The sequence below is a fragment of the Dama dama genome, chromosome 24 (genome assembly GCF_033118175.1).
Source record: "Dama dama isolate Ldn47 chromosome 24, ASM3311817v1, whole genome shotgun sequence".
Taxonomy (NCBI): domain Eukaryota; kingdom Metazoa; phylum Chordata; class Mammalia; order Artiodactyla; family Cervidae; genus Dama; species Dama dama.
In genome coordinates, this window is record NC_083704.1 from 6,957,565 (window position 1) to 7,098,412 (window position 140,848).

At 52.5% G+C, this 140,848-nt stretch overlaps 3 protein-coding genes and 1 long non-coding RNA gene across 6 annotated transcripts in view; 2 read left to right on the forward strand and 2 right to left on the reverse strand.

Moving 5' to 3' along the window:
- Positions 1-1,399: 1,399 nt before the first annotated feature.
- Positions 1,400-3,798, reverse strand: LOC133045530 (uncharacterized). Of its 2 annotated transcripts, XR_009690275.1 has the most exons (4): positions 3,523-3,798; positions 2,766-2,868; positions 2,417-2,508; positions 1,400-2,311 (listed from the first exon to the last, which is right to left on the reverse strand). It is a non-coding gene; the product is annotated as an uncharacterized LOC133045530 (long non-coding RNA). The 2 variants fall into 2 exon arrangements; XR_009690274.1 differs by lacking the exon at positions 3,523-3,798 and having other exon boundaries at positions 2,766-2,980.
- URGCP (upregulator of cell proliferation) lies at positions 3,095-38,558 on the forward strand. 2 transcript variants are annotated; one of them, XM_061127629.1, is made up of 5 exons: positions 3,095-3,241; positions 17,584-17,654; positions 29,632-29,682; positions 29,899-29,937; positions 33,021-38,558. In XM_061127629.1, the coding sequence occupies exons 1-5, from the start codon at positions 3,228-3,230 to the stop codon at positions 35,612-35,614; spliced, it is 2,769 nt and encodes a 922-aa protein (XP_060983612.1). In that variant the 5' UTR covers positions 3,095-3,227; the 3' UTR covers positions 35,615-38,558. The 2 variants fall into 2 exon arrangements, with proteins under 2 accessions (XP_060983612.1, XP_060983611.1); XM_061127628.1 differs by lacking the exon at positions 29,899-29,937 and having other exon boundaries at positions 3,118-3,241.
- Positions 38,559-43,570: 5,012 nt separating this feature from the next.
- Positions 43,571-62,164, forward strand: MRPS24 (mitochondrial ribosomal protein S24). The gene is made up of 4 exons (XM_061127630.1): positions 43,571-43,626; positions 43,706-43,774; positions 43,893-44,004; positions 61,729-62,164. Exons 1-4 carry the CDS (start codon positions 43,588-43,590, stop codon positions 62,010-62,012), a joined length of 504 nt encoding a protein of 167 aa, XP_060983613.1. The 5' UTR covers positions 43,571-43,587; the 3' UTR covers positions 62,013-62,164.
- A 72,815-nt stretch (positions 62,165-134,979) lies between these two features.
- The window catches only part of LOC133046215 (double homeobox protein 4-like protein 4), a 10,209-nt gene continuing 4,340 nt past the window's right edge, over positions 134,980-140,848 (reverse strand). Inside the window, exons 5-9 of the mRNA XM_061129135.1 lie at positions 137,431-137,572; positions 136,698-136,852; positions 136,102-136,332; positions 135,757-135,990; positions 134,980-135,159 (exon numbers count right to left, since the gene is read on the reverse strand). Coding sequence (XP_060985118.1) covers positions 134,980-135,159; positions 135,757-135,990; positions 136,102-136,332; positions 136,698-136,852; positions 137,431-137,572 — 942 coding nt within the window. The remainder of the gene's footprint in view (positions 135,160-135,756; positions 135,991-136,101; positions 136,333-136,697; positions 136,853-137,430; positions 137,573-140,848) is intronic.

Genomic DNA, 140,848 nt, shown 5'->3' on the forward strand with positions numbered 1-140,848 from the left:
CTAACACTAGTCAATATTTCAAAACATATTTTAAAACCAACAGCTTATTTTTAAAAAACACTGGACCTCCTCCACTCCAATGGCAACCACTGCTGCCTGGAATCAGGCCACTTTATCAGTTGCCCTTTCCCCAAACTCTTCCTTAACCCTCTAATATTCACACCTACTTTGGGTCTCACAAACCCCCTGTAGCTTTACTTTTCAGCTCACACTTACAGAGTATTATCTTCTGAACTCAAGGCATCAATTGTGACATTCCATTTTACTGAAGGAAAGAAGCATTCTCAAAACATTGGATGGGTTCTCTGGAGGTTAAGAGGCTGAGAAATGGAATATTTCCTCCCATGTCATTAAACCAGGATGTCACAGTCACCAGTCATTACAGTTACCATGGATGGTAAGCTGGTGAGCCACGAGGGAACTCAGGAAGGAAAGAATACCTGCCATCCCAATGTTCACTGCAGTACTATTTATAATTGTTAGGACATGGAAGCAGCCTAGATGTCCATCAACAGAAGAATGGATAAAGAACCTGTGGTACATATATACAATGGAATATTACTCAGCCATAGAAAGGAATGCATTTGAGTCTGTTCTAATGAGGTGGATGAACTTAGAGCCTATTATATAGAGTGATGTAAGTCAGAAAGAGAAAAATATTGTATATTAGTGCATGTATATGGAATCTAGAAAGATGGTAATGATGAACCTACTCTCAGGGCAGCAATGGAGACATGGAGAGAACAGACTAATGGACATGGTGCAGGGGGTGGGGGGAGGGAGGGAATGGGACAAATGGGGAGAGTAACATGGAAACATATACACTTGTTGTTATTCAGTCACCAAGTTGTGTCCAACTCTTTGTGATCCCATGGGCTGCAGCACACCAAGCTTCCCTGTCCCTCATCATCTCCCAGAGTTTGCCCAAGTTCATGTCCATTGAATTGGTGATGCCATCCAACCATCTCATCCTCTGTACACTACTATACATAAAATAGACAACCAATGGGAATTTGGTGTATGACTCGGGGAACTCAAATGGGGACTCTGTAACAACCTAGAGGGGTGGGATGGGGTGGGAGGAGGGAGGTTCATGAGGGAGGGGATGTAGGTATACCTATGGCTGATTGATGATGATGTGTGGCAGAAACCAACACAATATCATAAAGCAATTATCCCTTAATTAAAAATAAATAAGTAAAATTTAAAAAAAGAGAGAATATATGCCATCTAGCAGCTGTCAGACTGCAGCCACTACCTACAGTGAGCCCCCAGGAAGCTCAGGATGTAAAAACAGGATACTGGCCCCAGAAAGCTGGAGTACATATCAAAGGAATGGTTTCAGGAAGCCCAGGCTCTTACATCTCTCCACACATAGAAAAGTGCTAAATTCCTTAACTTGGGTTATCTAGTTTTCTTTAATGATAATCTGTTGATATTCAGACTACCTGTCCTTTGTTACAAAACTTCTATATAACTTGGCTCCTCCCCTCACCTTCTCCAAGCAGTTCTCTCAGGGTCACTTGAGATGCTGTCTCCAGGCTTAAAATCCTAAAAATTCCCACTGAATAAAACATAACTTTCAGCTTTTAGGTTGTTAATCTGTAAAACAACAACAAGGCCATCTACCAGGCAATGCATTAATCACTTTACAAATATTAACTCATTCAATCCTCATAGAGAGGAAGGGACCTATTACTATCCTCGTTGAAAAGCGAACTGAAGAAACTGTAGCCGTGGGAAGGTTCTACCCTCCTAACGTTCCTCAGCTGGTAATTAGTAGACGTGAGATTTCAACCCAGGTATTTTGGCTCCAGAGCCAAGGCTTTCAGTCACATCTTTACTGTCTCTTACTCTTATTATTAGTAAAAGTAAAGAAATAATGATTCAGTTCAGTCGCTCAGTCGTGTCCGACTCTTTGAGACCCCATGAATCGCAGCACGCCAGGCCTCCCTGTCCATCGCCAACTCCTGGAGCTTACTCAAACTCATGTCCATCGAGTCGGTGATGCCATCCAGCCATCCCAAACTCTGTCGTCCCCTTCTCTTCCTGCCCCCAATCCCTCCCAGCATCAGGGTCTTTTCCAATGAGTCAACTCTTCGCATAAGGTGGCCAAAGTACTGGAGTTTCAGCTTCAGCATCAGTCCTTCCAATGAACACCCAGGACTGATCTCCTTTAGGATGGACTGGTTGGATCTCCTTGCAGTCCAAGGGACTCTCAAGAGTCTTCTCCAACACCACGGTTCAAAAGCATCAGTTCTTCGGCTCTCAGCTTTTTTCACAGTCCAACTCTCACATCCATAAATGACCACTGGAAAAACCATAATATTTAATATAACACAGAAGTGCAATCAACGATGATTTTCATTGTCCAGAGCTTTTTACTAAGTGTTCTTACTTACAAGAGCTCATTTACCTCTGAAAACTCATTTTGCTGAGACAGGAACTGAGGTTCAAGTACCCATCACTGACGCTGTGAAACCCACTGCAGGAATTCCAGAGCCATTACTGTGGATAAATAGTATAATGTAAAGAAAAATAAAAAGTGCCCCCACAGTCCTCGAGACTTCACAGTGTGATTTTACACATCTTTTACAATGGATCACTGACTCCGAGGCCAACATTCGTGCAACACAGTACACCAAGTAAGAAACAGCAAACTTACTGTTGTGCATAATAACACTACCACATCCTCACACACCAGAGCTAAGGAAAAGGGTTTTCTCAAGGAGATCAAACTCAAATCTGGGAGGTTCTGACTTCACCTGGGTCCTGCAGCTGTTTATAGTGGCCCCAGGGCAGGTTCTCCCGCTGGTTTGGCACCGAAGGCGTCTTCCAGCGACTGCTGGCCTCTGGGAAGCTGTGCACCTGAGCAGGTGGGAGGATCAGGCCTGCGGGTCGCGCACCGCCCTCGTCCTCGGTGCCACCCAGCGCCGTCAGCGCGCCCGCTGCCCCCCGCCCCCCACTCCGGGCCGCTCGGAGCGGGCCCTGGACCCCCTCCCCGAGGCCCCACCGCCCTCGACGCTCAGAACCGATGCCCGGCTCCAGCCCCATCTGGCCGCCGGCGCGCTCACACCCTTCTCCGGCTGACCCCGGGCCCTCCCCGCCGTCCCCGCCGTCCCCGCCGCCTGCTGGTGGAGTCGGGCCGGCGAGAGGCCCCTCCCCGGCGGAGCGGCTCGGCGCGGAGGAAGCACAGGCGGCGACAGCGCCGAGGCCTCGTCGCGCTCATGGCGTCGTCCGGGTGAGTGCGGCGCTCGCGGCCGCGCCGGTGCGGGCTGCGCGGTGGGTCTCCGGCCCACCGCCGGCGGCCTTCCCCGGCTCGCGGCTCCGGACCCCCGCCCGCCCGGCCCTGCGGCCCTCTGCTGCCGACCTTGGTCGCGGGCGGCCGAGGCGGGGGCAGGGCCGGGCGGGGGGCGCGGGCTGAGGCTCTGAGCGTGGGGGGCGGGATCGGGGTCCGGGGCCCGGAGGCGGGCAGCGGCGCGGGGGACGAGGGCTGGGAGCGCGGGCGCGGCAGCTCCCCACCCCCACTGGCGCCCGGGGCCTGGAGCCGCCGCGCCCGGAGCCCGGCTGGGGTCTGCCGCCCTGCCTTCCGCATCTGTTTTCTCCGCTGGTTCTCGCTAGAGTTGATGCTGGGCTCTCATCGCAGTCAGGACGCAGCCTGAATGTCCCCGAACGTCAGGAGTAAGGGCAGGGTCAGCCCTCGGCTCGGCCAGGTCGGGGCCTCCTTCTTGGTCTGGGCCGTGGGCCTGGTTACAGTGGCTACCGCGATTCCGACATCACTTCCGTTCTACTGTCTTGGTGTTAAAATGTTCTTTTAGGAAGTGATGGTGACAGAGTTTGTAATTTAAAAAAATTTTTTATTGCAAAGTAAAACCTCAGCAATTCATTATGGTCATGAAGGCTAGGATTGACAGAATTAATCAAACAGCTACGCTTAACAGAGGAGGAAAATTAGTCTCAAGGTCATTGCTTTAGTTGTTACTAGTATTCATTTGACTATTGTCCACTGTTGAGAGTGTCATAGACCTAGTGGCTGTGATAGCAATTCACGTTGTACATCCTTCCACGTCTCAGAGGGCTTTTACCGGTTGGTGGTGTGGGGGTGGGGTTGCTGCGAGGTAGAAATGATGGATATTACTACCCTTCCAGGTGATGGGAGTTCGTTCACTCATGCCATGGCTTAGTGAACTGACTCAGTGCAGTGGGTCTTAATGGAGCAAGCTGGATTTGACTCCAGACAAGTCCTGGATATTTTCCATCTACCTGCTGTCTTTCTAGGTTTGGGGAGGAGCAGTCAGAAATACCCAGTACTTTGAGGTTGTAAATAAACAGTCATTCCTCAGAAGGCCACGTTGATTCACCCAGAGGTCCAAGGTCCCACTGTGTTGCTGGCCCTCCTGTCAGGAAAGGGTGAGGCAGGGCAGACTGGAAGCAGCAAGGGCTGGCTGAGCCTGTGTGGGGCTTCTGTGAGGCCTTTTAACAAGTGATGGTGCATTTGGTGTCCACTACTCTGTAGTCATGGGTCAGAGGTGGACTTAATGCTGGGCTGGTATGCCCTTTTGTGAGCCAATAGTCCCTAAACTGCGTCCCTGTGGTAGATTATATAAGTGCAGATTTGATATTTGCAGTCCGAAGTATTTTTGAGTGATCTCCTAAGTCTGCAGTTGGTACTTATTTCTTAGAGGTACCCATTTGAAAACTGAGGTCACATTTTTAGTATACTTTATTTTCATTTCATGGAAAGAACTAGGTACTTACTATGGTGTGTACAAATTTGGGAACAGTCCTCATCTCCAGATGTCTGCAGGCTTTGCTGATAGACCAGTGTCTAGCCAGGGAGACCTGGTTTCCTAAGATCCTTTGGTCTTTCGAAGTCAGTCTACTAGACAGGGTGTGGCAGGAGTAAGTCCAGAGACTCAGGGCAGGGATGGGAAGGGGACGCCGTGATTTCTGCTGGGCTGTTTATGGAAGAGCCTCCAAATCTAGTGTTCTTTTCTAAGTGACAATTTCCGTAAGAGGGTTGGTAAGGAAAGAAGAAATTCTGACAATTTTTGAGGACCTTATCAATGTGCTAGGCATTATACAAAAGAAAATGGCAAAATGAAGTCATGAAAGGGAAAAGATATTTTTGAGATGACTCACAGCTTAGTGTGTTTGGAGCTACAGAGATAAGGCCAGAGATGGAGGCAGGGTCAAACTGTAGGACCTAGCCTCCTTTTGCGGGTTTACTGCCCACTGTTCATGGAAGGATGTTTGTCATACAGCTCTGGGCAATCCATGTGACAGCAGTTTGGAGGTGGCAGAGGGGACAGGAGAGATGGAGCTAGCTCATCAGCCTGCTACCGTCTACCCTCTTCTGCAGGCCTCCACTCCTTACAGCCTGCATCTCTTCTTTGCTCTGCCTGCTCCTTCACTGTTGGGGGTTCTTGGGTTCTACAGTCTATCTCTGTTAATTCCTACCTAGTACATGTTCTTTGCATGATTGCATCCATTTCTGCAGCTTTAAATGTCCAAATCAAAGGTTCTTAACCTGGGGTTCATAACTTATGGGTGGGCTTCCAAGGTCCTGCATTCCTTGAAATTGTGTAAAGTATTTGGATATACTTGAATTTGTATAAAATACTAATAAAGAATTAGTATTCTTTATTATATAAAGAAATTGTACAAAGTGTGTATTTTCCTGGGACCAAAGTCTGTGGCCTTCATCATCTGCAGCCCATCTTGAAGGGGCTCCTAACCAGAGCAACTTTACAACCATCCATCCATACCCATCTAGAGGGATGGCAAACCCAGTTAACTGTATAATATATATATATATCACATTGTTAATGGTAGATAATTTGAAAAACAAAAGTATAAAATTTAAAAACAGAAAACAAAAGTCAAGTGTAGTCTTAAGTTTCTATAGACCACCAGTTAAAACATTTTGGTATTTTTTAAATCAGGCCATCATTTTATCAGAGAGACATGCTCCGCTCCCCACCCCCTCGGCCCCCCGCCAGCCCCTGTCGCCATCTTAGTTAGGCAGGTATCCTGACAGACATTTTCTGTTGCATTTACATGTTATATCCTCCCCCCCCATTTTTTAATTTATTATTTTACACATAACATAAAATTTGCCATCTTAAACATTTGCTCTGTCTTTTACATAAGTGGTCTCATACTGTTCTGCAGCTTGCTTTATTCACCCAGCAGTATGCTTTGAAATGCTTTCCATGTGAAAACAAAGAACAGATCTACCTAAAATTTGACATTTATATAACATTCTGTCATGCTTATGTTATCTAGTTAAGAATGCTTTCAGTTTTCTTTGTAAGATAATGCTGTACAATTGGTGTCTCCCTATGGACATGCACGAGTGTTTTTCTAAAATAGAGACAATGAATTGTGGTCAGAGGACCTGTCTGTTTTTCAGCTGATGCTACCAAATATCCTTATAAATGATTGTACCGCATTCCCCTTCCACCACCACATTGTAAGGGTCCTCTACACCTTCCAACATGCGATGATATCAAACTTTAAAAGTTTTGCCTGTCTGATGGAATTATTGAATCGAGAAATAGTAAGCTAACGGCATCTTCATTGACCCTTTCTTCAAAATAGAAACTTCATCCCTGGCTCCTTATATCCCCTTGGTGCTTAGTCGCTCAGTAGTGTCCAACTCTATGCTACCCCGTGGACTGTAGCCCACCAGACTCCTCTGTCCATGAGGACTCTCCAGGCAAGAATACTGGAGTGGGTTGCCATGCCCTCCTCCAGGGGATCTTCCCAACCTAGGGATCATACCCAGGTCTCCCACATTGCAGGTGGATTCTTTACCATCTGAGCCACCAGGAAAGCCCTTGGAAATAGTCCTAATTTCTTTGATCTGGTTGATAACATTGAACTCTAACCACCCATAATATCCCATAAGTAAACTCATACCCTCAGGTTTTTGTTTCAGAAAATGTTGTCATTGTAACACTTAAGTAGTCTCTACACAGGGCCTGGAGTGATGATGAGACCTGTCCTGGACTGAAAGTAGGGGGAGCAAGGAGAGCCATTGAACACCTCACCTGCCCTCCTGGCCACTCCCCCAGGATTCATCTCCCTTGGCAGCTGAAAGCAACTCCCGTTAACATCGATTGGACATTTAAAAGTACCCCAGGCTTAACTGCAACCTTTTGTCTTTCCTGTTCTGGAAGACTCTCTCCAACACCAACATTTTGTGGGAAAGGAAAGGATCCTGGGCTTCCCCTCCTGGGAAGGGTTCAGCTTTCCCACTGAAGCCTGTTCTGGTCCAAATGGACCACAAGAGCTTCAAGCTCTTCATACTGGGTGGAGGATGGGTCTTCTGGCCGGGCCAGGAGGAGGAAGGAAAGGGCCCACAGATCACACCATAGGAATGAGACACTTGAGTAACGCATGTGAGGTATGTATCTGCCCCTGGGTGAAGTCCAAAAGAGCCCTGAGCCTCTGCTCAGGAGCTGCTGTGGCTTCTAAAGAATGCATGCATGTGACTTTGGCAGCAGGATGCAGACTTCACTCTTCCTTCATAGATCTGGGGTTGCCCAGTGAGCCAGCAGCCACCCCAGTGGGTCCCCACTGGAGAAAACTAGAGAACTGGAAGGATTCTTATAGCTGGCTCTGCAAGAGCAGCTCACCAGACTCCACTTAACATGCTCATGGGTGTCAGATGTGCCAGCGCTTCGTCAGATGGAGTGCCATTTGGTGACTTCTCTCTCAACTTAAAGGAGAGGCTCTTCTTACCCATAACCATGAGTGGCAAGAGTTTTCCAGCCCAAGGGAATGTCCTTTTAAATTGAGATCCTGCCTGCTTCTAAGGAGTGTGTTGTTAGGCCCTCTTTAAGTGTTTTTGTATATATTATGTTATTTAATCTTCATAGCAACCGTATAGTAAGTACTATTATTTCCTGTATTGTAAGGATAAAGAAATTGAGGCCCAGCTAAGCAGTTTAAGTTAAAACTTGATGCCTAACAGCCCCATTATGGACAACTGGTTTACATTTATTTACTGGGGCACAACAAAAATGTTCCATTCAGTATTTTGTTCTGATCACAAAGCACATGCAGCATCTCTGGCATGCTCAGGATGAAAGTGAAGTGAGGATGCGTTCACTTGGTTTATTGGAGCAAGAAGCTGTTTTAGCAGAGTGGTTATACCCTCAGTTTTGCTTGTATGAAATATGGCTGAATGTAGAATAACTTAGACACAGCTCTTTCTTTGAAAGAATTCCCTCTAAGAGGTTTTGCATTCCTAGTGAGATGACCTGCATGTCAGGAAGGCCTTTTTTCTGATGTAGGTGAGATGTGGTTCTGTCTTAGATTCTCTGCATTGTAATAATTTTTTTTATAAAACTGTTAGTTGTCTTGATAACAATGCACATGGTAAAAATTTCAAAGTGACCGTAAATGAAAGCTCAGGCACCTTGCCTCCTGCTCCTCCTGCTCCTGTCTGAGAAGCTGGCACCCTCGTTAGAGAAGCATCTCCCTGGGAGGCAGGGTGCAGTGTGGGTTCCAGTCCTCCTCCTTCTGTTTTAAACCCAGAATGCCTTTTGGAGATATCTTTGTTACTTTGTTTCTATTTAGCTTGGCTCTTTCTCATAGATTTGTAGATCTTTGTACATTGAGAAAACTAACTTTCATCCTTTGTGTTACACATGCTTTTCCACTATCTGGCCTTTTGACTTTATGAAGCCTTCCCTACTCTGAGATTTTTTTTTTTTTTTAAGTCTTAAATATTTATTTCCAGTGCATTTTTGTTTCATTTTCTAATTTAACACTTTGACCCAGGTAGTTTTCATTTTGGTGAAAGGAGTAGTAAGAATTTACCCTTATTTTTTCCAAGTTGTTATAATTGAATAATCACCAGATACTTAGAGCTACCTGGGTCCGGGACAAAATTCCCAACAGTATTTAGGCCTACTCTGGGCTCCTGTTTTACTGAACTCTTCGTCTATTTGTGAACCAGTACTACAGCTTTAATTTATTGTGGCTTATGCTATGTTTCACTGTCTATTTGTCTATTCACTGTCTATTTGTCCTCCTTCATTACTGTTCTTTTTCAGAATTTTCCTGATTATTATTGAACAGGTATTCCTGAATAGAGTCAGCTTATCTGTTTTTGAACCTAAATTCACTTATAGGTCAATTTAGGGAGAAAGCGACTTCACTTTCACTTTTCACTTTCACGCATTGGAGAAGGAAATGGCAACCCACTCCAGTGGTCTTGTCTGGAGAATCCCAGGGATGGGGGAGCCTGGTGGGCTGATGTCTATGGGGTCACACACAGTCGGACACGACTGAACGACTGAAGTGACTTAGTAGCAGCAGCAGCAGCAGCAGACTTTAAAATTATGGTAAGCCTTTCTTTCTCCAAAAAGGATATGTCTTTTCATTTGTTCAAGTCTTTTATATTCTTTAGTATTTAGAAGTTCTTTTCATATAGAGGTTGCACATTTTTATGTATATTAAAAATTTTTTTCTTGTTGATACTCTACATGGGAGTCCTCCTTTCACGTTGTTAAATTTGTTTGTATATAGGAAGGCAATTAGGTTATTACAATTTTTTTATGTCCCCAGCTCACCGAGTTTTCTCATTGCTCACAGCAATTTTTCAGTTGATCTCTTCTATTTTCTTTCTGTTATCACGGGTAAATAACAAGTTGATTCTTCCTTTGCTATGGGCAGACTGTGTGTCTTTTGGGTCCATGGTGGAACGCTGCTTTCCCTAAGTGCCCCGAGCCCCTGTGCTGCTCAGCATCTCCCAGGAGGTTGTTTGTGGGTCCTGGGCCAGAACATAAGCATTGGCTTGCTCATGGTGCCGTCCAGCCAGGCTCATCTCCAGCCTTCCCATTTGAGACAGTAGCAGCTCTACTGAGTCTTAACATCTGAGGTTTACCAGGCTCTTTCTCACGTCCTTCACAGAGAGTTCAGAGCCCAACCCTGTGTTGTTGCCTCTGGTGCTGCCACCTAGATCTGATCTTCATCATCTCTAGTCTGTTCTCAACATAAAACAGGCATATTGACTTCCACTCAGACCGTCCCCCAGAATAAAAGCCGGGGTCTTTTCTATGGCCTGGAAAGTTTGGTCTTACCTGACCTCTTCTGTGCCTGCCTCCTACTCACTCCATACTGGTTGCACCATCTTCCCACTGAACGCTGAGCACCTTCTGGCCTGTGTGGTGTCTGGAACACTCTCCTCATGGAGCCAGCTGTATGCCCTCATTTGCCAAGCTTGCGCTTGATGTCCCCTTCTCCATGAGGCCCACCCTGACCCAGTTACCACAGTCTGTGCCGCCCATTCACCACATGTCTGGTACCCTGATCCTAGTCTACACTTGCTTTCTTCCAGAGCCTTCTAACACCTCCCAGTGTATCTTCTATTTAAACTTTCAAAGCTAGTTTATTGTCAGTTTTCCCTACCTCCTTGAATGTAAGCTAAGAGCAGAGGTATTTAGGTCCTTCACAGATAAATCCTGAACTCCTAGAACAGTTCCCAGCAGTAAATAAATATGTGGATAAATGCAAGAGAATACTGCCTTATATAAACTTGCTTCACATATGTAAATCTCTCTGAATCCTTATAGCAACCTCATTGGGTGTGCAGGGCAGAGATGGCCAGCTTTGTTTTAAAGACTGACGTACATGTATTCTGTAGGGTTTGTACAATGAGTGTTCATAGTATCTCTCTAACCCAGTCCTAGCAGAAGCTCCTGGAGGACTGGGGCAGCATGTTAGAGCTATTTTCTCGTGTATGGTGGTCCTCCGTGGCATGAACCTGGGATGAAGACCTGCTGCTCATTACACCAGTTCTGTCCTTGGGACCCTCTTAGGTTGGGCTGTTGCAGTGATTATTGCCCTAGGGCCCTGCTGCAGGGACATCGACAGTAGCCAGGACACATTTCCCTGACCCTTGAGAGGTCTGCTCTTTCTCAGGGTGCTGCTTCTGCTGCCCTCAGGAGATTCTAGGTGTAAAGAAGCAGGACAGCGGTGGGCTCCTCTTCCATGATCCCTGCACATTCTAGTGTATTTCAGGGACTAAACTGCCAGGCTGCAGAGTGCGTGCCCATTACCTGTTTTTTAATAACTTGTCCTCGTGTGCTGTTGGACGGAACTTTTTCACGTGTGTTTTCTCAGCCAGTCCTCACAGCTGCACAGTGAGTTTTAAACTTTTCAGTGTCTGGTCACCTTGCAAAGATGGGGTGGCCCCTAGTTTTGGCTGAATGTTGTGGATAAGTTGTGTCCCCTCTGAAACACATGTTGAAGTCCTAACCCCTCGTGCTTGTGAATGTGATCATTTTTGAAAACAGGCTCTTTGCAGACAAATGTAGTTAGTTAATTTGAGGTTGCACTGAGTTAGGGTGGGCCCTAATCTAGTGACTGGTGCCCTTATAAGTAGCAGAGAAGAGACTCAGACACCCATACAGAGGAGAACCCATGTCAAGACAAAGGCCGAAGCTAATACCGCTGTCAAGAGCCATGTGTATATTGTCTTAGTTTGGAAGCGATGCTGTAACAAAGTACCACAAACTTGGAGGTTTAAAGAAAACAGAATATTTTTTTTCACAGTTCTGGATGTCTAGAACTTAGGTGTCAGCAGGGTTGGTTCCTTCTGGAGGCTCTGTCTGTCCCAAGCCTCTCTCCTACCCTTTGGTGGCTGCTGGCAGTCCTAGGTGTTCCTTGGATTGTAGACACATCACTCCAATCTACACTTCTGTCACCAGATGTTTTTTTCCCTGTGTATTCAAATTTTCCTCTTATAAGGATACCAGTTCATTGCGTTAGGGGCTTACCTTACTCCAGTATTACATTGTGTTAATTTAACTAATTAGATCGGCTAAGACTATTTCCAAATAAGGTCCCATTCATAGTAGGGAGTTAGGATCTGAACATAGGTATGGGAGACACAGTTCAACCCACTAAGAGGGTTTCAGAAGTTATTACTCATTTAGTGACGCCTTCTGGGTAGAGCAAGTGGCCTCAGGTTAGGTTTTGTTTTGGGGACTGTACTGAAGTAAGGGTCCCCAGCCAGCAGGAGGGAGACCTCAGACTCTCTTGTCTGCTGGCCCAGATGTTGGGCAGGGAGGAAAGTGGAAGATCTCGAAAGCTATTAGCATCAAACAGAAAAAAAAAAAAAACACAAAACCAGGGTCAAACTCTTTATTATCCAAAGTTGTCAATTATACTGTTAACTGCATCATGTTAGCAACGTCCCTGTATTTTGTCTCCTTTTGTTTGATTTTCTATGCTATCTTATTTTACTGGAACCACTCAGTGAAGGAGCCAAGTTTGTTGCTAGGAATTAGCCCTGCCTACAAGGTTTGGACAGTTTATTCTTGGCCTTGAGGGACACTGTCCAAGGAATGTTTGACTCTGAGGTGGTAGCAGGCATCTCCATTTCAGAGGTGGGTCTGCTGAATCAGAATCTTTAGGTATATATAGAAAAGTTCCTCAAGTAATTCTGTTGTGCAGTGTAAAAAGAGAGACTAAAGGACAAGCAAGTGAGCCTTGTCCTGTTTCCCAGGACAGACAGCCAGTGAGGCAGACAGCTTGGGGTTGTCAGAGTCTTGATTCTGCCTGCCAGACTTGAAGGGGGCGCGGTATACAGACCAGGATGTCTGCTTCCTAAACTTAGAATTGTTGGACACACTTGGTCCTCAGGATGGCATTCAGAGTGCCTCCTGTCCCGGAGAGAAGCTTGGATGGGAGGTGCCCCTAGAAGGGAAGTTGAGTTGTGGTGCCATGGTCCCAAGGCCACCGGCAACACAGACCAGGGGCCAGGGTCTGAGCTGAATTCCACTTGTGGCGCTATGCTCTGGGGTCCTGAAAGGACCAGCATGGGTCTCAGGAGAAGATCAAAACCTAAATAACCCTTAAGGGAAGCAAAACAGGACACACAGAATGTAGTCCTATATGTTCATTAATGCAATAAACTACAGCAGTGTGAAGAAGTCAAAAATGAGAGGCAGGTGTAGGGGAGAATTGGTTAATTAATATATTAAGTAATTTCTCAAAAGAGCAAAGGCATTTCCTTGGTATTTTTCTGCAGTGTATATTTGTCTTATTTTTAAGTCAGAAAGAGATTTAGTAATTTTCAAAAATTGCTTTGTAGAAAGCCCCCTCACCCATATCTGGGACCAATGGAAACACTGTGTGTTTTTACTCTCTTGGTCTGATCTACCTATGCACAGGCAGCAGTCGGCTCGGCAAGGCTTGGAATTGGCAGATGGGCTGGTTTTTATAATTTTTATAATTACTAGCTGTAATTATTAGTTACCTAAAACCTATCTGAGCCTTAAAAATTAATGAGCCAAAAGGGAACCGGAAGATTCATGTTTGGGTTCTGGCTCTGCACTCCCTAGCTTCATGATGTTGGGCAGCTTGGGCTGCCACAACAATGTACCACAGGTTAGGTGACTTAACATTTGTTAGCATTTGTTCCTTGTAGTTCTGGAGGTTGAAAGTCCCAGAGCACAGAGAAGGCAGATTCAGTTTCTCCTAAGGTGTCTCTTCCTGGCCTGTCTTACTTCCCTACATGGCCTTTTTCTGTGCACCTTCAGAGAGAGAGAGAGCAAGCTTTTGGGGGTCTCCTTCTCTCATAGGACACCAATCAGTGCCTTACCCTGGTGACTTCATTCAACAGTAATTACTCCTCTAAAGGTCATATATCCAAATATAATCTCATTGGGGGTTAGGGTTTCACTATAGAAATTTGGGGGAATATCATTCAGGCCGTGCAAGTATTGAAAGCAGAGTTGTAAACTAAAATGCATGGCACAAAGGTGAGATTCTGTTGCTGCTCTCTCTTGCAAGACTTAGCTCTGCTTCCAGTTGACAACACAGAGAGTCAATTAGATGTGAAGTTCTTTGATGAGAAAAAAGAAGAGATTTATATGTATATTTTTAGAAATTAGCACAAATTCAGGGTTGTCCCTGTGATAATTACACTCTTGTTTTCTAACTCTTGCATGAAGAAGAAAGGGCTGAATTTAAGTTCCTGTCCTGGGACCTTCTGATGAGTGTGTCCTGAGAGCCTGTGTGCAGGGGGAAGAGGCCGGGGAACACCCTGGGTGGAACTCCCTGTCCTCCTGTGTCTCAGCATAGGGCTCCAGGTCACCGCCAGGACAGGCCTGCTCCTTTCCCTCTTGAAAACTATTTTTAACCAGTCATGGTTAATTTTTTATTCTTTTTACAAAAGCAATATATGTTCTTTTCAGAAAAATGAAGAGAAGACAATGAAAACTTCCATTTTTATCAGCAACAGGATCAGATTTAGTCAGAGAGTTGCCTAGTACTCTGCAATGATAACCTGGAGTAGGAAATGGCAACCCACTCCAGTATTCTTGCCTGAAAATCCCATGGACAGAGGAGCCTGGTGGACTGTATGGTCCTTGGGGTCGCAAAGAGTTGGACACAACTGAGCACACACCTGCGATGTTAAAATGGCTGAAGCAGCTGTGAAGACAGCAACCACTGAGGTTACCGGAGCTCTTTTCAGAGAGGGCTGAGGATGAGACTTCCAAGGAACATGCTGCAATAATAACCAATGGTCCTGAAATCCTTCTTTCCTCTAGGAGGGTGAATTTTATTAACACAAAACATTTGTTTTGCTGATGAATTAAATGGAGCTGGATTGCTTGTCTCTAAGGGGGCCTGCCAAAATGTCTTACACTCTTGGAAAAACATTGGTTTGAAGGGGCAGCAGATTACAAGTTTTCTTGGGGCAGACACACATCCAGTTCTCACCCTGACCCTGGCTAATAGCATTACTTTAACAGCTCGTTTAGCTTCATTAAATCAATACGTGCCTCTTCTATTTAAAAAATTCAAATAAGACAAAATAAACTGATATCATACTACCCAGAAATAACTAACACTATTAACTTTAAAGCATTTTGTTTGGAAATAACTTCTACTTAGAGAGAAGTTACAAAATTAAAAAGGCACCTCATACAGAGTCTCCTATTCTTAACCTTTTAGCTCATTTACCATTCCCATTTATCATTCTATGGGTATGCATGTGTATACACACACACATAAATACTAACATATATACTTTTTTTTCTTAACTAGAAGTTAAGAAAAAGTTAGCAACTAATTTGCATACATCATTACCCTTTATCCCTAAATTCTTCAGTACCTTATTTCCTAAGAGTAGAGATATTCTCTGACATAACCACAGTACCAGTTATCAACATCAGTAAATGTGACATGGATAGCACCTATATTTCAATTTAGTCAGTAGATCACAAAATGTCTCCTTCTGGTTTAAGATCCAGTTTCGGGGTAGTTACTACATTTTTTTTCTTGTTTCTTTAGCACCCTTAATCTGGAAAGTTCCTCAATATTTTTTTTTTCTTTTGAGACATTCATTGTTGTTGTTTAGTCACTAAGTCATGTCTAACTCTTTGTGACCCTATGGACTGTAGAGGAGCCCCATTCTCCAGGGTCCTCTGTCCATGGAATTCTCTGGGTAAGAATACTGGAGTGGGTTGCCATTCCCTTCTCCAGGGGCTTTTCCCAACCTAGGGATCAGACCCGGGTCTCCTGCGTCACAGGCGGGTTCTTTACTGCTGAGCCACCAGGGAAGCCCAAGACATTCATACTTTGTGATCATATTGTTTTCCCCTGTCGCAATACGTTTCATTTTGGGTTTGTCCTTATGAGTACATCAGGGTTCTACAGTCTCAGCCAGAGTGCTGCATGGGTACCACACTTCCTCCAGGTACCACAGCTGGGGGCACATACGGCTATCTATCCCCATGTTCACTGGCTTTGCTTACCAAGTCAAGTATAATTGCTAGTTTTTTCTTTTTTCCTCTGGCACCCAATAAGCAATCTGTGAGGAAACATTTTGGGCCTGGGCAAATATCTTGCTCCCTGTCAGCATTCTCTTGCCGGAACTGGCATTCATTGGTGTTTCTAGCTTGAACCATTCTTTATCAGGATAATTCTAAAAGTGATGCTGCGCTGCCTGCAGCACCCTCCACATTAGCATTCTGTTATAAGCAAGAGCCCTCATGTCCTCCCCTCTCCATTTGTTTCTCTGTTATCTATACGGATTCACTAATACCTGTTTTTCAATGGTTTTAAATTGATCACCGTATTTAATTATATTCATGCTCAAACTGACTAACACCTGGTGGTGGGAGCCCCTTCAAGGTGGCTTCTGTGTGGGCAGGGAGGGATGATCCTGAATTAATTTAAGTAGCCTTGATAAGTATAATCTATTTAAGAATAAACTATTTTAGGTATATTATAGGAATGATTAAATGTGTTCATTTTGTCACATTTATACCCTAGCATTTTCTTTTTACGAGTACTTCCTAGTTTTCAGAGGGATTCCCTGGTAGCTCAGCTGGTAAAGAGTTAGCCTGCAATGCAGGAGACCCCGGTTCAATTCCTGGGTTGGGAAGATCTGCTGGAGAAGGGAATGGCTACCCACTCCAGTATTTTGACCTAGAGAATTCCATGGACTGGATAGTACATGGGGTCACAAAGAGTCAGACACGACTCAGCAACTTTCACTTTCACTTTTAGTCTTCAGAAATAAAATGCTCAGGCTCATCGTGTTCTTTTGCTGCTCCAGCCCTGGACTCTATAATTTCTCCAAGGAGACCTGATACCTTTTAGTGCGGTGTGATATTGAAGGGTACTTGGTATGCTCTCTGGTACTGTAGTGTCTTTGCTTCAGGCCTTTTCAATGGACAGAGCTAGGAAACGTACGCACGTGTAACACAGATACACGAACATGCGTGTAGAAATCATGAGTGCATACCAGTACCTCCAATCCCAATGTACCTCTGTGAATTCTTTTTCTAACTTCCTCCATTCTTTGTGTGCCCTTTCTTCAACAATGGAATCCTAACTTCTGACAAAATGAACACATTTAATCATTCCTATAATATACCTAAAATAGTTTATTCTTAAATAGATTATACTTATCAAGGCTACTTAAATTAATTCAGGATCATCCCTCCCTGCCCACACTATTAACTTTGGATGAACATCCTTCTAGATCTCCCTGTATACACTTTTAGATAAAAAGACAGAGTTTTATTAAATAGTAATCACACTCTACATACTCTTCTGTAACCTGGCTTTTCCCCCACCAATGAAAATATCATTAACATCATTCCATATCATACATCTTTTTTTCCCACAAAATGAGATCCATAGAATATTTTTTAATGATTGCACAATAAGACTGTACCATAATTCCTATTATTGGACTTTGATTTAAAAGATGTCCAATTTTCACATAATAGTATAAAACAATGAAAACATATTTCTAACTAAATTTTAATTGTTTCAGTAGGATAGAAGTGGAATTACTGGTCAAATGAAATATATTTTTACGCTTTTCTGGATGGCTGTTTGCTCCGTTCCACAGTTTTTGAGTGCTGGTATTTCTAGACACGTGTGGGCCTGGCTTTGAGATTATAGTTTTGAGGATCTGGAGTGTGACCAGGATTTGTAGTTTTTAAAGGCTTCCTAAGAGGTTTTGATGTGTATCCAATTTGATAGGTGAAAGTGGCATTTCATTAATTTAATAATAATTTTCTTCTGAAATTGTTTCAGATACTCAGATTTGGGAGAAGTAACTTCAGAAATAAAAGCTTCTGAGAGACGAACAGCTGTGGCCATTGCAGGTAAAACTGGGCTTGGGCCCACCCTGGAGCAAATCCATTTCTTCTGCCCCATCAGGGTTCTGGATTCCAGCACCGCACTGGGCAGGATCATGGACCTCAAAAATCAATAAGCACAAGGTTTTTTATTTTTCCTTTTACAAGAAGATACATTTAAGGGTCTTTTAAGCTTCCCTCATATATTCAAAATAGGGTTCACTTTTAAAAAGGTATTTACCACAGTTTTACCAGGAACACATCACTCCAGTTTAAGCACATTGTTATTTCTGCATCCTGAGCTGTGTTGAGTGTGACTGTCTAGTTTCTAAACTGGGCACACATGAGGGTGAAAGGGATAAGAGGAATAGATTGGGACAGTCCTAGTAGACTGGGGCTTGTAATCTTTCTGAACATGGTCCATATTAGCTGGTTTTTATGTCTCTGGGAAGTTGGGGTATGGGGTGAGGCTGTAGCTGCCCCTCGTGATTTCAACCCAAGTCTAGACATCTTAACTTCTTTTAATAACTTCATTTTGGATCTGAAAGTAAAGTGAAAGTGTTAGTCGCTGAGTCATGTCCGATTTTTTGCGAGCCCATGGACTATAGCCTGCCAGGCTCCTCTGTCCATGGAATTCTCCAAGCAAGAATACTGGAGTGGGTAGCCATTCCCTTCTCCAGGAGATTTTCCCAACCCAGGGAAGTCCCCATTTTGGATTTACCTTTCATTAGTTTGGTATTCTTGAAAATGAATGTGTCCTATTGGATAGTAATAGTGTTATGCAAAAATAACCCTACAAAAATATGCAAATAAGCTTGGGTTAATCAAATTTTATTTTATCCATTCAAACAAATATTTGTTGACTGTTTACCATGTGTTAGCTTTGTTGTAGGGATTGTTAATATAAGAAACAATAGTGAATGCAATAACCAAAAATCCTAGTCTTTTTGGAACTTAAGTTCTGGAAGGTAGGCACTGTGGGAGTTCATGGTCAGTTGGTCAAGGCTAAGCAAAGTTGAGATCAAGCAATAATTGCTCGAAGCCCTTCAGTTTCTCAAGACCTTGAATTGTACTATTCAATACATTAGCCACTAGGCACACGTTTAAGATTAAATAAAATTAAAAATTCAGTTCCTCATTCACACTAGCCATATGTCAAGTGCTCAGTAGCCATACAGCTAGTGACTGCATGTTTAGCAGTGTAGATATAGAACAAGGCAATCTATTGGTGGGCAGTGCTATAGAAACTCAGGAAAGGAAATTTCAGGGTGGGCTGGGGAAAAGCAGTGACCTTACTGGCTTATTGTGAGCTAGGTTGCCCTATTTAGTTTTTGACAACAGCCTCATAAGATAGTCATTATCAGTCCTTTGTTTCATTTGAGGAAACTGAGGCTCAGAGACGTTCTGGCCCTTCTCCAAAATTCTGTCTTTCTAGTGAATAAGGCTTTTGTAATTATCAAAAAAAATTTCTTCCTGAGGCATGTGAATTCCTCTTAAGCATATTTTTAAGACCTAAAGCAAGCTTTTCAACCTATAAAATTAAAAAAGAAGTTGTATTGAAGTATAATATACATATGGAAAAGTGCCCATATTGTAAGCGCATAGCTTGATAAAGTTTCACAGAGACTGACCTATGTTAGCCAGCATCCAGGAGAAGAAGCTAAACAAAAACATTACCTAAGAAGTCCACTTTCTAATCACTTCCTACGCCTTTGCCAGACATAACCACTCTCCAGACTTCTAAAAGCATAGATTAGTTTTGCCTGGTTTGTACTTTAAATAATTATCCAATAGAATATATTTGCTTTTGCTTTATCTCGAGTCTGGGGACTCTGATTACTTAATAACTCTTTCTTTAAAAAAATTATTTAAAATCATTGAAGAGAATTCTGGAAGATGGCACAGCAGGATGCTCCAGGAATAACCTCTCCTCACCTGGATAGCAGTTGCGCCGGCAGAATCTGTCCGATGTAATTACTTTGGGACTCTGCAGTCTGGCGGAGGCTTCCAGCTTCCAGGGGAAGAATTACAGGGTAAACTGCAGTTAATTTTGGTCAATCTCAGCTCTTAATACAGTAGCCGCTGCCCATGTCCACCCACAGCCGAGAGGCAGGCAACCGTGCACACGGTCTTGGAGTAACTTGACGCAGCTTGTGGGATCCAGGGCGGGCAAAAAACCCGTCCTCTAAATATCCAGTACCTGTGCTCTAATTGCTGGTTGCTGTTTCTGACCACAGAGCTAAAGGCAAGGAGGGGGACAGCAACTGTCAGAGCGCCAGACATTGTTGCAAGCCCCTCCCCCTCCAGCTGAAGGGCCTTACGGGGTAATCAAAGGATCAACACCTTCCCATCTATCATTATTTGCTTATTTCTATTTTGTAAGCCACACATTAAAGAGTAGAACATTCAAAAACAACTGCATATATGGGAAAAATTAAAAAATAACTGTGCATTCCCAGGAAAATACTCAAAAAAAAATCAGAGAAGACTTTAAGTTTACATCTTAAGCTGAATCTCAGCAAAGCAACAGCCAACAGCAATCAAAGACAAACAATCAAAAAATAACAGTAGCAAACCCTGAGTAAGGGGAAATAATCTGAGTTCCATTGTTAGCACATTATTAGATTCAAAGGTGTTCAACAAAAACATCACAAAGCATAGAAAGAAACAGGAATATGTGATCCATTCACAGGGAAAAATATATCAACAAAATCTGTCCCTCAAAAGACTTTGTGCAGATATATTAGACAGACTTTAAAACAACAATCCTAAAGATGCTAGAAGCACTAAAGGAGGATATGGAGAAAGTCAAGAGAATGGTGAGTGAACGAAAGTTGAATATCAATAAAGAAATAGAAAACCTAAAAATGAGCCAAAACAAATTCTATTTTTTTAAATTTGATACTTTCTTTATTTTTTCATTTATTTTTATTAGTTGGAGGCTAATTACTTTACAATATTGTAGTGGTTTTTTGCCATACATTGACATGAATCAGCCATGGATTTACATGTGTTCCCCATCCTGATCCCCCCTCCCCCAAAACAAATTCTAGAGCTGAAGAGTACAACAACTGAAATGAAAAATTCACTAGCAGGATTCAAAGGCAGACTTGGCAGGCAGAAAAATGAATTAATGAACTTGAAGATAGTGGAGTGGACAGTGGAAATTATCAAAGCTGAGGAACAGCAAGAGAAAAGACTGAAGAAAATCAGACAGAGCCTGTTGGACACCATCAAAGGGACCAAGATACTCATTGTAGGAGACCCAGAAGAAGAAGAGAAAGAAGCAGAGAGAATATTTGAAGAAATAATGGCTGAAAACTTCCTGAATCTAAAGAAAGATGTGTATGTAATCATCCAAAAAGCTCAATGAACTCCAAGTAAACTGAATTCATAGAGACCTACACCAAGACACATAACACAAAGAAAAAGAAGAAATCTTGAAAGCAGCAAGTGATAAGCAAGTCACTACAAGTGATTTTCAAAGAGATAATCTGCAGATTTCTCATTAGAAACTTTGGAGGCCAGAAGATACAGTCAAAGCGCTTAAAAAAACTGTCAACCAGGATTCATATAGCCAGCAAAACTATGCTTCAGAAATGAGGGAGAAATCAAGACATTCCCTGATGAACAAAAGCTGAGGGAGTTTGTGACCACTAGTTATCCCTGGAAGAAATACTTAAGGGAGTGCTGCAAAGAGAAAGGACATTAGACAGTAACCTTATGCTGTATGAGAAATAAAGATCTCAGTAAGGTAGAAACATGGGCAATTATATAGCTAGTATTATTGTAACAGCTGTTTGTAACTGCACTTTTTTTTGTCTATGTGATGTACGAGACCAATATATTTAAATTAAAAATTAATGTAATAACTAGCATTACTGTAACATTGATTTGTAATTCCAAATCTTGTTCTGTATGTAATTTAGGAGACTAATACATTTGAAGAGTTGTTAGTTTATGTTTAGGGGCACACATTATATAAAGATGTAATTTTGTGATATCAAAAAGCAAAAGGGGTTTTTGGTTTTACAGCGTGTAAACAATTAGAGAATATGTTGTTGACATTAAATTAGTATAAATTCAAATTAGAATGTTATAACCTTAGGAGACTAAATGTAATCCCCATGGCAACCACAAAGGAAATTGTTATAGAATATACACAGAAGGGAATCAAGAAGGAATTTAAACATTTCACTACCAAAAAATAAATAGACACAAAAGAAGAAAGGAATGCAGGAAGTGAGGGACTAAAAGATATAGCACAGTGGCAGAAATAAGTGCCTCCTTATCAGTAATTTAAATGTAAGTAGATTAAACTCTCCCATCAAAAAACAGAAATTGGCAGAATTGATAAAAACACATGACCCAATTATATGCTGTTTATAAGAGACTCACTTTTGAGATTCAAAGACAACTTGTAAAAGTAAAAAGATGGAGAAAGATATTATGTGCAAATAATTATCAAAAGAGAACTGCAGTGGCTATACTAATTTCAGATGAAATAGGCTTTAGGTAAAAAACAACTCCAAGAGACAGGAAGGACATTACATGTTAACAAACATTTCAATACAGCAAGAAGATGTAACAATTATAAGCATTTATGTAATGTCAGGCCATCAAAATATAAAAAGCAAAAACTGAGAGAACTGAAGGAGAAAATAGATGGTTCTACAGTAATAGTTGTGGATTCCAATACCCCACTCAGAATAATGGATAGAACAACCAGACAGAAGATGAGTGAGGAAATAGAGGCCTTCAACGACACAATAAACCTACTAGATCTAAGAGACATATGCAGAACAACTGCCCGCCCCGGCCAGCAACCACAACAATATACACATTCTTCTCAACTGGACATATGATATTTTCCTGGGCAGACCATATATAGGGCCACAAAGTAAGTGTCAGTGGTTTCTAAAAGATGGATATCATACAAAGTATCTTCTTTGACCATGGTGAGATAAAGTTAGAAATCACTAACATAACCTGGAGAATTCACAAAATTTTGGAGACCTGACAATGTCCTTTCAAACAACCAATGGATAAAAGACAAAATCACAAAGAAATTAAAAAAATAGTTAAGACATGAATGAAAATATAAACACATCATATTAACACTTATAGACTACATCCAAAGTGGTACTAAGGGGAAACTTATAAATGCTCATGTTAAAAACAGGAAACATCACATATAAAGAGACTAACTTTACAACTTTAAGTTGTAACAGGAAAAGAAAAACAAGCTAAATGCAAAGGTCACACAAAGAAAGAAATAATAAATGATTAGAGCAGAGATCAATGAAATAGAGAATAGAAAACTAAATAGATTCCTGTTCAAGATGGTGGAGTAGAAGGATGTGCATGTTATCTCCTCCCATGAAAGCACCAAAATTGCAACTAGCTGTTGAACAACCATCAACAGGAGGATGCTGGAAACCACCAAAAAAAGATACTGCATGTCCAAAGACAAACAAGAAGCTGCAGTGAGACAGTAAGAGGGGCACAGAAAGAAAGAGAAAGGACCCGGGAAAACATCTGAAGAGATGATAGCTGAAAACGTCCCAAAGATGGGAAAGGAAATAGTCAACCAAGTCCAGGAAGCACAGAGTCCTAGGAAGTAAAAACCCAAGGAGGAACACGCCAAGACACAGACTAATCAAACTGACAAAAGTTAAAGACAAGACAAAATATTAAAAGCAACAAGGGAAAAACAACAAGTAACATATGGGGAACTCCCATCAGGCTATCAGCTGATTTCTAAACAGAAACTCTATGAGCCAGAAGGGAATGGCATGATTTATTCAAACTGATGAAAGGGAAGAACCTATAACCAAGAATACTTACTCTACCCAGCAAGACTGTCCTTCAGATTTAATGGAGAAATCAAAAGCTTTCCAGACAAGCAAAAGAGAATTCAGCACCACCAAACCAGCTTTACAACAAATGCTAAAGACACTTCTTTAGGCAGGAAGCACAAGAGTAGGAAAAGACCTACAGAAAATAAACCCAAAACACTTAAGAAAACAGTAATAGGATCATACATATCTATAATTACCTTAAATGTAAATGGATTAAATGCACCAACCAAAAGACATAGACTGGCTGGGGGGATGAAAACATATGCGTGTATGCACTTCCACTTACCACCCCACCCCAAATCATATGTAATTATTTTATATTGTTAAGTTGATCATGTTCCCATTATGGCTTGCAGTTGTAATTATCTTTTTTTTTGATCTAGCTATTGATTGTGAAAACTGATAAACATCTTTTACTATTGTGATTTTGTAACTTTTACTCAGTTAATACCATCGTATCATGATTGGTCAACAGAAAAATAAAAGAGCTCTATATCACCCAAACTAGAATCTAATAGAAAAACTGGTAATCACTTTTTAAAATCCAGATGCATATCAGAATTATCTTGAAATTTTTTGAAAAAAATTGCTCAGGTATTGCTTTTTTTCTCCAGAGCTCCAGATATGTTTCTAATGAGCAGTTATGTTTACGAACATTTGGACTATATGATGATCTTTTACTTTTGGCTTGTTTGTTTCACTTTTTCTATTCCACATTCAGTGCTCACATTTCATTTAGTTTATGTTCCCCAGTTTCTCCATCTTTTTTTTTTTTTTTGATGTTCTTTCTCAAGCCTTTATCAAATGTACCAGAAAAGCTTTTGTATACATACATATAAAAATGTATAATATATATTTTAGAAAACTTATGAATTTTTTTCTAACTAAAAATTATGACATTCTGATTCCACTTATTTGACTTAATATGAATAGAATGATGGATTTCTAATTAAAAAATAGATAAGCAACAAGCAACAAAGGTTTACTGTATAGGGTAAGGAACCATAGTCAATATCTTGTAATAACCTATGATGGAAAATAATTTCAAAAGTGATATATGTGTATTTGTATAACCTTGCTGTGCACCTGAGAAAATGCGAGTCAACTATATGTCAATTAAAAATATATATATATTTTTAAAAAGACAATATCCACCTGGGGGAGAACGGATACATGTATGTATATGGCGGAGGCCCTTCACTGCCCGCCTGAAAGCACCACCACGTTGTTAACTGGCCATACCCCAATACAAAATTAAAAGTGTAAAGTTTTGGGGGAAAAGACACTATCCACAGAGTATAAGGCTCCCCTGGTAACTCAGTCGGTAAAGAGTCCGTGTGTAATATAGGAAATGCAGGTTTGATCCCTGGGTCTGGAAAATCCCCTGGAGAAAAGCAAGGCAACCCACTTCCGTAATCTTGCCGGGAGAGTCGCCTGGACTGAGGAACCTGGCGGGCTAGTCCATAGAGTCACAAAGAGTCAGACAGGACTGAAGTGACTGCGCATGCGCGCCCCGAGGATTAAAGTCAACACACGGAGGGGAGAAAACGCTTGCAGTCAAACATCTGATAAGGGATTACTGTCAGAATATATAGAGAACTCCTTAAACTCAATGATAAAAAACAACCTGATTCAAACTTGGACAAAGTCCTTGAAAAGACATCTCTCCAAAGAAGATATACAAATGGACAATAAGGATTCTGAAGGATGCTCTACATCACTAATTATTAGGAAAATGCAAATCAAAACTACAATGAGATACAATCTCACATCCATTAGGATGGCTAGTATAACAAAAAAAGAGAAGAACATGTGTTGGCAAAGATGTGGAGAAATTGGAACCCTTGTGCAGTGTTGCTGGAAATGTAAAATGGTGAAACCACTGTGAAAAACTGTATGTGTCCATGCATGCTCAGTCACTTCAGTCTTGTCTGAGTCTTTGCAATCCTGTGGACTGTAGCCTCCAGGCTCCTTGTCCATAGGATTCTCCAGGCAAGAATACTGGAGTGGGTTGCCATGCCCTCCTCCAGGGGATCTTCCTGACCCAGGGATCGAACCCACGTCTCCTGCATCTTCTGCATCACAGGTGAATTCTTCACCACTGAGCCCAGAAAACAGTATGGGGGCTCCTCACAAAATTAAAAATAGAACTACCATATGATCTAGTAATTCCCCTTCTGGGTGTATACACAAAAGAATAAAAATCAAGTTCTCAAAGAGATATTTGTACATCCAGGTTCATAGCATCATTATTCACAATAATTAAAACATGGAAGCAACATAAGTGTCCATCAATGGATGAATGGATTACCAAAATATGGTATATACATACAATGGAATATTACTCAGATTTTAAAAGGAAGCGAATTCTACATTACGCAACAGCAAGGATGAACTTTGAGAACATTATGCTAAGTGAAATAGTCACAAAAAGACAAATAATGTATGAGTGTAGTTATGTGAGTTAGAGTAGTCAAAAGCATAAAGTCAGAAAGTATATAATGCCACTGATCTGTACACTTAAACATGTTTCAGGGAATTCCCTGGTGGTCCAGTGGTTAGGACTTTGCGCTTTCACTTCCCAGGGTCTGGGTTCACTCCCTGGTCTGGAAACTAAGATCCTGCAAGCCATGTGGCATGGCCCCCCCACCCCCAAAAAAATAGTAAATTTTATGTTACGTGTATTTTAACACAATTTTTAAAAACGGAAAAATACTGGGGGAAAAAAACGTTTTATGGTGAACAATTCTATGACATTTAGTACATTCATAAACTTATGAAATCACCACTTCTTATTTATGTGATTTCCAAAACATTTCCATCACTTGAAAGTAAAACTCTCTATTCCTTATGCAGTTTCTCCCATCTCTCCTCCCAATTTCCAGAGTGGACCACCAATCTGTGTTAAGTCTTTGTTTATATTTATGTTAAATATTTTCCTATAAATGAAGTCATACAATATGTGCCCTTTTGTGTTTATTTTTTTTCACCTAGCATAGTGTTTTGGAGTTCCTCCATGTTGTTCTTTTTTAGGGTTGAATTATATTCTATTGTATGGATAGACCACATTTTGTTTATCTATTCATCTGTCAGTGGACATTGGCTATTTGGTTTCCACCTTTTGGCTATTGTGAATAATCATGCTATGAACATGCATATACATGTAGTTGTTTGAGTCCCTGTTTTAAGTTCTTCTAGGCATATACCTCAGAGTGGAATTAGTGAGTCAACTGGTAATTCTGTGTTTAACTGTTTGAGGAACAGCCAAATTGTTTTCCCAACAGCTGCACCGCTTAAAGTCCTGCCGGAAATGTACAAGAGTTCCGGTTTCCCCCATCCTGTGCATGCTTGCTGTTCTCCATCCTTTTTTAAAATCGCCATCCTAACAGGTTGCAGTGCTATCTCACTGTGGTTTTGATTTGGTTTCCCTAGTGACTGATGATGTGGAGCATCATTTTATGTGCATCTGACCATTTGTATATTATTTTGGAGAAATGTCTATTCAAGTTCTTTGAATATTCCACTTTTCAATTGAGTTTTTTTTTTGTCTTTTCTATTGTGAAGTTGTACTTGTTTACATAGTCCAGATACTAGATCCAATCACATATGGTTTGCACATATTTTCCACATTCATAGGTTGTCTTTCACTTTCTTGAGAATGTTCTTTGATGCATGCAGAATTTTACTTTGATGAAGTCCAGTTTATGTATTTTTTGTGGCCTGTACTTTTGGTGTTATACCTAAGAATTCATTACCAAATTCAAGGCTATGAAGATTTACCCTTCCTCATGTCTTACTCTAAGAGTTTTATGGGTTTAGCTCATATTTAGGTCACTGATACCTTTTGAGTTAATTTTTATATATGGTGTGAGGTAGGAGTTCAACCTCTTTCTTGTGCATGTAGGTGTCCATAGCTCCTTCTTAACACAAACAACCCCCAGGTGTCAAATATAACAAATATTCCAAAATTTGATGAAAAACTCTAGTGTGAGTACTGGCTACTTTAATAACTGAAAAAAAGTCATTCAATTTGATGGTTGTGAATGATTTTAATTGCCCCACTTAGAGTTCATTTCAAGTGGATCCTGCCCACTCTGCTCCTTGTGTTCCATTTGAACCCAGCATCCCCATAGGTTTGGGACCAAAGCCTGTCCCATCCTGATCAGTTCTTGTCCAGCAGAAAATAGAGTGGAGACTTTGGCCCACAGGACCAAACCACTGCTGGCCTCCTGTATTTGCTGCTGACTTGTGTCCTTGTCTGAAACCCTCCTGCAGTCTGCTAGTGACCAATGTTTATCTTGACTTCCAGAGTTCTCTGCTCCTGAAACTTTAGGCTCTTACACCCCTCATCAGCGATTCCTTAGTTTGATAGCCTGACCTTTGGCCACTTTGTGCATCCTTGCCTTCATCCACCTATTAGCTCCCTGTTCTAAATCAAAGCTCTCTCCCATTAGTAGTAAAGCAGGCCCTGTCTTCTCTGGGTCTAAAGTTTATTCCTTGCTTCCAGCTCAAAACTACTGTCTCAGGCTTGACCCCATCTCAGGCTTCCCTAAGCGTCCTGTTCTCACCTTGAACCATTGTACTTTCTCAGAATGCATTTTGGGTTCCTTGCAAAAATTCTTCTGTTGTCTTTTGTCCACTGTGAATAATTTGACTCCTCAACAGTGCAGTTCAATCTATGTGAATCATTTGTGTCTTCTCTAATATGCTCATGTTCTTCAAATCTCCTGTCCTTTTTCTCTGTTTTTCTCTTTCCAGCTCTTCATGTCTTCTCTTAAGTTAAAGAAGACTGAATTGTCATGTTTATCTGATTATATAGAAGTCATGAGAGAATTAATAAGTCTAAAAATGTCAGTATCTTTTCCTGATTCATAATATTTTAAAGATACAATTATAATTTTGAAATAGGTGATACTATTACTTGGATCAAAAATCAAAACAATAAAAATATGTAGAGAAGTCTTGCTCCAACTATTCTACTTTTGCTAGCAAATCTAGAGTTTTAATGTCTTTTTTCCCAATGTAAATATCCAAATAGCACTAAATTAAATAATTCAGTAATTAAAATTATTTAGTATTGATGAATATATTATGCTGTTAGAGACTTGGAATAATTACCAATTTACTTGTAAGTTATAACTATTCCCCACTCTATGCCCTCCCCCCATATATGTGCATCATTTTAAGTGATAACAAAAACTCCTTATGCTAGAATAAAAAAAGTTTGTGGAAGGTAATCTTGAAACTGAACCAGAGAATTTATATCAACTTATATTTTAATAGTTTCTAAAATCAAAGATTAATCTATGTAAGTTTCATGAAGTTTTTTTTATATTTTATTTTCACAAAACTTAGTAAATTTTACAAGGAATATCAGCTCAGTTCAGTTCAGTCACTCAGTCATGTCCGACTCTTTGCAACCCCAGGGACCGCAGCACACCAGGCCTCCCGGTCCATCACCAACTCCTGGAGTCCACCCAAACGCATGTCCAACGAGTCAGTGATGCCATCCAACTATCTCATCCTCCGTCATCCCCTTTTCCTCCTGCCTTCAATCTTTCCAGGCATCAGGGTCTTTTCAAATGAGTCAGCTCTTCGCATCAGGTGGCCAAAGTATTGGAGTTTCAGCTTCAACATCAGTCCTTCCAGTGAACATTCAGGACTGATCTCCTTTAGGATGGACTGGTAATCCTAGAGCAAATCATTATCTTCTGTGTGTGGTTATTACTACTTTGTGTCATATTTGGGGTTGTAAGCAGATGAAATTTACATAGGAAAAATGGAAACCAATAATAGTACTAAAAATAAATGTTGTATCTTTTTTTTATAAATTATTATTTTTTCCATTTATTTTTATTAGTTGGAGGCTAATTACTTTACAATATTGCAGTGGTTTTTGTCATACATTGACATGAATCAGCCATGGATTTACATGTATTCCCCATCCCGATCCCCCCTCCCACCTCCCTCTCCACCCAATCTCCACCTCTGGGTCTTCCCAGTGCACCAGCCCCGAGCACTTGTCTCATGCATCCAACCTGGGCTAGTGATCTTAAACATTATATTTTCACTTGAATTTTCTGGTAGAAAGGTCCTAACTTGCTGATGAAACTAAATGTGTATATATGTTTTTTTTCTTCCAGATTTGGAATGGAGAGAAATGGAAGGAGATGACTGCGAATTTCATTATGGAGGTAGAAATTACAGGATTTGGCAACAGACTGGATTAGGGAAAGAGATAAGGAATGGGCAAAGTGAAAAAAATAACTGGGATTTTAGATTTTGAACGATTGGGAGAAGTTACTACCTTAGTAAGAAAGAATGGGGGTTCTGAGTTTAGCCTAAGTTAATTTGTGTCAATTCAAGCTCCCTGATTTGATTGATATTTCATTTTCCTTTGCTTTTTTTAGAGGGTCCAAATGAAGCTCAGGATAGTGACTTTCCAATAGGTATGTTTCTTCTCTCTGCTCTGTCTGTCTTATTGATGGAAAACATTTTCTGGGCTGGTAGTTTCAACCCCTGACTGCATCAGAATCACTGCTAGTCCATTAATCCTTTATGTGCCATTAATAATACTGCCAGAAAAACAAACCCTGGGGAGCTGTTACCGTATAGATTAACATGATCAATTTGCATATTTGGACGTAAAGCTCAAAAATCTTAATTTTAAGAAGTTCCCAAAGTGATCCTAAAGCATATCCAAGTTTGGGAGTCATTCATCTGATCCAGTGGTTTCATTTATAGATCTGCCAAGGGTCATGGACTGGGCATGGATGTACACATTAATAGGTTTGTTTGCTCTGGCTTTCCCTGTCACATTTAGCTACCATGCTACTTAAAAAAGTTATTCTATGTATGGATAAGAAAAACAATGTCCCTTGTTTCATTCAGGCAATAATCAGAAACCTAAGTTACTTATATGATGGATTTCTTTTGTTTCTGCAACAAGTTTGCCAGCTCTTGACTCTCTGGGATGATAGCATGGCCAGTTAGCCCCTGTGGAGGGTTGAGCTTCTGAAGAGAGACATTAGGCAGCAAGTGGATCCCTACAGGGGAATGAGTGCTTTGAGTCCTGCTCTTCACCCAGGCATGGTCCTGATCCCATCATATAACTTACTGGGAAACAAGAAGAAGGTTGGTCACCTGTACTTCCTCCTGTGGTTTCTGTCAGCACCTAAGGTAGCATCATAGGCGTAGCTTCCTCTTTTGAGAAAAGAATGGAGAGAATCCTAGAGCTCAGCAGGATTTGTGTTTATTTGTTTTGGTAATATATTTAACATTTAAAGTTTTCTAATTATGTGCAGTGCTATCAAAATGCTGCACTCAATATGTCAGCAAATTTGGAAAACCCAGCAATGGCCATAGGACTGGAAAAGGTCAATCCTCATCCCAATCCCCAAGAAGGCAATACTAAAGAATGTTGAAGTCACTGGACAATTGCACTCATGTCCCCTGCCCCCTGCTAGTAAGGTTATGTTCCAAATCTTGCATGCTAAACTTCAGCATTACATGAACAGAGAACTTCTAGATGTCCAAGCTGGGTTTAGAAAAGGCAGGAACCAGAGATCAAATTGCCAACATTCACTGGATCATAGAGGGAATTTCCAGAAAAACATCTACGTCTGTTTCATTGACTATGCTAAAGCCTTTGACTGTGTGGATCATAACAAACTATGGAAAGCTCTTAAAAGAGATGGGAATACCAGACCTGTCTCCTGAGAAACCTGTATGTCTCAAGAAGCAACAGTTAGAACCAGACATGGAACAACAATCCTGGTTCAGGATTGAGAAAGGAGTACGCAAGGCTGTTTATTGTCACCTTGTTTATTTAACTTATACACCGGGCACGTCATGTGAAATGCTGAGCTGGATGAATTACAAGCTGGAACCAAGATTGCTGGGAGAAACATGAACAACCTCGGATATGCAGATGATACCAATGGCAGAAAGCGAAGAGGCGCTAAAGAGCCTCTTGATGAGGGTGAAGGAGGAGAGTGAAAAATTTGACTTAAAACTCAATGTTAAAAAAACTAAGATCATGGCATCTGGCCCCATCACTTCATGGCAAATAGAAGGGGAAAAGGTGGAAGCAGTGACAGATTTCCTCTTCTTGGGCTCTAAAATCACTGCGGATGGTGACTGCAGCCATGACATTAGAAGACGACTGCTTCTTGGCAGGAAAGCTATGGCAAACCTAGACAGTGTGTTAAAAAGCAAAGACATCACTTTGCTGACAAAGATCCATATAGTCAAGGCTGTGGTCTTTCCAGTAGTCATGAACGGTTGTGAGAGCTGGACCATAAAGAAGGCAGAACACTGAAGAATTGATGCTTTTGAACTGTGGTGCTAGAGAAAACTCTTGAGAGTCCTCTGGGCTCTCAAGCAAAGAGATCAAACCAGTCAATCTTCTAGGAAATCAACCACAAATACTCATTAGAAGGATTGATGTTGAAGCTAAAGCTCCAGTACTTTGGCCACCTGATGCGAACAGCTGATTCATTGGAAAAGACCCTGATTCTGGGAAAGACTGAGGGCAGGAGGAGAAGTGGTAACAGAGGATGAGATGGTTCTATGACATCACTGATGCAATGGACATGAACTTGGGCAAACTCCAGGAGATGGTGAGGTACATGGAAGCCTGGTGTGCTGCAGTCCATGGGGTCACGAAGAGTTGGACACGACTTGGTGACTGAAAAAATTATATGCAGTAAATTATATGCAATGAAAATTGGTAAGATGCTATGGCCAAGAACAGGGATGGCAGAGGAAACCTTTGCAGGTGGCATTACTGTTCTGAGCACCTAGTGCTTGTAAGAATTCATACTCTATTGGATGTTATGGCTGAAAATCTGAACAAATAAGTACAGACTTAGAATCTCTACAAAATATTTTAATACAGTGAAAATTTAGAACCATACTATTGGCTTCAGGTTTGGAGAAATGTTATTTAAAAGTGATTTCTATTACTCTGTACCCAAGAGTAACTCCCTGTTTCCTTTACAAAATTTCCAATTTGTAGACAGAAAAGAACATCAACCAGAAAACCACAGTGAATCAGTGATTGTGTCCACTGTGGAAAATTCCTGGTGACAGTGTGAGGGAATCCACTGCTGGGCCAGAAGCACAGGAGTATGTTGAAGGGAGGGGGATGTGGCCAGAGAATGAGGCCCGTGTTCAACATCTAAAGTGCATAGCTGCTTACTCTAGCCAATTAAATTTGGGCTTGGCATTGCTAAATCTTGGAGGCTTCAAGAGAAACAAGACATTTTTTATATAAAATCTCCCAATTCTTAATTGTAGCCCCTGGATGTCCCTTTCTTTTTCATCTCTAATGTCATACACTCTCTGGGTGCACTTGGGACTGGGGTGGGTGATGTTACCTTTGTCTTGTTCTCAGGTGGCCTAGGGGTGCCTGCATTTTGCTCTGAAGGAGGCCATCTCCTACCTGCTGAGTTGGGATCTCCCTCCCCACCTCTAACCTGGGTGCCCTGACATGCAGAGTAAGCAATTATATCTTCATTTCTCTCCACAGAGGAGAGGAGCAGACTACAAGAAATGCTGTTTCTTTTGGGACTAGAGACATACCAAACACAGAAACTCAGCCTCCAGGACGCCTTACAGATCAGCAGTGACAGCATGAAGAACTGGGCTCCTCAGACTCCCAAGGACTTGCCCTGGAATTTTCTCAGGAAGCTGCAGGCCCTCAATGCTGAAGCCAGGAATACCACCATGGTCCTGGACCTTCCCCTGGACACCAGGCCTGTGGAGAAGGAGAGCCAAATGGAAGAGGAGATCATCTACTGGGACACGGCCGAGGACATCTCAGCAGACATCTATTCCTTCTCCGAGCTGCCAACACCTGACACACCTGTGAATCCCTTGGACCTTCTCTGTGCCCTTCTGCTTTCCTCTGATAGTTTCCTGCAACAAGAAATTGTGTCAAAAATGTCTCTCTGCCAGTTTGCACTCCCTCTTATTTTGCCTGACCCAGAAAACCACTACCACACATTTCTGCTGTGGGCCATGAGGGGGACTGTGCGGACATGGGGGTCACAGCCCCCAAGGGTGGTGGGCAGCTTCAGAGAAGACAGCATGGTCCTTGCCCGAGCACCTGCCTTCGCCTTTGTGCGCATGGAGGTCAGCAGCAACTCCAAATCCCAGCTTCTCAACGACGTGCTCAGCCCCAGTCACAGGCAGCAGGACTGTTTCTGGCATCGGGATCTGAACTTGGGCACCAACCCTCGGGAGATAGCAGATGGGCTGGTAGAAATTTCCTGGTTTCTGCCCAGTGGCAGGGAGGACTTGGACATTTTCCCAGAGCCCATGGCCTTCCTAAACTTGAGAGGTGACATTGGGTCTCACTGGCTGCAGTTCAAGCTCTTGACAGAAATCTCCTCGGCCATATTCATCTTGACTGACAACATCAGTAAGAAGGAATACAAATTGCTGTCTTCCATGAAGGGGTCGGCCACAAAATACTACTTCATCCTCAGTCCCTACCGTGGGAAGCGAAACACAAACCTGAGATTTCTGAACAGGTTAATTCCCGTGCTGAAGATGGATCACTCACACGTCCTCGTGAAGGTCAGCAGCACAGACAGTGTGGGCTTCGTGCGTAGGGTCCGCGCCATTGTTGCACATGTGACCCGGTCCCCCTGCAGGAGGGTGTCCGTGGAGGACATGGCGAACGCAGCCCGCAAGCTGGGGCTGAAGGTCGATGAGGACTGTGAGGAGTGTCAGCGGGCCAAGGACCGGATGGAGCGGATCACCAGGAAAATCAAGGACTTGGACGCCTACCGCAGGGACGAGCTGCGGCTACAGGGGGAACTTTGGAGAAAGGCGGCCCAGGTGGAGAAGGAGCTCTGCCAGATCCAGTGGGCCAGTGACCCTCCTGAGAAGTACAGGGCTGAGCTGAGGCATCGGTTACTGGAACTTCGAATGCAGCAGAATGACCATGACCCTTCCTGGGGGGTCCAGGAGTTCATCTCGGGCATCAGCAGCCCCTCCCTGGGGGAGAAGCAGTACTTCCTGAAATGGATGGAGTGGGGACTGGCCCGGGTGGCCCAGCCAAGGCCAAGACCATCTCCAGAGATGATTTTTACCCTGAGACCAAAGCACTGTGGGGCCGTGGACTTCAGTGAGCCGTTCTGGCCTGAGCCCCTGGGGGTGGAGCATTTCCTGCGGGAGATGGGACAGTTTTACGAGGCCGAAAGCTGCCTTGTGGAGGCAGGGAAGCTGCCAGCAGGGCAGAGGCGGTTTGCCCACTTCCCAGGCTTGGCCTTGGAGCTGCTGCTGAAGGGGCTTCCCCTGGAGCTGATCGATGGGAACACCCTGAGCCCCCCCTTGCGCTGGGTCACAGGGCTCCTGAAGGAGCTACACGTCCGCCTGGAGAGGAGGTCGCGCCTGGTCGTCCTGTCAGCACTTGGCATGCCAGGCACGGGCAAGTCCACCCTTCTCAATACCATGTTCGGGCTGCGGTTTGTCACAGGAAGGGGCCGTGGTCCTCGAGGGGCCTTCATGCAGCTCATTAAGGTGGCCGAGAGCTTTAGCCAGGACCTGGGCTGTGATCACATCCTGGTAATAGACTCTGGGGGCTTGATAGCTGGAGTCCGGACCGAGGCAGGGGAGAGGTTTGAGCGGGAGGCTTCCCTGGCCACTTTGATTATGGGGCTGAGCAATGTCACTGTGGTCAGTTTAGCCGAAACAAGGAACATTCCACCAGCTATTCTGCATGCATTTCTGAGGCTGGAAAAAACAGGGCACATGCCCAACTATCAGTTTGTATACCAGAACCTTCATGATGTGTCTGCCCTTGGCTCCAAGCCAAGAGAGCGGAGGCAGCTCCTGGACCAGCCCAGTGATGTGGGCAGAGCCACAGTGCAAATGGAGAAACAGGGTGACGGGATCCAGACGCTGGCTGACCTGGCCTTTTGGGACCCTGAGAAGCAGCACATTTGGCACATCCCTGGCCTATGGCATGGAGTGCCTCCCATGGCCGCTGTGAACTTGGCGTACAGTGAAGCCATTTTTGAACTGAAGCGATGCCTGCTAGAAAACATCAGGAATGGCCTGTCCAACCAAAATAAAAACATTCAGCAGCTCATTGAGCTGGTAAGACGGCTGTGAGTCATCAAAAGGAAAGTTCAGCTGCCGGAGGCCTGCTCTGGGCAACCTGTCCTGATGGGCATGTCCACGTGGGGCTGTGCCCAGCTTCTGAGAGGGGAGAACAGTGGAAACGGGGCTGGGGTCTGGAGTTGCCTACACAGTGTTAGGGAAGGAAGTTACCTCACAGACCAGCTCAGAGATGCTTTCAGGAGTATGACAGCCTGGGGCAGGAGCTATCGACACAAGCAGTAAAGTCTTTGTCTCTGAACTCGGCAGCCCCTGCTGGTTTGCCTTTTGTACCGCTACCCTCTGTCATTAGCCTCTGGAGCAGAGAGTGGCTCCTGACAACTGCAGCCCAGGCAGACAGTAATCAGGGTAGGGCCGGGAAGGTGCCCTGAGGACGCAGGTAGGCCTTCCCACTAGGCCGGCATGGGCGACCCGGTCCTGCCCACTGAGGGGGTGCCCGCTCTGTGCACGCATGTATGGACTGCCCCTGCCTCGGGAGGGCTCCTGCTGGTTCTGTTGCGTCCACAGCACTTTGTTCACACCTCCGCCACAACACTCAACACGTGCAGGGTCTCACCTGTGCAGACGTTTGCCTCTCGCCTAGACCTGTGAGCTCCTTGAGAGTACATGACCCACATGTGTACCCCCAGAGCCTGACACACTGCAGGCACTTAATAAATGTGTGTTGAATGAATGAAATTAGTGAGTGCACAAGTGGTAAGTAATGGGCAGGTTCCTCGCTGTGCCTTGATTTCTCTTTTTCTTCAAAGAGGATCACAGTGTCTGTCTGAGGGGGCCGCTTACTAGAACATCTGGAATGTGGACACCTGGGAGAGCGTCTTTAAAAACTCCATCATGTCCCATTTCTTTGAGCAGAGATCCAGCCTTCAGGCTGTTCATAGAAAACTGAACCAGATATCTCCATGGGAACTCTGTGATGGTGATGATAGCTCCATCCTTACCCATTTTAGGAAAGGAGGCCTGGAGCAGTTCAGCAGCTCGTCCAGCCCACACACCTGCATTGGCGGTGAGGAGCTGATGAGGAAGGGGGTGTCCTCTGCCCTGTGCCTCTGCTTGTGACCGCTTGTTGTCCCCAAACTTCCACAGCTTCCGGGCTGAACCCCAGCCTGGCCCCTGGGCGTCCCCTTCATCTCAGTTTCATGCCTCCAGGGCCAGACCCTTGACATCATCCATGGCCCACTTGACACCATGAGCCAGAACATGGAGTTTCTCCTCTGGTGAGTTTCCAGCTAGAATTTATCTGTGCTGGAACAGCTTGAATCAATTTTTAAAGGAACAGGTTGATATTCAACAGTTGTAAGAGATTTCCAGTGCTTGAATTTGGGACCCAGGAATATCCTGGGTGAAATTCCTGTAGTGCTAGAGAGGCAACTGGGTAGTTTTCATGGCTCTAAGGGAAAAAAGAAGGACAGGTTTTGGTATTTCCAGGTGAACCAACATCTTACTATTTGTGTATATAATGATCCAGGAAGAAATGAATTTGTAGTGCCTGAGCATTAGAAACTCTTTTGAGTTTCAGAAGTGATACATGAAAGTCGTGTCCGACTCTTCGTGACCCCACGTACTGTAGAGTTCATGTAATTCTCCAGGCCAGAATACTGGAGTGGGTAGCCTATCCCTTCTCCAGGGGATCTTCCCAACCCAGGGATCAAACCCTGGTCTCCCATGTTGCAGGTCGATTCTTTACTGTCTGAGCCACCAGAGAAGCCCTCAGAAGTGATAAGGTTTTCCTAAATTTGTTAGCAAAAGACTAGGTTCCCCAAGTTCCAGCACTTCCTCCAACCTCTGTTTCACATATCCAGAGCCAGGCTCCCGGAGCACAGGGACCACATTCTGAACTTCAGGGGTGGCAGGAGGAGCATCCTGGGGCTCTGGAACAGGGGCTGAGAAGCCTGCCATTAAAGAAAGGGTTCCAGTCTGGAGGGCTTCCTTTCCAAGTCTGGTAGAAGGAGTTCAGAGAACAGAAAGAAGTTCCTGGTCACTACCTGGAGGCCTCATTTTCCTGAAATCGCAAAGTACAGAGAGGAGGTGGCCCTAGGGCCCAAGCAAGAGATTTCCAGAACTAGTGACACAGCTGGGATTGGGGTCTGCGGCTCAGAGAGGTGACCCTGGCCCTGGAGCTCAGAACACTAAGCATCAGCCTACTGTAGCCATTCATGGGTTCACCACAGTCAGAAGGCCTCCCTACATCAGACCTGAAGACATCTTTAGGGTCTGAGAGGTCATGGAACTTGCTGTGGGGCTACTGGGCAGTAATGTCTTTGGAGCCCAGCTTGGTGATGTGAGAGCCTCTCAGAGGAACGGGTGGGTGGACTGCTCACAGGGTATCAGGTACTTCAGTGAAAGCATAAACCATGTCAGTGATCTTGGAGTAAACGGGCCTAGGAGTCTTAAGACTGGGCACAAGAGCACCTGCCCCATTCCCTGGAGACAGAAAGTAGGATGTGGGACTCAAGGCCTGGTTTTGAACTTGGCCTTGCTTCCTGCTAATTACATGACCCTTGAACAGAGTCATTCAACGTCTCTAAGCCTTATCTGTCACTACTAGCACCTCCTCTGTGGTGAGTGCACAAAAGCTGGTTTTGGAGGAGCCAGTCTGTGTGCACACACAAGTAAGGCACCTGAAGATGTGTCTACCCAGTCTGCGTACCCGAGACTCATGCAAAGGAAGCTGCCTGCCTTCTCCATCAACCTCATGGTTGGCCTAAACAGGCCAAAAAGGATTTATCTTGTAATTGATCAGTGATATCTTAATTTGCAGCCTTTTCTCCTTCTAAATGGTAATGTCTTCTAAACGATGTGGTCTTAGATTTACTGAAACATATTGTCTAGCAGGGCTACTGTTGAGAAATCTGTACCAGTGTAAACCTAATCTGGTAGCTCTCCTCAGCTCCTCAGATGTGAATTAGCCCAATAAAGAGAAATCCTTTCTTTCTGAGTCAGTAGTAAAAAAAATGACTTTCGCTACAAACCTATCCTCAGTTCCTAAAATTTCAACAAAATTACATCAGAATGCAGCCTTACAAGCACCAGTAAGTCGGAGCCACAGAAGAGAGCTCCACGGTGATCTTGCTCCGGCTTCTGTGACTTTCCAGCCCGCATCCGCAGCGCCCACACTGGGCTCCATGGCTGCATCTACGCTGTCTGCCTGGGGCCTCCATCCAGCTGTCCCTGGTCCTGGCTGGCCCTTCTTCAGGATGGCTTTGACGGCAGCCCCACCTCCACTCCACCACCTAAGGGGGTCATGGTCCTTATCTAAGCCCGTTTTACTTGTCTCCTTCTCTGCCCTCCCCATCAGAAGAAAGGATATCAAGCCCATTTTTTGTGTCTAGGTCTAGCACAGTATCTAAGAACCAGGGAGCGATGTCTCAGTGCCTTTCATATATGAGGCCCACGCCTATCCATCTACTTCAAGTGGTCCTGAAGTAGGACCCCTTTTAGTTTAGGCTACCAGTGTAGCAAAGGGTGTTTCTAATTGGTTCCACCATCGGGAGACTGGACTTCCTCAGCATGCCAATGCTGGTCAGTAATGATAGTTTTGGATGTAACCCCTCTTCTTGTGCCTCAATAGAAGGAGAGTTGAGGGGTAGGGGTAGGGGCTCATGGGGAAACATGGGATTAGGGCCGCTTTAGCTTCCTATGCAAGAGAGAAGACAATTCAAGACTCGGCTTTAATTTGATTTCAGTGGTTGTTTAGCTTAGTTCACAGAATAGAGGTCGTGAGAACCTCTGGGATTCTCTTAGTGAATGGGTTGGTTACTAGCAGAAAATGAATTACCTAGAGTGACACAAAAACCATAGGGTTACAAAATTTAAAGTATCAGCAGTTCTGAACTAGAACAAGTCCATCTTGTGAGGAGAACCAACATAAGTGGAGTTGTCTCCATGACCCCACAGCCAACAGGATGGCAGACGTCTCTGCCTGAGATCACTGCTCCCAGAGGCTGCATGCTTGTGAGTTCAGGAAACAAACACTGTTCTAGGCTGGACTGTGCTGTGCAGTCTCCTTCTCACACAGTGCCACCCCGCAGCCTAGCCAGTGCTCTGTCCTTTGACACAAGTGAGCCTTTGGGCTACACTGGACCCACTGAACCCATCTTCAAAAAAACTCCAGACCACACAGAAGCCCCCTCCTTTTTCTAGTCCCCTCAGCATAAGAGCTGTGATGGTCTCCTAAGACTGGTGGTAGGAAAGGGTTGTAAGGATCATCTAATATCCCTTTCCTGCAACGGGGTCTCTACAGATCAAGTTCTGGGGGTCTTTCACATAGACCTGGAGTTGAGGATGCTGTTTCTCAGCCTTGGCTGTAAATTGGGATTATCTAAGGAGCACTGCAGGAGGACAGGTGCCACCACTCTGCCCAGTACTGTCCTTGTGGTATGGGGTCCAGTGGACTCTAATATGCAGTCAGGGTGGAGAATCGCTGCTCTGACAGTAAAAAGGGGAATCTGGATCCTCCTGGCTACCACGAGGAGAGCAAAGGAGCTCACCTGTGAGGATAAACAGCTGGACATCCTTGTCTCCCCAGGGTTCTGGTCTGGACTCCCGGTAAGGGAGTCCCCCTGGGCCAGTCCGGAGCGCTCTGTGCCCAGCCACAGACACACGGGCCATTCCTCCATCCTCTGTGGTTCTGAACACTCACCCTCACTCAGTGATGCAGTGGAACCCCAGATACGGAATGAGCACATGCTTTGGAACAAGAAGGTTGCTACCCTTTGCTAGTTCTATAACCTCAGGGGAGTCTCCGAGCTTCCCCCTTCTGATCTGCAAAACCTGGACAATACTGCTTCCTTTCTAGGATTGATGGGAGAAGCAAAGTGTATAAAAACACCGTTAGTGTTTTGTTAAATGGAAATTACAGAAAAATAAATATCCTACTAAATTTTTTCTCTTGATGATCTAAAACAATGTAAGTTCATGCTAATGTATTAAAATATACTTTTAAGTTGTTTAAATCATGCAAACACATTCATGTGACCCCCCCTCCCCCATCACCCCCTTTCAAGGAACCAGCTGAATCCCTTTTTGCAACAAGGCATAGTATAAAATAAAGATAATAAACAAAAGGTAGTAAATGATCTGGATCAGTTTGGAATTCCTGGGAGACTCTCATGCATAAGGAAGAGTGGCAAAACTTGAACCCCAAGCACAACAGCTCCTGCTCGGCTGGACAGCACTGCCTTCTGCTGTGAAGTCCAGGCCATTGTCACCTCGATGGAAACCGTGGGTGAAGGTGGTGTTCCAGTGAATTCTCATAAACCCTCAATGGCTGGTTCATTTCTCTAAAAGGATATAGATATCAGAGACTTTATTATTTAAACAACAACAACAACAAAATATTTATTAACTGCTCACTCCATCAGGCATTTTACAAGGTGAGTTTCACAACAACCATCATTGTCCTCATTTTATAGATAAGAGAAACTGAGACTCAGGAAGGTCAAGTCACTTGCCTAAATTGACAAGCCAGGAAGTTGTAGTTCTACCTGATCTATATCTACCAGATCCCACGTTCCTCACCACTTTAGAGATTTAAAAATGCTTCTCTTGTGGCTCAGCTGGTAAATAATCCACCTGCAATGCGGGAAACCTGGGTTTGATCCATGGGTTGGGAAAGTCACCTGGAGAAGGGAAAGTCTACCCACTCCAGTATTATGGCCTGGAGAATTCCATAGACTGCAGTTCATGGGATCGCAAAGAGTCAGACACGACTGAGCAACTTTCACTTTTCAAAAATTTACCAAAATATAAACTACCAAACTTTATGGAAACTTTTAAAAGAAAAAAATACTATCAGCTTAAAAGAGTCCTTCAGTTAAAGTTGAAAGTTCTTATATTTGAAAAATATTGTGATTGAAGAACATCTCATTCCTATTCTGTCCCCTTATTCAATATGCAGAACAGCTGGAGGCCACAGTTAAAAATTTTAGAAATAAAACTTTCTTAGTAAAGTGGGCATGAAAGACACTGTCCCTTTTTGGAGAAACCAGCTCCAAATGGTCAGAGGAAACTTGATCATGGAAAATGTACTGCACTGAAGCCAAGGGTCCCTCTCCAAACCTCCCCAGTGTCATCTGAGGCAATTCACTGTTTGCCTTTGCCTCTATTTCCCTTCTACACAGATAATAATCTAGTCCTCCCCTCCACTGGAAACCACAGCAGTTGTAAGCAGCATTAGGGTGAATGATTTAAGTCAAAATGGTCAAATGGTGGCAACTTCACATGATTCAACCTAACAGTACCAGTAACAGCTCTATGAGGTGGTATTATTAACAAAACCAATTATATAGATTATGGGACTGAGGCTCAATTGTACAAAGATTGTTATACCTGAATCCAGAGTCTGTGTTTTTTCCATTATTATGTTAAATTCTTAACTAAGATATCCAGTGTTGATATTTTCCCCTCTGACAATAATTTCTGGATACAATTACCTTGGCAATGCTTTGGTTTGAGTAGAGCAGGTTCTATAATATCTCCAAGAATTTCCTGTCCATCAGCCCTTTCTCCCTTAAAACTTCCCTTCCTCAAGGACCAGATCCTAGATTATGGTCAGATGTGAAAACTTACCCTCTGCATAACCCATCCTTGAAGACTTGGATGATTTTTAAGTTTAAGGTTCAGCTAATTTATTAATATTAGTGTAAAATACTATATTAGGTGTACAACAATATTAATAATTCAATATTTTTATAGATTATACTTCATTTAAAGTTATTATAAAATTAAAAAAACTTTTTATTTTCCCTGTATCGAACAATATTTCTTTTACCCTACTTATTTTTACATTGCAGTCTGTGTCCCTTAACCCTGTCGACTAAAAACTACTAGTTACAACCTGTAAATACAGTTATTTTATTTGGTGGGAATGTTTAGGACCCTGAGCCTGGGAGACAGCAGCTCAGTAGCTCTGAGAACACTGCTTCAAGGAGGCGGGCCTGGGAGCCAGGTGTGCAAAGTTTGCAACAAAGGGAGAGGTGGGGACAGGCAATCTAAACATCGAAGATTATTGTTAAGTAAAGGAACTCAGCTAGCAAGTTTAGGAATTTAGTATTCTATGTATGGGAAGATGCAAGAGTCTGGGATTATTTAAGTCACTCCTTTCATATACTTCTCAGCTTGGGGCCACCATCTTGCATATTTACAGAGATAATTTCTCTTCCCTGAGTTCCCTTAGGGCCTTCTGGCTCACACAGGAGGCTGTAACCGTGACTTTGGTCAATCACTGGTGACTGTGACATCCTTAATTAAGTTCCTTATGTAGGAGTGGTGCCGAGTGTCAGCAAGGCTCAGGAATTCACATTTGGAAGGCTGCAATCACGCAGAAAGCTGTGACATCGCCTGCCCACCAATATGGCAAGAAGTATTTCATTTCAGTTTCGTACCCCTCTCTTGCCCCTCCCAAGAACTGTATAAAGTTTTAACCAAAAGATTTTCTTCTTTATTTGTGGATAAGTCAGTCACCCCCCACCCCACATTTTTAAAACGATATTATCTGAAGACAGAGCTCAGCAGCCTAATCTCTCAGACGTGGTAAAACGCTGTTTCTCTAAAGACCCTGGCCAGGCGGGAGTGTTAGCACCGACCCTCCGAAACACTCTTCACCCCAGCAGTGAGAGCTCTCAGACAGCGAATCCTCGCGTTCAGCATCCTTCAGTTTCCGGGTCGATGACGCAAACCACGACTGTGGCACGGCGGAGGGGTGCGAGACGTGCACAGGGCTGCGGGGGGAGGCGCAGAGTCCTGCTCCCCGCACCTCCCGGCCCCACACAGCCCGGCTCCTGAGCCCGGAGCCGGGGCCTCCACCTGCCCGCAGCAGGTCGGGGCTGATGGCGCGCAGCCCCGCCAGGTCGAGAGGTTCGCACCCCCGCGCCGGCCCGCGGGTGGTCTCGCCCTGGTGGAAGCCTCGCGCGGTTTGTCTTTACCCGGCCTGCTCGGCTCCGCCCCGCCCCGCCCCCCCGCCCAAGATGGTGGCGCTCCACTGCGGTCGGGGGCTCAGGCCTCTGGTGAGTGGGCGGTGCGGGCAGGACGGCCGGGTGGCGGTGAGGGCCCCTGTCTGGGTCTCACGCCTCACTGTCCCTACAGATGCTGTCCTGGAGCCGGGATCTGCCGTGCATCTGGCGCGCCCTGCATACCTCCGCGGTCTGCTCCAAGGTGAGCGCAGCATGAGGACTCGGCGGCCTCGGGGTCTGGGACCTGGGGGTGGGGGCATGACCTACGGCTTGCCCTTGGTCAGTGGTCGCGGAAAGTCACGGCCTGTCTTTCTGTTCAGAACCGGGCGGCCCGAGTCCGAGTGGGCAAGGGGGACAAGCCAGTGACCTACGAGGAAGCGCATGCGCCTCATTACATCGCCCACCGCAAGGGCTGGCTGTCATTGCACACAGGTGAGGGGACGGTGCGGGACAGAAGACGTGCTGTGTCGTGACTGTCACATAAAACACGAATTGAACACGTGTCAGAGATTTTATTTAACTCAGTAATAAATGGGTGGGTCAGAAATCAGTTAAATAAACAAAGTAAAGAAGAATTAATATAGATGAGAGGTATGTGATACGGAATGTCCAAATGTATTTGAAGGGATGCAAAACGGTTTTTTTCCATGGTGGGGGGCAAGGACTTTGTTGAACTTCCACAGAAATTACTTGCATGCTTAAAGATAATTGTTTTGCATTGCTGTCGGTTATTTGGAGCTTCCTGTATGGTTCAGCAGTGAAGAATCTGTCTGCAGTGCAGGAAACCTGGAGACACTGGTTTGATCCCTGGGATGGGATGGCAACCCATTCCATTAATCTTTCCCAGAAAATACCATGGACAGAGGAGCCTGGCGGGTGACGCAGTTCATGGGGTTGCAGAAAAAGTCAGACATGACTAAATGACTAAAACAATAAAAATCAATTATAATTTAGAGATATAAAATAGCTCAGAGGCAGTGAAAAAAGTGAAACCCTGTGGAATTTGAAGGACCCAGGAAACTGTTCTAAATATTGCAGTTTTCCACCGGAGCACAAATCGACATACAGTTGACACTATTATTTGCGATTCCATGTTTGTGAATTTGCCTGCTCCAGGTGCTTTTTGATTTCGGACTTGCGTGACAGAAAGCGGTAGCTTGCAGCAAGTAGCAGCAAGCGGTAACTGAAAACAGGGCCTTAGTTTCCCAGACAGGGAGTCCTAACCACTGTACCACAGGAGCCAGCAATTAGGGCCACGTTCCCTAGTCTTGCCTGCCTAGTCAAGAACAAATTCAGGTAAGGAGGCAGAAGATAAAGAATAAAGTAGAAAGTTTACTGAAAGGAAACATACATGCAGAAAGGCTCATAGGCAAGCCCAGAGAGAGCGCCCCTTTGGGAAGTTTAAATCCTTTGTAAAGGGGCAGTTTTCCAAGTCTGTGTCTTCCCTCAGGCCAGTCACCTTGCTTTGTTTGCTTTGGTTAATTTGTCTCAGGACCCTCCCCTCGGGTGCCCAGGTACACCCTAGCCAAGATGGATCTTGAAGTGAAGGCTTCTGGGAGGAGCAAAACTCATTGTGGCCTGGAATTGTCCTCTGACTTTTGACCCCAAGGAGCCCTTCTGTGCATGTGTAGGGTTTTTTCTTTCTTTATCCTTGCTATGATTATTCCCTTGGGGTGTTAGCAGGAGACAAAGACTGCATATCTGCCCAGTTTTTGTTGGTCGTAAATTCCTCAGCTGAAGCCCACCTGTCTTGTATCTCAGGAAATGCAAGCAGAAGAGCGGCTGATCATAAATGTCCAACCTGAATTCCATCTATCTCCTACCTCACTTTCACGTTCATCCTCAGCTGTGGGCAGAGCAACAACTCTGCATGTACCTTCCCAGCTGAGGTTGAATAAGGCTCTCTGCCTTCCTGTTTCAGCTTTCATGCTATAAACGAGTACTGTTTTTGAGATCTGTTAGAAGGCAATGGCAACCCACTCCAGTACTCTTGCCTGGAAAATCCCATGGAAGGAGGAGCCTGGTAGGCTGCAGTCCATGGGGTCGCTAAGAGTCGGACACGGCTGAGCGACTTCACTTTCACTTTTCACTTTCATGCATTGGAAGAGGCGACCCACTCCAGTGTTCTTGCCTGGAGAATCCAGGGACGGGGGAGCCTGGTGGGCTGCCATCTATGGGGTCGCACAGAGTCGGACACGACTGAGTGACTTAGCAGCAGCCACAGCAGTGGCATGTTTTCAAGTTTTGTGTTTTTTGTTGTTGATTCCCCTGACATGTTCTTCTTACCAGCAAAATCTTGCCTTTCTCTGCCCACTGATGCCGAATAAAAAAATACAGGCAGAGTTTTGAGGAATAGAAAGATGGCTTTAATCTTCAGCCAGCTGAGGGGAGAACACAGCAGGCTAGTGTCTGAAGAGCTGTGCCCCACTCCTAGGGGAAATGAGACTTTATATAGCTTGGGTCTTGTGGTCTTAGGGTAAATGATAATGCTTAAAGTAATGAAGATCTTGAATTTTTCTTGAATTCTTAAGAAACAGTCATAGTTGGCATCAGGTAGCCTGGTAATTCGGTCTTGCAATCTGGTAGCCCAGTAGTTGGGTCCATTTGTCTCTGGGTTATTGTACTGTGGCCTTCTTTCTAAAATGCAGAAAGCTACAAGGGTGGTCTGCAAAGGGAGTGCAGTGAAGGTGAGTAAGCACAGGTCCAGGATGTAACTAGCATAGAGTTAAAGGGTAGTAGGTGCAGGATGTAACTCATGCAGAGTTAGGGGGCAGTAGGTGCAGGATGTAGTTTACGTAAAGTCAGGTTAGTTTTGGGAAAAGCAACCCTAGTTGCAGACTAAGATTAGGAATAGGTAAAGTAAAACTAGGTAAAAAACTAGTAAAACTAAAATTAGCTCTTTCAGGCCCGTTTATGTTTCTTCTCCAGCTTGTTCAGTGTTCTCTCGATTTTCTTTATTCTCAGGAAAGGGAAAGGAAAATAAAGAGAAACTCATTCCTTTTTTTTCCTTTTCACTGCAACAAATTCCCCAGTGTTAATTTATTTACTCCATGTTAGCGGAGGAAGGGAAATAGGTATCATTCTTGTCTGGCTGAGGAGAAAACCTCAGTTTTGCTCCACTTGACGATCACCAGCTGTCTAACCCAGGGGCTCCTTTATGTCCTATTTCAAATCCCCTTTGAGAGATGTGAACCCCAAGAAATCTTTATTGGGAAGATGAGGGACTATAGCTTGTCTTCTGTAGCTTGTTCAGGCTGACAAGGGACTTGTCAACCCTACCTGGTTGGGGTCGTGGAGTTATCACTCTGTTTCATTATGTTTTATTAAGGGACCCTCGGGTGACTTCTCTTGTTATTCCTCCAGGATCTGTTCTTAGAAGTGCTGTAATCTCTGTATCATCCTTACCTTGATGTGAATCTGTTGTAATCTGGAGGAGGCAAAATTTAACAAGTAGTTTTTTGTTTTTCTTAAAAGAGTAGAGGCCAAAGATTGGTGAAAGAATTACTGTAACCAGGAGTCAAAGCAGGAGTAAGAACCAAGCTACATTTGATAACAATTTTGAGTGTGGTCTAGATAATGGTCAGTGCTTGTGTTATCCTGTCCAAAGTAATGGAGCCATTTGCACTCAGTTAGAACTGGAATCAAGATTGCTGGGAGAAATATCAATAACCTCAGATATGCAGATGACACCACCCTTATGGCAGAAAGTGAAGAACTAAAGAGCCTCTTGATGAAGGTGAAAGAGGAGAGTGAAAAATTTGGCTTAAAGCTCAACATTCAGAAAACTAAGATCATGGCATCCGGTCCCATCACTTCATGGCAGATAGATGGGGAAACAGTGGAAACAGTGGCTGACTTGATTTTTCTGGGCTCCAAAATTACTGCAGATGGTGACTGCAGCCATGAACTTAAAAGACACTTACTCCTTGGAAGGAAAGTTATGACCAACCTAGACAGCATATTAAAAAGCAGAGACATCATTTTCTCAACAAAGGTCTGTCTAGTCAAGGCAATGGTTTTTCCAGTGGTCATGTATGGATGTGAGAGTTGGACTGTGAAGAAAGCTGAGCGCCGAAGAATTGATGCTTTTGAACTGTGGTGTTGGAGAAGACTCTTGAGAGTCCCTTGGACTGCAAGGAGATCCAACCAGTCCATCCTGAAGGAGATCAGTCCTGGGTGGTTAGTTGTTGCAAACTTCCTGATGTTAGATCCTTTGTTCTTGAAGTCAGGTCTTGGATTCAGGTCATGTTCAGGTAATGATTTTCCTGTAAATCTCTACCAAATGAATGTTATTCTTTGTCTTGACAAGAAAGGACAAGGTCCCAAGGCCCAACTTTTACACTCCAGGGTCCTGGTCCTGGCTAAGAGGAGGCAGAGCTCAGTTGACAGTTCGCTCAGGGCCAGGTCTCCAGACTTTGCCCAACCCAACTAGTCCTCAGGCCTCCAAAGAGGGGAGACCAGGTCCCACAGACTGTGTCCCAGGCAAACTGCCACTGTTACTGAGCCCAAGCTCATTCTGCTCGCTGCCAATAAATTTGGAAATGAGTTGTTGGAGCAAGGAATAATGACTTTAATTGGAAGGTCAGCAAACAGAGAAGATGGCACACTAGCCTCTCAAAAACCCTTAGAATTCAGGGTCTATACAGTAGAGGGAGGGGCTTTCAGTAGCACCGACCAATAGCAGAGCAGGGCTGTTAACGGTCACTTCTCTATGGTGCTCACTTGATTCCAGGGAGGGGCCCACCAGGGTGCTCAGCCAGTGGCTGAGCAGAACCATTATAGCTGGTGTCTGTCTCAATGGAGCATGCAGGCCAGCACCAGGGAGGGAAAGGCCGCTTATGCCTTGGGTCCCACGTGGGACCACCACTCCACCATGGCTGTTAGGTCACAGAGACCAGGATCGGGGAGAGGTTCACCGCTGCCTCAAAGCCTTGGTGAGGGCTCTGAAAAGCCCTACAGAACACAGTCCCAAGCCTGTTCTTTGGGCCCCCCATCTCCCCCACTGGCCCAAGGCTGGGTGAGCTGGAGGGCCTTGGGAAGAAGGCCGGGATCTGCCTCTTACCTTACTCTCCACCTCATGACCAACACTCAGCTGTTGTCTGAATCCTTTCACTAACTGTTGCTCATTGACAGTTGGTTGCCAGTGGGCGAGGCCCGCTGAGGCACTAACCAATGGCTGAGTAGGACCCGTTGCCTGATAGTAGGGTACAGAGTAATGATGCCCAGCAGTGGCTGTGTGCTAAAGGCTGTTACAAGAGGAGCCTGGCAGGCTGTAACAGAACAGGATGAGCATAGCCCTTAGCTGGCAGCCACTGCTCTGCCTCCTTACTGTGCACCCTGTTACTAGGCAACAGCCTAGTGCAAGTCATTGCTCGCTGCCTCAGTGGGCCCTGCTCATAAGCAACCAGCAATCAGTGAGCGACCGTTCGTGGTCCTGCTCATCTATTGGTCAGTGCCACAGTTGGCCCTGTCCACTGATAACTGTCAATGAAAGATTACTGGGGAAGTGATCCAGTCAGGGATCAGTGGTGTGGTGGCCGTGAGGTGGACAGTGAGGTAAGAGGCAGAGTCAGGCCTTCTCCTGGAGGCCCTCCAGCTTACCCAGCCTTGGGCCAGCAGGTGAGCTGGAGGGCCCAGGGAATAGACTGGGGACTGCATCCTGCAGGGCTCTGCAGCCCTTACTGAGGCCCTCCACTAGCCGTGGCCCAGGCCCTGAGGCAGCAGCGAACCTCCTTCCCCATCCCTGTCTCTGCAACCTGATAGCAGTTGCCTTCTGCCTGGTCACAGTCTGGGGGACCTGGTCTCCCCATTTGGGCGGCCTGATGAGACTGATGACCAGTTGGTTGGGTGCCTGGCTCCCTCAGGGATGAGAGCTGGGCAGGCTGTGAAAGGAGCTGCCAACTGAGATCTGCCTCCTCTTAGCCAGACTGGGACCTTGGAGGGTGAAAGTTGTTGTGCATTGGGACTTTGCCCTTTCTTGTCAGGACAGAGAATAACATTCAGCTGGTAGAGATTTACAGGAACGTTGTTACCTAACCATGACCTGACCTTGAGAAGAGAGGATCTGATTTGGAGAAGTCTGCAACAAGTAACCATACCCATCCCTCACCCTTTGCTTTTAAACAGCTTGCTGAAATCTTTTTAGTAACCTTGGGGTTCTTAGGGCATGAGCCACCATCTCTTTGTATGAATCTATAATAAACCTTTTTCTGTTCTAAACCGTAATGTTTTAGTATTGATGGACCTCACCGTGCATCTGGCACACAGACTTGCGATTTTGGTAACAATTTAGGGCTACAGTCCGTGTGTTCACAAAGAATCAGACATGACTGAGCATGCACACACGTACCATACAGTATAATCTTTGTTGTTGTTCAGTCACTAAGTCATCTCTGACTCTGCAACACCATGGACTGCAGCATGCCAGGCTCCTCTGGTCCTCTGCTATCCCCTGGAGTTGCTCAGATTCATGTCCATTGAGTCAGTGATGCTGTCTAACCATCTCATTCTCTGCTGCCCTCTTCTCCTGCCCTCAATCTTTCCCAGCATTAGGGTCTTTTCCAGTGAGTCGGCTCTTTGCATCAGGGGCCAGAGAATTGGAACTTCAGCATCAGCCCTTCCAATGAATATCCAAGGTTGATTTCCTTTAGGGTGACTGGTTTGATCTCTTGGCAGTCCAAGGGGCTCTCAAGAGTCTTCTCCAGCACCACAATTTGAAAGCATCAGTTCGTTGGCTCTCAGCCTTCTTTGTGGTCCAACTCTCACATCCGTACATGACTATTGGAAAAACCATAGCTCTGACTATACAGACTTTTGTGGACAAGGTGATGTCTCTGCTTTTTAATACGCTATCAAGGTTTGTGATAGCTTTCCTTTCAAGGAGCAAGCATCTTTTAATTTTAGGGCTGCAGTCACTGTCAGAAGTGATTTTAGAGCTGAAGAGAATAAAATTCTGTCACCGCTTCCATTTTTTCCCTTTTTATTTGTCACGAGTAATGGGACTGGCTGCCATGAGCATAGTCTTTTTAATGTTGAGTTTAATTGGAGGACAATTGCTTTACCATATTGTATTGGATTCTGCCGTACATCAACATGAATCAGCCATAGGTGTGCTTATGTCCCCTCCCTCTTGAGCTTCCCTCCCGTCTCTCACCCCTTCCCACCCCTGTTGGCTTTCAGAGAACACCGAGTTTGAGTTTCCTGAGTCATAACACAAATTCCCATGGACTATTTTACATATGGTAATGTGAATGTTTCCATGTTACTCTGTGTTCGTCTCATCATGTCCTTCCCCTACTGTATCCACAAGTCTGTTCTCTGTGTCTGTCTCCATTGCTGCCCTGCATATAGGTTCATCAGTGCCATCTTTCTAGATTCCATATATATGTATTGCAGGCGGGCTCAGTTGTGTCTGACTCTTTGTGACCTCATGGACTGTAGCCTGCTGGGCTCCTCTGTCCATGGAATTTTCCAGACAAGAATATTGGAGTGGGTCGCCATTTCCTACTCCAGGGAGCTTCCTGACCCGGGGATTTAACCCACGTCTCTTGCATCTCCTGCATTTGCAGGTGGATTCTTTTACCACTGCATCAATATGTGTTAATGTAGGATATTTGTTTTTCTTTTTATTAACTCTGTATAATAGGCTCTAGGTTTATTAGAGCCTTATTAGAACTGACTCAGATGCATTCTTTTTTATGGCTGAATAATATTCCATTGTATATATGTACTACAAGTTCTTTATCCATTCATATGTCCATAAACATCTAGGTTGCTTCCATGTCCTCGCTATTGTAAATAGTGCTGCAGTGACCATTGGGGTACACATGTCTTTTTCAGTTATGGTTTCTTCAGGGTATATGTTCAGTAGTGGGATTGCTGGGTCACATGGTAGTTTTATTCTTTATGGTCTAAGGAATCTCCATACTGTTCTCCATGGTGGATATATCAGTTTACATTCCTACCAACGGAGCAAGAGGGTTCCCTTTACTCCACACCTTCTCTGACATTTATTGTTTGTAGATTTTTTGGTCATGGTCATTCTGACCGGTGTGAGGTGATGCCTCATTGTAGTTTGTTTGTTTTTTAACTTTAAACCTTTTATTTTGTATTGGGGTATAGCCAATAGGTGTGCTATTGTGCACTGCTAACAATGCAGTGCGGGTGGACAGTGGAGGGACTCAGCCATGCATTTACATGCATTCATTTTCTCCCTCACCCCTCCCATCCACCCCCTCACCACTCTAACATTGAGTAGAGTTGCATTACTGTGTATAATTGTTCCTTCTTCGTTTTCCATTTTGTATATATTAGTGTATACGTGACCTCCCCAAACAGCCTAACTATCCCTTCATGCCAACAACCATAAGTTCGTTCTCTGAGTCTCTGTTTTGTACATAAGTTCATTTATATTACTTCTTTTTAGATTCCACATATAAGGGATGTCATACGATGTTTCTTCTTCTCTGATTTATTTGTCAGTTTGACACTGTCTAGGTCCACCATGTTGCAAATGGCATTAGTTCATTGCTTTTTAACGGCTGAGTAATATTCCATTGTATATATGTAGCATCTTATTTATCCATTCCTCTGCTTATGGACATTTAGGTTGCTTCCATGTCTTGGCTATTGTAAATAGTGTTGCAATGAACATTGTGGTGCATGAATCTTTTTGGATCATGTGTTTCTCCAGATGTATGCCCAGGAGTGGGATTGTAGTGTCGTATGGTAGCTTAGTTTTTTAAGGAACCTCTGTACTGTTCTCTGTAGTGGCTGTACCAATTTACATTCCCACCAACAGTGTAGAAGGGTACCCTTCTCTCCACACCCTCACCAGCATTTATTGTTTGTGCATTTTTTGATGATAGCATTCTGACCAGAGTCTCGTTGTAGCTTTGATTTGCATTTCTCTAATAATTAGCAATGTTGAACAACTTTTCATATGCCATCTGTATGTCCTCTTTGGAGAAATGTCTGTTCAGTTCTGCCTGAGTGGGCTGTTTCTTTTGTTGCTGTTAAGGATTATAAGCTGTTTGTAAAGTTTGGAGACTAATCCTGTCAGTCACATCAGTTGCAAATATTTTAATATTTTCTCCCAATCTGTGGGTTGTCTTTTTGTTTATTGTTTTCTTTGCTGTGTAAAAGCTTTTGAGTTTAAGTAGGTCCTTTTTTTTTTTTTTTTTTTTAATTTACATTATTCTGGGAGATGGATTGAAGAAGATGCTGCTATAATTTATGTCAGAGAGCATTCTGCTGATGTTTTCCTCTAGGAATTTTATAGTGTCCAGTCTCACATTTGGGTTTTTAATCCATTTGGAGCTTATTTTTGTGTGTAAAGTTAAAGACGGGTCTATTTATCTATTTTTGTACCAGTACCATACTGTCTTGATGACTGTACTTCATAGTAGAGTCTGAAGGCAGGAAAGTTGATTCCTCCAGCTCTGTTTTTCTTTCTCAACATTACTTTGGTTGTTCGAGGTCTGTTGTGTTTCCATACAAATTGTGGAAAATACCATCCGTGGTTTAGTAGACACTGCATTGAATTTGTAGATTACTTTGGGTTGTTTAGTCATTTTCACAATATCAATTCTTCCAATCCAAGAACATAGTATATATCTTCATCTCTGTGTCATCTTTGACTTCTTTCATCAGTGTCTTACACTTTTCTGCATACAGCTTTTTTGTCTCTTGAGGTAGATTTATTCCTAGGTATTTTATTCTTTTGGTTGCAATGGTGAATGAGATTGTTTGCTTAATATCTCTTTCTGATTTTTCATTGTTAGTGTATAGGAATGCAAGGACTTTCTGTGTGTTAATTTTATATTCTACAACTTTATGATATTCATTGATTAGGTCTAGCAATTTTCTAGTGATATCTTTAGCATTTCCTATGTATAGTATCACATCATATGCAATGAGAATTTTCCTTCTTTTCTGATCTGGATTCCTTTTATTTCTTTTTCTTCTCTGATTACTGTGGCTGGGACTTCCAAAACTATGTTGACAAATAGTGGCAGGAATGGGCAGGCACCTTTGTCTTGTTCCTGACCTTAGAGGAAATGCTTTCAGTTTTTCACTGTTGAGGATAATGTTTGCTGTCGTTTGTTGTATATGGTCTTTATTATGTTGAGGTAGACCTACTACCTGTGCCTACTTTTGGGGAATTTTTATCATAAATGGGTGTTGAATTTTGACAAAAGCTTTCTCTGCATCTATTGAGATAATCATATGTTTTTTCTTTCAGTTTGTTGATATGGTATATCACATTGATTGATTTACTTGAATTGAAGAAACCTTGCATCCCTGGGATAAATCCCACTTGATCATGGTATATGATCCTTTTAATGTGTTGTTGGATTCTGTTTGCTAGAATTGTGCTGAGGATTTTTGCATCTATGTTCATCGGTGATATTGACTGGTAATTTTCTTTTTTGTGTGTGATTTTTTTGTCTGGTTTTGGTATCAGGGTGATGATGTCCTTATAGAATGAGTTTTGATTTTTTCCTTCCTCTGCAATTTCCTGGAAGAGTTGAGCAGGATAGGTGTTAGCTCTTCTCTAAACTTTTGGTAGAATTTACCTGTGAACCCATCTGGCCCTGGGCTTTTGCTTGTTGAAAGATTTTTGATCACAGTTTTGATTTTGGTGCTTGTGATCGATCTGTTCATGCTTTCTGTTTTTCCCTGGTTCAGTTTTTCTCAAAGAACAAGCTTTTAGTTTTACCGATCTTTGCTATTGTTTCCTTCATTTCTTTTTCATTTATTTCTGCTCTAATCTTTATGGTTTCTTTCCTTCCACTAACTTTGAAGGGTTTTTTGGTTCTTTTTCTAGTTGCTTTAGTAAAGTGTAAGGTTAGTTGTTGATTTGATATTTTTCTTGTTTCTTGAGGTAGGCTTGTATAAACTTCTCTCAACTTTTGCTGCATCCCATAGGTTTTGGGTCATATTTTAATTGCCATTTGTATCCTTGTATTTTTAAATTTCCCTTTTGATTTCTTCAGTGACCTGTTGCTTATTTAGAAGCGTGGTGTTTAGCCTCCATGTATTTTTTCAGTTTTTTTTTCTTGTAGGTGATACCTAGTTTCAGTGTTGAGCTTGGAAAAGATGTTTGATATGATTTCAATTTTAAATTTACCACGGCTTGATTTGTGACCCAAGATGTGATCTATCGTGGAGAATGTTCTATGTGCACTTGAGAAAAAAGTATACTGTGCTGTTTTGAGGTGGAATGTTCTGAAGATACCAGTTAGGACCATCTGGTCTAATGTGTAATTTAAGGCTTGTGTTTGCTTATTAGTTTTCTGTCCAGATGATCTGTCCATCAGTATAAGTGGGGTGTCAAAGTCCCCTGTTAGGATTGTTTACTGTTGATTTTCCCTTTTATCATAAAGGTTTTTAGTATTTGCCTTATGTATGAGGTTCTCCTATGTTGTGTGCATAAACATTTACAATTGTTATATGTATCTTCTTTTTGGGAGGATCCCTTGATCATTATTCAGTGTCTTCCTTATCTCTTGTAACAGTTTTCAGTCTATTTTGCCTGATGTGAGATATGAGTATTGCTACTCCTGCTTTCTTTTGATTCCCATTTGCATTGAATATCTTTTTCCATCCCCTAACTTTCAGTCTGTTTTTGTCCTTAGGTCTGAAGTGGATCTCTTGTAGGCAGTTTATAGGCAGGTTTTGGTTTCTGTATCCATTCTACCAGTATGTATCTTTTGGTTGGAGCATTTAATCCATTTACACTTAAGGTAGTTATTGACATGTATGTTCCCACTGCCATTTTGTTAAATCATTTAGGGTTTGTTTTTTTTTTTTTTTTGTTTTTCTTCTCTGGTTTCCTGCTGGAGAAGTTCCTTTAGCATTTGTTTAAGGTTGATTTGGTGGTGCTGAGTTCTCTTAAGCTTTTGTTTGATTTCACTGTCAAATCTGAATGAGATCCTTGCTAGGTAGATTAATCTTGGTTGTAGGTTTTTGTTTCATTACTTTAATTATATCCTGCCACTCCCATATCTTTTTGCCTTTTCATCCTGTTTGTGGGGTTCTCAAGGCAAGAATACTGAAGTGATTTGCCATTTTCTTCTCCACTTTAGAACACACTGTCACATAGGATCATAGGTCACGGTGAGACACTAGTGATTCACTTAGTCAGAGTACCAATAAAAGATTTCAAAGGCAAACACAGAGCAGGTAACTTAAACGGTAAAGAACTTAAAATCTGTTATCAAAGGCAGTTTAGGATTTTAAGAAAACTTGTCCGCCTATCAGAGAGAAAAACCAAATTCAAGATTTGCACCAGCTTTTTTGTTTTTTTTAATTTGCTTTCTCAGTTATTTATTTTGAACTTTGTTAATCCTGACCACAAAACTCTTTTCTTGGGGTCCATTTTCCACAGACCTTTTTATCACTTTCTGTATCATTCTTTTTTTTTCTCATCCCCCAAAACCAGCCACTTGTAAGTCAGACTTGCTTCCTCCTCCGTTAATAAAAAAGCAATTCCATTTCTCATGTCTTGTTTACTGAAAATGAAAACACACATCCTTCTTCCTTAAGCAGTCATGAACTGTTCTTTATCAGCACTCTGTAGATTGATAAACATAAATCCAAATAATAATTTCTTGAAAAGTGTGCTTCTTACTGAAAATATCTCAGTGTGGCACCAGACACATTTATTGATATGTGCTAATATATTATTACTTAATGTTGATATATGCTATTAATGTATTCTAAACCTTTTGCTTCTTTGTTAAAGGAAGCCAGTGTTGAGTAATTAATGTTTCAGTATTGTATATTGTTTGGAAATTGTCTAGTTATTCAGTATACATCCATCATCTAACTTCATTTAGCACAACTCTATATTTTAAGTTAAGTAAGACATTGCTAAAACATAAATATTCCTAATTGACCTAAAGCTTTTATCTCAGATTTGTTTTCTTTCCTTAAAAATTTCTTCAGATTGAGTTACTTTCCTTGATGACAAATTTGTAACAAGTGTAACAAGATTTTATTTAGCTTTTATTAAATCTGGGCGCAATAAGATGTATTATACTTAAGGTAGATAACTCTAATGTATATTTATGCTAATTAGATCAACAAACTAACACATTAATACTTGGTATTAATAAAATACTGAATATTTCCCTGTTCACATGAATCTGAAATTTAGCTTAATTTCTCTTGTGTTCAGAAATGGTTGATTTGTAAGCACTTACTTTAAGCCAGTTAATTAGAGCTCATTGACAAATTAACCTCAGCAATATTATCCAAATCAGAGGTGCATACTGAGACATACACATATATTCAGACAGAGATCTCATAGTTTCTCTTGAGATGTAAGTATTTCTTGTCCCCCTCCCACTTTTTTTGCTCTTTGAATCATATCTATCAGTTCAGTTCAGTTCAGTTGCTCAGCCGTGTCTGACTCTTTGCGACCCCATGAACTGCAGCACGCCAGGCCTCCCTGTCCATCACCACCTCCTGGAGTTTATTCAGACTCATGTCCATTGAGTCAGTGATGCCATCCAATTATCTCATCCTCTGTTCTCCCCTTCTCTTCCTGCCTTCAATCTTTCCCAGCATCAGGGTCTTTTCAAATGAGTCAGCTCTTCACTTCAGGTGGCCAAAGTATTGGAGTTTCAGCTTCAACATCAGTCCTTCCAATGAATATTCAGGACTGATTTCTTTAGGATTGACTGGTTTGATCTCCTTGCAGTCCAAAGGTCTCTCAAGAGTGTTCTCCAAGATGATAGTTCAAAAGCCTCAATTATTTGGTGCTCAGCTTTCTTTATAGTCCAACTCTCAAATCCATACATGACTACTGGAAAAACCATAGCCTCGGCTAGACGGACCTTTTGGCAAAGTAATGTCTCTGCTTTTTAATATGCTGTCTAGGTTGGTCGTAACTTTCCTTCCAAGGAGTAAGCGTCTTTTAATTTCATGGCTGCAGTCACTATCTGCAGTGATTTTGGAGCCCCCAAAAATAAAGTCTGCCACTGTTTCCACTGTTTTCTCATCTATTTGCCATGAAGTGATGGGACCGGATGCCATGATCTTTGTTTTCTGAATGTTGAACTTTAAGCCAACTTTTTCACTCTCCTCTTTCACTTTCATCAACAGGCTCTTTAGTTCTTCTTCACTTTCTGCCATAAGGGTGGTGTCATCTGCATATCTGAGGTTATTGATATTTCTCCCAGCAAGCTTGATTCCAGCTTGTGCTTCTTCCAGCCCAGCGTTTCTCATGATGTACTCTACATATAAGTTAAATAAGCAGGGTGACAATATACAGCCTTGACATACTCCTTTTGCTATTTGGAACCAGTCTGTTGTTCCATGTCCAGTTATAACTGTTGCTTCCTGACCTGCATATAGGTTTCTCAAGAGGCAAGTCAGGTAGTCTGGTATTCCCATCTCTTTCAGAATTTTCCACAGTTTATTGTGATCCACACAGTCAAAGGCTTTGGCATAGTCAATAAAGCAGAAATAGATGTTCTTCTGGAACTCCCTTGCTTTTTTAATGATGCAGTGGGTGTTGGCAATTTGATCTCTGGTTCCTCTGCCTTTTCTAAATCCAGCTTGAACATCTGGAAGTTTACAGTTCACATATTGTTGAAGCCTGGCTTGGAGAATTTTGAGCATTACTTTACTAGCGTGTGAGATGAGTGGAATTGTGCGGTAGTTTGAGCATTCTTTGGCATTGCCTTTCTTTGGGATTGGAATGAAAGCTGACCTTTTCCAGTCCTGTGGCCGCTGCTGAGTTTTCCAAATTTGCTGGCATATTGAGTGCAGCACTTTCACAGCATCATCTTTAAGGATTTGAAATAGCTCAACTGGAATTCCATCACCTCCACTAGCTTTGTTTGTAGTGATACTTCCTAAGCCCCACTTGACTTCACATTCCAGGATGTCTGGCTCTAGGTGAGTGATCACATCATCATGATTATCTGGGTTGTGAAGATCTTTTTTGTACCATTCTTCTGTGTATTCTTGCCACCTCTTAATATCTTCTGCTTCTGTTATGTCCATACCATTTCTGTCCTTTATTGAGCCCATCTTTGCATGAAATGTTCCTTTGGTATCTGATTTTCTTGAAGAGATCTCTAGTCTTTCCCATTTTATTGTTTTTCTCTGTTTCTTTGCACTGATCACTGAAGAAGGCTTTCTTACCTCTCCTTGATATTATTTGGAACTCTGCATTCATGTGGGTTTATCTTTCCTTTTCTCCTTTGCTTTTTGCTTCTTTTCTTTTCAGAGCTAATTGTAAGGCCTTCTCAGACAGCCATTTTGCTTTTTTGCATTTCTTTTTCTTGGGGATGGTCTTGATTCCTGTCTCCTGTACAATGTCATGAACCTCCATCCATAGTTGATCAGGCACTCTGTCTATCAGATCTAGTCCCTTAAATCTATTTCTCACTTTCACTGTATAATCTTTAGGGATTTGATTTAGGTCATACCTGAATGGTCTGGTGATTTTCCCTGCTTTGTTCAATTTAAGTCTGAATTTGGCAATAAGGAGTTCATGATCTGAGCCACAGTCAGCTCCTGATCTTGTTATCTATAGGTCAACAGTAACTTAGAATTTTTTGTAGAGGACTCTGTGATGGAAGCTTAGAGGAAGTGCTTCCTATTCTAGCTTGAACAGTTAGTACTGGATGTTGGCATGCTCATACCAATATAAACAAACCAAACTGCCGCAGCAGGAAGTCATTAAAAGCAAAGAAAATGGCAAAGACATGCCCAGAAATCAAAAGCAAGGGGGCAGAAAAATGCCCCAAAGGGATGGCATGGAGATGTTCAAAAATCAAAAAGCCAAATGGCAAGAATGCCTCAAATGTGACTTCCAAGTCCTGCTCAACCTGTGACATTTGTCCAAAGTGGCACCTTGTGAAAGCAGTTTCTCTTCATAGAAATTTCCAAACTGGGACTGAAGCGATTCCCCAAACAGGAAACATCAATGGTCTCTAGGGGGTTTACTAAACTTAGCAGTTTGGTACATACAAAACTCCCTCTTTTTTTTCATCCAAGAATTAATGTTTTCTTGGAGTAGAAATCTGTGCCAGAGGGGACAGTGTAAGAGAAGGCGTCTTCAAGGCAGAAATAAAGCTTCTGTAGCTGTAGAGCATTTTCTCCCCTATTCTCCACTGTAGCCTCGGAATTATGCAGCCAAGTTGGCTGGTTGGGTGTGTTTGGGGTACAGCCCTACAACAGGGAGTCTCAGGCCATCTGGCCTCAGAGAAATCCCCCAATGAGCCACTCTTCTTGAAAGAGCCTGGTGTGGAGAGAGATCCCGAAACTTCCAATCAAACCAAGGGGCCCTGTGGGGTCACCTGCCCGCAAGCAGATTCTGCATGAGCTCCCATTTATTGCTGCCAAAATCTTGGCTTTCTCTGCCCACCCATGCCAAATAAAAATTATGGAGACAGAGTTTAGAGGAAGAAGTCAGCTGAGGGGAGAACACAGCGTGCTAGTGCCTCAGGAACTGTGAACCAGGAGACTTCATTTTTTTTTTTTCTTTTTTCTTTAGACTTTATATAGCCTGGGTCTCCTGGTCTTAGGGTAAATGATAAGGCTCAAAGTAATGAAGGTCCTGCATTCTTGCATTGTTTCAAAACAGTCATAGTAGGCAGCAGGAAACCCAGTAATTGGGTTCATTTGTCTGTGGTTTATTGAATGTGGCCTTCTTTCTGCAATAAAAAAGCTACAAGGAGTGGTCTACAAAGGGAGTGTGATGAGGGTATGCACCAGATACTGGATGTAATTAGCAAAGAGTTAAAGGGTAATAGGCTTCCCTAGTGGCTCAGATGGTAAAGCGTCTGCCCACAATATGGGAGACCTGGGTTCGATCCGTGGGTCGGGAAGATCCCCTGGAGAAGGAAATGGCAACCCACTCCAGTACTCTTGCCTAGAAAATTCCATGGATGGAGGAGCCTGGTAGGCTACAGTCCATGGGGTCACAAAAGAGTTGGACACGACTGAGCAACTTCACTTAGGAAAGGGTAATAGGTTCTGGATGGAACTCATACAGTTAGGGGGTGATAGGTGCAGGATGTAATTTACATAGTGTCAGATTAGTTTGGGGAAAAGTAAACCTAGATACAGAGTACAGATTGGGAATTAAGTAAAATTAGGAGTGATTATCTCTTTCAGGCCTGTTTATGTTTTCCCTCCAGCCTGTTTACTGTTCTCATTATTTCCTTTGTTCTCAGGAAAGGGAAAGAAAAAAGAGAAACTCATTGCTTTTTTTTTTTTTCTTTTCACTGCAACACCGTCTAGTGTTCCTAAGCACAAGAAGACTGTGTTGTACCTTACAGGGCATAATTGTTAGAAAAGCTTCCTTCAGGCATGTGTTACAGAGCTGTTGGGAGAGAGTTCCGTGTTAATCAGCCATTTGTAGGTGTCTTTAACAGAGAAATAAAATAAGGCTTAATATCAGTCTGTTGATAAAAATATTGTAACCAGAGACTTGCAGAATTTCCACCAGGAACAGTGGTTTAGTTTAGTGTTTACTAATTTGTCATTCATTTTGATTATATAGGACATAACTCTTAACTTTACAAAGCATAACTACTATGAACTAATGAGAATCAACAATATTTTGTTCTTTATAAGGGTTCTCAACTTGAATGTTTGAGACACATCTGTCTAGAGAACCTACTTAAAGTATGGATTTCTGTCCCAAACCCTTTTCAAGTTCTTGTTCTGAGGTCTAGGGGTTGGGTGTGGAGACTCATAACAAATATTGTAAGAGGTGCAAAGGTTTATGATCCACAGTGAGAATTTACTTGTTGAGGCCATGGCTCTCGTTAAGTGAGAGAGCTCACATCTCAGAAGTAGCTTGATGGCCTCATCTCTCTGGCCCATGGAATGACCAGTGCTTCTGTATGGCAATGAGGAAGGAGTTGGAAAGGGGTACTCTGTGTCTACATAAAGGAATCATCTCAGTTTTGTGCCCTTCTCTTTTGTGAGACAAGATAATGATAATACATACTTCACAGGATTTGTTTGGGGATTATTGAAATAATGTTCTTGAAGCTTCAGAGTATTATTCTTTTTCCACTGTAGAAGAAAAGAGAAGAGGCTAAGGTGGGGAATTGAATGCCCAATGCTCTTGGATGTTACCTCTGGAGTTTTGGCCAACTCACCATGGTACCCTTGTCTCTTCAGGTAACCTGGATGGGGAGGACCATGCTGCCGAGCGAACAGTGGAAGACGTTTTCCTTCGCAAATTTATGCTGGGCACTTTCCCAGGCTGCCTGGCTGACCAGCTTATTCTAAAGCGCCGGGCTAACCAGGTGGAGATCTGTGCCCTGGTCCTGAGGCAGCTGCCCGCACACAAGTTCTACTTCCTTGTGGGCTACAGTGAGACCCTGCTGTCCCACTTTTACAAGTGTCCTGTTCGTCTGCACCTCCAAACTGTTCCCTCAAAGGTTGTGTATAAGTATATCTAGGACATACATCAAGCTTTTTACATCAAGTTGTAGCCTGCGAAGGACAGAAACTTGTGAAAATGGACTGAAGTAGAAATAGGGGAACTGTATCCCCTCAGATCTCTGAGACTTTGTCTTCAGTGTTGCTATGGAATAAATACACTCCCCATGTTGTCTTGCTTCTTGGTCTGTCTAGAGAACTAGAATAGGGTCTTTGAGGATGCTCCAGGGTTCCCAGGAAGGCTGCCAGTTACCTGAGGTTTAAGTAATAGCTATGGTTCAGTGCACATCCTGTGCCAATCACTGTGTCAGGAACTTTAACTGAAGTTCTTTGTTTTCTCTTAAAATGGAAAGATCCATTTTTGGAGATTATAAAGCAGTTATTTTTTAAAAAATCTATTTCAATTTAAGTCTGAATTTTGTAATAAGGAGTTCACAATCTGAGTCACAGTCAGCGCCTAGTCGTGTTTTTGCTGACTGTATCGAGCTTCTCCATTGGCTGCAAAGAATATAATCAACCTGATTTTGGAATTGACCATTTGATGATGTCCATGTGTAGTCATCTCTGTTGTTGTTGGGAAATTGTGTTTCCTATGACCAGTGCATTCTCTTGGCAAAACTTTGTTAGGCTTTGCCCTGCTTCATTTTGTACTCCAAGGCTAAAACTTACCTGTTTAGCCAGGTATCTCTTGACTTCCTGCTTTTGCATTCCACTTCCCTATGAGTAAGGACATCTCTTTTTTGGTTAGTTTTTTGGTTAGTTCTAGAAGGTCTTGTAGGTCTTCAAAGAACTGGTTAACTTCAGCTCCTTTGGCATCAGTGGTTGGGGCATAGATTTGGAGTGGTTTGCCCTGGAAATGAACCAAGATCATTCTGTTGTTTTTGAGATTGCACCAAAGTACTGCATTTTGGACTCTTGTTGACTGTGAGAGCTACTCCATTTCTTCTAAGGGCTTCTTGCCCACAATAGTAGATATAACAGTCATTTGAATTAAATTCTCTCATTCCCATCCTTTTTAGTTCGCTAATTACTAAGATTCAGTTCACTTTAAGTTCAGTCTTGCCATCGCCTGCTTGATCACTTGTAACTTAGCCTGATTCATGGATCTAACATTCCAGGTTCCTATGCAATACTGTTGTTTACAACATCAGACTTTGACTACCAGACACATCCACAGCTGAGCGTTGTTTCTGCTTTGGCCCAGCAACTTCATTCTTTCTGGAGCTATTTGTAATTGCCCTATGCTCTTCCCCAGTAGCATACTGAAAACCTACCATCCTGGAGAGCTCATCTTCTGGTTTCATTTCTTTTTGCCTTTTCATACAGCTCCTGGGGTTCTCGTGACAAGAATAATGGAGTGGTGTGCCGTTTCCTCCTCCCTTGGACCCTTTTTTTCAGAACTCTTCACTATGACCTGTCTTTCTTATGTGGCTCTGCAAGATATGGATCATAGCTTCATTAAGTTTTGCAAGCCTCCTCATGATGACAAGGCTGGTTTGTCATATCTGGTGTTATTATGTTAGGTATGTTACTTCTATACACAATCTGTTGAGAGTGTGTTTGTTTTTTTTTTTTTTTCTTTAATCTTGAAATCTCTGTAGACAGTGACTACAGCGACAAAATTGTAAGGTGCTTGCCCCTTGGAAGAAAAGCTATGACAAACCTAGACAGTGTATGAAAAAGCAGAGACATTGCTGCTGACAAAGATTCATATACACCAAGCTATGATTTTTTTCAGTAGCCATGTATGGATGTGAGAGTTGGACCATAAAGAAGGTTGAGTACTAGTACCTTTGAATTATGGTGCTGGAGAAGACTTTTGAGAGTTCCGTGGACTGCAAGGAGATCAAACCAGTCAGTCCTAAAGGAAATCCACCCTGAATGTTCATTGGAAGGACTGATGCTGAAGCTTCAGTTTGGGAATAACCAACTCATTGGAAAAGACCCTGAAGCTGGGAAAGATTGAGGGCAAGGGGAGAAGGGGGCGATAGAAGGTGAGATGGTTGGATGGCATCACTGACTCATTGAACTTAAGTTTGAACACACTCTGGGAGATGGGCAAGGACAGGGAAGCCTAGGATGCTGCAGTCCACGGGGCTGCTGACATGACTGAGCAACTGATCAACCACAACTTCCTTATCCATTCAGTGCCGATGGACAGCTGGGTTGCTTCCATGTCCCAGCCATCGTAAATAGTGGGGCAGTGAACTTTGGGGTACTTGTGTCTTTGTCAGTTCTGGTCTCCTCAGGGTATATGGCCAGTAGTGGGGTTGCTGGGCTGTATGATAGTTTCATTCCTAGTGTTGTAAGGACTCTGCATACTGTTCTGCATAGTGGTGGTATCAGTTTACATTCCCACCAGCTTTGTAAGAGGGTTCCCTTTTGCTCCACACCCTCTCTAGCATGCATTTGTAAATTTTTTTTATTATGGCCATTTTGACTGATATGAGATGATACCTCATTTTGGTTTTGATTTGCATTTCTCTAATAATGAGCGATACTGAGTATCTTTTTGTGTTTATTAGCCATCTATATATCTTCTCTGTAGAAATGTCTTTTTTTTTAATTTTTTTTTTCCTGCTATTGCAGGAGCTGCATGTATATTTTTGAAGTTAATCTTTTGTCAGTTGTCTTATTTGCTATTATTTTCTCCCATTCTGAGGGTTGTCTTTCACCTTGTTTGTAGTTTCCTTCATTGTATAAAAGCTTTTACATTTAATTAGGTCCCATTCGTTTATTCTTATTTCCATTACTCTAGGAGGAGAGTCATATAGGATCTTGGCTGTGATTTATATCAGAGTGTTCTGCCTTTGTTTTCTTCTTAAGAGTTTTATAGTTTCTGGTCTTATGTTTAGGTCTTTAATCCATTTTGAGTTTATTTTTATATATAGTGTTAGGAAGTGTTCTAACTTCATTCTTTTACATTTAGTTGACCAGTTTTTCCAGCACCACTTATTAAAAAATGGTTTCCATGTATATCCTTCTTCCTTTGTCAAAAATAAGGTATTCATAGGTGTGTAGATTTTTCTCCTGGCTTTCTGTTTTGTTCCATTGATCTATATTTTTTATTACAGTTTCAATTTCCATGTGTGTGCTTGTTCTGTTCATATTTTCTATTTCTTCCTGGTTCAGTTTTGGAAGGTTGTACTTTTCCAAGAATTTGTCAGTTTCTTCCAAGTTGTCCATTTTATTGGCATATAGTTGCTCATAGTTGTCTCTGACGATCCTTTGTTTTTCTGTGTTGTCTTTTGTAACTTCTTTTTCATTTCTATTTTTATTGATTTGAGTCTTTTTCCCTTTTTCCCGTGATGAATCTTGCTAACGGTTTGTCAATTTTATCTTCTTAAAGACCCAGCTTTTATTTTTATTAATGTTTGCTATCTTTCATTTCTTTTTCATTTACTTCTGCTGTGGTCTTTATGATTTCTTCCCTTATACTAACTTTGGGGTTTTTTGTTCTTCTTTTTCTAGTTGCTCTAGGTGTAAGGTTAGGTTGTTGATTTGATGTCTCCTGTTTCTTGAGGTAGGCTTTTATTGTTATGAACTTCCCTCTTAGCACTGCTTTTACTACATCCCATTGGTGTTGGGTTGTCTTGTTTTCATTGTCATTTTCTTCTAAGCTTGTTTTGATTTCCTTTTATATTTCTTTAGTAATCTATTGGTTATTCAGAAGTGCATTGTTTAGCCTCCACGTTTCTTGTTATTTATAGTTTTTTATCCTGTTGTTCAGTCACCAAGTTGTGCCCGACTCTGTGACCCTGTGGACACAGCACACCAGGCCTCCCTGTCCCTCACTGTCTCCTGGAGTTTGCCCACGTTCATGTCCATTGAATTGGTGATGCCATTCAACTATCTCATCCTCTGTCATTCTCTTCTCCTTTTGACCTAAATCTTTCCCAGCATCAGGGTCTTTTCCAAGGAGTTGGCTTTTGCATCAAGTGGCCAAAGTATTGAAGCTTCAGTTTCTACATCAGTCCTTCCAATGAATGTTCCGGGTTAATTTCATTTAGGATTTATTGGTTTGATCTCCTTGCTGTCCAGTGGACTCTGAGAGTGTTTCCCAGCACCACAGTTCAAAAGGATCAATTCTTTGGCATTCTACCTTTATGGTCCAACTCTCACATTCATAGATGACTACTGGAAAGATCATAGTTCTGACTGTAAGGACATTTGTTGACAAAGTGATGTCTTTGCTTTTTAATACACCATCTGTAGATACTATCTAAGCTTACAGTGTTGTGATCAGAAAAGATGCTTGAAATGATTTCACTTTAAAATTTTTCCAAGGCTTGATTTGTGGTCCAGGATTTGATCTATTCTGGAGAATGTTCCACGTGCAATAAGAAAAAAGTGAAATCTATTGTTTTGAAAATACCCTGATGGTGGGAAAGATTGAGGGCAGGAGGAGAAGGGGACGACAGAGGATGAGATGGTTGGATGGCATCACCGACTCAATGGACATGGGTTTGGGTGGACTCCGGGAGTTGGTGATGGACAGAGAGGCCTGGTGTGCTGTCGTTCATGGGGTCGCAAAGAGTCAGACACGACTGAGCCACTGAACTGAACTGAACTGATTGTTTTTGGATCAGATGTACTGAGGATATTAATTAGGTCCAACTCGTCCAATGTATTGTTTAAAGCTTGTGTTTCCTGTTAATTTTCTGTCAGGATGATCTATCCATCCATGAGAGGATGGATTAAAGCCCCCCACTATTACTGTCAATTTCCCCTTTAATAGTTATTTCCATTTGCCTTATGTCTTAAGGTGCTTCTTTGTTGGGTTCATGTATGTCAATATTATGGCTTGGATTGACCCCTTGATCATTATGTCGTGTCCCTCTTTGTCTGTTACAACCGTCTTTATGTTAAAGTCTGTTTCACTTGATACAAGCCTTGCTACTTCTACTTTACTTTGTTCTCCATTTGCATGGAGTATCTTTTTTTCACCCCCTACTTCCAGTCTGTATGTGTCCCTAGGTATGAGGTGGGTCTGTTTAGACAGCATATATAGGGGTCTTGTGTTGGTCCTTTAATGGACCGGAACCTGGTGGTCTGGAGTCGACGATAAGAAAGTAAGAGAGAGAAAGAGGCTGATGGCGCTTGGTTTAACTCACCAAGGTTACTTGAGGTCCTCTGCAGCGTAGCGCGCCAGCACGCCGGGGGCTCCCGCTCCGTGGGAGGTCCGGCTCAGGGGTGCTGAGGTCGGGCGAGAGAGGCTTCCCTCTGGCGCCTCAGGGCCTGACAGTAGCAAGCGGAAGGGCAAGGGTGTGAGTGGCGAGGCCGCCTGGCGGGAGGGCCTCTGTGGCGGGGACGTGTGTGACACTGACCGGCGCCGTGGAGAGACCGGCGAGACCCTTGGCCAGGGCGTGGCGGGAAGAAGCCGTCAGGGGGAGCGGCGGGAACACCCTGGCTCCATCCCAGTGGGAAGCCAGGTGAGTGTGGGAACACGGCAAGAGAGGCCACAGTCCCTGCTGGGGAAACGGAAAAGGGAAGGGAGTCAAGCCATGAGGTCTGTGCCAGAACGGGCCTTTCCAGCCTGGAAGCGGCCCGCTCTGGCGGGCGGGTGGTGGCTGTGGGAGACGAGCGGAGCCATGGGAGAGCCCCAGCTCGCTGTGGGGGAGCCCAGAGGAGACTCCGCCCAAGAGGCGCGAGAGGTCGGCCAGGGCCCGGGCGGCAGGCTGGGCGCTGCCTCCCGCCGGCGCCTCGGAGGAGTGCAGGGGGCCCCGTGGGTGTCCCAGGTGCCTGCACCCCAGCTCTCGGGAGACTCTGCGGAAGAGACGGGGGAGTTCTGCCAGGGCCCTGGGGCACCGGGCAAGCTGCGCTCTGCGTCCCGCCGGCCCCTCCGAGGGGTGGAGGGCAGCGAGGAGATGGCGGCCTCGGGGGGCTCGGCAGGGTCAGGGCCCCAGGCCAGGGGATACTCCCCCGAAGAGACCCGGGAGGTCTGTCAGGGCCCCGGGGCACCAGGCGGGCTGGGCTCTGCATCCCGCCGGCCCCTCCGAGGGGTGCAGGGTGGCGAGGAGATGGCGGCCTCGGGGGGCTCAGCAGGGTCAGGGCCCCAGTCCAGGGGATACTCCCCCAAAGAGACCCGGGAGGTCTGTCAGGGCCCCGGGGCACCAGGCGGGCTGCCCTCTGCGTGCCGCCGGCCCCTCCGAGGGGTGCAGGGCGGCGAGGAGATGGTGGCCTCGGGGGACTCGGCAGGGTCTGGGCCCCAGCTTGAAGGAGATTCCTCCAATGAGACGGGGCAGGTCTGCCAGGAATACGGGGAGCTGCCCCCTGTGACCCACCGCAGGCTCGGCGGGATGCATGGCGGCCAGGAGCTGAGGGCGTCGGGGGGCTCCACGGGGTCTGGGTCCCAGTCCCTGGGAGACTCCACGGAAGAGACCGGGGGGCTCTGCCAGGGGCCCGGCAGGCTGGCCTCTGCACACTCTTGTGTGCCTGGCGATATCTAGCCAGAACTTCCTTCAAACTTCAACTGCACCATGCCACCCCATTCCGCTTACTAAGCTCGGTCAAAGCGCCCTATGGCCAAGGACATCGTTTTCGAGAAAGAACAACTTGTCTCCCCTTCCCACCCCACTCCAGCCCACAAAGCATCCAAGAAGGGCAGCGTTGAGAAGGGAAAGGTTGAGGAGGGTGAGTGGAGGCAAGAGGAACCTGGCTGTGACTGGTGGTCCTGCCGGGTGCAGTTGCCGATGCCGCCCTGGACTTCCAGCTGCAGCAGTGGAGTGGAAGGACCTGCCGCGGGATCAAGCAGGTCAGGCTGGGCTCAGCGCACTGTGCCTCCCGCCCAAACCGAGAAGCATTGAAGTGGGGTAAGGCCCCTGGTAGAGACGGGAGCGGCGCCCTAGTCATGGGCACCAGGGTTCCCAAGCATGAAGCCTTTTGGCAAGCACCCGAAGTGTCCAGGGCAAAGGAAAAGTGCGTGGGCGCCGACGAGCTGCAGTGTCCGCCCAAATGCGTTTTCTGCTCCCAACTCCCGCAAAGAAGACGCTTTCCTGCGTGGTGCAAGCCACACGGCTGAACCTGGAGGAGACCGATACCGGGGGAAAGAAGCCAGTCCCCAGAGCACTGTGCCTCCAGTGGGGCTCCTTCCTCTGACCCACGCCTCCTCATTCAGGCCGGGACGCGCCATTGGCTGGGATGTGGGGCGGGTGGATGGATGGATGAGGCGGAGATCAGCTAGCCTGGCCTCTCCTTGGGCCTGGCCTTGAACTTGGCTTGGCGGTGCTCAGGCTTTCCCTGATAGCTCTTTTGGGAAAGGATCCGCCTGCAACGCAGTAGACCCCGGTTTGATTCCCATGTTGGGAAGATCCGCTGGAGAAGCGAGAAAGCTACCACCTGGCCTCCAGAATGAGTCCACGGGGTCGCAGAGCATCTTGGACAGGACGGTGTGTGCATGCATGCGTGCGTATGCACGTGTGCGCGGAGCGCAGCGGGGGAATAGACCTTTGGCCCTGGCATGATCATGGGGCGGGATGCAGTCTCACTAGGGCGGGTGGCTCCAATTCTGTCTTTCCTCCTCTTCGGATCAGTTACCAGCCCAGCGGAGGGGCAGGGGCGGCAGGTGAGGAGGGGGCGGAAAAGAATCCTGTGGAGTGAGTAGGCTTTCACGGGCACACTGGTGCCACAGACCCCCAGGGTCCACGCTGGGCTGGGTGGGCCGTTGGGGGGGGCCTTGGTGTGAGGCCCTGCCTCGCAGCAGGGGGGATCAACCCCGGGCACGGAGGCTAACCGCCGGGGAATTCCCCGAGGTCCCTTTGAAGGTGCCGCCCATGCCCCCCTTCCCAGCCTGCCTTGCCTCGCCAAACTTTCTGGGTTTGCCCGGCTTTTCCCATTCCACACAGACGTTGGACTCAGTTGCCTCCATAGCCTCCTCCCAGGCAGTCCGGGACACTGGAGGCTCTCTCTAGTGCCTCCACCTAGATCCCTCGCTTTCCATGCCTCCCTTGCCCACGTCCCTCCCCAACTCCTCCGTGCCCTCCTGGTGTCCTTTCCCTACAGCAGTCCCAGGCCACCGTGCCCCCAGGCCTTGGAGTTGCCGGGAGTCTACTGCCAGAGACGTGATGGGCCAGCGTCTCCAATGGCAGCTCACGCCATTTGGGGCTTCTTCAGGTGGAGCCTGATGCCCGCACCTCCCCAGCCCACCCCCCCACCCCGAGTGCCCTGGAGAGACCCTGGAAAGGGGAGAGTGTGCCCTCTACGCTTAGGAAGGAGGTTGCACTAAGCCAAGGAAGGAAGCAAGCCGTTCTGGACAGAACCAAGCCCTGTCCTGTGGCAACAACGGGACATGGAGAGAGTGTGTGCTTTCTTCAAGAGACGGAGGGCGGAGAGGAGAAGGAGGAGGCAATCAGGAGGCAGGAGCAGACAAAGATGGAAGAAGGCTGCGTGAAGCAACGCAGGGGATGGACGATGAGTGGCACTTCTCCTTTCCCTCTGAACAGGTCCCAAAGAATTGCAGAGAAACAAACGGAAGCACAACACCACACCGACAGCCGTCGTTAGCAATGTATTCTTTGGCCACCCAGGTTTCTAGACCCAACCACGGGTTTCCATGAGAAGAGTCAGGGGTTTGTATGGACTTTAAAACCACTGGGTTTGCAAGGAAATCATGTCTCTTTGCCTCTGGGTGATGGGGGGATGCTGGTGGCAGGGCGAGCTCAGTCACTGCACTCTGAGGGTCAGAGAGACACACGGAGATGGTTGGCCTTTGCAGCTATGCTGGGCATTTGTGTTAACATGGAGTCTGGTTGTGAAAGCCATTGTGTGGATAGGTCCCTACTGCTGGCTCAGAGGATCTGACCTCGGGAAACCCACCTAGAGCAGGAACCCGGGAACCGAGGGAAGCGTATCCCTGATGGAGTATTTTAGGTATACCTGCAGGGATGGCTGGTGGCTAGAAGCTGAGTCCCAGACGGGGGCTCCACCCCCCTCCGCCAAACGCCCTCTCCCTCGCTCCGTCCCCAACGCTCTCTGTCTCCCTCCCTTCTCTCCCTCCCTCCCTCTCCCGCACAGCCTTCCCTAAGCCTCTCCATTCACCCCCACTCTCTCCCTTCGCCCCCACCCTCTCCCTCCATCCACTCGCCCCCTCCCACCTTGCGTCTCCCAGCCTTCCACCTTCCCACTCCTCTATCTCCCACTCCCCCTCCCTCTACTGCCCTTGGCCTTGGGAAGGCGTTCTTCTGCATGGACTTCTGGAAAGATGAGACCAGAAGACAGAAGAGCAAGACCGTAGGAATCTGTGCGGGGCACAGGGTTTCTTTATTGGCTCCACAGCATGTCCGCTCTTAGCCACCCTCTTGGTCACTGGAATACTGGGATTCCTTGAGGCTTCAGGTGGGCTGTGCCTCTTGGAGGGGCCCATGCTTCCCACAGGTCCAGCTCTAGTGTTTGTCCCCAAAGTTGCTGGTAGTCATCCCGTCACTAGGCTCTCCACCCCCGCCTCCCAACCTAAATCTTCCCTACTCTGAGACCTCTGTGGCTCAGCATCCGAGGCAAGGACACCTGAAAGGGGCTCAGGGAAGAAGGTGCCCCTTTCCTTCTTCTCCCTCTAAGCCCGAGGGCCTGGGGAGCCCGGCAGCATGTCCAGGAGGGCCTGGTAATCCTCCTCACTGAGGGGTGCTTCCAGGATTGCCTCAACTCCTTGTTCCCGTGCAGCGGCCCCTGCTGAAGACCAGGGCGTGTCCTGGATGAACGTGGCAGCCATGATTTCCTCTAGGAGGCTGGGTGACTTGGGGAGTGATGGATGGTACCCTGGGATGACAGGAGAGGACCCCAGGGAAGGACCCGGCGAGCCCGGGATGCATGTGACGGCCAGGAGCTCATCTTGGAGGCTGGGTGAGCCTGGGAGGGCGAGGTGTGCTCCTGCATCTGCAGAGGGCCCCAGGGAAGGCCCTATCGTGTCCAGGACGCCGGTGGCTTCCAAGAGCTCATCTAGGAAGCTGGGTGCACTTGGGAGGGCAGGGTGCACTCCTGCATCTGCAGCGGTTCCCGGGGAAGGTGCCTGCGAGTCCGCAATGCCCGTGGCCTCCAAGAGCTCGTCTAGAAAGCTGGGTGCGCCTGGGAGGGCAGGGTGCACTCCTGCATCTGCAGAAGCACCCGGGGAAGGCACCTGCGAGTCCACAATGCCCGTGGCCTCCAAGAGCTCGTCTAGAAAGCTGGGTGCTCCTGGGAGGGCAGGGTGCACTCCTGCATGTGCCGCAGCTCCCGGGGAAGGCGCCTGCCATTCCGTGATGCCTGTGGCCTCCATGAGCTCGTCTAGGAAGCTGGGTGCGGCTGGCAGGGCAGGGTGCGCTCCTGCATCTGCAGTGGCCCCCAGGGAAGGGGCATGCGTGTCCGGGATGCCCGTGGCCTCCACGAATTCTTCTAGGAGGCTGGGTGCGCCTGGGAGGGCAGGGTGCTCTCCTGCATCTGCAGAAGCCCCGGGGGAAGGCGCCTGCCATTCCGTGATGCCCGGGGCCTCCATGAGCTCATCTAGGAACCTGGGTGCGTCTGGCAGGGCAGGGTCCACTCCTGCATCTGCAGCGGCCCCCGCGAAGGCGCCTGCGTTTCCAGGATGCCGGTGGCCACCAAGACCTCATCTAGGAGGTTTGTTGAGCTTGGAAGGCTGGGCGGATGGGGCTGTGGCTCTAGCGGTGGGGCCGTGCCTTCACCAACGGGTGACTCCGGCTCCCGCCTGATGTGTGTCTCAGGCTGTAGAGGCGGCAGGATGGCCCCTGGCCCAGGCTGCCAAGGGGCCGTGTCAGCAGGGGAGCACGCGGCCCAGGGCACTGCAACCTGGGGAGGAGGTGGTGGCTTCTCACTTGGCTGGAGAGCCACCGGGCTGGGCTGGATCACGAAGAACATCAACGGCTGGCCCACACAGACCCCAGAGGCAGTCGCGGGCACCCAGAAGGTGGGGGCGCCCAAAGGAGCGGCTGCCGCCAAGGGTGGCATGCTCTCCTGTGTCTGAGAGGGGCCAAGGGGAAGAGAGGTGCTGTGGACAGCGGGTGGGGCCCTTCGGTCCTCTGGAGCAGGAGCGGTCGTGGCCGATGCGCCGCCTGGTCCTCGGGCCCGGCCATTGCCAGGTCCCCTTGCGCTCTGCTGGGGGTGCCGAGCTCTTCGGTTTTGAAACCATATCTAGGGGAGCAAAAGGCAGACAGGCACATCAGAAGTCGTGACCATCCAGATCAACGTGCTGGTGCCTCTGTGGCACCCATTCAACACCCCGCCTGGCCGCCCGTCCTCTGATCTGGCATGCCCAGGGTGAGTTGTACAGGGCCATTTTCTGCAAACGAATCCCTGGGCCCTGAGAGATGAGGGGCGCCTGCAGGGCCTCAAGCGGCACAAAACCCACCACTCAGCCCACCAACTTTCGGCCCCGCCCCGCTAGCCCAAGCCCCGGCCCAAGCCGACGTGTATCCAGCTCCAAACGCTTGGCAGGGCTGAACGCGCCCGTCTCCTGGGCCACGGCCTGGGCCCATGCGCTGGGTGCAGAACGTACCTGGATTTGAGCTTCTGGGATTCCCGTCTAACGAGCCAGTTCTTCCCTGGCGGCAATCCCCTGAAAGCGATCCCTCGTGAAGGCTTGCACAAGGATCCTTGTTTGAGAAGGAGAGATGACTGTTCTCTTTCTCCTGGCCTCTCTGGCCGAGTCTTCTACCAAGGAAAGAATACACCGAGAGGAGAGGACTTTAAGGCCCATGGGACCTTGACAGCACAGATAGCCTAGACGGTGTGCAGGGGGTGGACAGTCCCACACACATGAATCACTTCAGGTGGCTCTGCAGCCGGGGCGGGGTTCTACGGAATACACCCACAGATGGATCGCGTGCCTGGATCCATGGTGGAGGTGTGCATGCACACACGCACACACGCACACTCGGCACACATGCATGCCCCTGTGTGTCTCCTTGTTCCTCCGGTCTTGCCGCGGACTGCCCTGAAGCATGCTCCTCGGCCAAGGTTGCCTGGGCGGCCGGAGGCTAAAGTTCGCGACGGGGACTGGGGAGAGGGTGCAAAGGGGGAAGAGTGCTGCCCGTCCCCGCCGCCTGGGGACATGGTGGCCCTATCTGGGTCACCGATGGGGGACGCAACCAGATGGCCCTGTTTCCTCCCTTCTTGGTGTTTCTGAGCCTCTGGTGGTCATCCACCAGCAGAGAGAATTCTCTGTCAAGATGGGGAGGTTTCGGGACCCTCTCTGGGGGTCTTGCCTTTGCAGAACGCTGTGTAACTTACCTTGAGTGGAAGACTGAGGTCGAGGAGGTGTCGACGGTGGCCTGGCCGTGGACCCTGGCGCCCCTTCCCCGTCTTGGCGCATATTTGCAGACGGTGGTCGGCCCTGCTTTAACCATCTTCTTCGTTGGTTCTGAAACCAGACCTAGGGGCAAACAGAGAGAATTCGTCCTCAAGAGAAAGGCCTCCGGATGCTTTCTGCTGACGCGGATCGGCACGGGGAGCCTGAGAGGGAGAACGGGTGGAGAGAGGGGGCCCTACCTGAACTCTGCTTTCGGCAATGCCAAGCTCTCGGGCCAGTCGTTTCCTGGTCGCTATCCCAGGGTAGGGGTTCTGTTGAAAGAGCTCTTGCAGGGTGTCCTTCTGGCTCAGCTTCAGAACAAGCCTCCTCCTTCGAGATCCTCTGGCGATGGGGCCAGTGGAAGAGACGAAAGGGAAACGTCTCAGAGGACGTGGGGGTGGGAGAGGACTCGACGGAAGTGCCCAAGCATGCTCCCCGCCCAGGGCCGTTGACCCTGTGCCTCAGCAAATCCAGGAGCCCGGGGACGCCTCTGCATTTGGAGGTCACTTGGCTACACCCCGAGAGCCAGGCTGAGAGTCAAGGGCAGTGGGGAAATCCCCCACGCCCCACCCACGCCAGAATCCAAGGAACACGAGCAAGCAGAAAGGAAGCCAAACCCGCCCCTGAAACAAAGCTGGCAAGAAATCCCACCCACCAAAGACCAGCACACCATCCCGCCTGTGTGCAGAGACATTTTTCCACCTGCCTGAGCAGATGCCTGGAAAACGTCTCGACGGGGCCTCTGCCACAATTCCCTCCATTACAATGCCAATGGGGTGGAGGGAACCTGGCTTTTCGGGGCTAACAGGAGCCTGGGCCATATTTGCCGTCACTAGGGGAACAGGAAATGAAAGGGAAGGAAGCCGAAGAGAAGCCCAACACCCATCGCCTGACGGAAGACAGAAGGCACTAGGCCATTGTGGAGAGAAAGCCACTGAAGATGGCAAAGCGACAGAGCTCCCCGACGTCCATTTCCATGGCAAGATGAGGAAACAGGGCCCCATGCCAGTTCCCCTACCAGCCCCGCAACCACACAACCAACACCATCATCACAGAAAAGAGAAAGGAGAAGCCATGTGTGTGCCAAAGGAGCCAAACGACCAAACGGTGCCTCTCGGGGCACACCTGACGCCTGGAAACCAGGGACCCAGCCGATCGGTGCCTGGCTTTCTTGGCGGTCAGTCGACATGGTTGCCGTGGGCCCTTGGCCGGGCTACACACAGACCCCCCAGCACCACCCGACGTGATCCGACCCCAGGGAGCGAGGGCAAACGTACCGCCTGAGGTGCTGGACGAGCTGGACGAAGCCATGGTGGGAGAGCCACAAGGACGCTGCAGACTGCCTTCTCAGTGGGCCAGGACCCAGCAGCTCGGGACTTTGGATAGCGTGAGCCAGCTCCGCCCCTATTGACGTCAATCGTGGTGGGGGCTTAGTCAGAGGGTCGCCCCTGTCCGCCAAGCAGAGACCCTGGAAAGAATCCCATGGAGCCAGTGGGCTTTCACGGGCACGGCCCGTGCCCCAGACCCCCAAGGTCCACGTTGGGCTGGGGGGGCTGTTGGGGGTTCTGGTGTGTGGCCCTGCCACGCAGCAGCTAGAATCAACCCCAGGCTTGGGGGCCCTCGGCAGTGCACAGAGTCCTAACTGCCCGGGTATTCCCCTGGGTCCCTTTGAAGTTGCCGCTCACGCCCCCTTTCCCAGCCTGCCTTGCCTTCCGAAACGCCCTGGCTTTTCCCGCCTTTTCACATTGCACACAGACGTTGGCCGCAATGGCCTCCGCCGGCTCCTCCGAGGCATTGCCGAACACTGGACGCTCTCTCCGGTGCCTCCTCCTAGATCCTTTAAATCCTTGCCTCCCTTTCCCACATTCCTCCCCACCTCTTCCGTGCCCCCCTGGCGTCCTTTCCCGACAGCAGTCCCAGTCCACCACCCTGCCCACACCCACCCTACCCCCACCCCCACCAAATACCCCCCAAGTCTTTGACTTGCCAGAATCCCATGTCTACTGCCAGAGACGTGATGGGCCAGCATCTCGAATGGCAACTCACACCGTTTGGGGCTTTTGCAGGTGCACCCTGATGCTCGCACTTCCCCAGACCACCCGCTACCCAAAGTGCCCTGGGGAGACCTGGGAAACGGGACACTGTAACTCCTACTCCTTAGGGGAAAGTGGTGCTACTACTTAGTGTGTCTACTCCTTAGTGGAACGTGGTTCCACTAAGCCAAGGAAGGAAGCATGCACGTTCTGGACAGACACACGCCCTGACCTGTGCCAACAACTGGACGTGGAAATAGTGTGTGCTTTCTTAAAGAAACGGAGGGCAGAGAGGAGAAGGCGAAGGCAATCAGGAGGCAGGAGCAGACAAAGAAGGGAGGAGGCTGCGTGAGGCAACATGGGGGATGGTTCTGAACAGGTCCCAGTGAGTTGAAAAGAAACGAACGAACCACAACACCACAGCCACAGCCATCTTTCCAATGGATTCTTTGGCCACCCAGGTCTCTAAAGCTAACCACGGGGGGTTCACATGAGAACAGTCAGGGGTTTGTATGTACTTCGAAACCACTGTGTCTAGGAATTCAGGAACGGGTTTGCAAGGAAATCATGCCTGTTTGTCTGCGGGTGATGGGGGGATGCTGGTGGCAGGGCGAGCTGAGTCACGACACCCTGAGGGTCAGAGAGACACACGGAGATGATTGGCCTTTGCAGCTCTCCCGGGCATGTGTGTTGACATGGAGTCTGGTCGTGAAAGCGGTTGTGTGGGTAGGTCCCTACTGCTGGCTCAGAGGATCTGACCTCGGGAAACCCGCCCAGAGCAGGCACCCCGAAACCGAGGGAAGCATGTCCCTGACGGAGTATTTTAGGGAGAGCTGCAGGGATGGCCGGTGGCTAGAAGCTGAGTCCCAGACGGGGGCTCTGCCCCCCTCCCCCAAACGCCCACTCCCTCCTTCCTTCCCCAACTCTGTCTGTCTCCCTCCCTTCTCTCCCTCCCTCCCTCTCCCACTCAGCGTTTTCCAAGCCTCTCCCTTCACCCCCACTCTCTCCCTTCACCCCCACCCTCTCCCACATCCACTCGCCCCCTCCCACCTCGCGTCTCCCAGCCTTCCACCTTCCCACTGCCCTATCTCCCACTCCCACTCCCTCGGCTGGCCCTGGCCTAGGGAAGGAGTGTGGACTGTGTGGACTGTGTGGACTGCTGGAAAGACGCAACCAGAACACAGAAGAGCCAGACCAAAAGGACTTGTGCAGAGCACAGGGTTTCTTTATTGGCTCCACAGCATGTCCGCTCTTAGCCACCCTCTTGGTCACTGGAATACTGGGATTCCTTGAGGCTTCAGGTGGGCTGTGCCTCTTGGAGGGGCCCATGCTTCCCACAGGTCCAGCTCTAGTGTTTGTCCCCAAAGTTGCTGGTAGTCATCCCGTCACTAGGCTCTCCACCCCCGCCTCCCAACCTAAATCTTCCCTACTCTGAGACCTCCGTGGCTCAGCATCCGAGGCAAGGACACCTGAAAGGGGCTCAGGGAAGAAGGTGCCCCTTTCCTTCTTCTCCCTCTAAGCCCGAGGGCCTGGGGAGCCCGGCAGCATGTCCAGGAGGGCCTGGTAATCCTCCTCACTGAGGGGTGCTTCCAGGATTGCCTCAACTCCTTGTTCCCGTGCAGTGGCCCCTGCTGAAGACCAGGGCGTGTCCTGGATGAACGTGGCAGCCATGATTTCCTCTAGGAGGCTGGGTGACTTGGGGAGTGATGGATGGTACCCTGGGATGACAGGAGAGGACCCCAGGGAAGGACCCGGCGAGCCCGGGATGCATGTGACGGCCAGGAGCTCATCTTGGAGGCTGGGTGAGCCTGGGAGGGCGAGGTGTGCTCCTGCATCTGCAGAGGGCCCCAGGGAAGGCCCCATCGTGTCCAGGACGCCGGTGGTTTCCAAGAGCTCATCTAGGAAGCTGGGTGCACTTGGGAGGGCAGGGTGCACTCCTGCATCTGCAGCGGTTCCCGGGGAAGGTGCCTGCGAGTCCGCAATGCCCGTGGCCTCCAAGAGCTCGTCTAGAAAGCTGGGTGCGCCTGGGAGGGCAGGGTGCACTCCTGCATCTGCAGAAGCACCCGGGGAAGGCACCTGCGAGTCCACAATGCCCGTGGCCTCCAAGAGCTCGTCTAGAAAGCTGGGTGCTCCTGGGAGGGCAGGGTGCACTCCTGCATGTGCAGCAGCTCCCGGGGAAGGCGCCTGCCATTCCGTGATGCCTGTGGCCTCCATGAGCTCGTCTAGGAAGCTGGGTGCGTCTGGCAGGGCAGGGTGTCCTCCTGCATCTGCAGTGGCCCCCAGGGAAGGGGCATGCGTGTCCGGGATGCCCGTGGCCTCCACGAACTCTTCTAGGAGGCTGGGTGCGCCTGGGAGGGCAGGGTGCTCTCCTGCATCTGCAGAAGCCCCGGGGGAAGGCGCCTGCCATTCCGTGATGCCCGGGGCCTCCATGAGCTCATCTAGGAAGCTGGGTGCGTCTGGCAGGGCAGGGTCCACTCCTGCATCTGCAGCGGCCCCCAGGGAAGGTGCCTGCGTGTCCGGGATGCACGTGGCCTCCACGAACTCTTCTAGGAAGCTGGGTGTTCCTGGGAGGGCAGGGTGCACTCCTGCATCTGCAGCGGCCCCCGCGGAAGGCACCTGCGTTTCCAGGATGCCGGTGGCCGCCAAGACCTCATCTAGGAGGTTTGTTGAGCTTGGAAGGCTGGGCGGATGGGGCTGTGGCTCTAGCGGTGGGGCCGTGCCTTCACCAACGGGTGACTCCGGCTCCCGCCTGATGTGTGTCTCAGGCTGTAGAGGCAGCAGGATGGCCCCTGGCCCAGGCTGCCAAGGGGCCGTGTCAGCAGGAGAGCACGCGGCCCAGGGCACTGCAACCTGGGGAGGAGGTGGTGGCTTCTCACTTGGCTGGAGAGCCACCGGGCTGGGCTGGATCACGAAGAACATCAACGGCTGGCCCACACAGACCCCAGAGGCAGTCGCGGGCACCCAGAAGGTGGGGGCGCCCAAAGGAGCGGCTGCCGCCAAGGGTGGCATGCTCTCCTGTGTCTGAGAGGGGCCAAGGGGAAGAGAGGTGCTGTGGACAGCGGGTGGGGCCCTTCGGTCCTCTGGAGCAGGAGCGGTCGTGGCCGATGCGCCGCCTGGTCCTCGGGCCCGGCCATTGCCAGGCCCCCTTGCGCTCTGCTGGGGGTGCCGAGCTCTTCGGTTTTGAAACCATATCTAGGGGAGCAAAAGGCAGACAGGCACATCAGAAGTCGTGACCGTCCAGATCAACGTGCTGGTGCCTCTGTGGCACCCATTCAACACCCCGCCTGGTCGCCGGTCCTCTGATCTGGCAGGCCCAGGGTGAGTTCTACAGGGCCATTTTCTGCAAACGAATCCCTGGGCCCTGAGAGATGAGGGGCGCCTGCAGGGCCACAAGCGGCACAAAACCCACCACTCAGCCCACCAACTTTCGGTCCACTCCTCCCTAGCCCAAGCCCCGGCCCAAGCCGACGTGTATCCAGCTCCAAACGCTTGGCAGGGCTGAACGCGCCCGTCTCCTGGGCCACGGCCTGGGCCCATGCGCTGGGTGCAGAACGTACCTGGATTCGAGCTTCTGGGATTCCCGTCTGACGAGCCAGTTCTTCCCTGGCGGCAATCCCCGGAAAGCGATCCCTCGTGAAGGCTTGCACAAGGATCCTTGTTTGAGAAGGAGAGATGACTGTCCTCTTTCGCCTGGCCTCTCTGGCTGAGTCTTCTACCAAGGAAAGAACACACTGAGAGGAGAGGAGTTTAAGGCCCATGGGACCTTGACAGCACAGATAGCCTAGACGGTGTGCAGGGGGTGGACAGTCCCACACACATGAATCACTCCAGGTGGCACTGCAGCCGGGGCGGGGTTCTACGGAATACACCCACAGATGGATCGCGTGCCTGGATGCATGGTGGAGATGTGCATGCACACACGCGCACACGCACACTCGGCACACATGCATGCCCCTGTGTGTCTCCTTGTTCCTCCGGTCTTGCCGCGGACTGCCCTGAAGCATGCTCCTCGGCCAAGGTTGCCTGGGCGGCCGGAGGCTAAAGTTCGCGACGGGGACTGGGGAGAGGGTGCAAAGGGGGAAGAGTGCTGCCCGTCCCCGCCGCCTGGGGACATGGTGGCCCTATCTGGGTCACCGATGGGGGACGCAACCAGATGGCCCTGTTTCCTCCCTTCTTGGTGTTTCTGAGCCTCTGGTGGTCATCCACCAGCAGAGAGAATTCTCTGTGAAGATGGGGAGGTTTCGGGACCCTCTCTGGGGGTCTTGCCTTTGCAGAACGCTGTGTAACTTACCTTGAGTGGAAGACTGAGGTCGAGGAGGTGTCGACGGTGGCCTGGCCGTGGACCCTGGCGCCCCTTCCCCGTCTTGGCGCATATTTGCAGACGGTGGGCGGCTCTGCTTTAACCATCTTCTTCGTTGGTTCTGAAACCAGACCTAGGGGCAAACAGAGAGAATTCGTCCTCAAGAGAAAGGCCTCCGGATGCTTTCTGCTGACGCGGATCGGCACGGGGAGCCTGAGAGGGAGAACGGGTGGAGAGAGGGGGCCCTACCTGAACTCTGCTTTCGGCAATGCCAAGCTCTCGGGCCAGTCGTTCCCTGGTCGCTATCCCAGGGTAGGGGTTCTGTTGAAAGAGCGCTTGCAGGGTGTCCTTCTGGCTCAGCTTCAGAACAAGCCTCCTCCTTCGAGATCCTCTGGCGATGGGGCCTGTGGAAGAGACGAAAGGGAAACGTCTCAGAGGACGTGGGGGTGGGAGAGGACTCGACGGAAGTGCCCAAGCATGCTCCCCGCCCAGGGCCATTGCCCCTGTGCCTCAGCAAAGCCAGGAGCCCGGGGACGCCTCTGCATTTGGAGGTCACTTGGCTACACCCCGAGAGCAAGGCTGAGAGTCAAGGGCAGTGGGGAAATCCCCCACGCCCCACCCACGCCGGAATCCAAGGAACACGAGCAAGCAGAAAGGAAGCCAAACCCGCCCCTGAAACAAAGCTGGCAAGAAATCCCACCCACCAAAGACCAGCACACCATCCCGCCTGTGTTCGGAGACATTTTTCCACCTGCCTGAGCAGATGCCTGGAAAACGTCTCGATGGGGCCTCTGCCACAATTCCCTCCATCACAATGCCAATGGGGTGGAGGGAACCTGGCTTCTCGGGGCTAACAGGAGCCTGGGCCATATTTGCCGTCACTAGGGGAACAGGAAATGAAAGGGAAGGAAGCCGAAGCGAAGCCCAACACCCAACGCCTGACGGAAGACAGAAGGCACTAGGCCATTGTGGAGAGAAAGCCACTGAAGGTGGCAAAGCCACAGAGCTCCCCGACTTCCATTTCCATGGCAAGATGAGGAAACAGGGCCCCATGCCAGTTCCCCTACCAGCCCCGCAACCACACAACCAACACCATCATCACAGAAAAGAGAAAGGAGAAGCCATGTGTGTGCCAAAGGAGCCAAACGACCAAACGGTGCCTCTCGGGGCACACCTGACGCCTGGAAACCAGGGACCCAGCCGATCGGTGCCTGGCTTTCTTGGCGGTCAGTCGACATGGTTGCCGTGGGCCCTTGGCCGGGCTACACACAGACCCCCCAGCACCACCCCCCGAGACGTGATCCGACCCCAGGGAGCGAGGGCAAACGTACCGCCTGAGTTGCTGGACGAGCTGGACGAAGCCATGGTGGGAGAGCCACAAGGACGCTGCAGACTGCCTTCTCAGTGGGCCAGGACCCAGCAGCTCGGGACTTTGGATAGCGTGAGCCAGCTCCGCCCCTATTGACGTCAATCGTGGTGGGGGCTTAGTCAGAGGGGACGCCCCTGGCCGCCAAGCAGAGACCCTGGAAAGAATCCCATGGAGCCAGTGGGCTTTCACGGGCACGGCCCGTGCCCCAGACCCCCAAGGTCCACGTTGGGCTGGGGGGGCTGTTGGGGGTTCTGGTGTGTGGCCCTGCCACGCAGCAGCTAGAATCAACCCCAGGCTCGGGGGCCCTCGGCAGTGCACAGAGTCCTAACTGCCCGGGTATTCCCCTGGTTCCCTTTGAAGTTGCCGCCCATGCCCCCTTTCCCAGCCTGCCTTGCCTTCCGAAACGCCCTGGCTTTTCCCGCCTTTTCACATTGCACACAGACGTTGGCCGCAATGGCCTCCGCCGGCTCCTCCGAGGCATTGCCGCACACTGGACGCTCTCTCCGGTGCCTCCTCCTAGATCCTTTAAATCCTTGGCTCCCTTTCCCACATACCTCCCCAACTCCTCCGTGCCCCCCTGGCGTCCTTTCCCGACAGCAGTCCCAGTCCACCACCCTGCCCACACCCACCCTACCCCCACCCCCACCAAATAACCCCCAAGTCTTTGACTTGCCAGAATCCCATGTCTACTGCCAGAGACGTGATGGGCCAGCATCTCGAATGGCAACTCACACCGTTTGGGGCTTTTGCAGGTGCACCCTGATGCTCGCACTTCCCCAGTCCACCCCCTACCCAAAGTGCCCTGGGGAGACCTGGGAAACGGGACAGTGTAACTCCTACTCCTTAGGGGAAAGTGATGCTACTACTTAGTGTGTCTACTCCTTAGTGGAACGTGGTTCCACTAAGCCAAGGAAGGAAGCATGCACGTTCTGGACAGACACACGCCCTGACCTGTGCCAACAACTGGACGTGGAAATAGTGTGTGCTTTCTTAAAGAAACGGAGGGCAGAGAGGAGAAGGCGAAGGCAATCAGGAGGCAGGAGCAGACAAAGAAGGGAGGAGGCTGCGTGAGGCAACATGGGGGATGGTTCTGAACAGGTCCCAGTGAGTTGAAAAGAAACGAACGAACCACAACACCACAGCCACAGCCATCTTTCCAATGGATTCTTTGGCCACCCAGGTCTCTAAAGCCAACCACGGGGGGTTCACATGAGAACAGTCAGGGGTTTGTATGTACTTCGAAACCACTGTGTCTAGGAATTCAGGAACGGGTTTGCAAGGAAATCATGCCTGTTTGTCTGCGGGTGATGGGGGGATGCTGGTGGCAGGGCGAGCTGAGTCACGACACCCTGAGTGTCAGAGAGACACACGGAGATGATTGGCCTTTGCAGCTCTCCCGGACATGTGTGTTGACATGGAGTCTGGTCGTGAAAGCGGTTGTGTGGGTAGGTCCCTACTGCTGGCTCAGAGGATCTGACCTCGGGAAACCCGCCCAGAGCAGGCACCCCGAAACCGAGGGAAGCATGTCCCTGACGGAGTATTTTAGGGAGAGCTGCAGGGATGGCTGGTGGCTAGAAGCTGAGTCCCAGACGGGGGCTCTGCCCCCCTCCCCCAAACGCCCACTCCCTCCTTCCTTCCCCAACTCTGTCTGTCTCCCTCCCTTCTCTCCCTCCCTCCCTCTCCCACTCAGCGTTTTCCAAGCCTCTCCCTTCACCCCCACTCTCTCCCTTCACCCCCACCCTCTCCCACATCCACTCGCCCCCTCCCACCTCGCGTCTCCCAGCCTTCCACCTTCCCACTGCCCTATCTCCCACTCCCACTCCCTCGGCTGGCCCTGGCCTAGGGAAGGAGTGTGGACTGTGTGGACTGTGTGGACTGCTGGAAAGACGCAACCAGAACACAGAAGAGCCAGACCAAAAGGACTTGTGCAGAGCACAGGGTTTCTTTATTGGCTCCACAGCATGTCCGCTCTTAGCCACCCTCTTGGTCACTGGAATACTGGGATTCCTTGAGGCTTCAGGTGGGCTGTGCCTCTTGGAGGGGCCCATGCTTCCCACAGGTCCAGCTCTAGTGTTTGTCCCCAAAGTTGCTGGTAGTCATCCCGTCACTAGGCTCTCCACCCCCGCCTCCCAACCTAAATCTTCCCTACTCTGAGACCTCCATGGCTCAGCATCCGAGGCAAGGACACCTGAAAGGGGCTCAGGGAAGAAGGTGCCCCTTTCCTTCTCCTCCCTCTAAACCCGAGGGCCTGGGGAGCCCGGCAGCATGTCCAGGAGGGCCTGGTAATCCTCCTCACTGAGGGGTGCTTCCAGGATTGCCTCAACTCCTTGTTCCCGTGCAGCGGCCCCTGCTGAAGACCAGGGCGTGTCCTGGATGAACGTGGCAGCCATGATTTCCTCTAGGAGGCTGGGTGACTTGGGGAGTGATGGATGGTACCCTGGGATGACAGGAGAGGACCCCAGGGAAGGACCCGGCGACCCCGGGATGCATGTGACGGCCAGGAGCTCATCTTGGAGGCTGGGTGAGCCTGGGAGGGCGAGGTGTGATCCTGCATCTGCAGAGGGCCCCAGGGAAGGCCCCATCGTGTCCAGGAAGCCGGTGGCTTCCAAGAGCTCATCTAGGAAGCTGGGTGCACTTGGGAGGGCAGGGTGCACTCCTGCATCTGCAGCGGTTCCCGGGGAAGGTGCCTGCGAGTCCGCAATGCCCGTGGCCTCCAAGAGCTCGTCTAGAAAGCTGGGTGCGCCTGGGAGGGCAGGGTGCACTCCTGCATCTGCAGAAGCACCCGGGGAAGGCACCTGCGAGTCCACAATGCCCGTGGCCTCCAAGAGCTCGTCTAGAAAGCTGGGTGCTCCTGGGAGGGCAGGGTGCACTCCTGCATGTGCAGCAGCTCCCGGGGAAGGCGCCTGCCATTCCGTGATGCCTGTGGCCTCCATGAGCTCGTCTAGGAAGCTGGGTGCGTCTGGCAGGGCAGGGTGCGCTCCTGCATCTGCAGTGGCCCCCAGGGAAGGGGCATGCGTGTCCGGGATGCCCGTGGCCTCCACGAACTCTTCTAGGAGGCTGGGTGCGCCTGGGAGGGCAGGGTGCTCTCCTGCATCTGCAGAAGCCCCGGGGGAAGGCGCCTGCCATTCCGTGATGCCCGGGGCCTCCATGAGCTCATCTAGGAAGCTGGGTGCGTCTGGCAGGGCAGGGTCCACTCCTGCATCTGCAGCGGCCCCCAGGGAAGGTGCCTGCGTGTCCGGGATGCACGTGGCCTCCACGAACTCTTCTAGGAAGCTGGGTGTTCCTGGGAGGGCAGGGTGCACTCCTGCATCTGCAGCGGCCCCCGCGAAGGCGCCTGCGTTTCCAGGATGCCGGTGGCCGCCAAGACCTCATCTAGGAGGTTTGTTGAGCTTGGAAGGCTGGGCGGATGGGGCTGTGGCTCTAGCGGTGGGGCCGTGCCTTCACCAACGGGTGACTCCGGCTCCCGCCTGATGTGTGTCTCAGGCTGTAGAGGCGGCAGGATGGCCCCTGGCCCAGGCTGCCAAGGGGCCGTGTCAGCAGGGGAGCACGCGGCCCAGGGCACTGCAACCTGGGGAGGAGGTGGTGGCTTCTCACTTGGCTGGAGAGCCACTGGGCTGGGCTGGATCACGAAGAACATCAACGGCTGGCCCACACAGACCCCAGAGGCAGTCGCGGGCACCCAGAAGGTGGGGGCGCCCAAAGGAGCGGCTGCCGCCAAGGGTGGCATGCTCTCCTGTGTCTGAGAGGGGCCAAGGGGAAGAGAGGTGCTGTGGACAGCGGGTGGGGCCCTTCGGTCCTCTGGAGCAGGAGCGGTCATGGCAGATGCGCCGCCTGGTCCTCGGGCCCGGCCATTGCCAGGCCCCCTTGCGCTCTGCTGGGGTGCCGAGCTCTTCGGTTTTGAAACCATATCTAGGGGAGCAAAAGGCAGACAGGCACATCAGAAGTCGTGACCGTCCAGATCAACGTGCTGGCGCCTCTGTGGCACCCATTCAACACCCCGCCTGATCGCCGGTCCTCTGATCTGGCAGGCCCAGGGTGAGTTCTACAGGGCCATTTTCTGCAAACGAATCCCTGGGCCCTGAGAGATGAGGGGCGCCTGCAGGGCCACAAGCGGCACAAAACCCACCACTCAGCCCACCAACTTTCGGCCCCCTATCCCCTAGCCCAAGCCCCGGCCCAAGCCGACGTGTATCCAGCTCCAAACGCTTGGCAGGGCTGAACGCGCCCGTCTCCTGGGCCACGGCCTGGGCCCATGCGCTGGGTGCAGAACGTACCTGGATTCGAGCTTCTGGGATTCCCGTCTGACGAGCCAGTTCTTCCCTGGCGGCAATCCCCGGAAAGCGATCCCTCGTGAAGGCTTGCACAAGGATCCTTGTTTGAGAAGGAGAGATGACTGTCCTCTTTCTCGTGGCCTCTCTGGCCGAGTCTTCTACCAAGGAAAGAACACAGCGAGAGGAGAGGACTTTAAGGCCCATGGGACCTTGACAGCACAGATAGCCTAGACGGTGTGCAGGGGTTGGACAGTCCCACACACATGAATCACTCCAGGTGGCACTGCAGCCGGGGCGGGGTTCTACGGAATACACCCACAGATGGATCGCGTGCCTGGATGCATGGTGGAGGTGTGCATGCACACACGCGCACACGCACACTCGGCACACATGCATGCCCCTGTGTGTCTCCTTGTTCCTCCGGTCTTGCCGCGGAGTGCCCTGAAGCATGCTCCTCGGCCAAGGTTGCCTGGGCGGCCGGAGGCTAAAGTTCGCGACGGGGACTGGGGAGAGGGTGCAAAGGGGGAAGAGTGCTGCCCGTCCCCACCGCCTGGGGACATGGTGGCCCTATCTGGGTCACCGATGGGGGACGCAACCAGATGGCCCTGTTTCCTCCCTTCTTGGTGTTTCTGAGCCTCTGGTGGTCATCCACCAGCAGAGAGAATTCTCTGTCAAGATGGGGAGGTTTCGGGACCCTCTCTGGGGGGCTTGCCTTTGCAGAACGCTGGGTAACTTACCTTGAGTGGAAGACTGAGGTCGAGGAGGTGTCGACGGTGGCCTGGCCGTGGACCCTGGCGCCCCTTCCCTGTCTTGGCGCATATTTGCAGACGGTGGGCGGCTCTGCTTTAACCATCTTCTTCGTTGGTTCTGAAACCAGACCTAGGGGCAAACAGAGAGAATTCGTCCTCAAGAGAAAGGCCTCCGGATGCTTTCTGCTGACGCGGATCGGCACGGGGAGCCTGAGAGGGAGAATGGGTGGAGAGAGGGGGCCCTACCTGAACTCTGCTTTCGGCAATGCCAAGCTCTCGGGCCAGTCGTTCCCTGGTCGCTATCCCAGGGTAGGGGTTCTGCTGAAAGAGCGCTTGCAGGGTGTCCTTCTGGCTCAGCTTCAGAACAAGCCTCCTCCTTCGAGATCCTCTGGCGATGGGGCCTGTGGAAGAGACGAAAGGGAAACGTCTCAGAGGACGTGGGGGTGGGAGAGGACTCGACGGAAGTGCCCAAGCATGCTCCCCGCCCAGGGCCGTTGCCCCTGTGCCTCAGCAAAGCCAGGAGCCCGGGGACGCCTCTGCATTTGGAGGTCACTTGGCTACACCCCGAGAGCAAGGCTGAGAGTCAAGGGCAGTGGGGAAATCCCCCACGCCCCACCCACGCCGGAATCCAAGGAACACGAGCAAGCAGAAAGGAAGCCAAACCCGCCCCTGAAACAAAGCTGGCAAGAAATCCCACCCACCAAAGACCAGCACACCATCCCGCCTGTGTTCGGAGACATTTTTCCACCTGCCTGAGCAGATGCCTGGAAAACGTCTCGATGGGGCCTCTGCCACAATTCCCTCCATCACAATGCCAACGGGGTGGAGGGAACCTGGCTTCTCGGGGCTAACAGGAGCCTGGGCCATATTTGCCGTCACTAGGGGAACAGGAAATGAAAGGGAAGGAAGCCAAAGCGAAGCCCAACACCCAACGCCTGACGGAAGACAGAAGGCACTAGGCCATTGTGGAGAGAAAGCCACTGAAGGTGGCAAAGCCACAGAGCTCCCCGACTTCCATTTCCATGGCAAGATAAGGAAACAGGGCCCCATGCCAGTTCCCCTACCAGCCCCGCAACCACACAACCAACACCATCATCACAGAAAAGAGAATGGAGAAGCCATGTGTGTGACAAAGGAGCCAAACGACCAAACGGTGCCTCTCGGGGCACACCTGACGCCTGGAAACCAGGGACCCAGCCGATCGGTGCCTGGCTTTCTTGGCGGTCAGTCGACATGGTTGCCGTGGGCCCTTGGCCGGGCTACACACAGACCCCCCAGCACCACCCCCCGAGACGTGATCCGACCCCAGGGAGCGAGGGCAAACGTACCGCCTGAGTTGCTGGACGAGCTGGACGAAGCCATGGTGGGAGAGCCACAAGGACGCTGCAGACTGCCTTCTCAGTGGGCCAGGACCCAGCAGCTCGGGACTTTGGATAGCGTGAGCCAGCTCTGCCCCTATTGACGTCAATCGTGGTGGGGGCTTAGTCAGAGGGGACGCCCCTGTCCGCCAAGCAGAGACCCTGGAAAGAATCCCACAGAGCCAGTGGGCTTTCACGGGCACGGCCCGTGCCGCAGACCCCCAAGGTCCACGTTGGGCTGGGGGGGCTGTTGGGGGTTCTGGTGTGTGGCCCTGCCACGCAGCAGCTAGAATCAACCCCAGGCTCGGGGGCCCTCGGCAGTGCACAGAGTCCTAACTGCCCGGGTATTCCCCTGGGTCCCTTTGAAGTTGCCGCCCACGCCCCCTTTCCCAGCCTGCCTTGCCTTCCGAAACGCCCTGGCTTTTCCCGCCTTTTCACATTGCACACAGACGTTGGCCGCAATGGCCTCCGCCGGCTCCTCCGAGGCATTGCCGCACACTGGACGCTCTCTCCGGTGCCTCCTCCTAGATCCTTTAAATCCTTGCCTCCCTTTCCCACATTCCTCCCCACCTCCTCCGTGCCCCCCTGGCGTCCTTTCCCGACAGCAGTCCCAGTCCACCACCCTGCCCACACCCACCCTACCCCCACCCCCACCAAATACCCCCCAAGTCTTTGACTTGCCAGAATCCCATGTCTACTGCCAGAGACGTGATGGGCCAGCATCTCGAATGGCAACTCACACCGTTTGGGGCTTTTGCAGGTGCACCCTGATGCTCGCACTTCCCCAGACCACCCCCTACCCAAAGTGCCCTGGGGAGACCTGGGAAACGGGACAGTGTAACTCCTACTCCTTAGGGGAAAGTGGTGCTACTACTTAGTGTGTCTACTCCTTAGTGGAACGTGGTTCCACTAAGCCAAGGAAGGAAGCATGCACGTTCTGGCCAGACACACGCCCTGACCTGTGCCAACAACTGGACGTGGAAATAGTGTGTGCTTTCTTAAAGAAACGGAGGGCAGAGAGGAGAAGGAGAAGGCAATCAGGAGGCAGGAGCAGACAAAGAAGGGAGGAGGCTGCGTGAGGCAACATGGGGGATGGTTCTGAACAGGTCCCAGTGAGTTGAAAAGAAACGAACGAACCACAACACCACAGCCACAGCCATCTTTCCAATGGATTCTTTGGCCACCCAGGTCTCTAAAGCTAACCACGGGGGGTTCACATGAGAACAGTCAGGGGTTTGTATGTACTTCGAAACCACTGTGTCTAGGAATTCAGGAACGGGTTTGCAAGGAAATCATGCCTGTTTGTCTGCGGGTGATGGGGGGATGCTGGTGGCAGGGCGAGCTGAGTCACGACACCCTGAGGGTCAGAGAGACACACGGAGATGATTGGCCTTTGCAGCTCTCCCGGGCATGTGTGTTGACATGGAGTCTGGTCGTGAAAGCGGTTGTGTGGGTAGGTCCCTACTGCTGGCTCAGAGGATCTGACCTCGGGAAACCCGCCCAGAGCAGGCACCCCGAAACCGAGGGAAGCATGTCCCTGACGGAGTATTTTAGGGAGAGCTGCAGGGATGGCCGGTGGCTAGAAGCTGAGTCCCAGACGGGGGCTCTGCCCCCCTCCCCCAAACGCCCACTCCCTCCTTCCTTCCCCAACTCTGTCTGTCTCCCTCCCTTCTCTCCCTCCCTCCCTCTCCCACTCAGCGTTTTCCAAGCCTCTCCCTTCACCCCCACTCTCTCCCTTCACCCCCACCCTCTCCCACATCCACTCGCCCCCTCCCACCTCGCGTCTCCCAGCCTTCCACCTTCCCACTGCCCTATCTCCCACTCCCACTCCCTCGGCTGGCCCTGGCCTAGGGAAGGAGTGTGGACTGTGTGGACTGTGTGGACTGCTGGAAAGACGCAACCAGAACACAGAAGAGCCAGACCAAAAGGACTTGTGCAGAGCACAGGGTTTCTTTATTGGCTCCACAGCATGTCCGCTCTTAGCCACCCTCTTGGTCACTGGAATACTGGGATTCCTTGAGGCTTCAGGTGGGCTGTGCCTCTTGGAGGGGCCCATGCTTCCCACAGGTCCAGCTCTAGTGTTTGTCCCCAAAGTTGCTGGTAGTCATCCCGTCACTAGGCTCTCCACCCCCGCCTCCCAACCTAAATCTTCCCTACTCTGAGACCTCCGTGGCTCAGCATCCGAGGCAAGGACACCTGAAAGGGGCTCAGGGAAGAAGGTGCCCCTTTCCTTCTTCTCCCTCTAAGCCCGAGGGCCTGGGGAGCCCGGCAGCATGTCCAGGAGGGCCTGGTAATCCTCCTCACTGAGGGGTGCTTCCAGGATTGCCTCAACTCCTTGTTCCCGTGCAGCAGCCCCTGCTGAAGACCAGGGCGTGTCCTGGATGAACGTGGCAGCCATGATTTCCTCTAGGAGGCTGGGTGACTTGGGGAGTGATGGATGGTACCCTGGGATGACAGGAGAGGACCCCAGGGAAGGACCCAGCGAGCCCGGGATGCATGTGACGGCCAGGAGCTCATCTTGGAGGCTGGGTGAGCCTGGGAGGGCGAGGTGTGCTCCTGCATCTGCATAGGGCCCCAGGGAAGGCCCCATCGTGTCCAGGAAGCCGGTGGCTTCCAAGAGCTCATCTAGGAAGCTGGGTGCACTTGGGAGGGCAGGGTGCACTCCTGCATCTGCAGCGGTTCCCGGGGAAGGTGCCTGCGAGTCCGCAATGCCCGTGGCCTCCAAGAGCTCGTCTAGAAAGCTGGGTGCGCCTGGGAGGGCAGGGTGCACTCCTGCATCTGCAGAAGCACCCGGGGAAGGCACCTGCGAGTCCACAATGCCCGTGGCCTCCAAGAGCTCGTCTAGAAAGCTGGGTGCTCCTGGGAGGGCAGGGTGCACTCCTGCATGTGCCGCAGCTCCCGGGGAAGGCGCCTGCCATTCCGTGATGCCTGTGGCCTCCATGAGCTCGTCTAGGAAGCTGGGTGCGTCTGGCAGGGCAGGGTGCGCTTCTGCATCTGCAGTGGCCCCCAGGGAAGGGGCATGCGTGTCCGGGATGCCCGTGGCCTCCACGAACTCTTCTAGGAGGCTGGGTGCGCCTGGGAGGGCAGGGTGCTCTCCTGCATCTGCAGAAGCCCCGGGGGAAGGCGCCTGCCATTCCGTGATGCCCGGGGCCTCCATGAGCTCATCTAGGAAGCTGGGTGCGTCTGGCAGGGCAGGGTCCACTCCTGCATCTGCAGCGGCCCCCAGGGAAGGTGCCTGCGTGTCCGGGATGCACGTGGCCTCCACGAACTCTTCTAGGAAGCTGGGTGTTCCTGGGAGGGCAGGGTGCACTCCTGCATCTGCAGCGGCCCCCGCGGAAGGCACCTGCGTTTCCAGGATGCCGGTGGCCGCCAAGACCTCATCTAGGAGGTTTGTTGAGCTTGGAAGGCTGGGCGGATGGGGCTGTGGCTCTAGCGGTGGGGCCGTGCCTTCACCAACGGGTGACTCCGGCTCCCGCCTGATGTGTGTCTCAGGCTGTAGAGGCGGCAGGATGGCCCCTGGCCCAGGCTGCCAAGGGGCCGTGTCAGCAGGGGAGCACGCGGCCCAGGGCACTGCAACCTGGGGAGGAGGTGGTGGCTTCTCACTTGGCTGGAGAGCCACCGGGCTGGGCTGGATCACGAAGAACATCAACGGCTGGCCCACACAGACCCCAGAGGCAGTCGCGGGCACCCAGAAGGTGGGGGCGCCCAAAGGAGCGGCTGCCGCCAAGGGTGGCATGCTCTCCTGTGTCTGAGAGGGGCCAAGGGGAAGAGAGGTGCTGTGGACAGCGGGTGGGGCCCTTCGGTCCTCTGGAGCAGGAGCGGTCATGGCAGATGCGCCGCCTGGTCCTCGGGCCCGGCCATTGCCAGGCCCCCTTGCGCTCTGCTGGGGGTGCCGAGCTCTTCGGTTTTGAAACCATATCTAGGGGAGCAAAAGGCAGACAGGCACATCAGAAGTCGTGACCGTCCAGATCAACGTGCTGGCGCCTCTGTGGCACCCATTCAACACCCCGCCTGATCGCCGGTCCTCTGATCTGGCAGGCCCAGGGTGAGTTCTACAGGGCCATTTTCTGCAAACGAATCCCTGGGCCCTGAGAGATGAGGGGCGCCTGCAGGGCCACAAGCGGCACAAAACCCACCACTCAGCCCACCAACTTTCGGCCCCCTCCCCCCTAGCCCAAGCCCCGGCCCAAGCCGACGTGTATCCAGCTCCAAACGCTTGGCAGGGCTGAACGCGCCCGTCTCCTGGGACACGGCCTGGGCCCATGCGCTGGGTGCAGAACGTACCTGGATTCGAGCTTCTGGGATTCCCGTTTGACCAGCCAGTTCTTCCCTGGCGGCAATCCCCGGAAAGCGATCCCTCGTGAAGGCTTGCATAAGGATCCTTGTTTGAGAAGGAGAGATGACTGTCCTCTTTCACCTGGCCTCTCTGGCCGAGTCTTCTACAAAGGAAAGAACACACCGAGAGGAGAGGAGTTTAAGGCCCATGGGACCTTGACAGCACAGATAGCCTAGACGGTGTGCAGGGGGTGGACAGTCCCACACACATGAATCACTTCAGGTGGCTCTGCAGCCGGGGTGGGCTTCTTCGGAATACACCCACAGATGGATCGCGTGCCTGGATGCATGGTGGAGGTGTGCATGCACACACGCGCACACGCACACTCGGCACACATGCATGCCCCTGTGTGTCTCCTTGTTCCTCCGGTCTTGCTGCGGACTGCCCTGAAGCATGCTCCTCGGCTAAGGTTGCCTGGGCGGCCGGAGGCTAAAGTTCGCGACGGGGACTGGGGAGAGGGTGCATAGGGGGAAGAGTGCTGCCCGTCCCCGCCGCCTGGGGACATGTTGGCCCTATCTGGGTCACCGATGGGGGACGCAACCAGATGGCCCTGTTTCCTCCCTTCTTGGTGTTTCTGAGCCTCTGGTGGTCATCCACCAGCAGAGAGAATTCTCTGTCAAGATGGGGAGGTTTCGGGACCCTCTCTGGGGGGCTTGCCTTTGCAGAACGCTGGGTAACTTACCTTGAGTGGAAGACTGAGGTCGAGGAGGTGTCGACGGTGGCCTGGCCGTGGACCCTGGCGCCCCTTCCCCGTCTTGGCGCATATTTGCAGACGGTGGGCGGCTCTGCTTTAACCATCTTCTTCGTTGGTTCTGAAACCAGACCTAGGGGCAAACAGAGAGAATTCGTCCTCAAGAGAAAGGCCTCCGGATGCTTTCTGCTGACGCGGATCGGCACGGGGAGCCTGAGAGGGAGAACGGGTGGAGAGAGGGGGCCCTACCTGAACTCTGCTTTCGGCAATGCCAAGCTCTCGGGCCAGTCGTTCCCTGGTCGCTATCCCAGGGTAGGGGTTCTGTTGAAAGAGCGCTTGCAGGGTGTCCTTCTGGCTCAGCTTCAGAACAAGCCTCCTCCTTCGAGATCCTCTGGCGATGGGGCCTGTGGAAGAGACGAAAGGGAAACGTCTCAGAGGACGTGGGGGTGGGAGAGGACTCGACGGAAGTGCCCAAGCATGCTCCGCGCCCAGGGCCGTTGCCCCTGTGCCTCAGCAAAGCCAGGAGCCCGGGGACGCCTCTGCATTTGGAGGTCACTTGGCTACACCCTGAGAGCCAGGCTGAGAGTCAAGGGCAGTGGGGAAATCCCCCACGCCCCACCCACTCCGGAATGCAAGGAACACGAGCAAGCAGAAAGGAAGCCAAACCCGCCCCTGAAACAAAGCTGGCAAGAAATCCCACCCACCAAAGACCAGCACACCATCCCGCCTGTGTTCGGAGACATTTTTCCACCTGCCTGAGCAGATGCCTGGAAAACGTCTCGATGGGGCCTCTGCCACAATTCCCTCCATCACAATGCCAATGGGGTGGAGGGAACCTGGCTTCTCGGGGCTAACAGGAGCCTGGGCCATATTTGCCGTCACTAGGGGAACAGGAAATGAAAGGGAAGGAAGCCGAAGCGAAGCCCAACACCCAACGCCTGACGGAAGACAGAAGGCACTAGGCCATTGTGGAGAGAAAGCCACTGAAGGTGGCAAAGCCACAGAGCTCCCCGACTTCCATTTCCATGGCAAGATGAGGAAACAGGGCCCCATGCCAGTTCCCCTACCAGCCCCGCAACCACACAACCAACACCATCATCACAGAAAAGAGAAAGGAGAAGCCATGTGTGTGCCAAAGGAGCCAAACGACCAAACGGTGCCTCTCGGGGCACACCTGACGCCTGGAAAACAGGGACCCAGCCGATCGGTGCCTGGCTTTCTTGGCGGTCAGTCGACACGGTTGCCGTGGGCCCTTGGCCGGGCTACACACAGACCCCCCAGCACCACCCCCCGAGACGTGATCCGACCCCAGGGAGCGAGGGCAAACGTACCGCCTGAGTTGCTGGACGAGCTGGACGAAGCCATGGTGGGAGAGCCACAAGGACGCTGCAGACTGCCTTCTCAGTGGGCCAGGACCCAGCAGCTCGGGACTTTGGATAGCGTGAGCCAGCTCTGCCCCTATTGACGTCAATCGTGGTGGGGGCTTAGTCAGAGGGGACGCCCCTGGCCGCCAAGCAGAGACCCTGGAAAGAATCCCATGGAGCCAGTGGGCTTTCACGAGCACGGCCCGTGCCCCAGACCCCCAAGGTCCACGTTGGGCTGGGGGGGCTGTTGGGGGTTCTGGTGTGTGGCCCTGCCACGCAGCAGCTAGAATCAACCCCAGGCTCGGGGGCCCTCGGCAGTGCACAGAGTCCTAACTGCCCGGGTATTCCCCTGGGTCCCTTTGAAGTTGCCGCCCACGCCCCCTTTCCCAGCCTGCCTTGCCTTCCGAAACGCCCTGGCTTTTCCCGCCTTTTCACATTGCACACAGACGTTGGCCGCAATGGCCTCCGCCGGCTCCTCCGAGGCATTGCCGCACACTGGACGCTCTCTCCGGTGCCTCCTCCTAGATCCTTTAAATCCTTGCCTCCCTTTCCCACATACCTCCCCACCTCCTCCGTGCCCCCCTGGCGTCCTTTCCCGACAGCAGTCCCAGTCCACCACCCTGCCCACACCCACCCTACCCCCACCCCCACCAAATACCCCCCAAGTCTTTGACTTGCCAGAATCCCATGTCTACTGCCAGAGACGTGATGGGCCAGCATCTCGAATGGCAACTCACACCGTTTGAGGCTTTTGCAGGTGCACCCTGATGCTCGCACTTCCCCAGTCCACCCCCTACCCAAAGTGCCCTGGGGAGACCTGGGAAACGGGACACTGTAACTCCTACTCCTTAGGGGAAAGTGGTGCTACTACTTAGTGTGTCTACTCCTTAGTGGAACGTGGTTCCACTAAGCCAAGGAAGGAAGCATGCACGTTCTGGCCAGACACACGCCCTGACCTGTGCCAACAACTGGACGTGGAAATAGTGTGGGCTTTCTTAAAGAAACGGAGGGCAGAGAGGAGAAGGAGAAGGCAATCAGGAGGCAGGAGCAGACAAAGAAGGGAGGAGGCTGCGTGAGGCAACATGGGGGATGGTTCTGAACAGGTCCCAATGAGTTGAAAAGAAACGAACGAACCACAACACCACAGCCACAGCCATCTTTCCAATGGATTCTTTGGCCACCCAGGTCTCTAAAGCCAACCACGGGGGGTTCACATGAGAACAGTCAGGGGTTTGTATGTACTTCGAAACCACTGTGTCTAGGAATTCAGGAACGGGTTTGCAAGGAAATCATGCCTGTTTGTCTGCGGGTGATGGGGGGATGCTGGTGGCAGGGCGAGCTGAGTCACGACACCCTGAGTGTCAGAGAGACACACGGAGATGATTGGCCTTTGCAGCTCTCCCGGGCATGTGTGTTGACATGGAGTCTGGTCGTGAAAGCGGTTGTGTGGGTAGGTCCCTACTGCTGGCTCAGAGGATCTGACCTCGGGAAACCCGCCCAGAGCAGGCACCTCGAAACCGAGGGAAGCATGTCCCTGACGGAGTATTTTAGGGAGAGCTGCAGGGATGGCCGGTGGCTAGAAGCTGAGTCCCATACGGGGGCTCCGCCCCCCACCCCCAAACGCCCACTCCCTCCTTCCTTCCCCAACTCTGTCTGTTTCCCTCTCTTCTCTCCCTCCCTCCCTCTCCCACTCAGCGTTTTCCAAGCCTCTCCCTTCACCCCAACCCTCTCCCTTCACCCCCACCCTCTCCCTCTATCCACTCGCCCCCTCCCACCTCGCGTCTCCCAGCCTTCCACCTTCCCACTGCCCTATCTCCCACTCCCACTCCCTCGGCTGGCCCTGGCCTAGGGAAGGAGTGTGGACTGTGTGGACTGTGTGGACTGCTGGAAAGACGCAACCAGAACACAGAAGAGCCAGACCAAAAGGACTTGTGCAGAGCACAGGGTTTCTTTATTGGGTCCACAGCATGTCCGCTCTTAGCCACCCTCTTGGTCACTGGAATACTGGGATTCCTTGAGGCTTCAGGTGGGCTGTGCCTCTTGGAGGGGCCCATGCTTCCCACAGGTCCAGCTCTAGTGTTTGTCCCCAAAGTTGCTGGTAGTCATCCCGTCACTAGGCTCTCCACCCCCGCCTCCCAACCTAAATCTTCCCTACTCTGAGACCTCCGTGGCTCAGCATCTGAGGCAAGGACACCTGAAAGGGGCTCAGGGAAGAAGGTGCCCCTTTCCTTCTTCTCCCTCTAAGCCCGAGGGCCTGGGGAGCCCGGCAGCATGTCCAGGAGGGCCTGGTAATCCTCCTCACTGAGGGGTGCTTCCAGGATTGCCTCAACTCCTTGTTCCCGTGCAGCGGCCCCTGCTGAAGACCAGGGCGTGTCCTGGATGAACGTGGCAGCCATGATTTCCTCTAGGAGGCTGGGTGACTTGGGGAGTGATGGATGGTACCCTGGGATGACAGGAGAGGACCCCAGGGAAGGACCCAGCGAGCCCGGGATGCATGTGACGGCCAGGAGCTCATCTTGGAGGCTGGGTGAGCCTGGGAGGGCGAGGTGTGCTCCTGCATCTGCATAGGGCCCCAGGGAAGGCCCCATCGTGTCCAGGAAGCCGGTGGCTTCCAAGAGCTCATCTAGGAAGCTGGGTGCACTTGGGAGGGCAGGGTGCACTCCTGCATCTGCAGCGGTTCCCGGGGAAGGTGCCTGCGAGTCCGCAATGCCCGTGGCCTCCAAGAGCTCGTCTAGAAAGCTGGGTGCGCCTGGGAGGGCAGGGTGCACTCCTGCATCTGCAGAAGCACCCGGGGAAGGCACCTGCGAGTCCACAATGCCCGTGGCCTCCAAGAGCTCGTCTAGAAAGCTGGGTGCTCCTGGGAGGGCAGGGTGCACTCCTGCATGTGCAGCAGCTCCCGGGGAAGGCGCCTGCCATTCCGTGATGCCTGTGGCCTCCATGAGCTCGTCTAGGAAGCTGGGTGCGTCTGGCAGGGCAGGGTGCGCTCCTGCATCTGCAGTGGCCCCCAGGGAAGGGGCATGCGTGTCCGGGATGCCCGTGGCCTCCACGAACTCTTCTAGGAGGCTGGGTGCGCCTGGGAGGGCAGGGTGCTCTCCTGCATCTGCAGAAGCCCCGGGGGAAGGCGCCTGCCATTCCGTGATGCCCGGGGCCTCCATGAGCTCATCTAGGAAGCTGGGTGCGTCTGGCAGGGCAGGGTCCACTCCTGCATCTGCAGCGGCCCCCAGGGAAGGTGCCTGCGTGTCCGGGATGCACGTGGCCTCCACGAACTCTTCTAGGAAGCTGGGTGTTCCTGGGAGGGCAGGGTGCACTCCTGCATCTGCAGCGGCCCCCGCGGAAGGCACCTGCGTTTCCAGGATGCCGGTGGCCGCCAAGACCTCATCTAGGAGGTTTGTTGAGCTTGGAAGGCTGGGCGGATGGGGCTGTGGCTCTAGCGGTGGGGCCGTGCCTTCACCAACGGGTGACTCCGGCTCCCGCCTGATGTGTGCCTCAGGCTGTAGAGGCGGCAGGATGGCCCCTGGCCCAGGCTGCCAAGGGGCCGTGTCAGCAGGGGAGCACGCGGCCCAGGGCACTGCAACCTGGGGAGGAGGTGGTGGCTTCTCACTTGGCTGGAGAGCCACCGGGCTGGGCTGGATCACGAAGAACATCAACGGCTGGCCCACACAGACCCCAGAGGCAGTCGCAGGCACCCAGAAGGTGGGGGCGCCCAAAGGAGCGGCTGCCGCCAAGGGTGGCATGCTCTCCTGTGTCTGAGAGGGGCCAAGGGGAAGAGAGGTGCTGTGGACAGCGGGTGGGGCCCTTCGGTCCTCTGGAGCAGGAGCGGTCGTGGCCGATGCGCCGCCTGGTCCTCGGGCCCGGCCATTGCCAGGCCCCCTTGCGCTCTGCTGGGGGTGCCGAGCTCTTCGGTTTTGAAACCATATCTAGGGGAGCAAAAGGCAGACAGGCACATCAGAAGTCGTGACCGTCCAGATCAACGTGCTGGCGCCTCTGTGGCACCCATTCAACACCCCGCCTGGCCGCCCGTCCTCTGATCTGGCAGGCCCAGGGTGAGTTCTACAGTGCCATTTTCTGCAAACGAATCCCTGGGCCCTGAGAGATGAGGGGCGCCTGCAGGGCCACAAGCGGCACAAAACCCACCACTCAGCCCACCAACTTTCGGCCCCCTCCCCCCTAGCCCAAGCCCCGGCCCAAGCCGACGTGTATCCAGCTCCAAAGGCTTGGCAGGGCTGAACGCGCCCGTCTCCTGGGCCACGGCCTGGGCCCATGCGCTGGGTGCAGAACGTACCTGGATTCGAGCTTCTGGGATTCCCGTCTGACGAGCCAGTTCTTCCCTGGCGGCAATCCCCGGAAAGCGATCCCTCGTGAAGGCTTCCACAAGGATCCTTGTTTGAGAAGGAGAGATGACTGTCCTCTTTCACCTGGCCTCTCTGGCCGAGTCTTCTACCAAGGAAAGAACACACCGAGAGGAGAGGAGTTTAAGGCCCATGGGACCTTGACAGCACAGAGAGCCTAGACGATGTGCAGGGGGTGGACAGTCCCACACACATGAATCACTCCAGGTGGCACTGCAGCCGGGGCGGGGTTCTACGGAATACACCCACAGATGGATCGCGTGCCTGGATGCATGGTGGAGGTGTGCATGCACACACGCGCACACGCACACTCGGCACACATGCATGCCCCTGTGTGTCTCCTTGTTCCTCCGGTCTTGCCGCGGACTGCCCTGAAGCATGCTCCTCGGCCAAGGTTGCCTGGGCGGCCGGAGGCTAAAGTTCGCGACGGGGACTGGGGAGAGGGTGCAAAGGGGGAAGAGTGCTGCCCGTCCCCGCCGCCTGGGGACATGGTGGCCCTATCTGGGTCACCGATGGGGGACACAACCAGATGGCCCTGTTTCCTCCCTTCTTGGTGTTTCTGAGCCTCTGGTGGTCATCCACCAGCAGAGAGAATTCTCTGTCAAGATGGGGAGGTTTCGGGACCCTCTCTGGGGGGCTTGCCTTTGCAGAACGCTGGGTAACTTACCTTGAGTGGAAGACTGAGGTCGAGGAGGTGTCGACGGTGGCCTGGCCGTGGACCCTGGCGCCCCTTCCCCGTCTTGGCGCATATTTGCAGACGGTGGGCGGCTCTGCTTTAACCATCTTCTTCGTTGGTTCTGAAACCAGACCTAGGGGCAAACAGAGAGAATTCGTCCTCAAGAGAAAGGCCTCCGGATGCTTTCTGCTGACGCGGATCGGCACGGGGAGCCTGAGAGGGAGAACGGGTGGAGAGAGGGGGCCCTACCTGAACTCTGCTTTCGGCAATGCCAAGCTCTCGGGCCAGTCGTTCCCTGGTCGCTATCCCAGGGTAGGGGTTCTGTTGAAAGAGCGCTTGCAGGGTGTCCTTCTGGCTCAGCTTCAGAACAAGCCTCCTCCTTCGAGATCCTCTGGCGATGGGGCCTGTGGAAGAGACGAAAGGGAAACGTCTCAGAGGACGTGGGGGTGGGAGAGGACTCGACGGAAGTGCCCAAGCATGCTCCCCGCCCAGGGCCGTTGCCCCTGTGCCTCAGCAAAGCCAGGAGCCCGGGGACGCCTCTGCATTTGGAGGTCACTTGGCTACACCCTGAGAGCCAGGCTGAGAGTCAAGGGCAGTGGGGAAATCCCCCACGCCCCACCCACTCCGGAATGCAAGGAACACGAGCAAGCAGAAAGGAAGCCAAACCCGCCCCTGAAACAAAGCTGGCAAGAAATCCCACCCACCAAAGACCAGCACACCATCCCGCCTGTGTTCGGAGACATTTTTCCACCTGCCTGAGCAGATGCCTGGAAAACGTCTCGATGGGGCCTCTGCCACAATTCCCTCCATCACAATGCCAATGGGGTGGAGGGAACCTGGCTTCTCGGGGCTAACAGGAGCCTGGGCCATATTTGCCGTCACTAGGGGAACAGGAAATGAAAGGGAAGGAAGCCGAAGCGAAGCCCAACACCCAACGCCTGACGGAAGACAGAAGGCACTAGGCCATTGTGGAGAGAAAGCCACTGAAGGTGGCAAAGCCACAGAGCTCCCCGACTTCCATTTCCATGGCAAGATGAGGAAACAGGGCCCCATGCCAGTTCCCCTACCAGCCCCGCAACCACACAACCAACACCATCATCACAGAAAAGAGAAAGGAGAAGCCATGTGTGTGCCAAAGGAGCCAAACGACCAAACGGTGCCTCTCGGGGCACACCTGACGCCTGGAAAACAGGGACCCAGCCGATCGGTGCCTGGCTTTCTTGGCGGTCAGTCGACACGGTTGCCGTGGGCCCTTGGCCGGGCTACACACAGACCCCCCAGCACCACCCCCCGAGACGTGATCCGACCCCAGGGAGCGAGGGCAAACGTACCGCCTGAGTTGCTGGACGAGCTGGACGAAGCCATGGTGGGAGAGCCACAAGGACGCTGCAGACTGCCTTCTCAGTGGGCCAGGACCCAGCAGCTCGGGACTTTGGATAGCGTGAGCCAGCTCTGCCCCTATTGACGTCAATCGTGGTGGGGGCTTAGTCAGAGGGGACGCCCCTGGCCGCCAAGCAGAGACCCTGGAAAGAATCCCATGGAGCCAGTGGGCTTTCACGAGCACGGCCCGTGCCCCAGACCCCCAAGGTCCACGTTGGGCTGGGGGGGCTGTTGGGGGTTCTGGTGTGTGGCCCTGCCACGCAGCAGCTAGAATCAACCCCAGGCTCGGGGGCCCTCGGCAGTGCACAGAGTCCTAACTGCCCGGGTATTCCCCTGGGTCCCTTTGAAGTTGCCGCCCACGCCCCCTTTCCCAGCCTGCCTTGCCTTCCGAAACGCCCTGGCTTTTCCCGCCTTTTCACATTGCACACAGACGTTGGCCGCAATGGCCTCCGCCGGCTCCTCCGAGGCATTGCCGCACACTGGACGCTCTCTCCGGTGCCTCCTCCTAGATCCTTTAAATCCTTGCCTCCCTTTCCCACATACCTCCCCACCTCCTCCGTGCCCCCCTGGCGTCCTTTCCCGACAGCAGTCCCAGTCCACCACCCTGCCCACACCCACCCTACCCCCACCCCCACCAAATACCCCCCAAGTCTTTGACTTGCCAGAATCCCATGTCTACTGCCAGAGACGTGATGGGCCAGCATCTCGAATGGCAACTCACACCGTTTGAGGCTTTTGCAGGTGCACCCTGATGCTCGCACTTCCCCAGTCCACCCCCTACCCAAAGTGCCCTGGGGAGACCTGGGAAACGGGACACTGTAACTCCTACTCCTTAGGGGAAAGTGGTGCTACTACTTAGTGTGTCTACTCCTTAGTGGAACGTGGTTCCACTAAGCCAAGGAAGGAAGCATGCACGTTCTGGCCAGACACACGCCCTGACCTGTGCCAACAACTGGACGTGGAAATAGTGTGTGCTTTCTTAAAGAAACGGAGGGCAGAGAGGAGAAGGAGAAGGCAATCAGGAGGCAGGAGCAGACAAAGAAGGGAGGAGGCTGCGTGAGGCAACATGGGGGATGGTTCTGAACAGGTCCCAATGAGTTGAAAAGAAACGAACGAACCACAACACCACAGCCACAGCCATCTTTCCAATGGATTCTTTGGCCACCCAGGTCTCTAAAGCCAACCACGGGGGGTTCACATGAGAACAGTCAGGGGTTTGTATGTACTTCGAAACCACTGTGTCTAGGAATTCAGGAACGGGTTTGCAAGGAAATCATGCCTGTTTGTCTGCGGGTGATGGGGGGATGCTGGTGGCAGGGCGAGCTGAGTCACGACACCCTGAGTGTCAGAGAGACACACGGAGATGATTGGCCTTTGCAGCTCTCCCGGGCATGTGTGTTGACATGGAGTCTGGTCGTGAAAGCGGTTGTGTGGGTAGGTCCCTACTGCTGGCTCAGAGGATCTGACCTCGGGAAACCCGCCCAGAGCAGGCACCTCGAAACCGAGGGAAGCATGTCCCTGACGGAGTATTTTAGGGAGAGCTGCAGGGATGGCCGGTGGCTAGAAGCTGAGTCCCATACGGGGGCTCCGCCCCCCACCCCCAAACGCCCACTCCCTCCTTCCTTCCCCAACTCTGTCTGTTTCCCTCTCTTCTCTCCCTCCCTCCCTCTCCCACTCAGCGTTTTCCAAGCCTCTCCCTTCACCCCCACTCTCTCCCTTCACCCCCACCCTCTCCCTCTATCCACTCGCCCCCTCCCACCTCGCGTCTCCCAGCCTTCCACCTTCCCACTGCCCTATCTCCCACTCCCACTCCCTCGGCTGGCCCTGGCCTAGGGAAGGAGTGTGGACTGTGTGGACTGTGTGGACTGCTGGAAAGACGCAACCAGAACACAGAAGAGCCAGACCAAAAGGACTTGTGCAGAGCACAGGGTTTCTTTATTGGCTCCACAGCATGTCCGCTCTTAGCCACCCTCTTGGTCACTGGAATACTGGGATTCCTTGAGGCTTCAGGTGGGCTGTGCCTCTTGGAGGGGCCCATGCTTCCCACAGGTCCAGCTCTAGTGTTTGTCCCCAAAGTTGCTGGTAGTCATCCCGTCACTAGGCTCTCCACCCCCGCCTCCCAACCTAAATCTTCCCTACTCTGAGACCTCCGTGGCTCAGCATCTGAGGCAAGGACACCTGAAAGGGGCTCAGGGAAGAAGGTGCCCCTTTCCTTCTTCTCCCTCTAAGCCCGAGGGCCTGGGGAGCCCGGCAGCATGTCCAGGAGGGCCTGGTAATCCTCCTCACTGAGGGGTGCTTCCAGGATTGCCTCAACTCCTTGTTCCCGTGCAGCAGCCCCAGCTGAAGACCAGGGCGTGTCCTGGATGAACGTGGCAGCCATGATTTCCTCTAGGAGGCTGGGTGACTTGGGGAGTGATGGATGGTACCCTGGGATGACAGGAGAGGACCCCAGGGAAGGACCCAGCGAGCCCGGGATGCATGTGACGGCCAGGAGCTCATCTTGGAGGCTGGGTGAGCCTGGGAGGGCGAGGTGTGCTCCTGCATCTGCATAGGGCCCCAGGGAAGGCCCCATCGTGTCCAGGAAGCCGGTGGCTTCCAAGAGCTCATCTAGGAAGCTGGGTGCACTTGGGAGGGCAGGGTGCACTCCTGCATCTGCAGCGGTTCCCGGGGAAGGTGCCTGCGAGTCCGCAATGCCCGTGGCCTCCAAGAGCTCGTCTAGAAAGCTGGGTGCGCCTGGGAGGGCAGGGTGCACTCCTGCATCTGCAGAAGCACCCGGGGAAGGCACCTGCGAGTCCACAATGCCCGTGGCCTCCAAGAGCTCGTCTAGAAAGCTGGGTGCTCCTGGGAGGGCAGGGTGCACTCCTGCATGTGCAGCAGCTCCCGGGGAAGGCGCCTGCCATTCCGTGATGCCTGTGGCCTCCATGAGCTCGTCTAGGAAGCTGGGTGTGTCTGGCAGGGCAGGGTGCGCTCCTGCATCTGCAGTGGCCCCCAGGGAAGGGGCATGCGTGTCCGGGATGCCCGTGGCCTCCACGAACTCTTCTAGGAGGCTGGGTGCGCCTGGGAGGGCAGGGTGCTCTCCTGCATCTGCAGAAGCCCCGGGGGAAGGCGCCTGCCATTCCGTGATGCCCGGGGCCTCCATGAGCTCATCTAGGAAGCTGGGTGCGTCTGGCAGGGCAGGGTCCACTCCTGCATCTGCAGCGGCCCCCAGGGAAGGTGCCTGCGTGTCCGGGATGCACGTGGCCTCCACGAACTCTTCTAGGAAGCTGGGTGTTCCTGGGAGGGCAGGGTGCACTCCTGCATCTGCAGCGGCCCCCGCGGAAGGCACCTGCGTTTCCAGGATGCCGGTGGCCGCCAAGACCTCATCTAGGAGGTTTGTTGAGCTTGGAAGGCTGGGCGGATGGGGCTGTGGCTCTAGCGGTGGGGCCGTGCCTTCACCAACGGGTGACTCCGGCTCCCGCCTGATGTGTGTCTCAGGCTGTAGAGGCGGCAGGATGGCCCCTGGCTCAGGCTGCCAAGGGGCCGTGTCAGCAGGGGAGCACGCGGCCCAGGGCACTGCAACCTGGGGAGGAGGTGGTGGCTTCTCACTTGGCTGGAGAGCCACCGGGCTGGGCTGGATCACGAAGAACATCAACGGCTGGCCCACACAGACCCCAGAGGCAGTCGCGGGCACCCAGAATGTGGGGGCGCCCAAAGGAGCGGCTGCCGCCAAGGGTGGCATGCTCTCCTGTGTCTGAGAGGGGCCAAGGGGAAGAGAGGTGCTGTGGACAGCGGGTGGGGCCCTTCGGTCCTCTGGAGCAGGAGCGGTCGTGGCCGATGCGCCGCCTGGTCCTCGGGCCCGGCCATTGCCAGGCCCCCTTGCGCTCTGCTGGGGGTGCCGAGCTCTTCGGTTTTGAAACCATATCTAGGGGAGCAAAAGGCAGACAGGCACATCAGAAGTCGTGACCGTCCAGATCAACGTGCTGGCGCCTCTGTGGCACCCATTCAACACCCCGCCTGGCCGCCCGTCCTCTGATCTGGCAGGCCCAGGGTGAGTTCTACAGTGCCATTTTCTGCAAACGAATCCCTGGGCCCTGAGAGATGAGGGGCGCCTGCAGGGCCACAAGCGGCACAAAACCCACCACTCAGCCCACCAACTTTCGGCCCCCTCCCCCCTAGCCCAAGCCCCGGCCCAAGCCGACGTGTATCCAGCTCCAAAGGCTTGGCAGGGCTGAACGCGCCCGTCTCCTGGGCCACGGCCTGGGCCCATGCGCTGGGTGCAGAACGTACCTGGATTCGAGCTTCTGGGATTCCCGTCTGACGAGCCAGTTCTTCCCTGGCGGCAATCCCCGGAAAGCGATCCCTCGTGAAGGCTTCCACAAGGATCCATGTTTGAGAAGGAGAGATGACTGTCCTCTTTCACCTGGCCTCTCTGGCCGAGTCTTCTACCAAGGAAAGAACACACCGAGAGGAGAGGAGTTTAAGGCCCATGGGACCTTGACAGCACAGATAGCCTAGACGATGTGCAGGGGGTGGACAGTCCCACACACATGAATCACTCCAGGTGGCACTGCAGCCGGGGCGGGGTTCTACGGAATACACCCACAGATGGATCGCGTGCCTGGATGCATGGTGGAGGTGTGCATGCACACACGCGCACACGCACACTCGGCACACATGCATGCCCCTGTGTGTCTCCTTGTTCCTCCGGTCTTGCCGCGGACTGCCCTGAAGCATGCTCCTCGGCCAAGGTTGCCTGGGCGGCCGGAGGCTAAAGTTCGCGACGGGGACTGGGGAGAGGGTGCAAAGGGGGAAGAGTGCTGCCCGTCCCCGCCGCCTGGGGACATGGTGGCCCTATCTGGGTCACCGATGGGGGACACAACCAGATGGCCCTGTTTCCTCCCTTCTTGGTGTTTCTGAGCCTCTGGTGGTCATCCACCAGCAGAGAGAATTCTCTGTCAAGATGGGGAGGTTTCGGGACCCTCTCTGGGGGGCTTGCCTTTGCAGAACGCTGGGTAACTTACCTTGAGTGGAAGACTGAGGTCGAGGAGGTGTCGACGGTGGCCTGGCCGTGGACCCTGGCGCCCCTTCCCCGTCTTGGCGCATATTTGCAGACGGTGGGCGGCTCTGCTTTAACCATCTTCTTCGTTGGTTCTGAAACCAGACCTAGGGGCAAACAGAGAGAATTCGTCCTCAAGAGAAAGGCCTCCGGATGCTTTCTGCTGACGCGGATCGGCACGGGGAGCCTGAGAGGGAGAACGGGTGGAGAGAGGGGGCCCTACCTGAACTCTGCTTTCGGCAATGCCAAGCTCTCGGGCCAGTCGTTCCCTGGTCGCTATCCCAGGGTAGGGGTTCTGTTGAAAGAGCGCTTGCAGGGTGTCCTTCTGGCTCAGCTTCAGAACAAGCCTCCTCCTTCGAGATCCTCTGGCGATGGGGCCTGTGGAAGAGACGAAAGGGAAACGTCTCAGAGGACGTGGGGGTGGGAGAGGACTCGACGGAAGTGCCCAAGCATGCTCCCCGCCCAGGGCCGTTGCCCCTGTGCCTCAGCAAAGCCAGGAGCCCGGGGACGCCTCTGCATTTGGAGGTCACTTGGCTACACCCCGAGAGCCAGGCTGAGAGTCAAGGGCAGTGGGGAAATCCCCCACGCCCCACCCACGCCGGAATCCAAGGAACACGAGCAAGCAGAAAGGAAGCCAAACCCGCCCCTGAAACAAAGCTGGCAAGAAATCCCACCCACCAAAGACCAGCACACCATCCCGCCTGTGTTCGGAGACATTTTTCCACCTGCCTGAGCAGATGCCTGGAAAACGTCTCGATGGGGCCTCTGCCACAATTCCCTCCATCACAATGCCAACGGGGTGGAGGGAACCTGGCTTCTCGGGGCTAACAGGAGCCTGGGCCATATTTGCCGTCACTAGGGGAACAGGAAATGAAAGGGAAGGAAGCCAAAGCGAAGCCCAACACCCAACGCCTGACGGAAGACAGAAGGCACTAGGCCATTGTGGAGAGAAAGCCACTGAAGGTGGCAAAGCCACAGAGCTCCCCGACTTCCATTTCCATGGCAAGATAAGGAAACAGGGCCCCATGCCAGTTCCCCTACCAGCCCCGCAACCACACAACCAACACCATCATCACAGAAAAGAGAATGGAGAAGCCATGTGTGTGACAAAGGAGCCAAACGACCAAACGGTGCCTCTCGGGGCACACCTGACGCCTGGAAACCAGGGACCCAGCCGATCGGTGCCTGGCTTTCTTGGCGGTCAGTCGACATGGTTGCCGTGGGCCCTTGGCCGGGCTACACACAGACCCCCCAGCACCACCCCCCGAGACGTGATCCGACCCCAGGGAGCGAGGGCAAACGTACCGCCTGAGTTGCTGGACGTGCTGGACGAAGCCATGGTGGGAGAGCCACAAGGACGCTGCAGACTGCCTTCTCAGTGGGCCAGGACCCAGCAGCTCGGGACTTTGGATAGGGTGAGCCAGCTCTGCCCCTATTGACGTCAATCGTGGTGGGGGCTTAGTCAGAGGGGACGCCCCTGGCCGCCAAGCAGAGACCCTGGAAAGAATCCCATGGAGCCAGTGGGCTTTCACAGGCACGGCCCGTGCCCCAGACCCCCAAGGTCCACGTTGGGCTGGGGGGGCTGTTGGGGGTTCTGGTGTGTGGCCCTGCCACGCAGCAGCTAGAATCAACCCCAGGCTCGGGGGCCCTCGGCAGTGCACAGAGTCCTTACTGCCCGGGTATTCCCCTGGGTCCCTTTGAAGTTGCCGCCCACGCCCCCTTTCCCAGCCTGCCTTGCCTTCCGAAACGCCCTGGCTTTTCCCGCCTTTTCACATTGCACACAGACGTTGGCCGCAATGGCCTCCGCCGGCTCCTCCGAGGCATTGCCGAACACTGGACGCTCTCTCCGGTGCCTCCTCCTAGATCCTTTAAATCCTTGCCTCCCTTTCCCACATTCCTCCCCACCTCCTCCGTGCCCCCCTGGCGTCCTTTCCCGACAGCAGTCCCAGTCCACCACCCTGCCCACACCCACCCTACCCCCACCCCCACCAAATACCCCCCAAGTCTTTGACTTGCCAGAATCCCATGTCTACTGCCAGAGACGTGATGGGCCAGCATCTCGAATGGCAACTCACACCGTTTGGGGCTTTTGCAGGTGCACCCTGATGCTCGCACTTCCCCAGACCACCCCCTACCCAAAGTGCCCTGGGGAGACCTGGGAAACGGGACACTGTAACTCCTACTCCTTAGGGGAAAGTGGTGCTACTACTTAGTGTGTCTACTCCTTAGTGGAACGTGGTTCCACTAAGCCAAGGAAGGAAGCATGCACGTTCTGGCCAGACACACGCCCTGACCTGTGCCAACAACTGGACGTGGAAATAGTGTGTGCTTTCTTAAAGAAACGGAGGGCAGAGAGGAGAAGGAGAAGGCAATCAGGAGGCAGGAGCAGACAAAGAAGGGAGGAGGCTGCGTGAGGCAACATGGGGGATGGTTCTGAACAGGTCCCAATGAGTTGAAAAGAAACGAACGAACCACAACACCATAGCCACAGCCATCTTTCCAATGGATTCTTTGGCCACCCAGGTCTCTAAAGCCAACCACGGGGGGTTCACATGAGAACAGTCAGGGGTTTGTATGTACTTCGAAACCACTGTGTCTAGGAATTCAGGAACGGGTTTTCAAGGAAATCATGCCTGTTTGTCTGCGGGTGATGGGGGGATGCTGGTGGCAGGGCGAGCTGAGTCACGACACCCTGAGGGTCAGAGAGACACACGGAGATGATTGGCCTTTGCAGCTCTCCCGGGCATGTGTGTTGACATGGAGTCTGGTCGTGAAAGCGGTTGTGTGGGTAGGTCCCTACTGCTGGCTCAGAGGATCTGACCTCGGGAAACCCGCCCAGAGCAGGCACCCCGAAACCGAGGGAAGCATGTCCCTGATGGACTATTTTAGGGAGAGCTGCAGGGATGGCCGGTGGCTAGAAGCTGAGTCCAAGACTGGGGCTCTGCCCCCCTCCCCCAAACGCCCACTCCCTCCTTCCTTCCCCAAATCTGTCTGTCTCTCTCCCTTCTCTCCCTCCCTCCCTCTCCCACTCAGCGTTTTCCAAGCCTCTCCCTTCACCCCCACTCTCTCCCTTCACCCCCACCCTCTCCCTCCATCCACTCGCCCCCTCCCACCTTGCGTCTCCCAGCCTTCCACCTTCCCACTGCCCTATCTCCCACTCCTACTCCCTCGGCTGGCCCAGGCCTAGGGAAGGAGTGTGGACTGTGTGGACTGTGTGGACTGCTGGAAAGATGCAACCAGAACACAGAAGAGCCAGACCAAAAGGACTTGTGCAGAGCACAGGGTTTCTTTATTGGCTCCACAGCATGTCCGCTCTTAGCCACCCTCTTGGTCACTGGAATACTGGGATTCCTTGAGGCTTCAGGTGGGCTGTGCCTCTTGGAGGGGCCCATGCTTCCCACAGGTCCAGCTCTAGTGTTTGTCCCCAAAGTTGCTGGTAGTCATCCCGTCACTAGGCTCTCCACCCCCGCCTCCCAACCTAAATCTTCCCTACTCTGAGACCTCCGTGGCTCAGCATCCGAGGCAAGGACACCTGAAAGGGGCTCAGGGAAGAAGGTGCCCCTTTCCTTCTTCTCCCTCTAAGCCCGAGGGCCTGGGGAGCCCGGCAGCATGTCCAGGAGGGCCTGGTAATCCTCCTCACTGAGGGGTGCTTCCAGGATTGCCTCAACTCCTTGTTCCCGTGCAGCAGCCCCTGCTGAAGACCAGGGCGTGTCCTGGATGAACGTGGCAGCCATGATTTCCTCTAGGAGGCTGGGTGACTTGGGGAGTGATGGATGGTACCCTGGGATGACAGGAGAGGACCCCATGGAAGGACCCGGCGAGCCCGGGATACATGTGATGGCCAGGAGCACATCTTGGAGGCTGGGTGAGCCTGGGAGGGCGAGGTGTGCTCCTGCATCTTCAGAGGGCCCCAGGGAAGGCCCCATCATGTCCAGGACGCCGGGGGTTTCCAAGAGCTCATCTAGGAAGCTGGGTGCACTTGGGAGGGCAGGGTGCACTCCTGCATCTGCAGTGGCCCCCAGGGAAGGGGCATGCGTGTCCGGGATGCCCGTGGCCTCCACGAACTCTTCTAGGAGGCTGGGTGCGCCTGGGAGGGCAGGGTGCTCTCCTGCATCTGCAGAAGCCCCGGGGGAAGGCGCCTGCCATTCCGTGATGCCCGGGGCCTCCATGAGCTCATCTAGGAAGCTGGGTGCGTCTGGCAGGGCAGGGTCCACTCCTGCATCTGCAGCGGCCCCCAGGGAAGGTGCCTGCGTGTCCAGGATGCAAGTGGCCTCCACAAACTCTTCTAGGAAGCTGGGTGTTCCTGGGAGGGCAGGGTGCACTCCTGCATCTGCAGCGGCCCCCGCGGAAGGCACCTGCGTTTCCAGGATGCCGGTGGCCGCCAAGACCTCATCTAGGAGGTTTGTTGAGCTTGGAAGGCTGGGCGGATGGGGCTGTGGCTCTAGCGGTGGGGCCGTGCCTTCACCAACGGGTGACTCCGGCTCCCACCTGATGTGTGTCTCAGGCTGTAGAGGCGGCAGGATGGCCCCTGGCCCAGGCTGCCAAGGGGCCGTGTCAGCAGGGGAGCACGCGGCCCAGGGCACTGCAACCTGGGGAGGAGGTGGTGGCTTCTCACTTGGCTGGAGAGCCACTGGGCTGGGCTGGATCACGAAGAACATCAACGGCTGGCCCACACAGACCCCAGAGGCAGTCGCGGGCACCCAGAAGGTTGGGGCGCCCAAAGGAGCGGCTGCCGCCAAGGGTGGCCTGCTCTCCTGTGTCTGAGAGGGGCCCAGGGGAAGAGAGGTGCTGTGGACAGCGGGTGGGGCCCTTCGGTCCTCTGGAGCAGGAGCGGTCGTGGCCGATGCGCCGCCTGGTCCTCGGGCCCGGCCATTGCCAGGCCCCCTTGTGCTCTGCTGGGGGTGCCGAGCTCTTCGGTTTTGAAACCATATCTAGGGGAGCAAAAGGCAGACAGGCACATCAGAAGTCGTGACCGTCCAGATCAACGTGCTGGCGCCTCTGTGGCACCCATTCAACACCCCGCCTGGCCGCCCGTCCTCTGATCTGGCATGCCCAGTGTGAGTTCTACAGGGCCATTTTCTGCAAACGAATCCCTGGGCCCTGAGAGATGAGGGGCGCCTGCAGGGCCACAAGCGGCACAAAACCCACCACTCAGCCCACCAACTTTCGGCCCCCTCCCCCCTAGCCCAAGCCCCGGCCCAAGCCGACGTGTATCCAGCTCCAAACGCTTGGCAGGGCTGAACGTGCCCGTCTCCTGGGCCACGGCCTGGGCCCATGCGCTGGGTGCAGAACGTACCTGGATTCGAGCTTCTGGGATTCCCGTCTGACGAGCCAGTTCTTCCCTGGCGGCAATCCCCGGAAAGCGATCCCTCGTGAAGGCTTGCACAAGGACCCTTGTTTGAGAAGGAGAGATGACTGTCCTCTTTCTCCTGGCCCCTCTGGCCGAGTCTTCTACCAAGGAAAGAACACACCGAGAGGAGAGGAGTTTAAGGCCCATGGACCTTGACAGCACCGATAGCCTAGACGGTGTGCAGGGGGTGGACAGTCCCACACACATGAATCACTTCAGGTGGCTCTGCAGCCGGGGCGGGGTTCTACGGAATACACCCACAGATGGATCGCGTGCCTGGATGCATGTTGGAGGTGTGCATGCACACACGCGCACACGCACACTCGGCACACATGCATGCCCCTGTGTGTCTCCTTGTTCCTCCGGTCTTGCCGCGGACTGCCCTGAAGCATGCTCCTCGGCCAAGGTTGCCTGGGCGGCCGGAGGCTAAAGTTCGCGACGGGGACTGGGGAGAGGGTGCAAAGGGGGAAGAGTGCTGCCCGTCCCCGCCGCCTGGGGACATGGAGGCCCTATCTGGGTCACCGATGGGGGACGCAACCAGATGGCCCTGTTTCCTCCCTTCTTGGTGTTTCTGAGCCTCTGGTGGTCATCCACCAGCAGAGAGAATTCTCTGTCAAGATGGGGAGGTTTCGGGACCCTCTCTGGAGGGCTTGCCTTTGCAGAACGCTGGGTAACTTACCTTGAGTGGAAGACTGAGGTCGAGGAGGTGTCGACGGTGGCCTGGCCGTGGACCCTGGCGCCCCTTCCCCGTCTTGGCGCATATTTGCAGACGGTGGGCGGCTCTGCTTTAACCATCTTCTTCGTTGGTTCTGAAACCAGACCTAGGGGCAAACAGAGAGAATTCGTCCTCAAGAGAAAGGCCTCCGGATGCTTTCTGCTGACGTGGATCGGCACGGGGAGCCTGAGAGGGAGAACGGGTGGAGAGAGGGGGCCCTACCTGAACTCTGCTTTCGGCAATGCCAAGCTCTCGGGCCAGTCGTTCCCTGGTCGCTATCCCGGGTAGGGGTTCTGTTGAAAGAGCGCTTGCAGGGTGTCCTTCTGGCTCAGCTTCAGAACAAGCCTCCTCCTTCGAGATCCTCTGGCGATGGGGCCTGTGGAAGAGACGAAAGGGAAAAGTCTCAGAGGACGTGGGGGTGGGAGAGGACTTGACGGAAGTGCCCAAGCATGCTCCCCCCCAGGGCCATTGCCCCTGTGCCTCAGCAAAGCCAGGAGCCCGGGGACGCCTCTGCATTTGGAGGTCACTTGGCTACACCCCGAGAGCCAGGCTGAGAGTCAAGGGCAGTGGGGAAATCCCCCACGCCCCACCCACGCCGGAATCCAAGGAACACGAGCAAGCAGAAAGGAAGCCAAACCCGACCCTGAAACAAAGCTGGCAAGAAATCCCACCCACCAAAGACCAGCACACCATCCCGCCTGTGTTCGGAGACATTTTTCCACCTGCCTGAGCAGATGCCTGGAAAACGTTTCGATGGGGCCTCTGCCACAATTCCCTCCATCACAATGCCAAAGGGGTGGAGGGAACCTAGCTTTTCGGGCCTAACAGGAGCCTGGGCCATATTTGCCGTCACTAGGGGAACAGGAAATGAAAGGAAAGGAAGCCAAAGCGAAGCCCAACACCCATCGCCTGTCGGAAGACAGAAGGCACTAGGCCATTGTGGAGAGAAAGCCACTGAAGGTGGCAAAGCGACAGAGCTCCCCGACGTCCATTTCCATGGCAAGATGAGGAAACAGGGCCCCATGCCAGTTCCCCTACCAGCCCCGCAACCACACAACCAACACCATCATCACAGAAAAGAGAAAGGAGAAGCCATGTGTGTGCCATAGGAGCCAAATGACCAAACGGTGCCTCTCGGGGCACACCTGACGCCTGGAAACCAGGGACCCAGCCGATCGGTGCCTGGCTTTCTTGGCGGTCAGTCGACACGGTTGCCGTGGGCCCTTGGCCGGCTACACACAGACCCCCCAGCACCACCCGACGTGATCCGACCCCAGGGAGCGAGGGCAAACGTACCGCCTGAGGTGCTGGACGAGCTGGACGAAGCCATGGTGGGAGAGCCACAAGGACGCTGCAGACTGCCTTCTCAGTGGGCCAGGACCCAGCAGCTCGGGACTTTGGATAGCGTGAGCCAGCTCCGCCCCTATTGACGTCAATCGTGGTGGGGGCTTAGTCAGAGGGGACGCCCCTGGCCGCCAAGCAGAGACCCTGGAAAGAATCCCATGGAGCCAGTGTGCTTTCACGGGCACGGCCCGTGCCCCAGACCCCCAAGGTCCACGTTGGGCTGGGGGGGCTGTTGGGGGTTCTGGTGTGTGGCCCTGCCACGCAGCAGCTAGAATCAACCCCAGGCTCGGGGGCCCTCCGCAGTCCACAGAGTCCTAACTGCCCGGGTATTCCCCAGGTCCCTTTGAAGTTGCCGCCCACGCCCCCTTTCCCAGCCTGCCTTGCCTTCCGAAATGCCCTGGCTTTTCCCGCCTTTTCACATTGCACACAGACGTTGGCCGCAATGGCCTCCGCCGGCTCCTCCGAGGCATTGCCGCACACTGGACGCTCTCTCCGGTGCCTCCTCCTAGATCCTTTAAATCCTTGGCTCCCTTTCCCACATACCTCCCCAACTCCTCCGTGCCCCCCTGGCGTCCTTTCCCGACAGCAGTCCCAGTCCACCACCCTGCCCACACCCACCCTACCCCCACCCCCACCAAATAACCCCCAAGTCTTTGACTTGCCAGAATCCCATGTCTACTGCCAGAGACGTGATGGGCCAGCATCACGAATGGCAACTCACACCGTTTGGGGCTTTTGCAGGTGCACCCTGATGCTCGCACTTCCCCAGTCCACCCCCTACCTAAAGTGCCCTGGGGAGACCTGGGAAATGGGACAGTGTAACTCCTACTCCTTAGGGGAAAGTGGTGCTACTACTTAGTGTGTCTACTCCTTAGTGGAACGTGGTTCCACTAAGCCAAGGAAGGAAGCATGCACGTTCTGGCCAGACACACGCCCTGACCTGTGCCAACAACTGGACGTGGAAATAGTGTGTGCTTTCTTAAAGAAACGGAGGGCAGAGAGGAGAAGGAGAAGGCAATCAGGAGGCAGGAGCAGACAAAGAAGGGAGGAGGCTGCGTGAGGCAACATGGGGGATGGCTCTGAACAGGTCCCAATGAGTTGAAAAGAAACGAACGAACCACAACACCACAGCCACAGCCATCTTTCCAATGGATTCTTTGGCCACCCAGGTCTCTAAAGCCAACCACGGGGGGTTCACATGAGAACAGTCAGGGGTTTGTATGTACTTCGAAACCACTGTGTCTAGGAATTCAGGAACGGGTTTTCAAGGAAATCATGCCTGTTTGTCTGCGGGTGATGGGGGTATGCTGGTGGCAAGGCGAGCTGAGTCACGACACCCTGAGGGTCAGAGAGACACACGGAGATGATTGGCCTTTGCAGCTCTCCCGGGCATGTGTGTTGACATGGAGTCTGGTCGTGAAAGTGGTTTTGTGGGTAGGTCCCTACTGCTGGCTCAGAGGATCTGACCTCGGGAAACCCGCCCAGAGCAGGCACCCCGAAACCGAGGGAAGCATGTCCCTGACGGAGTATTTTAGGGAGAGCTGCAGGGATGGCCGGTGGCTAGAAGCTGTGTCCCATACGGGGGCTCCGCCCCCCACCCCCAAACGCACACTCCCTCCTTCCTTCCCCAGCTCTGTCTGTCTCCCTCCCTTCTCTCCCTCCCTCCCTCTCCCACTCAGCGTTTTCCAAGCCTCTCCCTTCACCCCCACTCTCTCCCTTCACCCCCACCCTCTCCCTCCATCCACTCGCCCCCTCCCACCTTGCGTCTCCCAGCCTTCCACCTTCCCACTGCCCTATCTCCCACTCCCACTCCCTCGGCTGGCCCTGGCCTAGGGAAGGAGTGTGGACTGTGTGGACTGTGTGGACTGTGTGGACTGCTGGAAAGACGCAACCAGAACACAGAAGAGCCAGACCAAAAGGACTTGTGCAGAGCACAGGGTTTCTTTATTGGCTCCACAGCATGTCCGCTCTTAGCCACCCTCTTGGTCACTGGAATACTGGGATTCCTTGAGGCTTCAGGTGGGCTGTGCCTCTTGGAGGGGCCCATGCTTCCCACAGGTCCAGCTCTAGTGTTTGTCCCCAAAGTTGCTGGTAGTCATCCCGTCACTAGGCTCTCCACCCCCGCCTCCCAACCTAAATCTTCCCTACTCTGAGACCTCCGTGGCTCAGCATCAGAGGCAAGGACACCTGAAAGGGGCTCAGGGAAGAAGGTGCCCCTTTCCTTCTTCTCCCTCTAAGCCCGAGGGCCTGGGGAGCCCGGCAGCATGTCCAGGAGGGCCTGGTAATCCTCCTCACTGAGGGGTGCTTCCAGGATTGCCTCAACTCCTTGTTCCCGTGCAGCAGCCCCTGCTGAAGACCAGGGCGTGTCCTGGATGAACGTGGCAGCCATGATTTCCTCTAGGAGGCTGGGTGACTTGGGGAGTGATGGATGGTACCCTGGGATGACAGGAGAGGACCCCAGGGAAGGACCCAGCGAGCCCGGGATGCATGTGACGGCCAGGAGCTCATCTTGGAGGCTGGGTGAGCCTGGGAGGGCGAGGTGTGCTCCTGCATCTGCATAGGGCCCCAGGGAAGGCCCCATCGTGTCCAGGAAGCCGGTGGCTTCCAAGAGCTCATCTAGGAAGCTGGGTGCACTTGGGAGGGCAGGGTGCACTCCTGCATCTGCAGCGGTTCCCGGGGAAGGTGCCTGCGAGTCCGCAATGCCCGTGGCCTCCAAGAGCTCGTCTAGAAAGCTGGGTGCGCCTGGGAGGGCAGGGTGCACTCCTGCATCTGCAGAAGCACCCGGGGAAGGCACCTGCGAGTCCACAATGCCCGTGGCCTCCAAGAGCTCGTCTAGAAAGCTGGGTGCTCCTGGGAGGGCAGGGTGCACTCCTGCATGTGCAGCAGCTCCCGGGGAAGGCGCCTGCCATTCCGTGATGCCTGTGGCCTCCATGAGCTCGTCTAGGAAGCTGGGTGCGTCTGGCAGGGCAGGGTGCGCTCCTGCATCTGCAGTGGCCCCCAGGGAAGGGGCATGCGTGTCCGGGATGCCCGTGGCCTCCACGAACTCTTCTAGGAGGCTGGGTGCGCCTGGGAGGGCAGGGTGCTCTCCTGCATCTGCAGAAGCCCCGGGGGAAGGCGCCTGCCATTCCGTGATGCCCGGGGCCTCCATGAGCTCATCTAGGAAGCTGGGTGCGTTTGGCAGGGCAGGGTCCACTCCTGCATCTGCAGTGGCCCCCAGGGAAGGAGCCTGCGTGTCCGGGATGCATGTGGCCTCCACGAACTCTTCTAGGAAGCTGGGTGTTCCTGGGAGGGCAGGGTGCACTCCTGCATCTGCAGCGTCCCCCGCGGAAGGCACCTGTGTTTCCAGGATGCCGGTGGCCGCCAAGACCTCATCTAGGAGGTTTGTTGAGCTTGGAAGGCTGGGCGGATGGGGCTGTGGCTCTAGCGGTGGGGCCGTGCCTTCACCAACGGGTGACTCCGGCTCCCGCCTGATGTGTGTCTCAGGCTCTAGAGGCGGCAGGATAGCCCCTGGCTCAGGCTGCCAAGGGGCCGTGTCAGCAGGGGAGCACGCGGCCCAGGGCACTGCAACCTGGGGAGGAGGTGGTGGCTTCTCACTTGGCTGGAGAGCCACCGGGCTGGGCTGGATCACGAAGAACATCAACGGCTGGCCCACACAGACCCCAGAGGCAGTCGCGGGCACCCAGAAGGTGGGGGCGCCCAAAGGAGCGGCTGCCGCCAAGGGTGGCATGCTCTCCTGTGTCTGAGAGGGGCCAAGGGGAAGAGAGGTGCTGTGGACAGCGGGTGGGGCCCTTCGGTCCTTTGGAGCAGGAGCAGTCGTGGCCGATGCGCCGCCTGGTCCTCGCGCCTGGCCATTGCCAGGCCCCCTTGCGCTCTGCTGGGGGTGCCGAGCTCTTCGGTTTTGAAACCATATCTAGGGGAGCAAAAGGCAGACAGGCACATCAGAAGTCGTGACCGTCCAGATCAACGTGCTGGCGCCTCTGTGGCACCCATTCAACACCCCGCCTGGCCGCCCGTCCTCTGATCTGGCAGGCCCAGGGTGAGTTCTACAGGGCCATTTTCTGCAAACGAATCCCTGGGCCCTGAGAGATGAGGGGCGCCTCCAGGGCCACAAGCGGCACAAAACCCACCACTCAGCCCACCAACTTTCGGCCCCTTCCCCACTAGCCCAAGCCCCGGCCCAAGCCGACGTGTATCCAGCTCCAAACGCTTGGCAGGGCTGAACGCGCCCGTCTCCTGGGCCACGGCCTGGGCCCATGCGCTGGGTGCAGAACGTACCTGGATTCGAGCTTCTGGGATTCCCGTCTGACGAGCCAGTTCTTCCCTGGCGGCAATCCCCGGAAAGCGATCCCTCGTGAAGGCTTGCACAAGGATCCTTGTTTGAGAAGGAGAGATGACTGTCCTCTTTCGCCTGGCCTCTCTGGCCGAGTCTTCTACCAAGGAAAGAACACACCGAGAGGAGAGGAGTTTAAGGCCCATGGGACCTTGACAGCACAGATAGCCTAGACGGTGTGCAGGGGGTGGACAGTCCCACACACATGAATCACTCCAGGTGGCACTGCAGCCGGGGCGGGGTTCTATGGAATACACCCACAGATGGATCGCGTGCCTGGATCCATGGTGGAGGTGTGCATGCACACACGCGCACACGCACACTCGGCACACATGCATGCCCCTGTGTGTCTCCTTGTTCCTCTGGTCTTGCCGCGGACTGCCCTGAAGCATGCTCCTCGGCCAAGGTTGCCTGGGCAGCCGGAGGCTAAAGTTCGCGACGGGGACTGGGGAGAGGGTGCAAAGGGGGAAGAGTGCTGCCCGTCCCCGCCGCCTGGGGACATGGTGGCCCTATCTGGGTCACCGATGGGGGACGCAACCAGATGGCCCTGTTTCCTCCCTTCTTGGTGTTTCTGAGCCTCTGGTGTTCATCAACCAGCAGAGAGAATTCTCTGTCAAGTTGGGGAGGTTTCGGGACCCTCTCTGGGGGGCTTGCCTTTGCAGAAGGCTAGGTAACTTACTTTGAGTGGAAGACTGAGGTCGAGGAGGTGTCGACGGTGGCCTGGCCGTGGACCCTGGCGCCCCTTCCCTGTCTTGGGGCATATTTGCAGTCGGTCGTCGGCTCTGCTTTAACCATCTTCTTCGTTGGTTCTGAAACCAGACCTAGGGGCAAACAGAGAGAATTCATCCTCAAGAGAAAGGCCTCCGGATGCTTTCTGCTGACGCGAATCGGCACGGGGAGCCTGAGAGGGAGAACGGGTCTAGAGACGGGGCCCTACCTGAACACTGCTTTCGGCAATGCCAAGCTCTCGGGCCAGTCGTTCCCTGGTCGCTATCCCAGGGTAGGGGTTCTGTTGAAAGAGCGCTTGCAGGGTGTCCTTCTGGCTCAGCTTCAGAACAAGTCTCCTCCATCGAGATCCTCTGGCGATGGGGCCTGTGGAAGAGACGAAAGGGAAAAGTCTCAGAGGACGTGGGGGTGGGAGAGGACTCGACGGAAGTGCCCAAGCATGCTCCCCGCCCAGGGCCGTTGCCCCTGTGCCTCAGCAAAGCCAGGAGCCCGGGGACGCCTCTGCATTTGGAGGTCACTTGGCTACACCCCGAGAGCCAGGCTGAGAGTCAAGGGCAGTGGGGAAATCCCCCACGCCCCACCCATGCCGGAATCCAAGGAACACGAGCAAGCAGAAAGGAAGCCAAACCCGCCCCTGAAACAAAGCTGGCAAGAAATGCCACCCACCAAAGACCAGCACACCATCCCGCCTGTGTGCGGAGACATTTTTCCACCTGCCTGAGCAGATGCCTGGAAAACGTCTCGATGGGGCCTCTGCCACAATTCCCTCCATCACGATGCCAACGGGGTGGAGGGAACCTGGCTTCTCGGGGCTAACAGGAGCCTGGGCCATATTTGCCGTCACTAGGGGAACAGGAAATGAAAGGGAAGGAAGCCGAAGCGAAGCCCAACACCCAACGCCTGACGGAAGACAGAAGGTACTAGGCCATTGTGGAGAGAAAGCCACTGAAGGTGGCAAAGACACAGATCTCGCCGACTTCAATTTCCATGGCAAGATGAGGAAATAGTGCCCCATGCCAGTTCCCCTACCAGCCCCGGAACCACACAACCAACACCATCATCACAGAAAAGAGAAAGGAGAAGCCATGTGTGTGCCAAAGGAGCCAAACGACCAAACGGTGCCTCTCGGGGCACACCTGGCGCCTGGAAACTCGGGATCCAGCCGATCGGTGCCTGGCTTTCTTGGCGGTCAGTCGACACGGTTGCCGTGGGCCCTTGGCCGGGCTACACACAGACCCCCCAGCACCACCCAACGTGATCCGACCCCAGGGAGCGAGGGCAAACGTACCGCCTGAGGTGCTGGACGAGCTGGACGAAGCCATGGTGGGAGAGCCACAAGGACGCTGCAGACTGCCTTCTCAGTGGGCCAGCACCCAGCAGCTCGGGACTTTGGTTAGGGTGAGCCAGCTCCGCCCCTATTGACGTCAATCATGGTGGGGGCTTAGTCAGAGGGGACGCCCCTGGCCGCCAAGCAGAGACCCTGGAAAGAATCCCATGGAGCCAGTGGGCTTTCACGGGCACGGCCCGTGCCCCAGACCCCCAAGGTCCACGTTGGGCTGGGGGGGCTGTTGGGGGTTCTGGTGTGTGGCCCTGCCACGCAGCAGCTAGAATCAACCCCAGGCTCGGGGGCCCTCGGCAGTGCACAGAGTCCTAACTGCCCGGGTATTCCCCTAGGTCCCTTTGAAGTTGCCGCCCATGCCCCCTTTCCCAGCCTGCCTTGCCTTCCGAAACGCCCTGGCTTTTCCCGCCTTTTCACATTGCACACAGACGTTGGCCGCAATGGCCTCCGCCGGCTCCTCCGAGGCATTGCCGCACACTGGACGCTCTCTCCGGTGCCTCCTCCTAGATCCTTTAAATCCTTGCCTCCCTTTCCCACATTCCTCCCCACCTCCTCCACGCCCCCCCTGGCGTCCTTTCCCGACAGCAGTCCCAGTCCACCACCCTGCCCACACCCACCCTACCCCCACACCCACCAAATACCCCCCAAGTCTTTGACTTGCCAGAATCCCATGTCTACTGCCAGAGACGTGATGGAATAGCATCTCGAATAACAACTCACACCGTTTGGGGCTTTTGCAGGTGCACCCTGATGCTCGCAGTTCCCCAGTCCACCCCCTACCCAAAGTGCCCTGGGGAGACCTGGGAAACGGGACACTGTAACTCCTACTCCTTAGGGGAAAGTGGTGCTACTACTTAGTGTGTCTACTCCTTAGTGGAACGTGCTTCCACTAAGCCAAGAAAGGAAGCATGCACGTTCTGGACAGACACACGCCCTGACCTGTGCCAACAACTGGACGTGGAAATAGTGTGTGCTTTCTTAAAGAAACGGAGGGCAGAGAGGAGAAGGAGAAGGCAATCAGGAGGCAGGAGCAGACAAAGAAGGGAGGAGGCTGCGTGAGGCAACATGGGGGATGGCTCTGAACAGGTCCCAATGAGTTGAAAAGAAACGAATGAACCACAACACCACAGCCACAGCCATCTTTCCAATGGATTCTTTGGCCACCCAGGTCTCTAAAGCCAACCACGGGGGGTTCACATGAGAACAGTCAGGGGTTTGTATGTACTTCGAAACCACTGTGTCTAGGAATTCAGGAACGGGTTTGCAAGGAAATCATGCCTGTTTGTCTGCGGGTGATGGGGGGATGCTGGTGGCAGGGCGAGCTGAGTCACGACACCCTGAGGGTCAGAGAGACACACGGAGATGATTGGCCTTTGCAGCTCTCCCGGGCATGTGTGTTGACATGGAGTCTGGTCGTGAAAGCGGTTGTGTGGGTAGGTCCCTACTGCTGGCTCAGAGGATCTGACCTCAGGAAACCCGCCCAGAGCAGGCACCCCGAAACCGAGGAAAGCATGTCCCTGACGGAGTATTTTAAGGAGAGCTGCAGGGATGGCCGGTGGCTAGAAGCTGAGTCCCAGACGGGGGCTCCGCCCCCCTCCCCCAAACGCCCACTCCCTCCTTCCTTCCCCAACTCTGTCTGTCTCCCTCCCTTCTCTCCCTCCCTCCCTCTCCCACTCAGCGTTTTCCAAGGCTCTCCCTTCACCCCCACTCTCTCCCTTCACCCCCACCCTCTCCCTCCATCCACTCGCCCCCTCCCACCTTGCGTCTCCCAGCCTTCCACCTTCCCACTGCCCTATCTCCCACTCCCACTCCCTCGGCTGGCCCTGGCCTAGGGAAGGAGTGTGGACTGTGTGGACTGTGTGGACTGCTGGAAAGACGCAACCAGAACACAGAAGAGCCAGACCAAAAGGACTTGTGCAGAGCACAGAGTTTCTTTATTGGCTCCACAGCATGTCCGCTCTTAGCCACCCTCTTGGTCACTGGAATACTGGGATTCCTTGAGGCTTCAGGTGGGCTGTGCCTCTTGGAGGGGCCCATGCTTCCCACAGGTCCAGCTCTAGTGTTTGTCCCCAAAGTTGCTGGTAGTCATCCCGTCACTAGGCTCTCCACCCCCGCCTCCCAACCTAAATCTTCCCTACTCTGAGACCTCCGTGGCTCAGCATCCGAGGCAAGGACACCTGAAAGGGGCTCAGGGAAGAAGGTGCCCCTTTCCTTCTTCTCCCTCTAAGCCCGAGGGCCTGGGGAGCCCGGCAGCATGTCCAGGAGGGCCTGGTAATCCTCCTCACTGAGGGGTGCTTCCAGGATTGCCTCAACTCCTTGTTCCCGTGCAGCGGCCCCTGCTGAAGACCAGGGCGTGTCCTGGATGAACGTGGCAGCCATGATTTCCTCTAGGAGGCTGGGTGACTTGGGGAGTGATGGATGGTACCCTGGGATGACAGGAGAGGACCCCAGGGAAGGACCCAGCGAGCCCGGGATGCATGTGACGGCCAGGAGCTCATCTTGGAGGCTGGGTGAGCCTGGGAGGGCGAGGTGTGCTCCTGCATCTGCATAGGGCCCCAGGGAAGGCCCCATCGTGTCCAGGAAGCCGGTGGCTTCCAAGAGCTCATCTAGGAAGCTGGGTGCACTTGGGAGGGCAGGGTGCACTCCTGCATCTGCAGCGGTTCCCGGGGAAGGTGCCTGCGAGTCCGCAATGCCCGTGGCCTCCAAGAGCTCGTCTAGAAAGCTGGGTGCGCCTGGGAGGGCAGGGTGCACTCCTGCATCTGCAGAAGCACCCGGGGAAGGCACCTGCGAGTCCACAATGCCCGTGGCCTCCAAGAGCTCGTCTAGAAAGCTGGGTGCTCCTGGGAGGGCAGGGTGCACTCCTGCATGTGCAGCAGCTCCCGGGGAAGGCGCCTGCCATTCCGTGATGCCTGTGGCCTCCATGAGCTCGTCTAGGAAGCTGGGTGCGTCTGGCAGGGCAGGGTGCGCTCCTGCATCTGCAGTGGCCCCCAGGGAAGGGGCATGCGTGTCCGGGATGCCCGTGGCCTCCACGAACTCTTCTAGGAGGCTGGGTGCGCCTGGGAGGGCAGGGTGCTCTCCTGCATCTGCAGAAGCCCCGGGGGAAGGCGCCTGCCATTCCGTGATGCCCGGGGCCTCCATGAGCTCATCTAGGAAGCTGGGTGCGTCTGGCAGGGCAGGGTCCACTCCTGCATCTGCAGCGGCCCCCAGGGAAGGTGCCTGCGTGTCCGGGATGCACGTGGCCTCCACGAACTCTTCTAGGAAGCTGGGTGTTCCTGGGAGGGCAGGGTGCACTCCTGCATCTGCAGCGGCCCCCGCGGAAGGCACCTGCGTTTCCAGGATGCCGGTGGCCGCCAAGACCTCATCTAGGAGGTTTGTTGAGCTTGGAAGGCTGGGCGGATGGGGCTGTGGCTCTAGCGGTGGGGCCGTGCCTTCACCAACGGGTGACTCCGGCTCCCGCCTGATGTGTGCCTCAGGCTGTAGAGGCGGCAGGATGGCCCCTGGCCCAGGCTGCCAAGGGGCCGTGTCAGCAGGGGAGCACGCGGCCCAGGGCACTGCAACCTGGGGAGGAGGTGGTGGCTTCTCACTTGGCTGGAGAGCCACCGGGCTGGGCTGGATCACGAAGAACATCAACGGCTGGCCCACACAGACCCCAGAGGCAGTCGCAGGCACCCAGAAGGTGGGGGCGCCCAAAGGAGCGGCTGCCGCCAAGGGTGGCATGCTCTCCTGTGTCTGAGAGGGGCCAAGGGGAAGAGAGGTGCTGTGGACAGCGGGTGGGGCCCTTCGGTCCTCTGGAGCAGGAGCGGTCGTGGCCGATGCGCCGCCTGGTCCTCGGGCCCGGCCATTGCCAGGCCCCCTTGCGCTCTGCTGGGGGTGCCGAGCTCTTCGGTTTTGAAACCATATCTAGGGGAGCAAAAGGCAGACAGGCACATCAGAAGTCGTGACCGTCCAGATCAACGTGCTGGCGCCTCTGTGGCACCCATTCAACACCCCGCCTGGCCGCCCGTCCTCTGATCTGGCAGGCCCAGGGTGAGTTCTACAGTGCCATTTTCTGCAAACGAATCCCTGGGCCCTGAGAGATGAGGGGCGCCTGCAGGGCCACAAGCGGCACAAAACCCACCACTCAGCCCACCAACTTTCGGCCCCCTCCCCCCTAGCCCAAGCCCCGGCCCAAGCCGACGTGTATCCAGCTCCAAAGGCTTGGCAGGGCTGAACGCGCCCGTCTCCTGGGCCACGGCCTGGGCCCATGCGCTGGGTGCAGAACGTACCTGGATTCGAGCTTCTGGGATTCCCGTCTGACGAGCCAGTTCTTCCCTGGCGGCAATCCCCGGAAAGCGATCCCTCGTGAAGGCTTCCACAAGGATCCTTGTTTGAGAAGGAGAGATGACTGTCCTCTTTCACCTGGCCTCTCTGGCCGAGTCTTCTACCAAGGAAAGAACACACCGAGAGGAGAGGAGTTTAAGGCCCATGGGACCTTGACAGCACAGAGAGCCTAGACGATGTGCAGGGGGTGGACAGTCCCACACACATGAATCACTCCAGGTGGCACTGCAGCCGGGGCGGGGTTCTACGGAATACACCCACAGATGGATCGCGTGCCTGGATGCATGGTGGAGGTGTGCATGCACACACGCGCACACGCACACTCGGCACACATGCATGCCCCTGTGTGTCTCCTTGTTCCTCCGGTCTTGCCGCGGACTGCCCTGAAGCATGCTCCTCGGCCAAGGTTGCCTGGGCGGCCGGAGGCTAAAGTTCGCGACGGGGACTGGGGAGAGGGTGCAAAGGGGGAAGAGTGCTGCCCGTCCCCGCCGCCTGGGGACATGGTGGCCCTATCTGGGTCACCGATGGGGGACACAACCAGATGGCCCTGTTTCCTCCCTTCTTGGTGTTTCTGAGCCTCTGGTGGTCATCCACCAGCAGAGAGAATTCTCTGTCAAGATGGGGAGGTTTCGGGACCCTCTCTGGGGGGCTTGCCTTTGCAGAACGCTGGGTAACTTACCTTGAGTGGAAGACTGAGGTCGAGGAGGTGTCGACGGTGGCCTGGCCGTGGACCCTGGCGCCCCTTCCCCGTCTTGGCGCATATTTGCAGACGGTGGGCGGCTCTGCTTTAACCATCTTCTTCGTTGGTTCTGAAACCAGACCTAGGGGCAAACAGAGAGAATTCGTCCTCAAGAGAAAGGCCTCCGGATGCTTTCTGCTGACGCGGATCGGCACGGGGAGCCTGAGAGGGAGAACGGGTGGAGAGAGGGGGCCCTACCTGAACTCTGCTTTCGGCAATGCCAAGCTCTCGGGCCAGTCGTTCCCTGGTCGCTATCCCAGGGTAGGGGTTCTGTTGAAAGAGCGCTTGCAGGGTGTCCTTCTGGCTCAGCTTCAGAACAAGCCTCCTCCTTCGAGATCCTCTGGCGATGGGGCCTGTGGAAGAGACGAAAGGGAAACGTCTCAGAGGACGTGGGGGTGGGAGAGGACTCGACGGAAGTGCCCAAGCATGCTCCCCGCCCAGGGCCGTTGCCCCTGTGCCTCAGCAAAGCCAGGAGCCCGGGGACGCCTCTGCATTTGGAGGTCACTTGGCTACACCCTGAGAGCCAGGCTGAGAGTCAAGGGCAGTGGGGAAATCCCCCACGCCCCACCCACTCCGGAATGCAAGGAACACGAGCAAGCAGAAAGGAAGCCAAACCCGCCCCTGAAACAAAGCTGGCAAGAAATCCCACCCACCAAAGACCAGCACACCATCCCGCCTGTGTTCGGAGACATTTTTCCACCTGCCTGAGCAGATGCCTGGAAAACGTCTCGATGGGGCCTCTGCCACAATTCCCTCCATCACAATGCCAATGGGGTGGAGGGAACCTGGCTTCTCGGGGCTAACAGGAGCCTGGGCCATATTTGCCGTCACTAGGGGAACAGGAAATGAAAGGGAAGGAAGCCGAAGCGAAGCCCAACACCCAACGCCTGACGGAAGACAGAAGGCACTAGGCCATTGTGGAGAGAAAGCCACTGAAGGTGGCAAAGCCACAGAGCTCCCCGACTTCCATTTCCATGGCAAGATGAGGAAACAGGGCCCCATGCCAGTTCCCCTACCAGCCCCGCAACCACACAACCAACACCATCATCACAGAAAAGAGAAAGGAGAAGCCATGTGTGTGCCAAAGGAGCCAAACGACCAAACGGTGCCTCTCGGGGCACACCTGACGCCTGGAAAACAGGGACCCAGCCGATCGGTGCCTGGCTTTCTTGGCGGTCAGTCGACACGGTTGCCGTGGGCCCTTGGCCGGGCTACACACAGACCCCCCAGCACCACCCCCCGAGACGTGATCCGACCCCAGGGAGCGAGGGCAAACGTACCGCCTGAGTTGCTGGACGAGCTGGACGAAGCCATGGTGGGAGAGCCACAAGGACGCTGCAGACTGCCTTCTCAGTGGGCCAGGACCCAGCAGCTCGGGACTTTGGATAGCGTGAGCCAGCTCTGCCCCTATTGACGTCAATCGTGGTGGGGGCTTAGTCAGAGGGGACGCCCCTGGCCGCCAAGCAGAGACCCTGGAAAGAATCCCATGGAGCCAGTGGGCTTTCACGAGCACGGCCCGTGCCCCAGACCCCCAAGGTCCACGTTGGGCTGGGGGGGCTGTTGGGGGTTCTGGTGTGTGGCCCTGCCACGCAGCAGCTAGAATCAACCCCAGGCTCGGGGGCCCTCGGCAGTGCACAGAGTCCTAACTGCCCGGGTATTCCCCTGGGTCCCTTTGAAGTTGCCGCCCACGCCCCCTTTCCCAGCCTGCCTTGCCTTCCGAAACGCCCTGGCTTTTCCCGCCTTTTCACATTGCACACAGACGTTGGCCGCAATGGCCTCCGCCGGCTCCTCCGAGGCATTGCCGCACACTGGACGCTCTCTCCGGTGCCTCCTCCTAGATCCTTTAAATCCTTGCCTCCCTTTCCCACATACCTCCCCACCTCCTCCGTGCCCCCCTGGCGTCCTTTCCCGACAGCAGTCCCAGTCCACCACCCTGCCCACACCCACCCTACCCCCACCCCCACCAAATACCCCCCAAGTCTTTGACTTGCCAGAATCCCATGTCTACTGCCAGAGACGTGATGGGCCAGCATCTCGAATGGCAACTCACACCGTTTGAGGCTTTTGCAGGTGCACCCTGATGCTCGCACTTCCCCAGTCCACCCCCTACCCAAAGTGCCCTGGGGAGACCTGGGAAACGGGACACTGTAACTCCTACTCCTTAGGGGAAAGTGGTGCTACTACTTAGTGTGTCTACTCCTTAGTGGAACGTGGTTCCACTAAGCCAAGGAAGGAAGCATGCACGTTCTGGCCAGACACACGCCCTGACCTGTGCCAACAACTGGACGTGGAAATAGTGTGTGCTTTCTTAAAGAAACGGAGGGCAGAGAGGAGAAGGAGAAGGCAATCAGGAGGCAGGAGCAGACAAAGAAGGGAGGAGGCTGCGTGAGGCAACATGGGGGATTGTTCTGAACAGGTCCCAATGAGTTGAAAAGAAACGAACGAACCACAACACCACAGCCACAGCCATCTTTCCAATGGATTCTTTGGCCACCCAGGTCTCTAAAGCCAACCACGGGGGGTTCACATGAGAACAGTCAGGGGTTTGTATGTACTTCGAAACCACTGTGTCTAGGAATTCAGGAACGGGTTTGCAAGGAAATCATGCCTGTTTGTCTGCGGGTGATGGGGGGATGCTGGTGGCAGGGCGAGCTGAGTCACGACACCCTGAGTGTCAGAGAGACACACGGAGATGATTGGCCTTTGCAGCTCTCCCGGGCATGTGTGTTGACATGGAGTCTGGTCGTGAAAGCGGTTGTGTGGGTAGGTCCCTACTGCTGGCTCAGAGGATCTGACCTCGGGAAACCCGCCCAGAGCAGGCACCTCGAAACCGAGGGAAGCATGTCCCTGACGGAGTATTTTAGGGAGAGCTGCAGGGATGGCCGGTGGCTAGAAGCTGAGTCCCATACGGGGGCTCCGCCCCCCACCCCCAAACGCCCACTCCCTCCTTCCTTCCCCAACTCTGTCTGTTTCCCTCTCTTCTCTCCCTCCCTCCCTCTCCCACTCAGCGTTTTCCAAGCCTCTCCCTTCACCCCCACCCTCTCCCTTCACCCCCACCCTCTCCCTCTATCCACTCGCCCCCTCCCACCTCGCGTCTCCCAGCCTTCCACCTTCCCACTGCCCTATCTCCCACTCCCACTCCCTCGGCTGGCCCTGGCCTAGGGAAGGAGTGTGGACTGTGTGGACTGTGTGGACTGCTGGAAAGACGCAACCAGAACACAGAAGAGCCAGACCAAAAGGACTTGTGCAGAGCACAGGGTTTCTTTATTGGGTCCACAGCATGTCCGCTCTTAGCCACCCTCTTGGTCACTGGAATACTGGGATTCCTTGAGGCTTCAGGTGGGCTGTGCCTCTTGGAGGGGCCCATGCTTCCCACAGGTCCAGCTCTAGTGTTTGTCCCCAAAGTTGCTGGTAGTCATCCCGTCACTAGGCTCTCCACCCCCGCCTCCCAACCTAAATCTTCCCTACTCTGAGACCTCCGTGGCTCAGCATCTGAGGCAAGGACACCTGAAAGGGGCTCAGGGAAGAAGGTGCCCCTTTCCTTCTTCTCCCTCTAAGCCCGAGGGCCTGGGGAGCCCGGCAGCATGTCCAGGAGGGCCTGGTAATCCTCCTCACTGAGGGGTGCTTCCAGGATTGCCTCAACTCCTTGTTCCCGTGCAGCAGCCCCAGCTGAAGACCAGGGCGTGTCCTGGATGAACGTGGCAGCCATGATTTCCTCTAGGAGGCTGGGTGACTTGGGGAGTGATGGATGGTACCCTGGGATGACAGGAGAGGACCCCAGGGAAGGACCCAGCGAGCCCGGGATGCATGTGACGGCCAGGAGCTCATCTTGGAGGCTGGGTGAGCCTGGGAGGGCGAGGTGTGCTCCTGCATCTGCATAGGGCCCCAGGGAAGGCCCCATCGTGTCCAGGAAGCCGGTGGCTTCCAAGAGCTCATCTAGGAAGCTGGGTGCACTTGGGAGGGCAGGGTGCACTCCTGCATCTGCAGCGGTTCCCGGGGAAGGTGCCTGCGAGTCCGCAATGCCCGTGGCCTCCAAGAGCTCGTCTAGAAACCTGGGTGCGCCTGGGAGGGCAGGGTGCACTCCTGCATCTGCAGAAGCACCCGGGGAAGGCACCTGCGAGTCCACAATGCCCGTGGCCTCCAAGAGCTCGTCTAGAAAGCTGGGTGCTCCTGGGAGGGCAGGGTGCACTCCTGCATGTGCAGCAGCTCCCGGGGAAGGCGCCTGCCATTCCGTGATGCCTGTGGCCTCCATGAGCTCGTCTAGGAAGCTGGGTGTGTCTGGCAGGGCAGGGTGCGCTCCTGCATCTGCAGTGGCCCCCAGGGAAGGGGCATGCGTGTCCGGGATGCCCGTGGCCTCCACGAACTCTTCTAGGAGGCTGGGTGCGCCTGGGAGGGCAGGGTGCTCTCCTGCATCTGCAGAAGCCCCGGGGGAAGGCGCCTGCCATTCCGTGATGCCCGGGGCCTCCATGAGCTCATCTAGGAAGCTGGGTGCGTCTGGCAGGGCAGGGTCCACTCCTGCATCTGCAGCGGCCCCCAGGGAAGGTGCCTGCGTGTCCGGGATGCACGTGGCCTCCACGAACTCTTCTAGGAAGCTGGGTGTTCCTGGGAGGGCAGGGTGCACTCCTGCATCTGCAGCGGCCCCCGCGGAAGGCACCTGCGTTTCCAGGATGCCGGTGGCCGCCAAGACCTCATCTAGGAGGTTTGTTGAGCTTGGAAGGCTGGGCGGATGGGGCTGTGGCTCTAGCGGTGGGGCCGTGCCTTCACCAACGGGTGACTCCGGCTCCCGCCTGATGTGTGTCTCAGGCTGTAGAGGCGGCAGGATGGCCCCTGGCTCAGGCTGCCAAGGGGCCGTGTCAGCAGGGGAGCACGCGGCCCAGGGCACTGCAACCTGGGGAGGAGGTGGTGGCTTCTCACTTGGCTGGAGAGCCACCGGGCTGGGCTGGATCACGAAGAACATCAACGGCTGGCCCACACAGACCCCAGAGGCAGTCGCGGGCACCCAGAATGTGGGGGCGCCCAAAGGAGCGGCTGCCGCCAAGGGTGGCATGCTCTCCTGTGTCTGAGAGGGGCCAAGGGGAAGAGAGGTGCTGTGGACAGCGGGTGGGGCCCTTCGGTCCTCTGGAGCAGGAGCGGTCGTGGCCGATGCGCCGCCTGGTCCTCGGGCCCGGCCATTGCCAGGCCCCCTTGCGCTCTGCTGGGGGTGCCGAGCTCTTCGGTTTTGAAACCATATCTAGGGGAGCAAAAGGCAGACAGGCACATCAGAAGTCGTGACCGTCCAGATCAACGTGCTGGCGCCTCTGTGGCACCCATTCAACACCCCGCCTGGCCGCCCGTCCTCTGATCTGGCATGCCCAGTGTGAGTTCTACAGTGCCATTTTCTGCAAACGAATCCCTGGGCCCTGAGAGATGAGGGGCGCCTGCAGGGCCACAAGCGGCACAAAACCCACCACTCAGCCCACCAACTTTCGGCCCCCTCCCCCCTAGCCCAAGCCCCGGCCCAAGCCGACGTGTATCCAGCTCCAAAGGCTTGGCAGGGCTGAACGCGCCCGTCTCCTGGGCCACGGCCTGGGCCCATGCGCTGGGTGCAGAACGTACCTGGATTCGAGCTTCTGGGATTCCCGTCTGACGAGCCAGTTCTTCCCTGGCGGCAATCCCCGGAAAGCGATCCCTCGTGAAGGCTTCCACAAGGATCCATGTTTGAGAAGGAGAGATGACTGTCCTCTTTCACCTGGCCTCTCTGGCCGAGTCTTCTACCAAGGAAAGAACACACCGAGAGGAGAGGAGTTTAAGGCCCATGGGACCTTGACAGCACAGATAGCCTAGACGATGTGCAGGGGGTGGACAGTCCCACACACATGAATCACTCCAGGTGGCACTGCAGCCGGGGCGGGGTTCTACGGAATACACCCACAGATGGATCGCGTGCCTGGATGCATGGTGGAGGTGTGCATGCACACACGCGCACACGCACACTCGGCACACATGCATGCCCCTGTGTGTCTCCTTGTTCCTCCGGTCTTGCCGCGGACTGCCCTGAAGCATGCTCCTCGGCCAAGGTTGCCTGGGCGGCCGGAGGCTAAAGTTCGCGACGGGGACTGGGGAGAGGGTGCAAAGGGGGAAGAGTGCTGCCCGTCCCCGCCGCCTGGGGACATGGTGGCCCTATCTGGGTCACCGATGGGGGACACAACCAGATGGCCCTGTTTCCTCCCTTCTTGGTGTTTCTGAGCCTCTGGTGGTCATCCACCAGCAGAGAGAATTCTCTGTCAAGATGGGGAGGTTTCGGGACCCTCTCTGGGGGGCTTGCCTTTGCAGAACGCTGGGTAACTTACCTTGAGTGGAAGACTGAGGTCGAGGAGGTGTCGACGGTGGCCTGGCCGTGGACCCTGGCGCCCCTTCCCCGTCTTGGCGCATATTTGCAGACGGTGGGCGGCTCTGCTTTAACCATCTTCTTCGTTGGTTCTGAAACCAGACCTAGGGGCAAACAGAGAGAATTCGTCCTCAAGAGAAAGGCCTCCGGATGCTTTCTGCTGACGCGGATCGGCACGGGGAGCCTGAGAGGGAGAACGGGTGGAGAGAGGGGGCCCTACCTGAACTCTGCTTTCGGCAATGCCAAGCTCTCGGGCCAGTCGTTCCCTGGTCGCTATCCCAGGGTAGGGGTTCTGTTGAAAGAGCGCTTGCAGGGTGTCCTTCTGGCTCAGCTTCAGAACAAGCCTCCTCCTTCGAGATCCTCTGGCGATGGGGCCTGTGGAAGAGACGAAAGGGAAACGTCTCAGAGGACGTGGGGGTGGGAGAGGACTCGACGGAAGTGCCCAAGCATGCTCCCCGCCCAGGGCCGTTGCCCCTGTGCCTCAGCAAAGCCAGGAGCCCGGGGACGCCTCTGCATTTGGAGGTCACTTGGCTACACCCCGAGAGCCAGGCTGAGAGTCAAGGGCAGTGGGGAAATCCCCCACGCCCCACCCACGCCGGAATCCAAGGAACACGAGCAAGCAGAAAGGAAGCCAAACCCGCCCCTGAAACAAAGCTGGCAAGAAATCCCACCCACCAAAGACCAGCACACCATCCCGCCTGTGTTCGGAGACATTTTTCCACCTGCCTGAGCAGATGCCTGGAAAACGTCTCGATGGGGCCTCTGCCACAATTCCCTCCATCACAATGCCAACGGGGTGGAGGGAACCTGGCTTCTCGGGGCTAACAGGAGCCTGGGCCATATTTGCCGTCACTAGGGGAACAGGAAATGAAAGGGAAGGAAGCCAAAGCGAAGCCCAACACCCAACGCCTGACGGAAGACAGAAGGCACTAGGCCATTGTGGAGAGAAAGCCACTGAAGGTGGCAAAGCCACAGAGCTCCCCGACTTCCATTTCCATGGCAAGATAAGGAAACAGGGCCCCATGCCAGTTCCCCTACCAGCCCCGCAACCACACAACCAACACCATCATCACAGAAAAGAGAATGGAGAAGCCATGTGTGTGACAAAGGAGCCAAACGACCAAACGGTGCCTCTCGGGGCACACCTGACGCCTGGAAACCAGGGACCCAGCCGATCGGTGCCTGGCTTTCTTGGCGGTCAGTCGACATGGTTGCCGTGGGCCCTTGGCCGGGCTACACACAGACCCCCCAGCACCACCCCCCGAGACGTGATCCGACCCCAGGGAGCGAGGGCAAACGTACCGCCTGAGTTGCTGGACGTGCTGGACGAAGCCATGGTGGGAGAGCCACAAGGACGCTGCAGACTGCCTTCTCAGTGGGCCAGGACCCAGCAGCTCGGGACTTTGGATAGGGTGAGCCAGCTCTGCCCCTATTGACGTCAATCGTGGTGGGGGCTTAGTCAGAGGGGACGCCCCTGGCCGCCAAGCAGAGACCCTGGAAAGAATCCCATGGAGCCAGTGGGCTTTCACAGGCACGGCCCGTGCCCCAGACCCCCAAGGTCCACGTTGGGCTGGGGGGGCTGTTGGGGGTTCTGGTGTGTGGCCCTGCCACGCAGCAGCTAGAATCAACCCCAGGCTCGGGGGCCCTCGGCAGTGCACAGAGTCCTTACTGCCCGGGTATTCCCCTGGGTCCCTTTGAAGTTGCCGCCCACGCCCCCTTTCCCAGCCTGCCTTGCCTTCCGAAACGCCCTGGCTTTTCCCGCCTTTTCACATTGCACACAGACGTTGGCCGCAATGGCCTCCGCCGGCTCCTCCGAGGCATTGCCGAACACTGGACGCTCTCTCCGGTGCCTCCTCCTAGATCCTTTAAATCCTTGCCTCCCTTTCCCACATTCCTCCCCACCTCCTCCGTGCCCCCCTGGCGTCCTTTCCCGACAGCAGTCCCAGTCCACCACCCTGCCCACACCCACCCTACCCCCACCCCCACCAAATACCCCCCAAGTCTTTGACTTGCCAGAATCCCATGTCTACTGCCAGAGACGTGATGGGCCAGCATCTCGAATGGCAACTCACACCGTTTGGGGCTTTTGCAGGTGCACCCTGATGCTCGCACTTCCCCAGACCACCCCCTACCCAAAGTGCCCTGGGGAGACCTGGGAAACGGGACACTGTAACTCCTACTCCTTAGGGGAAAGTGGTGCTACTACTTAGTGTGTCTACTCCTTAGTGGAACGTGGTTCCACTAAGCCAAGGAAGGAAGCATGCACGTTCTGGCCAGACACACGCCCTGACCTGTGCCAACAACTGGACGTGGAAATAGTGTGTGCTTTCTTAAAGAAACGGAGGGCAGAGAGGAGAAGGAGAAGGCAATCAGGAGGCAGGAGCAGACAAAGAAGGGAGGAGGCTGCGTGAGGCAACATGGGGGATGGTTCTGAACAGGTCCCAATGAGTTGAAAAGAAACGAACGAACCACAACACCATAGCCACAGCCATCTTTCCAATGGATTCTTTGGCCACCCAGGTCTCTAAAGCCAACCACGGGGGGTTCACATGAGAACAGTCAGGGGTTTGTATGTACTTCGAAACCACTGTGTCTAGGAATTCAGGAACGGGTTTTCAAGGAAATCATGCCTGTTTGTCTGCGGGTGATGGGGGGATGCTGGTGGCAGGGCGAGCTGAGTCACGACACCCTGAGGGTCAGAGAGACACACGGAGATGATTGGCCTTTGCAGCTCTCCCGGGCATGTGTGTTGACATGGAGTCTGGTCGTGAAAGCGGTTGTGTGGGTAGGTCCCTACTGCTGGCTCAGAGGATCTGACCTCGGGAAACCCGCCCAGAGCAGGCACCCCGAAACCGAGGGAAGCATGTCCCTGATGGACTATTTTAGGGAGAGCTGCAGGGATGGCCGGTGGCTAGAAGCTGAGTCCAAGACTGGGGCTCTGCCCCCCTCCCCCAAACGCCCACTCCCTCCTTCCTTCCCCAAATCTGTCTGTCTCTCTCCCTTCTCTCCCTCCCTCCCTCTCCCACTCAGCGTTTTCCAAGCCTCTCCCTTCACCCCCACTCTCTCCCTTCACCCCCACCCTCTCCCTCCATCCACTCGCCCCCTCCCACCTTGCGTCTCCCAGCCTTCCACCTTCCCACTGCCCTATCTCCCACTCCTACTCCCTCGGCTGGCCCAGGCCTAGGGAAGGAGTGTGGACTGTGTGGACTGTGTGGACTGCTGGAAAGACGCAACCAGAACACAGAAGAGCCAGACCAAAAGGACTTGTGCAGAGCACAGGGTTTCTTTATTGGCTCCACAGCATGTCCGCTCTTAGCCACCCTCTTGGTCACTGGAATACTGGGATTCCTTGAGGCTTCAGGTGGGCTGTGCCTCTTGGAGGGGCCCATGCTTCCCACAGGTCCAGCTCTAGTGTTTGTCCCCAAAGTTGCTGGTAGTCATCCCGTCACTAGGCTCTCCACCCCCGCCTCCCAACCTAAATCTTCCCTACTCTGAGACCTCCGTGGCTCAGCATCCGAGGCAAGGACACCTGAAAGGGGCTCAGGGAAGAAGGTGCCCCTTTCCTTCTTCTCCCTCTAAGCCCGAGGGCCTGGGGAGCCCGGCAGCATGTCCAGGAGGGCCTGGTAATCCTCCTCACTGAGGGGTGCTTCCAGGATTGCCTCAACTCCTTGTTCCCGTGCAGCAGCCCCTGCTGAAGACCAGGGCGTGTCCTGGATGAACGTGGCAGCCATGATTTCCTCTAGGAGGCTGGGTGACTTGGGGAGTGATGGATGGTACCCTGGGATGACAGGAGAGGACCCCATGGAAGGACCCGGCGAGCCCGGGATACATGTGATGGCCAGGAGCACATCTTGGAGGCTGGGTGAGCCTGGGAGGGCGAGGTGTGCTCCTGCATCTTCAGAGGGCCCCAGGGAAGGCCCCATCATGTCCAGGACGCCGGGGGTTTCCAAGAGCTCATCTAGGAAGCTGGGTGCACTTGGGAGGGCAGGGTGCACTCCTGCATCTGCAGTGGCCCCCAGGGAAGGGGCATGCGTGTCCGGGATGCCCGTGGCCTCCACGAACTCTTCTAGGAGGCTGGGTGCGCCTGGGAGGGCAGGGTGCTCTCCTGCATCTGCAGAAGCCCCGGGGGAAGGCGCCTGCCATTCCGTGATGCCCGGGGCCTCCATGAGCTCATCTAGGAAGCTGGGTGCGTCTGGCAGGGCAGGGTCCACTCCTGCATCTGCAGCGGCCCCCAGGGAAGGTGCCTGCGTGTCCAGGATGCAAGTGGCCTCCACAAACTCTTCTAGGAAGCTGGGTGTTCCTGGGAGGGCAGGGTGCACTCCTGCATCTGCAGCGGCCCCCGCGGAAGGCACCTGCGTTTCCAGGATGCCGGTGGCCGCCAAGACCTCATCTAGGAGGTTTGTTGAGCTTGGAAGGCTGGGCGGATGGGGCTGTGGCTCTAGCGGTGGGGCCGTGCCTTCACCAACGGGTGACTCCGGCTCCCACCTGATGTGTGTCTCAGGCTGTAGAGGCGGCAGGATGGCCCCTGGCCCAGGCTGCCAAGGGGCCGTGTCAGCAGGGGAGCACGCGGCCCAGGGCACTGCAACCTGGGGAGGAGGTGGTGGCTTCTCACTTGGCTGGAGAGCCACTGGGCTGGGCTGGATCACGAAGAACATCAACGGCTGGCCCACACAGACCCCAGAGGCAGTCGCGGGCACCCAGAAGGTTGGGGCGCCCAAAGGAGCGGCTGCCGCCAAGGGTGGCCTGCTCTCCTGTGTCTGAGAGGGGCCCAGGGGAAGAGAGGTGCTGTGGACAGCGGGTGGGGCCCTTCGGTCCTCTGGAGCAGGAGCGGTCGTGGCCGATGCGCCGCCTGGTCCTCGGGCCCGGCCATTGCCAGGCCCCCTTGTGCTCTGCTGGGGGTGCCGAGCTCTTCGGTTTTGAAACCATATCTAGGGGAGCAAAAGGCAGACAGGCACATCAGAAGTCGTGACCGTCCAGATCAACGTGCTGGCGCCTCTGTGGCACCCATTCAACACCCCGCCTGGCCGCCCGTCCTCTGATCTGGCATGCCCAGTGTGAGTTCTACAGGGCCATTTTCTGCAAACGAATCCCTGGGCCCTGAGAGATGAGGGGCGCCTGCAGGGCCACAAGCGGCACAAAACCCACCACTCAGCCCACCAACTTTCGGCCCCCTCCCCCCTAGCCCAAGCCCCGGCCCAAGCCGACGTGTATCCAGCTCCAAAGGCTTGGCAGGGCTGAACGCGCCCGTCTCCTGGGCCACGGCCTGGGCCCATGCGCTGGGTGCAGAACGTACCTGGATTCGAGCTTCTGGGATTCCCGTCTGACGAGCCAGTTCTTCCCTGGCGGCAATCCCCGGAAAGCGATCCCTCGTGAAGGCTTGCACAAGGACCCTTGTTTGAGAAGGAGAGATGACTGTCCTCTTTCTCCTGGCCCCTCTGGCCGAGTCTTCTACCAAGGAAAGAACACACCGAGAGGAGAGGAGTTTAAGGCCCATGGACCTTGACAGCACCGATAGCCTAGACGGTGTGCAGGGGGTGGACAGTCCCACACACATGAATCACTTCAGGTGGCTCTGCAGCCGGGGCGGGGTTCTACGGAATACACCCACAGATGGATCGCGTGCCTGGATGCATGTTGGAGGTGTGCATGCACACACGCGCACACGCACACTCGGCACACATGCATGCCCCTGTGTGTCTCCTTGTTCCTCCGGTCTTGCCGCGGACTGCCCTGAAGCATGCTCCTCGGCCAAGGTTGCCTGGGCGGCCGGAGGCTAAAGTTCGCGACGGGGACTGGGGAGAGGGTGCAAAGGGGGAAGAGTGCTGCCCGTCCCCGCCGCCTGGGGACATGGTGGCCCTATCTGGGTCACCGATGGGGGACGCAACCAGATGGCCCTGTTTCCTCCCTTCTTGGTGTTTCTGAGCCTCTGGTGGTCATCCACCAGCAGAGAGAATTCTCTGTCAAGATGGGGAGGTTTCGGGACCCTCTCTGGAGGGCTTGCCTTTGCAGAACGCTGGGTAACTTACCTTGAGTGGAAGACTGAGGTCGAGGAGGTGTCGACGGTGGCCTGGCCGTGGACCCTGGCGCCCCTTCCCCGTCTTGGCGCATATTTGCAGACGGTGGGCGGCTCTGCTTTAACCATCTTCTTCGTTGGTTCTGAAACCAGACCTAGGGGCAAACAGAGAGAATTCGTCCTCAAGAGAAAGGCCTCCGGATGCTTTCTGCTGACGTGGATCGGCACGGGGAGCCTGAGAGGGAGAACGGGTGGAGAGAGGGGGCCCTACCTGAACTCTGCTTTCGGCAATGCCAAGCTCTCGGGCCAGTCGTTCCCTGGTCGCTATCCCGGGTAGGGGTTCTGTTGAAAGAGCGCTTGCAGGGTGTCCTTCTGGCTCAGCTTCAGAACAAGCCTCCTCCTTCGAGATCCTCTGGCGATGGGGCCTGTGGAAGAGACGAAAGGGAAAAGTCTCAGAGGACGTGGGGGTGGGAGAGGACTTGACGGAAGTGCCCAAGCATGCTCCCCCCCAGGGCCATTGCCCCTGTGCCTCAGCAAAGCCAGGAGCCCGGGGACGCCTCTGCATTTGGAGGTCACTTGGCTACACCCCGAGAGCCAGGCTGAGAGTCAAGGGCAGTGGGGAAATCCCCCACGCCCCACCCACGCCGGAATCCAAGGAACACGAGCAAGCAGAAAGGAAGCCAAACCCGACCCTGAAACAAAGCTGGCAAGAAATCCCACCCACCAAAGACCAGCACACCATCCCGCCTGTGTTCGGAGACATTTTTCCACCTGCCTGAGCAGATGCCTGGAAAACGTTTCGATGGGGCCTCTGCCACAATTCCCTCCATCACAATGCCAAAGGGGTGGAGGGAACCTAGCTTTTCGGGCCTAACAGGAGCCTGGGCCATATTTGCCGTCACTAGGGGAACAGGAAATGAAAGGAAAGGAAGCCAAAGCGAAGCCCAACACCCATCGCCTGTCGGAAGACAGAAGGCACTAGGCCATTGTGGAGAGAAAGCCACTGAAGGTGGCAAAGCGACAGAGCTCCCCGACGTCCATTTCCATGGCAAGATGAGGAAACAGGGCCCCATGCCAGTTCCCCTACCAGCCCCGCAACCACACAACCAACACCATCATCACAGAAAAGAGAAAGGAGAAGCCATGTGTGTGCCATAGGAGCCAAATGACCAAACGGTGCCTCTCGGGGCACACCTGACGCCTGGAAACCAGGGACCCAGCCGATCGGTGCCTGGCTTTCTTGGCGGTCAGTCGACACGGTTGCCGTGGGCCCTTGGCCGGCTACACACAGACCCCCCAGCACCACCCGACGTGATCCGACCCCAGGGAGCGAGGGCAAACGTACCGCCTGAGGTGCTGGACGAGCTGGACGAAGCCATGGTGGGAGAGCCACAAGGACGCTGCAGACTGCCTTCTCAGTGGGCCAGGACCCAGCAGCTCGGGACTTTGGATAGCGTGAGCCAGCTCCGCCCCTATTGACGTCAATCGTGGTGGGGGCTTAGTCAGAGGGGACGCCCCTGGCCGCCAAGCAGAGACCCTGGAAAGAATCCCATGGAGCCAGTGTGCTTTCACGGGCACGGCCCGTGCCCCAGACCCCCAAGGTCCACGTTGGGCTGGGGGGGCTGTTGGGGGTTCTGGTGTGTGGCCCTGCCACGCAGCAGCTAGAATCAACCCCAGGCTCGGGGGCCCTCCGCAGTCCACAGAGTCCTAACTGCCCGGGTATTCCCCAGGTCCCTTTGAAGTTGCCGCCCACGCCCCCTTTCCCAGCCTGCCTTGCCTTCCGAAATGCCCTGGCTTTTCCCGCCTTTTCACATTGCACACAGACGTTGGCCGCAATGGCCTCCGCCGGCTCCTCCGAGGCATTGCCGCACACTGGACGCTCTCTCCGGTGCCTCCTCCTAGATCCTTTAAATCCTTGGCTCCCTTTCCCACATACCTCCCCAACTCCTCCGTGCCCCCCTGGCGTCCTTTCCCGACAGCAGTCCCAGTCCACCACCCTGCCCACACCCACCCTACCCCCACCCCCACCAAATAACCCCCAAGTCTTTGACTTGCCAGAATCCCATGTCTACTGCCAGAGACGTGATGGGCCAGCATCACGAATGGCAACTCACACCGTTTGGGGCTTTTGCAGGTGCACCCTGATGCTCGCACTTCCCCAGTCCACCCCCTACCTAAAGTGCCCTGGGGAGACCTGGGAAATGGGACAGTGTAACTCCTACTCCTTAGGGGAAAGTGGTGCTACTACTTAGTGTGTCTACTCCTTAGTGGAACGTGGTTCCACTAAGCCAAGGAAGGAAGCATGCACGTTCTGGCCAGACACACGCCCTGACCTGTGCCAACAACTGGACGTGGAAATAGTGTGTGCTTTCTTAAAGAAACGGAGGGCAGAGAGGAGAAGGAGAAGGCAATCAGGAGGCAGGAGCAGACAAAGAAGGGAGGAGGCTGCGTGAGGCAACATGGGGGATGGCTCTGAACAGGTCCCAATGAGTTGAAAAGAAACGAACGAACCACAACACCACAGCCACAGCCATCTTTCCAATGGATTCTTTGGCCACCCAGGTCTCTAAAGCCAACCACGGGGGGTTCACATGAGAACAGTCAGGGGTTTGTATGTACTTCGAAACCACTGTGTCTAGGAATTCAGGAACGGGTTTTCAAGGAAATCATGCCTGTTTGTCTGCGGGTGATGGGGGTATGCTGGTGGCAAGGCGAGCTGAGTCACGACACCCTGAGGGTCAGAGAGACACACGGAGATGATTGGCCTTTGCAGCTCTCCCGGGCATGTGTGTTGACATGGAGTCTGGTCGTGAAAGTGGTTTTGTGGGTAGGTCCCTACTGCTGGCTCAGAGGATCTGACCTCGGGAAACCCGCCCAGAGCAGGCACCCCGAAACCGAGGGAAGCATGTCCCTGACGGAGTATTTTAGGGAGAGCTGCAGGGATGGCCGGTGGCTAGAAGCTGTGTCCCATACGGGGGCTCCGCCCCCCACCCCCAAACGCACACTCCCTCCTTCCTTCCCCAGCTCTGTCTGTCTCCCTCCCTTCTCTCCCTCCCTCCCTCTCCCACTCAGCGTTTTCCAAGCCTCTCCCTTCACCCCCACTCTCTCCCTTCACCCCCACCCTCTCCCTCCATCCACTCGCCCCCTCCCACCTTGCGTCTCCCAGCCTTCCACCTTCCCACTGCCCTATCTCCCACTCCCACTCCCTCGGCTGGCCCTGGCCTAGGGAAGGAGTGTGGACTGTGTGGACTGTGTGGACTGTGTGGACTGCTGGAAAGACGCAACCAGAACACAGAAGAGCCAGACCAAAAGGACTTGTGCAGAGCACAGGGTTTCTTTATTGGCTCCACAGCATGTCCGCTCTTAGCCACCCTCTTGGTCACTGGAATACTGGGATTCCTTGAGGCTTCAGGTGGGCTGTGCCTCTTGGA

What these genes read in the sequence shown, in the direction of transcription:
- URGCP (XM_061127629.1), top strand. An exon ending in AACAGCTGTGGCCATTGCAG is followed by an intron (nt 17,655 to 29,631) that starts GTAAAACTGGGC and finishes TTTTTCTTCCAG; the next exon opens with ATTTGGAATGGAGAGAAATG. An exon ending in GGATAGTGACTTTCCAATAG is followed by an intron (nt 29,938 to 33,020) that starts GTATGTTTCTTC and finishes TTCTCTCCACAG; the next exon opens with AGGAGAGGAGCAGACTACAA.
- MRPS24 (XM_061127630.1), top strand. Translation starts at nt 43,588, where the DNA reads ATGGTGGCGCTCCACTGCGGTCGGGGGCTCAGGCCTCTG. An exon ending in CCTCCGCGGTCTGCTCCAAG is followed by an intron (nt 43,775 to 43,892) that starts GTGAGCGCAGCA and finishes CTTTCTGTTCAG; the next exon opens with AACCGGGCGGCCCGAGTCCG. An exon ending in CTGGCTGTCATTGCACACAG is followed by an intron (nt 44,005 to 61,728) that starts GTGAGGGGACGG and finishes TTGTCTCTTCAG; the next exon opens with GTAACCTGGATGGGGAGGAC.